A 144179-nucleotide genomic window follows, 5' to 3' on the forward strand; every position below is an offset into this window, starting at 1 on the left:
AGCACCTGAAGTATTCGGCCGAGCACTCGGATCTGCCGAGCATAGCGATGCTCGAGCGGAACAGCAGTTCGGCCGAGCATGCTCGCTCAGCACTATCCCACACCTATGTTGAGATTGGGAGTCCACTGGTCCAAGTGCTACCCAAAGAAGTGGTTGCCACATTCAGGTTTATAATGAATATAAAGGTGGTTGTGCATTTGAACAGCTCTCTATATTCCATCCTATGGATTTGAGGAAACATCTGAACACACACACTATTTCTGTAGCACCTACAGTGGTGAACTTATAGAGTCCTGCATATGCAGCCACCTTTCTGTTCTCCAACTGGATGGAGGTGCTGAGGACATGCCATTGTTTAAAGGGACCAGGACCATTTCTATCCATTTGCCATGTCTGGTATTCCAGCTTGTCTCCATTTATGTGAGTAGCATGGTTTCTGGGGAAAAGAAAGTATACAATATTTTTTCTTTGTTCGGATTCAGACTTTAGTGGCCCATCATTTATAAAAACAGCATGCAGCATACCAGGTCTCCTTCTTTGTCCTAAGGTTTATCCATCATGATTTGGTGCAGGCAAGCATTTGTGGTATTATACTGCTGGAAGTTGTAGAACTGCAAGTCCCAGGATTTCTATTGCTGGATCAGAACGTAGAAGTATATTCTGCCTATGGTGTGATGTCAGGGAGAAGGTCTCTGAACCATGGGTGGTAAAATTTTAGACTGTATTGAGCAGCAAAGTAATTTTATTTTGTGCTATTTGAAAAAGTCTGGAACTGTAACTATATTCTACCTGCTCCAATCTGTTTTCTTTTTCAGAATTTTTAGTGGAGTGTGCACATTGTTACTTGGTTTTGTTTCTTATCTGCCACTGATAGCAATAAATGTTTCTAGTTTTCAGCATACTAAGTTAAAAAGCATCTGTTAGCATGATCAACCCTATTAAACCAAGCACATAGCCTAGTAGGGTTGAGCATACTGATAAAAAACGATACCCCAATTTAGACTGTCCATTGTCCCAAAAACTATATTTTAATTGATATTCAGATGACCATTCTGGAGCACCAAGGGGCTGGCCAGAGGCCTCGGAGGACCACTTTGTTAAACCCCTTCAGCTTTTGTCTTTCCACTTTTCCCCTTGATTGACAGGGCTAGACATCTCGTCTAACCCTGTCTTCTTGCATTTGCACATCGAAACCTATGCTTCTCTCCAAGCAGCACAGATTCTGACTATGCAAGTGCTGAGACCTGCTTAGTTGGAATGTACGTTGCTTGAAGAACAGCATTAGTTTCACTGTGCAAGCACTGAGATCGAAAGGCACGGCGGAAGTGCAATAAGACAGGGCTAGAAGAGATGTCTAGCCCTGTCAATACAGGCTTTAAAGTACAAGTGTCTTGAGCTTTATCTTGCACTTTAATTTTACCAATTCATTGATACCTTTTTATTGATCTAGTTTTATTTGCTTTATTTTTAATTACTATACATAAGACCACTGAGTATAACTCTGACTTGACTTTTCTACTTTGATACATTTATTTACTTGGTCACCATCTACGTGGTTAAAGAACTCAATTTCATTGGTTCTATTTACCTTTCCTGCACTGATAGTTTGTGGCGCTCCAGGGGTTTTTACCCCTTGATTGCTTTTTCTCAAAACTTGATATCACGGGCAGCCTCGACTCTGAGGCTGGTTTCTTCTATGGTGTGAGCTGCCTAAAAACCTATCAAACTTTCTCCCTGGAATCCTCCATTCTCTCTATAGCATCTTGTCCCTTGGCGCTCTTCCTCCTAATCTTTTTTCACGAATCAGGGCTAATCCATAGCCCTTGGTTCTGTTTTGAGTATTTTTTCTCTTACTCTGACGCTCCTTTTTTCTTTCTACGTGCAATACAGGGGAAAAGGGGAGGGGACAAAAGCCAAATGCGTGCAGCAAACTGGTGCTCCAAGAGCTCTGGCCAGTCCCCTGCTGCTTTGGAAGAGTCATTTGCAGATTAATAAAATCAGATTTTCTCAGCAGTGGGGCAACGGACAGTCAAAATCAGGGTATAGTTTTTATCAACATGATCAAACCTACCAGGTTATATGCCTGGTCTAAAAGGGTTGATCATGCTGATGCCCTTTAAGTCCTCTGTGCCACCACCTTACTACCATTTGCAAACTTGTGAGCTTGTAGATTGTGCATTTGTAAACCCCAGAAAATACCAACTCAGAATATCAACAACTAAACCTGTATTGTAAATATATTGTGCTTTATATTTGTTGCTATTACCTTTTTAACAAAATGTATTTGATAACGTTTTTGCATTTGGGCTTGTAAAAGAAGATCATTCTAGTCTTTTTGTTCACAGTAATCAACTCTACATTCACGTCAAAATCATCTTTATGAAATGTTGTAAGACCAGGGTGCTGTGTACAAGTCAGTGGTATTTCTCTCAGTGGTGAGTGCAGTTAGCCCAAGTCTTTGTTGGATTTCTATTCTTTTGTTATACCCAGTTGAGCATTAAAGTGTGTGTTGTTAATGGAGAATTGTGTTGACCACTAGTCTTCTATGTAAAGACCTAGTAACCTACTCTTCCTATGTCTCTTACATGTACACCTCTGTGTGTTATATGGGAGGAGGGGGATAATGTGGCTAACTGCAGTAATTTCTTGGTTTTAGTGACACTGAGTGTTCAATAAACCATGCACTATTTAATAGTAAAGGATTAAGTGATTATATCACTTGTATAGTATCTGCTTGCTATTGTTTTGCAGTTTACCTCTGAGGTTGATAAATATCTGGTTTTCAGACATGGTGGGTGGAGACTAATTGCCATCCACTGCACACACAAAAAGTAGAGGAAAATCTTCCTAACTGTCTCACAGTCACTCAGAAGCAGCCCCAGGATAATTGAGGGCATTACAGAGAAGTACTGACCTGTACTTTTGTAAATGAAGCACTTGTGCTGAGCTATAAGCTTCCTAATCAGCTTTCCTTATCTTTGTCTGTGCCTCTTCCCTGTGTCTCACTCCTGCTGCCACTCACTCCTCCTCATCCCCTCTCTATAGGCTTGCATTGGCATGTGTATATGATCCTCCTGTGGAGATGCTCCTTTCCTCGACAGGAAAAAGGCATTTTTCAAAGTGAAAAACAACTATCAGGCAGGAGGGAAGCTGGTGAACAGCTGATAATAAGAGAACTAGGCATGTCTCACTGATAAAACATATTACAAGTTTTTTTGTGGTCACTTCTACTACTAATTTATGCAAAGTTGTGTGAAAATTTAGAGACCATTAAAATTTTTTTTTGATTCTGATGGTTTGGAAATCCTGATTATCTGGCATGCATGGCAAAAAACTTCTGATGTCAGTTCTGAATTGCCCAATAGACAAATCAGGGAACCAGATACACAAGAGTCTATGTGTAGCAGTAAGGAATGCTGAAAATTCTTTGAGTGATCAAATTTGATGCGTCTGATTTTTCAACCTCAGAGGTTTTTCGGTCATTAGTATTTAACAGATTAAGGCTGGGTTCACATCACTTTTGTGCCCTAATTCTAACGTATACGCTGGGGCGAAAAAAGGATGCAGAAGCACTGTATACTACGCTTTTCCATCCTGCAAAGTCCAGCAAAAGAAGTATACATTAACACACATATATATATATTTATTTTTTTACATTGAAACTGTACGTGATGTATGCCAGTGTATGGCATCCGTTTAATGTATACATTTTTTTGGTATACATTAAACATAAGGCAAAAACATGATGTGAACCCAACCTAACCAATGTTATAGGAATATCTTGCTGTGTCCCACATCATGTTTGTAATTTGTTTTATGCATTCTGCAGGCTGTGGGCTACATAAGGATCACATACATCCTAATGAGAAAGTCAGAGGGGCGTCTGTTCCTGTAGTTGTGCGGTGGAGTGCACACATGGCTCCAACGTTCAGAAGCACAAATATTGTTTTTATATGTTTATAAATATTACTAAAAAAATCCATGAAGTCTGATATTCTGACACCCACCCTACCTGACAGGTGTCATATCACTGAATTCTACCATTTTGATAATTGCTATAGAAAAAAAAAAAATTTAAGTTGCCCAATTAACACAAATTTTTTCAACTCACGTTTCCATTGGAACCTGCAAGATTCTGGGTTCAACTGGAGAGGAACAGTAGAAATATCTTGTTAGGACGATAACGTGCATGTATTACCTAATAACTCAGTTCATGAAAAGTCCGTTTAGTATACAAGCAGCTTATTAAATTCAAATGGTAATGGTATCTGGGCATGTTTTAGATTTAGTATTGCGAATATGTAGATATGGCTACAATTTAATTTATGGGGGTTGGGGCTTAGTAAATGGAGTGAGGGTAATCTGCCAATTAATGCCTATGATACTGACCTATGAGAAGATCTTTGATTGGCCTTGCTGTTACCTTAACCATTACTGCAAATATTTTACAACATTCTCTAACACCAGACGTACCCTGGTCCCTGCGCCAACCCAGGCTGGCATAGATATGTCTATTTGTCCTTTTGACTCTCATTTCTTATTAATGTTTGCATATAATTCTGCTTCCAGGGCCATTTTATCAAAAGTACGTGTGTTGGTTTCAGCTCTTACTTTCTCCCGTATATTAAAGGAAGCCCTGGCCACTAAGCGTGCGTTGTCCAGCACAGTCTGTTTTTCTTTAAATATATGTTCACTGCGCTCAAGCTTCTTTTCTATGGACATAAGAAGTTCCTGTCTTTTCATGTCCTCATTCTTCAGTACCTTTTGTCGATTTTCCCTCTGGATCTTCTCCTTTTCCAGTCGACTTTCCACTGCTTTCCTAGATTTGTGCTGCACAACTTCATCGGCTACCTGAGATGCATGCTGCAGCCTTCTCTCTGCTGTCTTGGACAGTTGTTTCAAATGCTCTACACGCTCTTTCTCTTTTTGCTCTGCTGACTGCCTTGCTCGTTGGATTTGTTGCTCTTCCCTTTGTGCTCTAGACCTTAGTTCTTGGTTCCTTTTCTCAAGTAATTGTCCCATATTTTCTTGTGCTTTATGCAGATGTTTCTCAAGTGTCTTCTTGCGCTCCTCAGTATCAGACTCCTCTTTCTGAGCCAATTCCTGAAGAATGGCTTGGTGCTTAATTTTCTCCATTTTGTTATGCAGAATTATGTTTACCTGCAGCTGCTGGGTCCTCTCCAGTTTTTTATTCCGAGCTAACAGACACTTATCTTGCAGGAAATCATCACTTGGCTGTTGAGCATCAGTTTTCTTTGGCTGTTTGGATGTTTGACTTTTTATTTGGCTGGTGTTCTTTTGCTTACTTTTCCCTCTACTTTGTTTTTCCATCTCTGTAGACGTCAGCTCCTCTAAAGAGATTTTGCCATGCCTGCTTCTGACATGAGACTCAAACATTCGTTGTCCCTGTAATATAGCTCGTTGCCTTTCTCTTTCCTCCAGACCCTTTCTTAAATCTGAGCTCTTTCTCTGAGTTTCCCATTGTAAGTGAGCCCAGTAACGCTGCTCTTTCCTGATGTTCTCCTCCTCATGCTTGGCAATCATAATTGCTGCAATCTTCCTATCTCTTGAAGGTAATTCATAAATCCCTCTTTTTTTTACCTCCTTAACCATTTTTTCAACCTTCTTTGTTGTTTGTGGTGAATGACTAAGATCCCCAAGGCTAAAACTTCGACCCAAAAGGGAATCAACTGTATCCAAAGTTCTAGATTTTGGAATAAATTGTGCTGTTCTACCTCGTAAGCTGTCCCCACTGTAAGAAGAGGTCATGGATTCTGAGGATGTTCTACCAGAGGTACCATCTCTCATTTTCTGTAAGGAGTCCAAAGACTGACTTTTATTTTTTCTTGGGATTGGATGGACAGCATCGCTGGTCATTTCCTTAGTCATTGATTCAGTACTGCTCTGAGTATCATCAGATTGGGAGCTATTGCTCTTTTGAGCCCTGGAAACCGAGGCAGGTTGCCTTTTGGGCCGCAGTGGTTTGCCTCTTTGTGTGAGTTTTGAAGGTAAAGACTGAGATCTGGTACTATCTTTGGAAAGATGTGTATTGCTTCTTTGGGAACCAGTGCTGGATGGAGTGTCACATCTCTTGGATGCTGGGGAGTTTGCAAGTTCTGCCCGAGATGGCCCTTTCGAGCTACATGGGGACCCAAGATTGCTGCTGAGCACTAGTGGTAGGATCCTTCTTTTTTCTTGACGGATAATCCTTTCCCTCTCCTCCCTGCACATTTTCAGCTTTCTCTGTCTTTCTATCTCATAAACCTCACAAAGACCGGTAGCTACTCGCATTGACCGTCCTGGAGCTTCCCTCACTAGATCAGAAAGACTTCTAGATAAAAGTTCAACTGGTTTCACCATACATCGAGCACAAGCCTCTAGGGAGCGGGGACTGGTCAGCACATAACGACTTCCTTCTGCTTCAGGACATTCAAAGTTATATAGGTCCAAGTGTAACATAGGGGAATGCTCTCTCTGCCGTACAGATGCCCCTCCTGAGGCCTCTTCTCCACCAGGATCTTCTGTGAGTTCAGCCATCTTCATACCTGATATAAAGATGCCAAATACATGAATATGTTACCTTGTTCACTTGATATTTAGACTACACAGTGCATATGCAGTATGCCCCTGTCACAAGGGATTTCAAACACCATATGGTTGTAAACAGGTTGACCTGAGAAATTGAGCAGTTAGGCTTTCTATAGGCAGACTGGGTGAGAATTTTGGATGTAACACCTGACATTCAACTTGGTATCTCAGCTTCTATATAACCCAGCCTTCCATGCTCTTTTTTTTCGTACCAGTAAATGTATTATTTATTGTTATTACATGTTATTAGTGTTTTATGCTCAAAGGCTATGTACACCTTTGGAGGCAATTTTAGTTTTTAATCACATTTTACTCATTTTTGGCTAATAATCATATTTTCAATTGGCCTTTATTAAAAATATTGAGCCGTTTTGTCACAAAGAGTTAACTGTTTTTCTTACTGTGTGACAGGTACTTTCACTTTATGACAAAACTTTATCTCTAAACCCCTGAGAGGTCATAAACACTAATTTAAGCCACATTCTTATCAGTAAGATGACAACTGAGCTATAATGAGTGTTTATAATGTCAGAGAGCAGAGATATGGAGCTTGTCAGCTCCCCAACTGACGAAAAAGAGAGACTGCTACTAGAGCATCTCAGCTATGTACAGGCTTTATATTTTTAATAAAGACCAATTTAAAAAAAAATATATTTTTAGCTCAGAATAAGTACAATGCAAAAAAATTATAATTGCCCCCCAAAGGTGTACATAGCCTTTAATCGTTTACTATACTGTTTACTGCCATAGTCTTAAAGGGGTTGTCAAAGAAAAACATGGCTGTGTCTGGTACTATAGCTCAGCTCCACTTAAGTGAATGAGGCTAGGTTGCAATACCAAAATCAAACTGTGAAAATCGTGGCATTGTATTTGGAAGAAAGCAGTCATGTTTAAAAAATAAATGTGACTATGTGAAGTCACGTTCATCAGTTACATGGTCTAGGTGCAGCTCAGAATGGGACTAAGCTGGGTTACCAAGCACAGCCACTATCCAATGGACAATGCTTTGCTTGGTAAGCTGTGAGCGCAGGGGCCTCTTCAAACAGCTGATTGGCGTGAGTCAGGGATCACCTAAAGGCTCATGGGCCCTGGTGCAAGAGTTCAGCTTGGGCCCCCCTTCCCTCAGTGCTTTGTGGCATGTGGCAGGAGTGCACGTAGCCTTTCTGTTGCCTGAGGTAAAAATTTAAACAGCACCCTTCCCCCACCACCATGCCAAATTCTCAACCTAACCCCTTCCCTCCAGCCCTACTATTAAAGACATACTTGAAAAACATTACATACAGTACAGTGCTACAAAACATACAGGTTAATACAGCACCACATACCTTTTACATCCAGTGAGGTCTCGTCTGATGTAGATATTCTCTTTCCTCCTCATCTCCATTCGGACCAGACTGCCATGATTTCTTTCAGCCATCTCTCATCTCTGCAGAGTTTGACAAACGGACATCTTAGTTTACTCCTTTTTCAACATCCTCCCACCCCCTGAACACCCCATTCTGCCAACCCCAATACTGTGCCCACTGTGCCCCAATGCTATACTGCAGAAACAGTGAAAATACTAGTACCACACAGATAGTACCCCTTCAGTAATTATTGGCATACAAAATAACTGCACCTAGGAAACTGTCCCTGACACTAGTAGTATAATGTTCCCCAAAAATAATTGTGCTAAGCTGATACTGGGCCAGGGTGCCACCCACAGTAATAGTGGTCCCAAAAGTCCCACCAATAGAAATAATTATCTACCAGAGTGCATAGTGTTAACAGTGCCCCCAATAGTAATAGTGCCCCCATTGTGCCTATACTAGTAATCATGTTCCTCATAGCCCCCAGTACAAATACTTCTCTAATAATGTGTGCCAGTACAAAAATAACCCCCTTTAAGTGTGTCAGCACAAAAATATTCCCTTATAATTATTGCCAGTACAAAAATACTCCCTTATAATGTGCACCAGTACAAAAAAAAAGACTTACATACAGTCAGGTCCATAAATATTGGGACATGGACACAATTCTAACATTTTTGGCTCTATACACCACCACAATGGATTTGAAATGAAACGAACAAGAAGTGCTTCAACTGCAGACTGTCAACTTTAATTTGAGAACGGTGTAGGAATTACAACAGTTTGGATATGTGCCTCCTACTTGTTAAGGGACCAAATGTAATGGGACAGAATATTAATCATAAATCAAACTTTCACTTTTTAATACTTGGTTGCAAATTCTTTGCAGTCAATTATAGCCTGAAGTCTGGAACGCATAGACATCACCAGATGCTGGGTTTCATCCCTGGTGATGCTCTGCAAGGCCTCTACTGCAACTGTCTTCAGTTCCTGCTTTTCTTGGGGCGTTTTCCCTTCAGTTTTGTCTTCAGCAAGTGAAATGCATGCTCAATCGGATTCAGGTCAGGTGATTGACTTGGCCATTGCATAACATTCCACTTCTTTACCTTAAAAAAATCTTTGGTTGCTTTTTCAGTATGCTTTGGCCGTCCAATGAGTTCTGAAGCATTTGGCTGAATATGAGCAGATAATATTGCCCGAAAAACTTCAGATTTCATCCTGCTGCTTTTGTCAGCAGTCACATCATCAATAAATACAAGAGAACCAGTTCCATTGGCAGCCATACATGCCCACGCCATGACACTACCACCACCATGCTTCACTGATGAGGTGGTATGCTTAGGATCATGAGCAGTTCCTTTCCTTCTCCATACTCTTCTCTTCCCATCACTCTGGTACAAGTTGATCTTGGTCTCATCTGTCCATAGGATGTTGTTCCAGAACTGTGAAGGCTTTTTTAGATGTTGTTTGGCAAACTCTAATCTGGCCTTCCTGTTTTTTAGGCTCACCAATGGTTTTCATCTTGTGGTGAACCCTCTGTATTCACTCTGGTGAAGTTTTCTCTTGATTGTTGACTTTGACACACATACACCTACCTCCTGGAGAGTGTTCTTGATCTGGCCAACTGTTGTGAAGGGTGTTTTCTTCACCAGGGAAAAAAATCTTCGGTCATCCACCACAGTTGTTTTCCGTGGTCTTCCGGATCTTTTGGTGTTGCTGAGCTCACCGATGCGTTCCTTCTTTTTAAGAATGTTCCAAACAGTTGTTTTGGCCACTCCTAATGTTTTTGCTATCTCTGATGGGTTTATTTTTTTTTTTTTTTTCAGCCTAATGATGGCTTGCTTCACTGATAGTGACAGCTCTTTGGATCTCATCTTGAGAGTTGACAGCAACAGATTCCAAATGCAAATAGCACACTTGAAATGAACTCTGGACCTTTTATCTGCTCATTGTAATTGGGATATAATGAGGGAATAACACACACCTGGCCATGGAACAGCTGAGAAGCCAATTGTACTATTACTTTTGGTCCCTTAACAAGTGGGAGGCACATATGCAAACTGTGGTAATTCCTACACCGTTCACCTGATTTGGGTATAAATTCCCTCAAATTAAAGCTGACAGTCTGCAGGTAAAGCACATCTTGTTCGTTTTATTTCAAATCCATTGTGGTGGTGTATAGAGCCAACAATGTTAGAATTGTGCTGATGTCCCAATATTTATGGACCTGGCTGTATACCCCCTTAACTTTAAAATCAGACCCCCATATCAAACCTCAAATTAGACTCCCATATAAGATCATTAGATTAGACCCCTATATCAGATCAGACCCCCATATCAGACCTCAAATCAGAACCCTATATGAGACCCCCATATCAGACATCAAATCAGTCCCCCATATCAGACCTCAAATTAGACCCCCATATCAGACCCCAAATTAAACCCTCATATCAGATCCTCAGATCAGACCCCATATCACACCTCAAATCAAAACCCTCATATCTGATCCTCAAATCGGACCCCCCATATCAGAGCCTCAGATGAGACCCTCATCAGACCTTTCTGTTAGACACCCATATCAGGACCTCAGATCAGATCCCCATTAGACCTCATGATGTCAGACTCCCCCATATTAGACCTCAGATCAGACCCCCTTTAGACCTCCACGTCAGACCCCTGCATCAGACCCCCATGAGACCAAAATTTCAGACCTCAGATCAGGACTCCATGTCAGACCTCCATGTTATACCCCCTATATCAAACCTCAGATCAAACGTTAAAATAAATAAACTTACCTCTCTTGCATCACCGCTACTCTCCAGGTTCGGAGTCCTCTTCTGCAGTCGCACTCCCTGGTCTTCTCTGGGCCTGCACTACACTGTCACCTGACTGCGTACAGCTTCAGGTCATATTGCGAGCCTATGTCCTGACGCTGTGTGCAGTCAGGACATTCAGTGCTAGCCCGGAGAAGACCAAGGATGAGGGGGGAGTTCAGGGCTTCACTCACCTCTCCCTGCCTACTAGTGAGCGCTTCCATAATGGAAGCGCTCAGTAGTATTCGCTTTATAAGACACACTGCATCCTATAAAGCAAAAAATATAGTAATTGACAGTGCTCCACTGGCAAAGGGTGGCTTAGGGGCCCGGTCGCAATTGTGAACCCTATAGCTATGCCGCGTGGGTGCTGGGAGTCAGATCCCCTTCAGTCTCATATTGATGACCTATCCTGTGGATAGGCCATCAATATGAAAATCCTGGAGAACCCCTTTAAAGTTAAGATCCTGTTTTTGGTCAATGATTGCATTACAAGTGATTCCCTGTACAGGGCTCTTTGGCACTCCAGCTGCTGTAAAACTACAACTCCCAGCATGCACGCTTGCTTGGCTGTTCTTGTAACTCCCATAAAAGTGAATAAGGCAGTTGAGAGTTGAAGTTTCAGAACAACTGGAAGTTGCCGATTCCTGCTCTTATCTTCCAGGCAGCACGGTGACAACATCTGCATGGAGTTTGTATGTCCTCCCCGTGTTTGTATTTCCTTCCACACTCCAAAGACACACTGATAGGGACCTTAGATTGTCAACCCCATTGGGGACAGCAAGGGATGATGTTGGTGCTATGTATGTGAGTAGCATAAATAATATTATTATTGCAATTACTCCCATAAATAACATTGCAGGGCAGGGACACATTTCCAATCACAGTCACCTCTGGGCACCATCAGCAGTACAGGAGAAGTTTATGGCAGTCTGTATTCTGTTTCTATTCTGATATGCTGTCGAGCTTGTAATGAAAATGATTTAGATAACATATAAATTAGTAAATTGCTAGATTTGCAATTCCATAAAGTGCTTCGCATTAGAGGTAACAATAAGAGAGGGCAAATATTATTTTTTATTTATGCACACCTTCACTTTACATATGATAGGTGCCCAATTCAGGTTCCTGGGCATAAAATATAACTGGATGATATATAGTGCTGACAATAGAGATACTGATGAAGGTAGCAACCAGGGCCCGGCTCCCATTTGATTACCATTACAAACCATTCTATTAAAGTAGGATTTCCAGTTGCTTCTGTACATCACCCAGTTTAATTTCACCATCACTGCCAGATGCTTTACTAATCCCCATGACTTCTTAGACAGAAAGAGATCAATGCAGGACAGATGAGGATATCAAGGCGGAGGGCACGGAAAGCCCACGACTGCTCGTGAAATAATGACACTACAAGGAACAGAATCGAAAGATAACAATGCCTCGTAGCACGGTATCCTGTAGATTCCTATTGTCACTGGTGAGCCAGTACACAAGGGAACACAGGGCCATCCGTGCATCTAGCGGATGGATGCAGGCTTCACACATGAAATACAAGAGTACACAAACACTAAGGGTGAACTAGAGCAAAATGATGGGTGTGACAGTCAATCACATCATGGAATATTTCCATTTTACCTTCATCTCCCACTTCAGGATCTAGTGACGGGTGTGTTTAGCAGAGAGAGATTTCAGCACAGCACAGCGGTGGACAGCGACTAGAGAGCAGGGAGAGGCGGGCGTGGAGAACAGCTCATGGAGGAGGGAGGGGGCGAGCGCATGGAAGAGCTGGCGGCAGAGGAAGGGTGAGAAATATGCAGGAGAGGAAGCTTGCAGGAAAAAAAAAAAAAAAAGCAGCAAAAAGCCATCTATAGAGAGGTGGGAGGGTATAGCAAGGGCTAGCATGGCCATGAATAGGCGGAACTCCTTGGAGAGTGCACACTGATGGAATATACAAGGACCGCATGCATCGATGTCAGGAATGTCTTAGCCAAATCAAAAATATATTCTGTTCTTCGTCAGTTATAGCTGCAGGTGGCTTCCTAAAGGCGCAATCTCATCTTAGGCTACATTCACACAACAGTGGAAAAAAAATGGGCCGTGTATCCGTTTTTAATATCTGTTTTGCATACATCTTTCATTAGTTTTTAACAACCGCTTAAAAGGGTGTTAAAAAATCTAAGAACTGTTTTTTTTTTACATCCCAACCCCTTCAGGGCCCTCAGTACATTTTATGCCCCCGTCCCACATAATATATATATAAAACACACTCTCTATATACAGTATGTCTATTTACATATGGCAGCCATACGTCTCGGTGGTGTGTATTATGCGGTAAAAGTGAGTGACATGTTTTCCTTATTCTGCGGCTCAATACGATCACACACGATACCACTTTTTCTAATCTTTTAGCAGATTTGTACCTATGAAACTGGCTGACCTGTTACATGTGCGCTTGGCAGCTGAAGGCATCTGTGTTGGTCCCATGTTCATATGTGCCCGCATTGCTGAGAAAAATTATGTTTTAATATATGCAAATGAGCCGCTAGGAGCAACAAGGGCGTTACCATTACACCTAGAGGCTCAGCTCTCTCTGCAACTGCCATGTCCTCTCCACTTTGACTTTAGAAGTCAGGGCCAGAAGTGATTACATTAAGGCTACTTTCACACTGGATCAGTTTTGTCCTAATGCATTCTGAATGGAAAAGGATCCGCTCAGAATGCATCAGTTTGCCTCCGATCAGCCTCCATTCCGCTTTGGAGGCGGACACCAATGCTTGCAGCGTTTTGCTGTCCGTCTGACGAAACTGAGCCAAACGGATCCGTTCTGGCACACAATGTAAGTCAATGGGGAGAGATCCTTTTTCTATGACACAATAGAAAACGGATCCGTCCTCCATTGACTTTCAATGGTGTTCAAGACGGATCCGTCCTGGCTATGCTAAAGATAATACAAATGGATCCGTTCAGAACAGATGCAGACGGTTGTATTTTTAGTGCGGATCTGTCTGTGCAGATCCATGACGGATCCACACCAAACGCAAGTGTAAAAGTAGCCTTCCACTGCTTGGCCCTGTCAATCGAAGTGCAGAGAGATCAGAGCCTCTAGGTGTAATGGTAACGCCCCCGTTGCTCCTAGAGTCTCATTTGCATATGATAAAACATCATTTTTCTCAGCAATGTGGACACATATGAACATGGGACCAACACAGATGCCTTCAGCTGCCAAGCGCACATGTAACAGGTCAGCCAGTGTCCTAGGTACAAAACTGCTGACAGATGCCCTTGCAGTACGGAGCCCTGCAGGGTGAAGCGAATGGTGAGATCACAGGGGTAGTTACTAACCGAGGGTGTTTTTGGTACTCAGTTTTTTATATACCCTGAGCAGGCGTACAGCAGTAATGGAGAGGCTGGCACATGGATCCTCTGGGGCACTCTCTATGTATAGGAAGCAGGCCGGGTGGTAGGTGAGGTGCCCTGGGTGTTGCAGGTTTAATGTGCCGGTGGCAAGATCCCTGTAAGTTCGTGACGCCAGTGCCGGTAACGGTGGCACACCGATTTATTGTGGTAATAAGTGAGGAACACAAGTTGCAGTAAACAAGAACTTCCTTTTACTGAAACAGTTTAACTATTTACAGTCTTTAATTGGTTCCACATGTAAAAGAGTGTCACAGGCAGGCTTTATATAAACGGCAGGCAAAGTCTTTGCAAGATACTCAGAGGGAATAACACTTACAGATCAGGCTGTATTTTTCCTCAGTTCCTGTCTGGCTTTCTCCAAGGCCCGTATGCCCTATTGCTGGCTTTATCCTTGGGTAGGGAAACCTTCCTCTGGTATATGTCTCCTTGCTGTAGAATATCCTTCAGCCCTTCAGCTCTCTGTTTGGCTGGAATAAACTTGGCTCTGCACTGTACTTTTATAGGAACTTGGTTTCTCAGGAGGCAAACTCTTCCCCTGGATGCAAGCTAGGAACCTGGGCTATCTAGCTGCATATTGGAACTGAATCTTCAGCTTCTCTCTAGCTAAAGTGCTAGTTTAACTCAGGGGTCAAGTCCTGGGAAAAAAAAGTGTGGGAACTCACCCAAGATCCAGTGCCTCCGCGTGAAGTCACGGCACATGGCGTACGCAAAGGGCAGGGAAGGTCACTCTCTTTCTCCCCCCTCCCTCCCTCCCTTGTCACTCTCTTTCTCCCCCCTCCCTCCCTTGTCACTCTCTTTCTCCCCCCTCCCTCCCTTGTCACTCTCTTTCTCCCCCCTCCCTTGTCACTTTCTCCCCCTCCCTTGTCACTCTTTCTCCCCCCTTCCCTCCCTTGTCACTCTCTTTCTCCCCCCTCCCTCCCTTGTCACTCTCTTTCTCTCCCCTCCCTTATCACTCTCTCCCCCTCCCTTGTCACTCTCTCCCCCTCCCTTGTCACTCTCTCTCCCCCTCCCTTGTCACTCTCTTTCTCCCCCCTCCCTCCCTCCCTTGTCACTCTCTTTCTCCCCCCCTCCCTTGTCACTCTCTTTCTCTCCCCCTCCCTCCCTTGTCACTCTCTTTCTCCCCCCCCCTCCCTTGTCACTCTCTTTCTCCCCCCCCTCCCTTGTCACTGTTCTTCTCCCCCCCCTCCCTTGTCACTCTCTTCTCCCCCCCTCCCTTGTCACTCTCTTTCTCCCCCCCTCCCTTGTCACTCTCTTTCTCCCCCCTCCTTGTCACTCTCTTTCTCCCCCCTCCCTTGTCACTCTTTCTCTCCCCCCTCCCTTGTCACTCTTTCTCCCCCCTCCCTTGTCACTCTTTCTCCCCCTCCCTTGTCACTCTCTTTCTCCCCCCTCCCTTGTCACTCTCTTTCTCCCCCCCTCCCTTGTCACTCTCTTTCTCCCCCTCCCTTGTCACTCTCTTTCTCCCCCCTCCCTTGTCACTCTCTTTCTCCCCCCTCCCCCCTCCCTTGTCACTCTCTTTCTCCCCCCTCCCTTGTCACTCTCTTTCTCCCCCCTCCCTTGTCACTCTCTTTCTCCCCCCTCCCTTGTCACTCTTTCTCCCCCCTCCCTTGTCACTCTCTTTCTCCCCCCTCCCCCCCTCCCTTGTCACTCTCTTTCTCCCCCCTCCCCCCCCCCTTGTCACTCTCTTTCTCCCCCCTCCCCCCCTCCCTTGTCACTCTCTTTCTCCCCCCTCCCCCCCTCCCTTGTCACTCTTTCTCCCCCCTCCCCCGTCACACTCTTTCTCCCCCCTCCCCCCCTCCCTTGTCACTCTCTTCTCCCCCCTCCCCCCCTCCCTTGTCACTCTTTCTCCCCCCCTCCCCGTCCACTCTTTCTCCCCCCCCTCACTTGTCACTCTCTTCTCCCCCCTCGTCACTCTTTCTTCCCCCCTCCCTTGTCACTCTCTTTCTCCCCCCTCCCTTGTCACTCTTTCTCCCCCCTCCCTTGTCACTACTCTTTCTCCCCCCTCCCTTGTCACTCTCTTTCTCCCCCCTCCCTTGTCACTCTCTCTTTCTCCCCCCTCCCTTGTCACTCTCTTTCTCCCCCCCTCCCCCCCTCCCTTGTCACTCTCTTTCTCCCCCCTCCCCCCCTCCCTTGTCACTCTCTTTCTTCCCCCCTCCCCCCTCCCTTGTCACTCTTTCCTCCCCCCCTCCCCCGTCCAACTCTTTCTCCCCCCTCCCCCCCCTCCCTTGTCACTCTCTTTCTCCCCCCTCCCCCCCTCCCTTGTCACTCTTTCTCCCCCCTCCCCCCCTCCCTTGTCACTCTTTCTCCCCCCTCCCCCGTCACACTCTTTCTCCCCCCTCCCTTGTCACTCTCTTTCTCCCCCCTCCCTTGTCACTCTCTTTCTCCCCCTCGTCACTCTTTCTCCCCCCTCCCTTGTCACTCTCTTTCTCCCCCCTCCCTTGTCACTCTTTCTCCTCCCCCCCTCCCTTGTCACACTCTTTCTCCCCCCTCCCTTGTCACTCTCTTTCTCCCCCCTCCCTTGTCACTCTCTTTCTCCCCCCTCCCTGTCACTCTCTTCTCCCCCCTCCCTTGTCACTCTCTTTCTCCCCCCTCCCTTGTCACTCTCTTTCTCCCCCCTCCCTTGTCACTCTTTCCTCCCCCCTCCCTTGTCACTCTTTCTCCCCCCTCCCTTGTCACTCTCTTTCCTCCGCCTCCCTTGTCACTCTCTTTCTCCCGCCTCCCTTGTCACTCTCTTCTCCCCCCTCCCTTGTCACTCTCTTTCCTTTCTCCCCCCTCCCTTGTCACTCTCTTTCCTCCCCCCTCCCCCCTCCCTTGTCACTCTCTTTCTCCCCCCGCCCTTGTCACTCTCTTTCTCCCTTCCCCCCTCCCTTGTCACTCGCTTTCTCCCCCTCCCTTGTCACTCTCTTTCTCCCCCCTCCCCCCCTCCCTTGTCACTCTGCTTTCTCCCCCCTCCCCCCCCTCCTTGTCCTCTCTTTCTCCCCCCTCCCCCCCTCCCTTGTCACTCTTTCTCCCCCCTCCCCCGTCACACACTCTTTCTCCCCCCCTCCCCCCCTCCCTTGCTCACTCTCTTTCTCCCCCCTCCCCTCCCCCCCTCCCTTGTCACTCTTTCTCCCCCCTCCCCCCCTCCCTTGTCACTCTTTCTCTCCCCCCTCCCCGTCACACTCTTTCTTCTCCCCCCTCCCTTGTCACTCGCTTTTCTCCCCCCTCCTTGTCACTCTCCTTTCTCCCCCTCGTCCATCTTTCTTTCTCCCCCCTCCCTTGTCACTCTCTTTCTCCCCCCTCCCTTGTCACTCTTTCTCTCCCCCCTCCCTTGTCACACTCTTTCTCCCCCCCTCCCTTGGTCACTCTCTTTCTCCCCCTCCCTTGTCACTCTCTTTCTCCCCCCTCCCTTGTCACTCTCTTCTCCCCCCTCCCTTGTCACTCTCTTTCTCCCCCCTCCCTTGTCACTCTCTTCTCCCCCCCTCCCTTGTCACTCTCTTTCTCCCCCCTCCCTTGTCACTCATCCTTTCTCCCCCCCCTCCCTTGTCACTCTCTTTCTTCTCCCCCTCCCTTGTCACTCTTTCTCCCCCCTCCCTGTCACTCTTCTTTCTCCCGCCTCCCTTGTCACTCTTTCTCCCACCCCTCCCGTGTCACTCTCTTTCTCTCCCCCTCCCTTGTCACTCTCTTTCTCACCCCTCCCTTGTCACTCTTTCTCCCCCCTCCCTTGTCACTCTTTCTCCCCCCTCCCTTGTCACTCTTTCTCCCCCCTCCCTTGTCACTCTTTCTCGCCCCCTCCCTTGTCACTCTCTTTCTTCCCCCCCTCCCCCCTCCCTTGTCACTCTCTTTCTTCCCCCCTCCCTTGTCACTCTCTTTCTCCCCCCTCCCTTGTCACTCTCTTCTTTCTCCCCCCCTCCCTTGTCACTCTCTTTCTCCCCCCTCCCTTTGTCATCTCTTTCTCCCCCCCTCCCTTGTCACTCTTTCTCCCCCCTCCCTTGTCACTCTCTTTCTCCCCCCTCCCCCCTCCCTTGTCACTCTCTTTCTCCCCCCTCCCTTGTCACTCTCTTTCTCCCCCCTCCCTTGTCACTCTCTTTCTCTCCCCCTCCCTTGTCACTCTCTTTCTCCCCCCCTCCCCCCCTCCCTTGTCACTCCTCTTTCTCCCCCCTCCCCCCCTCCCTTGTCCACTCTCTTTCTCCCCCCTCCCCCCCCCTCCCTTGTCACTCTTTCTCCCCCCTCCCCCGTCACACTCTTTCTCCCCCCCTCCCCCCCTCCCTTGTCACTCTCTTTCTCCCCCCTCCCCCCCTCCCCTTTTCACTCTCTTCTCCCCCCTCCCCCCCTCCCTTGTCACTCTTTCTCTTTCCCCCCCTCCCCGTCACACTCTTTCTTCCCCCGCCCTTGATCAATCTCTTTCTCCCCCCTCCCTTGTCACCTCTTTCTCGCCCCCTCGTCACTCTTTCTCCCCCCTACGTGTCACTCTCTTTCTCCCCCCTCCCTTGTCCTCTTGCTCCCCCCTGCCCTTGTCCACTCTTTTCTCTCTCCCCCCCTCCCTTGTCACTCTCTTTCTCACCCCTCCTTGTCACTCTCTCTTTCTCCCCCCTCCCTTGTCCCTTCTCTTGCTCCCCCCTCCCTTTCCACTCTCTTTCTCCCCCCCTACCTTGTCACTCTTTCTCCCCCCCTCCCCTGTCACTCTTTCCTGTCCTCCCCCAGCCCTTGTCACTCTCTTTCTCCCCCACTCCCTTGTCACTCTTTCTCCCCCCTCCCTTGTCACTCTCTTTCTCCCCCCTCCCTTGTCACTCTCTTTCTCCCCCCTCCCTTGTCACTCTTTCTCCCCCCTCCCTTGGTCACTCTTTCTCCCCCCTCCCTTGTCACCTCTTTCTCCCCCTCCCCCGCCTTGTCACTCTCTTTCTTTCCCCCCTCCCTTGTCACTCTCGTTCTCCCCCCCTCCCTTGTCACTCTCTCTGTCTCCCCCCTCCCTTGTCACTCTCTTTCTCGCCCCCCTCCCTTGTCACTCTTTCTTCCCCCCCTCCCTTGTCACTCTCTTTCTCCCCCCTCCCTTGCACTCTCTTTCTCTCCCCCCTCCCCGTCACACTCTTTCTCCCCCCCTCCCCCCCTCCCTTGTCACTCTCTTTCTCCCCCCTCCCCCCCTCCCTTGTCACTCTTGCTCCCCCCTCCCCCGTCACACTCTTCTTCTTCTCCCCCTCCCTTGTCACTCTCTTCTCTTCTCCCCCCTCGTCACTCTTCTTCTCCCCCCTCCCTTGTCACTCTCTTTCTCCCCCCTGCCCTTGTCACTCTTTCTCTTCTCCCCCCTCCCTTGTCACACTCTTTCTCCCCCCTCCCTTGTCACTCTCTTTCTCCCCCCTCCCTTGTCACTCTCTTTCTCCCCCCTCCCTTGTCACTCTCTTTCTCCCCCCCTCCCTTGTCACTCTCTTTCTCCCCCCTCCCTTGTCACTCTTTCTCCCCCCTCCCTTGTCACTCTCTTTCTCCCGCCTCCCTTGTCACTCTTTTCTCCCCCCTCCCTTGTCACTCTCTTTCTCCCCCCCTCCCTTGTCACTCTCTTTCATCCCCCCTCCCTTGTCACTCTTTCTCCCCCCTCCCTTGTCACTCTTTCTCCCCCCTCCCTTGTCACTCTTTCTCCCCCCTCCCTTGTCACTCTCTTTCTCCCCCCTCCCCCCTCCCTTGTACACTCTCTTTCTCCCCCCTCCCTTGTCACTCTCTTTCTCCCCCCTCCCTTTTCACTCTCTTTCTCCCCCCCTCCTTGTCACTCTCTTTCTCCCCCCTCCCTTGTCAGCTCTCTTTCTCCCTCCCCCGCCCTTGTCACTCTCTTTCTCCCCCCTCCCTTGTCACTCTTTCTCTCCCCCCTCCCTTGTCACTCTTTCTCCCCCCTCCCTTGTCACTCTCTTTCTCCCCCCCTCCCCCCTCCCTTGTCACTCTCTTTCTCCCCCCTCCCTTGTCACTCTCTTTCTCCCCCCTCCCTTGTCACTCTCTTTCTCCCCCCTCCCTTGTCACTCTCTTTCTCATCCCCCCTCCCTTGTCACTCTCTTTCTCCCCCCTCCCCCCCTCCCTTGTCACTCTCTTTCTCCCCCCTCCCCCCCTCCCTTGTCACTCTCTTTCTCCCCCTCCCCCCCTCCCTTGTCACTCTCTTTCTCCCCCCTCCCCCCCTCCCTTGTCACTCTTTCTCCCCCCTCCCCCCCTCCCTTGTCACTCTCTCTTTCTCCCCCCTCCCCCCCTCCCTTGTCACTCTTTCTCCCCCCTCCCCCCCTCCCTTGTCACTCTTTCTCCCCCTTCCCCCCTCCTTGTCACTTTTCTCCCCCCTCCCCAGTCACACTCTTTCTCCCCCCTACCCTTGTCACTCTCTTTACTGCCCCCCTCCCTTGTTCACGTCTCTTTCTTCTCCCCCTCCCTTGTCACTCTCTCTTTCCTCCCCCCTCGTCAATCCTTGCCTCCCCCTCCCTTGTCACTCTTCTTTCCTCCCCCCTCGCCTTGTCACGTATTCTTCTCCTCTCTCCCCCTCCCTTGTCAACACTCTTCTCTCCCCCTCCCTTGTCACTTACTCTTCTTTCCTCTTCCCACATCCCTTGTCACTCTCTTCGTCCCCCCTCCCTTGTCACTCTCTTTCCTCGCCCCCTCCCTTGTACTCTCTTTCTTCCCCCCTCCCGTGTCACTCTTTCTCTCCCCCCTCCCTTGTCACTCTCTTCTACAGCCTCCTTGTCACTCTTCTCCCCGCCCGTGGTCATCTTCTCCTTCTCTTCTTCCCCCCTCCCTTGTCACTCTCTTTCTCCCCCTCCCTTGTCAAACTCTTTCCTCCCCCCTCCCTTGTCACCTTCCCTTTTCTCCCCCCTCCTATGTCACTCTTTCTCCCCCCTCCCTTGTCACTCTCTTTCTCCCCCCTCCCCCCTCCCTTGTCACTCTCTTTCTCCCCCCTCTCCCTCCCTCCCTTCATCTCCTTTCTCTCCCCCCCCTTTGTCACTCTCTTTCTCCTTCTCCCCCTCCCTTGTCACTCTCTTTCTCCCCCCCTCCCTTGTCACTCTTTCTCCCCCCTCCCTTGTCCTCTCTTTCTCCCCCTCCCCCCTCCTTGTCACTCTCTTTCTCCCCCTCCCTTGTCACGCTCTTTCTCCCCCCTCCCCCCCTCCCTTGTCACCTCTTTCTTTCTCCCCCCCTCCCCCCTCCCTTGTCACTCTTTCTCCCCCCTCCCCCGTCCACACTCTTTCTCCCCCCTCCCCCCCTCCCTTTCACTCTCTTTCTCCCCCCCCCCTCCCCCCCTCCCTTGTCACTCTTTCTCCCCCCTCCCCCTCACACTCTTTCTCCCCCCTCCCTTGTCACTCTCTTTCCTCCCCCCTCCCTTGTCACTCTCTTTCTCCCCCCTCCCTTGTCACTCTCTTTCCTCCCCCTCCCTTGTCACTCTCTTTCTCCCCCCTCCCTTGTCCACTCTCTTTCTCCCCCCTCCCTTGTCACTCTTTCTCCCCCCTCCCTTGTCACTCTTTCTCCCCCCTCCCTTGTCACTCTCTTTCTCCCCCCTCCCTTGTCACTCTCTTTCTCCCCCCTCCCTTGTCACTCTTTCTCCCCCCTCCCTTGTCACACTCTTTCTCCCCCCTCCCTTGTCCTCTCTTTCTCCCCCCCTCCCCCTCCCTTGTCACTCTCTTTCTCCCCCTCCCTTGTCACTCTCTTTCTCCCCCTCCCTTGTCACTCTCTTTCTCCCCCCTCCCCTCCCTTGTCACTCTCTTTCTCCCCCCTCCCTTGTCACTCCTCTTTCTCCCCCCTCCCTCCCTCCCTTGTCACTTCTTTCTCCCCCCTCCCTTGTCACTCTCTTTCTCCCCCCTCCCCCCCTCCCTTGTCACTCTCTCTTTCTCCCCACCCACCTCAGGTGTATCGTGGCCGAGCTCTGTCCGGTCCGTGATACAGGAGCATTTGCTGTACCTGGCCGGACTGACAGGAAGTGCACACTAAGTGAGCACTTCCTGTCAGTCCGGCCGGGTACAGGAAACAAAAGCTCCTGTACCACGGACCGGACAGAGCTCGGCCACGATACACTTGAGGCGCTTCCCTCCTGTCAGTCCCTCTCTTCATGCTGCGCCAGAGCGGGGCGTCGACAGTGTTGAGGGGCACAATGCGCTGCCCTGCTGAAAGGGAACGGCGTTCCTGCTAAGAAAAAAGTGCAGGAACGCCGTTCCCACGCGTTCCTGCAGGACTCGAGCCCTGGTTTAACTCCCTTGTAGACTGACCCTTTCCTGTCCTGAAACTGACAATATATACTAGGAGTTCCCTAGCTCCCTCTACTGTCTAGGACAGTGATGGGGAACCTATAGCACGGGTGCCAGAGGCGGCACTCAGAGCCCTCTCTGTGGGCACCCGCACTGTGAAAAAAGTCTATGGTGTACCAATATGCCTTAGACTTTTCCTGCCATTCATCAGTGCAGGGCGCACTGTGAACAGCACAGGCAGCGTCCTGAATGTAGGCAGGCTATTATAGCTAAATGATAAAGTACATGGAATATATACTATATTGAACTATAGTATTCATGTTAAATTGCCGTGTTGGCACTTTACGATAAATAAGGGGGTTTTGGGTTGCAGTTTGGGCACTCGGCCTCTAAAAGGTTCGACATCACTGGTCTAGGAGGAGGAACTACCCCTAACAGGCCTGGTACAGGAGATAACAGGAAAAACACAAAAAAAATCATATAAAATACAGTGACCCTGTTCCACAAAAGGTGGGGAACAACGTGGCCCAATTGACCCTTGTGTAGTGCCCACATTTACCTAGTGGGACACTACACCCTTTAAAAAAAAAAGTTAGAAAAATCACCATATTCTGGTCCCTATAACCTTTTTTATATTTATGTATATGCTTTGTGAGGTCTAATTGTTAAAAGCATGATCTGTATTTTTCATTGAAACTATTTTGGGGTCTGTATGGTTTTTGATCATATTTTGGGGGGGTTGGGGTGGAAAAAATAGAAATTCCACCATGGTCTTTTTTTCTATTGTTTACAGATTTCACCATGCGGCTTAAATTATGTTACATTTATTCTACAGATCTCATTATTCTACCATCATTATCACCTCTGAAACCCAGTGCCTCAAAATAAGCCAACAAGAGAAGCAAAAGCCATTCATTTCTATGATCAGAAATAACTATGGGGGAAAATGGAGGGAGTGGGGCTCAAGTTGGGTAAACAGCCCCAGGGCCTATGGTGCACTTAATCCGCCCTGGAGAAGAGCCCCTGCTGAATGGAAAGTTTTCATATGTAGGTACCTTAAACAGAGGGTATGCAGATGTCCATTATGTGTATGTACAGGTCACTGGGAGATTGCAGTGTTGTGGGAGTGAGGCGCAGGGGCAATGGGCAGACTGCAGGGGGCGCCATCTGTTAGTAGAAGCTCACTGCAATGTCCTACTTTGTTTTGTTTTGTCAGCACATCCTGTAAGATGCAGTGAATGCACAGGTGCGCGCCGCCATGGCTGAAAAATATATTTGCTAATATCTTATATTCATTTTGTGGTGCGAGTATAGCATGCATTCATATGTTTTATGTTTGCAGACTGCTGCTGCATTGTGTTTGCTTGTACTTTTGTTTTGTACGGGTACACAAACGCATATGGAGTTTTGGCGGTGAGCTCATCATAACTTAGGCACTTCTCCGCCATCACAAGGGAGAAACAAAGACCGGCGTAAAACGCGGTCTTTGTAAATGATCTCTATTGTGTCTAGTGAGCCACCATCCGTTATATCTCTGATCCCTATTGTGTCTAGTGGGCCACCATCCGTTATGTCCCTGATCCCTATTGTCTAGTGAGCCACCATCTGTTATGTCCCTGATCCCTATTGTCTAGTGAGCCACCATCTGTTATGTCCCTGATCCCTATTGTCTAGTGAGCCACCATCCGTTATATCTCTGATCCCTATTGTGTCTAGTGGGCCACCATCCGTTATGTCCCTGATCCCTATTGTCTAGTGAGCCACCATCTGTTATGTCCCTGATCCCTATTGTCTAGTGAGCCACCATCTGTTATGTCCCTGATCCCTATTGTCTAGTGAGCCACCATCCGTTATGTCTCTGATCCCTATTGTGTCTAGTGAGCCACCATCCGTTATGTCCCTGATCCCTATTGTCTAGTGAGCCACCATCTGTTATGTCCCTGATCCCTATTATGTCTAGTGAGCCACCATCCGTTATGTCTCTGATCCCTATTGTGTCTAGTGAGCCACCATCAGTTATGTCTCTGATCCCTATTGTCTAGTGAGCCACCATCCGTCATGTCTCTGATCCCTATTATGTCTAGTGAGCCACCATCAGTTATGTCTCTGATCCCTATTGTCTAGTGAGCCACCATCCGTCATGTCTCTGATCCCTATTATGTCTAGTGAGCCACCATCCGTTATGTCTCTGATCCCTATTGTGTCTAGTGAGCCACCATCAGTTATGTCTCTGATCCCTATTGTCTAGTGAGCCACCATCCGTCATGTCTCTGATCCCTATTATGTCTAGTGAGCCACCATCCGTTATGTCTCTGATCCCTATTGTGTCTAGTGAGCCACCATCAGTTATGTCTCTGATCCCTATTGTCTAGTGAGCCACCATCCGTTATGTCTCTGATCCCTATTGTGTCTAGTGAGCCACCATCCGTTATGTCTCTGATCCCTATTGTGTCTAGTGAGCCACCATCAGTTATGTCTCTGATCCCTATTGTCTAGTGAGCCACCATCCGTTATGTCTCTGATCCCTATTGTGTCTAGTGAGCCACCATCCGTCATGTCTCTGATCCCTATTATGTCTAGTGAGCCACCATCCGTCATGTCTCTGATCCCTATTATGTCTAGTGAGCCACCATCCGTCATGTCTCTGATCCCTATTATGTCTAGTGAGCCACCATCCGTCATGTCTCTGATCCCTATTATGTCTAGTGAGCCACCATCCGTCATACCTCACCTGGTGAGGTGGAGCTGCTAAGCCACTTGTCTGGAGGAGCAGCACAGAGAGGTGGCGCTGGTGCAGCAGGGTGGAAGCACAGATGCAGCAGAGGCGGGGACGTGGCAGAGCTGGACTGTACATGCAGCAGGGTTGAAGTACTAGACCTAATGCTAAGCCTTGGACGTATAACCATTAAGCAGAGTTGAATATACGGTGTATTTGAACTGTGGAAGTGCAGCATTGAAGCAGTGTTGAATACACTTGGTGTAGTTGAGCTGCGGCGGTGCCGTGATGAAGCAGAATAAACAAGCAGTGGTGCCAACAAACCTAAATAATTGGGCTGGGTTAGAATAATCTGGCAATGTACTGCTGCACGCCTGGTTGCCATGGAAACCTGACGCACAGAGGATACTAATTTCAATGGAAGGTTGAACCGAATCAAATTCGCAACAAAAACGCAGTTATATAGTTATTTATTGCGGTTCTTGGTGCTGAAATACACAAAAATTTGCAAAGAAATGTGTGCGCATCTTCTGCCGTTAACCTACACCCTAATAGTTTAGTGCTGCCCCTGCTCTTGACTCCAGTGCTAAAATTTCAGGGGTTACAGGAGGTGGGGGTCGTTTACAAATTGTGATGTATAAGATATCGCAACAACTCTTGTTGCAACTTTTTAAATGCCCCTGCGACAATATTTTGTCTGAGAGCGGGACATGAGGCCTGACACAGTTACTGAAAACGGGCATAAAAGCGGAGAAAAAAACCGACTCCAGTCAGAGGCTGGAGAAGTTTTTACTTGAGGTGCCCCTAATTTATGAAAAGTCCTGTGCCATGTCCTACATTAGCTGTCACCTCCAGCAGCACAGGGAGGAATCTAAGACCAGCATAAAAAGCTGGATAGGGGATAACTACTAGATCAGTGGGGGTCCTACCGCCGGGACCCCTACTAATTACAAGAACTGTCCCGCTCAGGGCCTGCTAAAAAGAATGGAGCAGCATGCCTCATGGGATGCTCTATTCTCTTCTGGGGGCCCAGGCATCTCGTACTTGTGATTGGTGGGGGTTTTAGTGATAGAACCCCAACCAATCTAATAATTATCCCCTATAATGTGGATAGGGGATAACTTAGAATTCTCCTTTAAATGTGCCATGTGGTGTATTGTTGAACTGGCATCCCATGCCCACCACTGCCCTGCTTTTTATCCAGCAGGTCCCTCTGTTCACCCAGCCGTCCGGGTCCACTTGCCATCCTTACCGGCGGCGGCGGTCCTGGCCGATGGTATTTTCAGTGTATGCTGTGGCCCGCGTTCCCTTGGGAAGGGCTCCAGGTCTGTCTCTTAAAGTGTGCGTGCAAGCTCGCGCCCAGCCGATTAAGGGGCCGGCAAGTGCACATCCAAATTCTACCCCAGCCTATGGCTGGCGGTCACTGGGTAATTAAGGCATCTCTCTCAGTGGGAGAATGCCTGAGTTTTTAGGTTTCTATGGGGCAGATTTATTAAAACAGGTGCTTACTGCGTCGGTCCTGATATCCCCTGCACCGCAGGAGGATGCCCCTAATTTATGACGAGGCACAGGCCTTGTCATAAATTCGGCACATCCTCCTGCCCTCAGTGCACCTGAACAGAGATCTATGACAGCTCAGAGCTTCATTCCTGCCAGAAAACTGGTGTAAATAAAGATATATTTGCTGGGGCGACTGGCAATGCCCCCTTTAAGGAAAGTGGCAAGGGTGGTGGAAAAAGGGAGAGATGCGACAATTAAAAAAAATTTGCTGATAAAAAAATCACAAACACAAAATGATAAATCTCTTCTTATATCAGCTATTGGTTTGCTTACTTTAAGATAAAATTTTACACCACAGTTGTGGTGGAAGTGAATCTAGATTTGACTAATACCTCGGACCCGAAGCAGAGTTCAGTTTTAAAGTTTGAAAGTAGTTTTCCACTTTAAAAAATCAACTACTGAAGTTTTTCAAAGAAGTCACTCATCGGAGCCCATACATTCTAATACTGTATGGAGACGAATCTCCGTACAGTATTATTCCGAAGTTTTGAACAAAGCGACTTTGAATTAAGCATCCGAAGCTTGCTTTGCTCAACTCTAGTTGTGGTATTTAACCTTTTCAGGAGCAAAATTTTGTGCTGTACATATGATAAGGTGTATACATACATAATACAGACAATTGCACTAAGCATGAACAAGACGAGTTACAAACGGGTACAGAAGGAGAGAGGGAGATGTAGGGAGGGGACAGGTTGTGGACGGCCTAATATGTAGTTGTTAGTATTTTTAACTGAATTTGCTGGGCAATGGGGAGCCAGTGAAGGGATTGGCAGAGGGGAGAGGCAGAGGAGTAACAGGGGGAGAGGTAGATTAGTCGGGCAGCAGAGTTGAGGATAGATTGCAGGGGTGCGAGAGTGTTAGATGGAAGGCCACAGAGGAGAATGTTGCAGTAGTCTAGGCGGGAGATGATGAGGGCATGTACAAGCATTTTTGCAGACTCCTGGCTGAAGAATGCATTGATGTGTGAGATATTTTTGAGTTGGGGTGGCAGGTGGTGGAAAGGGCTTGGATGTGAATCCAAGGTCACTCCAAGGCAGCAGACTTGGTTGACCAGGGAGAATGTGCAGCCATTGTTCGTGATAGATAGGTCTGTTGGGGGGGGGGTGAGCAAGATGGGGGAAAGAGGATAAATTCTGTTTTATATATTTTAAGTTTTAGAAAGCGAGAGGAGAAGTAGAATGATATGGAAGATAGGCATTGTGGGATTCTGGATAGTAAGGTGGTAATGTCTGGACCAGTGGGGAAGAAGTCAGAACCCATAAGACTTTGAAACTTGGACCCTCTAAAACCACAATTTCTGCGTACGCTACAGACCATCAGGATCTGCACCTATCCTATCTGCCGGCTGAGAACAGATTGTCCCGTGCATACTAAAGAAATCCCTGGAGCCACATTGTTCCACTCCACCTTAATTGGAGCAACCCAGGATTTGAGCACGAGTGACGCTGAAACAGCAGAGGAAAGGCATTATTGCGCTTTGGAGGTAAGGGAGTAGTACAGCTCATAAAGAGGTGGGACGCCACCAGAGAGCTGGAATCCCGAATTATTCAAGCTAATCTGTGAAATTGATACAGTGTTTCTATAATGGAATATTGACTTTGCGAGCCGACCAAGTATCTAGTGTTGGATCGATACAACACCTGTAACTCACAGCCAATAATCGAACTGGAACCACGTCCTGCTATCTGGGAAAATTATACAAATGCATTTCAACATGTCTAATGGCGATTATTAATGCCGAATAATTGTTGATCACTCAATCGAGATTCTGGTTTGAATGACTATTATGTTTGTTAACCAGAGCGTATTATGAATTGCGGTTATTGAATTTTTGTGGTTATCGAATATATGGTGATGGTCTGATCGACATCCAGCCTGAACAGTCACCTGTATTCGATGACCTGACTACATTCGCTGTTGGGAGCATAGGTTCAACGAATACCCTATTCCTCAGCCTTTAACATAATAATCGTCATTTTAGTGACGTTTTAATGGTTTTATTGTGTATGTCTAGTACAATTTACGTATCTTGTATGTTGATTTTAGGTATATAATTTTTATGTAGTTGTGACCTGCAGAATATTTGATATTATTAAAAATAAATGTTTTAGCAGTCCTCCGGATATATGAGTGCCATATCTTCCTTAATTATTCTTTTGTACTAATTTTTTTGGGGTGTAGAGGGCAGTATTAGTTGAGTGGTGGGGTCGGAAGCCAGATTGTAGGCGGTCAAATAGGGAGCAGGAAGAGAAGTGAGAGGACAGAATGGACATGTTGTTCAAGTAGCTTTGAGGCATACGGAAGAAGTGATATGGGGTGATAACTGGACGAAGAAGATGGGTCAAGTGAAGGCTTTTTGAGGATGGGTGTAATAATAGCATGTTTAAAGGAAGAGGGGAAGGCACCGGAGGTTAGTGATAGGTTGAAGAGAGGAGTTAGGGCTGGGATAAACACTGTGGTGAGGTTAGGGATGAGGTGGGATGGCATTGGGTCAAGTGCACAGGTGGTGAGATGTGATCTGGAGAGTAGAGTGGAGAGTTTTTCTTCTGTAATGGTGGAGAAGCTGTTTTTAACAGAAGAGGACTGAGTAGTTGTGCCAAAGTCCTCAGCTGAGATGAGAGGCGAGGGTGGGGGACGGAGAAGAGAATTACATTTTTTTTAAAAGATTTGAAAATGAGAAGGGATTGTTTGTATGTGGTGAAGTGATCCTTAGAATGGGATTTCTTCTATTGCCGGTCAACAGCCCTGGAAGCTTGTCTGAGTTTTTTGGTGAGGTTGGTGTGCCAGGGTTATCTGTTGATTTGTCGGGTTTTGTTGTGTGTGACGGGGGCAGCAGAGTCCAGAGCTGTACTTATTGTAGTGTTATACAAAGCGGTGGCAGCATCTGTGTCCTGGAGGGAACATATGGTAGAGAGTGGCAGAAGAGAGTCAGAAAGCAAGCGAAAGTCAAGAACGTTAAGCACTTTCTTTTTATTTAACAGTGGAACTGATATAATTAAATATTGTAGGTTTAATTAGGGAAATGAGGTGATAGCAGTACTTGCGCCAAATATAAATGAGTACAAAATGTATATATTTCCCCTTTTGTGGATAGGAAGGTTTCGAAAATTGACAGAACACATTGCCAGGTCCAGGGGCGATCCCATGAACAATATTCTACATTGTTCAAACCAGCATCTAGATCTGGATCCAATATGTAATTGCATGTAATTTAAAAATGTTGTATAGTCAGTGAGCTATTCAATAAATTGTATCTGTATCATTAAATATTTTTATTTTCAATTTCAGCATATAACAAAATGCAAGCTAAGAGACAAAAAAGCAAAGAATAGGCAATATGGCAGAGACATACTCAGACATCGGTTACATGATTATCATTATATAGCCTTAAAATACTATCCTTATCTTGTTTAATTTAGCATAACAAGGATATATACAACAGAAAAAGCACAACCTTTATTTCTGACACCCCTGCAGATGAGCGTTCCTCCCGGAGCCTGTCCACATCGCAGCTCCCGGCCTGACCTGCAAGCGCTGACTGGGGTCACATAGCATTATACTGATTTATGATGCTATGTAACCCTTACAGTTCTGGAATGTGTTGGATAACACTGACATGTGTCAGCTTTAGTGCCCTATATCAGTGCCAGCCATAGTGCCCCATATCAGTGCCAGACATAGTTCCCCATATCGGTGTCAGCCATAGTGCCCCATATCAGTGTCAGCCATAGTGCCCCTATATCAGTGTCAGCCATAGTGCCCCTATATCAGTGTCAGCCATAGTGCCCCTATATCAGTGTCAGCCATAGTGCCCCTATATCAGTGTCACCCATAGTGCCCCTATATCAGTGTCACCCATAGTGCCCCTATATCAGTGTCACCCATAGTGCCCCCATATCAGTGTCAGCTATAGTGCCCCCATATCAGTGTCAGCTATAGTGCCCTATATCAGTGCCACCCATAGTGCCCCATACGCCTAGAGTAGTTCAAATCTTATTGGTCCTGGGCGCAGGCGCAGTAGGAGCCGAAGGTAGCAGAAAATTCCAGCTTCATGCATGCGCAGTGACCGGAATCTTCTGCTACCTTCTGCTTGCTAAACAAGACGGTTCGGCGCAGGCGCAGTAGGAGCCGAAGGTAGCAGAAAATTCTGTCCCACTGCGCATGCGCGAAGCCGGAATTTTCTGCTACGTTCGGCCGTCTTTTTCGCGATGCGCAGTGGCCCGAAATTTTCTGCTACCTTCGGCGCGTTCACGCTACGGCTGAATCCTCCGCGCCTGCGCCACCAAACCCCCGGCAGAGCCAATGAGGAGCCGAGGTGAGTGACACACCTCCCACGTCACTACCGGAAGTGACGTGGGTAGCAAAATATTCTGGGTAGCAGAAAATTCCGGAACACCGGCGGCGGCTACGCGGTAGTGATGGGAAGTTCGGATCTTTTAGGTGAATCGGTTCATTCAAATGAACCGATTCATGAATCGGATCTTCGTTTCACTTGTGAGTCACTGACTGCTGAGCTGACTCGCAAGTGAACCGAAGACGCTAGGTACTGGTGCGCATGCGCAGATGCTATACATTCGATTCACAATCACTTGCTGCTGCTGACTCAGTGCAGTCGGCTCTTCAGCTCTCTAATTAGTAATGAGTCAGGATCAGGAAGAGTGATTTATTATAGTGATAGTGAAGGGAAGCTGAGGCTGACGCCGGACAGGAGGACTCAGGACAGGAGTCAGAAGCTGTCACTGTGGTGTGCAATGTGCATTGTTACCCACAGTGACAACAGTCTGACACTGACAGTAGTGCAATGAACCAAGTGAAGTTATGTGAACCCACCCTTCGTTATATAGCTACCTAACTGAATGAGATGCCTTTAACATATATATCTCCTGAGAAGCCAATTTGATCCTAAAGGGTTAATTTAATTCAACCTGTAATCTAAACTCTGTCATCTGTCACTAATCTTATCTCTCTGCTCCTATCCCTTAATCTTATCACTGCTGCCTCAGTGTAAACTGTTCTACAGTCTGACTCACAAACTAAGGGCTCTTTCACACCTGCGTTATAGTCTTCCGGCATAGAGTTCCGTCGTCGGGGCTCTATGCCGGAAGAATACTGATCAGGATTTTCCTAATGCATTCTGAATGGACAGTCCGTCCTTCAGGATGCATCAGGATGTCTTCAGTTCCGGAACGGAACATTTTGGCCGCAGCAAATAGCACAGCATGCTGCGCTTTTTGCTCCGGCCAAAAATCCGGAACACTTGCCGCAAGGCCGGATCCGGAATGAATGCCCATTGAAAGGCATTGATCCGGATCCGGCCTTAAGCTAAACGTCGTTTCGGCGCATTGCCGGATGCGACGTTTAGCTTTTTCTCAATGGTTACCATGGCTGCCGGGACGCTAAAGTCCTGGCAGCCATGGTAAAGTGTAGTGGGGAGCGGGGAGCAGCATACTTACCATCCGTGCGGCTCCCGGGGCGCTCCAGAGTGACGTCAGGGCGCCCCAAGCGCATGGATCACGTGATCGCATGGACACGTCATCCATGCGCATGGGGCGCTCTGACGTCACTCTGGAGCGCCCCGGGAGCCGCACGGACTGTAAGTATGCCGCTCCCCCGCTCCCCACTACTACTATGGCAACCAGGACTTTAATAGCGTCCTGGGTGCCATAGTAACACTGAAAGCATTTTGAAGACGGATCCGTCTTCAAATGCTTTCAGTACACTTGCGTTTTTCCGGATCCGGCGTGTAATTCCGGCAAGTGAAGTACACGCCGGATCCGGACAACGCAAGTGTGAAAGAGTCGGATCTTTAGATTCTTTTAACTTGTGACTCATTCGATTCATTTCTATTCTGACTCCCTGCACTTGTGTGACTCAGAGGCTGAGCTGCTAGTGTGCTTGCCTTGCCCCCTCAGCTCTGATTGGTTGGTGGGCGGGGAGGGGTGGGGCTGGCAGAAGCCAGCTTCCACTCTAGGATCATATTACGCTCCTCCCCGTCCCTCCCTCAGGCTCCTCCCTGCTGCCAGCGTGAGGTGAGCGGCTCTGCATTGTCTGTGTGCTGTGTGACTGAGCTGCGGAGCTGTTTCAAACGGATCGGATCAGTCAAGTGAATCGACTCCTCCGGTTCACTGAACTGAATCGATTCAAATGAACGATTCGTTCATGAACCGGACATCACTACTACGCGGGCCACATGACGAGGCCCGCGGGCCTTGTGTTTGACACCCGTGCCTTAGGGGATTTTAACATGCAATTCTCTGATAGCTTGTAGCACAGGCTCAATAAGAGAAGGGTCATTTATACAGGGAGTTATTCTGACTGACAGATTTGGAGTTGAGAAGGAATTATTTTCCTTGATTGAAGATGAGGACAATTGGCTTTTATCACAAGGGTATTTTTGCCTTCCTCTGGATCAACATTGCATGATGATAGGCTGAACCTGCCTTACAACTTAGGTTACTATGTAACTAGTCTGAGCTCTAATTAAAAAAGTTATACGGGAAGAAACCATCCGGCGGTCCAAAGTCTATATGAGCATATTTTTTATGATAAATTCTAGAAGCCGTGCCAGTGCCGACGCGTTTCAGATTATCAATGCTGCCATTTACAACTCTAGTAGTGTGAAATATGTCAGCCCTTCAGTATCGCATTTAAGGTTTATCGTCACAGGAGTATGCAGCTTCCTAAATCTTATTAATTGCATTATAGTCATACAATTTTTCCAATAAACTTTCTGTATCAATTACTCTGTATTCAAGATCTCTGCTTGTAGTTACTGAATCAAAGTGTTCATGGTCACTGGTCATACAGATGTACATGTGTCAATCTCTTGCAGGAGGGTGCAAGCTCGGCCTGACGCTCCATCAGGACAGGACACCCAGTGTAGGGATCCGTGGGTAACCAGTGGTTGGGACCCCACCGATAGTTAGTTATCCCCTATCTTGTGGATAGGGAATAACTTGAGATCTTGAGCACAACCCTTTTAAAGCAACCATCCAGTGAGAGGGATGACTATTCATACCCACTCTTCATAATATCAGAGGCATGAGATCCCTCACATAACTCCACCTGCTCCAATGAACATTGTTAGGCTGGAACCACAAATGCAGTCTTTTGATCAAAAGCCAAGAGTGGACTGAAAAAGAAGGAAACACATAGATCAGGGATCAGCCACCTGTCGATCACCAACGGGTAGATTGGAGGCCAAGCACCAGTTTTATTTCCAGCGCAATATACAATGCCAAGTGTGCAGGTGACACAACCCTAGGGTTGGTGCATACTAGTCCTTCAGCCTGAACACTACACTTTTTATAGGTTTTACCTATTCCATTTTGTTCGACTTCCGAAGCGTCACTTAACTTCCCAAAAATGTTTCCATATATCATAGCAACATATCAAAGTTTTTATTGTGAGGGTTTCTAGAGGATCGCTAGAAAGAAGACGCCCTTTTTCTCGCTGCAGAAGACAGGTTCATAGTGCGCTATGTCTCTCTCCTTGTTCTAGGGATCGCTGGGTGTCTTAACACTCAGACCCCCACTGATCAAAACCTTTGCTATATCAAGTTTCTTTCCCATTTCAGTGACACTTTACCAGTCCCTACTCCATGCAATTTTTTTCTATCAGTTGTGGGATATTGTTTGGTTTGTGATCAGCCTGGCTTCTATATTGTTAGGCTTCTTTCCTTATGTGGTATCTTATTATGGATCACCACGTGCTGTTTTTTTCTTTGTGCGTAGATTTTAAAGTTTTTAAGAAATATCTTTGTCTCTTCTAATAAGATATGGTTGAATACATGCTTTATTATTGTTAGAATATCCCTCATTTCTTCCTTGTTGGGATTATGGAAAAATTAGGAACCTAAGGTATAAGGCAGCAAACTCTGCATTGGCTAGTCATGGCTGGAAGAAACATTGTGGTGGTCTTGCCAGACGGAGAAGATGAAGAAAGACAATGACTCAAATCCAAGAAGACGACACATGTGAGGATGTGAATGCTGTGTATGTTGCCTTCAACTGCATCTGATCAGTGCTTTGTAGCCTAAAATTTAATGTAAAAAGTGATATCCATCCAGGGACAGTAACTTTTAAGAACTTAGCAACGCCCATGATAACTTATGGCGTGTTGACACATATCAAAAGAGCAGGCAATGATGGGGAAGGATCTTTCTTTTCCCATAACTGCCTGCTCGTCTGAGGAGGAGAGAGATGCATTTACATGCAGCAATCGCCTCCACTGCATGGCGATGAGTGATCACTACTACAATCGCTTGTCCCCATTCAGACTGTTTCTGGGCAGCAGATCACTATTTACACAGCACAATCTGCTGCTCAGAAACTGATTTTGGTGTCAGCATAAACAATTACCCGATCAACGTGTGTTTGTGCGTTCAAGTGATCAGCACCACCTTTACATGGGCCAATTCTTGGGAATTGGTGTTTGTATCAATGTTCCTTCCTGATAATCTGCCTGATCATAGTCCCAGTATAGTCTTAGGATCAAGTAGATCTCAAGACCCTCCCCATAGATCTCCACCTCACTGGGGCTGCCTACTCCAAGTATAGAGGAAAGACCTACTTCTCTCTTTTGAATCTATTCCTGTATTTGGCTCAAAAAACGGCATCAAGAACTGCCCAAAAAACAGCCTGTGTAATTCCATCCTTATAAACAGGAAACTATACAAACTGAATGGTAACAAAATGTTTTTATTTTCCCAAAATAAATAATTAAAAAAGTTTTGTAAAGAAACGTAATAAACATCATGTGTGCAAATTAAAGGAAAATTTGTAGAAAATAAGTATTGTTTTTAATTAGAATGTGACAATATTTATAAAAAACAATCATTTGTCAGAGGTAAAGTAATATATCATCTAAATTCTAATTATTTAGCAAACATCTTTTATGCTCAAAAGATCGATTCACAACCCAAGAAAAAAAATGCTTGTGTCTGTGTTAAAGTTGTTTTTTAAAGCGTTCCGCTTGCAAAGTGGAGGACCTGCCGAATGACTGAGAAGATGAACTCTTGATTGCCTGGTTCTTTCCTGGCCATCCTGTAAGCAGTCTTGAATCTTGATGTTCCGACTGGGTGAACAAACCTTGTCTGCCGTTTCGCTAGCTCTTGCACACGATGAACATTATTATTGTAGTCTAAAACTGAAAGCTGGATACGGGCAATCATTTCGTCAACACCAAAGACGATGCGTTTCGGGCGATATTTTTGCACGGCGCTGTGAAAAACCTCAAATTCACCAGGGTGACAAAAATAGGAGAGGTGGCGCAAGTCCTTTTGAAGTTTTCTGTTAAGCACAATTTGCTTCAGATTTTTATGTGCAATGCTGTCAGCGCGGATCCATTTTCTTCTTCGATTCACAGTGTCGGAGAGTTCATGGTGGGCACAGGATTTGTATTGACCAGCAAAATTCCAAGAATGGTCATTTATAACATGATGGATGAGAGAATTCCACTTCTCCACAAGCAGGTCAGTGTTCTCTTCACACGTAGTAGCACACCACCAAAGATGGGTTTTGATGGGAATAACCCAGTTGGCCAATTCAGAACAGTTTCTTTTGCGGCTCGCTAAGAGTAGCTTTTTTCCTATAGCTTTGGCCAAGTGCCAGATATCAAACTTATGGATGATGCCTCCAAATTTTTCTTTCATTATTTTTCTGATGCCAGCATGCCTACCTGTGCATAACATTTGAACGTTCACATAGCTGTCAATGAGAAACTGTATAGCCCTATTGCAAGCAATTTTTCTCAAACCCACTGAAGTATAGCCAGGTTGCAATTGTTCAACATTGTACATTAAGATTTTTTTGGAGTGAACGTCCATCAAGGAATACACACAGTATTTGGCCTTGCGACCTCGGCTATCGCATAGTCCATCGCCAGCCACACAGACGGGCATGTTACCGACCTGTGCAAAGAGCCTTTGCTGTTCGTCTTCCCATATTTGGTTTAGTGCTGGATACAAATACGTCTCTTGATTTGTGTAATATGTACTTTTATCTAGATGTAAAACCCCGAGCAAATTTAGAAAACGTTCCGTTTTTAGATAAGAGGATCCACTGCAAAGGATAGCCGATGACAATAAAAGATTACCCACGGGCACGTTCCCAATTTTAGGCTGGCTTTGCCATAGGTGTTGTCGGTGGTTTCTCGCACACGTTCCATATACAGAAATGGCCGAGCCGATCCTTTCCTTTTCAACGTGCACTATTGGCTGGTTACAAGAACTCACTTTTTGGCAATTCATTTTCTTAAAGAGTGCATCAAGGCAACTCTCAAAAACTATAAACTTTCTTTCTTGGACATAATCATCATAAGTCACATCTCCACTTTTGGAAGACAGAAGCATCTCACTCAAATTGTGATTCTGTGTACCACAAACCTCTTCTTTGATCTCAGTTGAAAAGTCTCTGTAGTCGGTGGCTGAATTTATTACACGTTTGGTACATCCATGTGAACCTAAATTAGTGGTTAGTGTTTCCTGCAAAGCATTTGGAGTAGTTTCATGTGCTTGTACTGTAAAAGGTGAAAAGCCCACTGTAGAATCTCTCATAGCCACCTCTGATGAGGCTTCCTGTTTCACTACAGGACCTGATGGCTCCACCGTGACGTTGCGTGATGGGAAAGGCAATGGTGTTCTTTGAAAGTCCCCATCTTCGTATATGTGAGCTAACTGAATATCCCATTTTGAAGGCTCTTGCGCCACCATTTTTGGGTCGGTTTGCGTCATACTATCTTTTTTTCCAATATAACTGACTTTAGCGAGCCTATTCATGGGTTTTGGTTGAATGTTCTGTTTACAATGCCTACAGACCAAAGAAGATCCAGGCTCTTCCAAAGAATCACTGTCCTCTGTTCTACGTCGCTTTACCCTTCTCTTCTGATTCGCTGGTGGAGCAGGTGAAAGCTGCTCAAAAATGTTTGGGACCGCATCAGGTCTCAAGCGTTTCTTGTACACGTCAAAGGGGTAATAACTTTCAGGACTGAAGTGCTTTGAGCAAATTCGATACTTGTCAGATTTTTTACCTTGAAGGACTTTTTCCACAAACTCGTCAACATTTCCAAAATCCTGGTTAATTTTCGAGAGCCATAAATAGATAGTCTCCTTTTTTGGTGGGAAGACATGTAAGATAACGCCCTCTTCCTGGTGTACACTACCAGATGGACAACCCTGCACTATACAGTATGGCATTCTGAAGAAATAGAAGCACAAAAAATATTTACGGTCATAACAATATGTTTCTCTCTTCCTACTTACACGGATAAGAAAACAGAAGTATATACACTGACCAGTCATAACATTAAAACCACCCATGTAAAGTTGTGTATTTTGTGCTGTGACCTATCGAAGCATGGACTCTGTAAAGTCTCATTCACAAGTCAGTGTTCGATCAGTGATTGTGAACCAAATCCGGGTGCAGGTCAAAAACACAAAACAGGTAAAAACCTTTTCATTTTATTTTATCTCTGTGTAGCCTCCACTCCTAATTTTGGCTCCCAATCACTGACCAAAACACTGAAATGTGAACTAGGCCTCACCGGTAGTGTCATTGCCAACCACAGCCCCTCTTTGTACAGACTTTGACTTGTGCCCCATGCGAGTGAATATATCTGAGCTGCACTAATGGAGGCTGGCGTCATATGGCGAGTCGGGAGGAGAAGCTCTCGCTATCTACACTCTAGGGGCAGCTTTAACGCCCCCCTATTGATATTTGAGAGAAGTGACATTCCCCATAACTGTAGCTGATATTCTGTCATCATTTTACTGAAGAAAAACTGTCTAGGCTGAAAATTTTTATTTATAGCTAAAGTGTAAAAAAAAAAAAAAAAAAAAAGCCTGTGCTTCTATGTACAATCATAAATGTGAAGGGACAGTTATGATTGGCCTTTCCTAATTTTTTTTTCAGCCATATTATTCTATGTTTCAGCTGCACAGCTAGATGCATTACGCTCAGAAGCAGGGGATCTTTCCCTTTTGCCTGCACTGTACTGCTGTGACATCCTTCCCACTATATATGTTTTTAGCTCCCGGGGCTAAGCTGCAATACCCAGCACAGCCGGTATACAATATATAGCACAGTGTTTAGTAAGTGCCCACTGTGGCTCCCTGAAACAGCTGATCGGCGGGGGTGCAGGGACTTGGATCCCCACCGATGTGAAAGTGATGGATAGGTCTTCAATATTATTTCCAGAATAACCCCTTTAACTCCACTTAAAGGTGTTGCCTGAAGTTTTAATAACATGGTCAATGAGCAGGAAACCGATCTGCTCCTGCAGTGATGATGTCCCGTACTCTGATCACATGACCACTGCAGCCAAACAGTGGCCTCAGCAATGATATGAGCATGCATGTCACCTTACCAGTGAAGCCAGCGATTGGCTGCAGCGGTCACATGACCAATGTACATGTCATCACTGCTGCAGGACCGCCAGGGGCCAGTGAGGTAGTGGTGGCTACAGATTTAGAGGGGGATGTTTTATTTTATGACATTTCCTCCCTGCAGGCCATAAAACCCTGGCCTCCAACCCTTCAGCCTTCCTTCCCACACTGACCAGTAAGCACCAGCCTCACCCAGTAAAATGAATTGCAATCTAAGCTTGCATACAACACATTTAACCCTTTCTACCCCAGCCTCCACAATCCCTCCATGCACAGAGCACATTGCAAACTTACTGCAGATCTTTCCAAATCGCGCTCTGTGGAGACAGGAAACCAGAGCGTGGGGGGTCACGTGACCGCTGCAGACCATGTGACCCCCCCTCTACGTCATCACACCTACCAGCAGAAACTCCATTCTAGACACCAGCAAGTACAGAGGAAGCCGCCCAGGGGCAGTGTGCACAAAAGAGACCGTGGCCGCCATGTTGTGGTGACACAATAGTTCTCTGGATGTCAGGAGGAGGAGCGCCCCCTAGCGCCCCCACCAGTCCTCAGCCGCGGCCGTCATTTCCGGGAGTAGAACAAGACGGAACAAGGAGGACTGACACCGGAGAACTGGCGACTCTGTGACCGGGGCCGACACTGTGACACGGGGGCCGAGGAGCCGGTGAGTATCCCTGCAGCGTCCGCGGGAGACAGGGTGGTCTGCAGCCGGGGCTGTGACCTGTGTGTACCTGATAGATAGAGGGTGCTGTGTGTGTAATGTGTACTCTGTGGGTACCTGGGTATTGTATACTCTGTGTGCTATGTATACAGTGTGTGTAATGTATACTCTGTGTGCTGTGTGTACAGTATGTGACCTGTGTGTACCTGTTAGATAGGGGGTACAGTGTGTGTGTAATGTGTACTCTGTGTGTAGTGTGTACAGTATGTGCTGTGTGTACCTGTTAGGGTGTACAGTGGGTGTAATGTATACTGCTGTGTGTACCTGGGTATTGTATACTCTGTGTGTAATGTGTACAGTATGTGCTGTGTGTAATGTATACTCAGTGTGCTATGTATACAGTATGTGCTGTGTGTACCTATTAGATAGGGGGTACAGTGTGTGTGTAATGTGTATGTAATGTATACTCTGTGTGTACCTGTTAGATAGAGGGTGCTGTGTGTACAGTGGGTGCTGTGTGTACCTGGGTATTGTATACTCTGTGTGCTATGTATACAGTAAGTGCTGTGTGTACCTGTGTACAGTATGTGCTATGTATACAGTAAGTGCTGTGTGTACCTGTGTACAGTATGTGCTGTGTGTACAGTGTGTGTAATGTATACCTGGGTATTGTATACTCTGTGTGCTATGTATACAGTATGTGCAGTGTGTACCTGTTAGATAGGGGGTACAGTGTGTGTAATGTATACTCTGTGTGCTATGTATACAGTGTGTGTCGTGTGTACAGTGCTGAGAAGATAGTGGCTGCTTGTGTTGTCTGTATGCTGAGTGCTGATGGATATATATATATAATGTTGTGTACACCACCATAGGCTATTATTACCCATTGTACCTGGTCTCCACTTTGCTCGAGCCTTCAGTGCTGTAGCTTCCTATTGTATTCATATATGTATTGTGTGTGTGCTCGGTGCTGTACTCTTTCGTTACTTATGTCGTCTCCTGACCCGGGGGTAAATAGTATTGCCTGTGGCTGGCGGCAGCCCTTGGTGCTGTACTCGACCCCCCCAGCCATGTTCCCAGATGAATATGATGCTCTTTATATCCTCTTTTGACGTAATGTAGCAGCTTTGTGTTCATACAGCGACTGCTCCGTCTGTCCCCAAATCGGACCGAGCAGTGCGCGGGAGAGGACCCCGTCACGGGGGTAGCAAATGTCCAAACAGCGAGGAAAAAATACATTTTTTTTTAAACCGCATTAAATAAAACTCAATGGGGGAAATGTATCAAACTGGTGTAAAGTAGAACCGGCTTAGTTGCCCATAGCAACCAATCAGATTCCACCTTTCATTTTCCAAAGGAGCTGTCCAAAATGAAAGGTTGCTATAGGCACTGCCCTAATTTATTTATTTCCCTCTGGCTGTTTGGACATTTTATAGTGCGCCGTTAAACCAAAACTGCATAAACAGCAAATACCCCCCCCCCCCCCATGTTCTTATGTTTTCAGAATTTCCCCTATGTCCTGTAAGACTGTCCTCACCATAGAGTGGCTCTCACAGCGGTGGACTCGGCCCGACCACCCATTTCAGTGGTCAGCATGCAGGCGTACACATTTCCTTTGCAGGGTCCAGGGTTTTTAGAGGCTGCACTCATTATAAAAGGAGACAACCCCCTAGTATCTGATGACCAGATGTAAGGGCTCTCTGCTCTGATATTCTGTAGCTCCCGCTTATGGAGATTCTTATAACAGTGATAGGAAATTGCTTTATAAGTATACAAGAGTGAATTACAGGGTAAAGTTCCGTTCCCTCGCTTCGTATTTTGGGTTGTTTGGGCTGCAGATACCAGCAGTCAGCTGTTTTTGGCAGCCGCCACCAGAGACTACAGTGGATGGGAGCAGAAGGATTAGTAGTTTTTTGCCTACTGCAGCTCTGCTCCCATTCCCTTGATCTGCTGTACACGGCACGTCCATTACACAGCCTATGGAGCCCCCCTACTTCTGCTGGGTACACTGTATAGTTTCTGGCTCTGCAACACTTTGATTAGTCGGGGGTGCTGGCAGTCAGACCCCCATCAATCTAATATCTGTGACATTCCTAAGGATGGGTCATCAATATCTAGGTCCTGAAAAACCCACTTAAAGGGGTTGTTCGGGTTCAGAGCTGAACCCGGACATATCCCCATTTTCACCCATGCAGCCCCCCCTGACTTGAGCATCAGAGCAGTTCATGCTCCGATGCTCTACTCTGCCCTGCGCGAAAGGCATTTTTTGGAGTTCCGGTGAGGAACCGGGCTCTCCATGGGGCTGCCAGGCAGAGGCTTCGTACTTTTAGCCGTCCATGGCTGAAATTTTCCTACCTGGCGGATAACATTTTCGTGACACAGAAATCAGATGTCGACCATAGCAGGTGGTCTTCTGTGTTACGTTTTCATATGATGGTTGCCCAAAATGGTCACATTTCAATCTTTTATCTTATGTGTATGTGCACCGCTGGTAGCACTGATGGAGGGGTGCCTTTTCTGTTTTCTACAGTACCCAAATTAAAGTGCGTCTTGCCTGTGCTGGCAAAACTGAGCACTGCAGGGTGCCTATTGATTTCTAAGGAGAGTCTGGATCCAGTTCCTGGTGTTATCTAATAGAGGCAGTCCGCGTTAGGAGACCCTCCCCACTATCACAGCAGGGACATCTGGATAGAGGGTCCCCAATCGGTGAGATGCTCCATGTTGTGGTTCTCGCTCGGCCCTGCCACTTCCCTGTGTTAAGACCTTGTCATATCAGCGCAATGGTTTCCTGTATTAACCAGGAAGCAGCTACAGCCGTGTCCTCTGTACGTGCCGGGGTCAGGGCGGCAGCAACACGAAGCTCCCTCCGCCTTCATTCCCCGAGAACAGGGATAACATCCAGCACTGCAGTGTAAATCATTATATGGCCGCTGTTATCACATTTTAAAAGATCCATTAGGCAATTGTTCAAGTAGTTTTCCCATAATAAAATGGCCCTTTTAGGGTCTGTTCCCACGTGGCAGATCTGCTGTGGGGGGCGTCTGCATCGTATTAGAATAACAGGAAACGGGATGAGATTTGATGAAGTCTCATACACACGTTGCAGAAAAAATTTGAAATTGATCTGCTGCGCGGATTGTAAATCCGCAGTATTGTCAGTTTACGCTGTTTATTTCATACTGTGCAATAAATATGGTAAAATCCGCCCGTGTGGTCATCCCTTTAGGCCTATTTCACACAAACAAGACGGTTTGTATCGGGATGCGTTCAGGGTGCGTTCAGTGAAACTCGCACCATTTTGCAAGCAAGTTCAGGCAGTGTTGTCTGCGATTGCATTGAGTTGTTAATTTTTTTTCCCTCACAGGTGCAATGTGTTTTTCACGCGCGTGATAAAAAACTGAAGGTTTACAAAAAACATCTCCTAGCAACCATCCGTGACAAACGCATGGCATCTGCACTTGCTTCCGGATGCAATGCGTTTTTCACTGAAGCCCCATTCACTTCTATGGGGCCAGGGCAGCGTGAAAAATGCAGAATATAGAACATGCTGCGATTTTCATGGAACGCAGAACTGATGCGTGAAAAAAAACTGATGTACACAGACCTATTGAAGTGAATGGGTCGGGATTCAGTGCGGCTGTGTGATGTGTGCGGTTTACGTCACACATCACACCCGCGCGGGAAAACTCGCTCATGTCAAAGGATCCTTACTGCGAGAGCGTTCACAAAAACACAGTCTGGCCTGCGGGAGGATTACTAAAATGTCTTCATAAAGTTTTTTTGTTTTTGCACCCAAACGTAAGACTTGAGGTCCATGTCTGTCGGCGGTGGCCATGTGTAGGAGAAGGGAGGATTTGTGTGCGTGAGACATTGATAGGAAGGATAGACATAATGCAGGAAGCCGGCTGAAGTGAAAGTGAAATGAATGGAAGCAACTAATCTGGGGGGAACAATGGGCAACATGAAACAGAAGGAAGTAGCGGAGAGCGTAAGTGGTAACAAACATGGCAGCCGGCCATCACTGCCGGTAACATTAGCCGCTATTGGGTAGTGTACTGAATGTGCTCAGTCTGGTTTCCTAGTAATTCAATGTACTTTCCTCCTCTATACTGGCTGATAGGTTGCAGCTTGGATGAAGGTCACACCTATGGGAGGCAAGAGCATGCAGTAGCCACCATTGCAGCTCCAGAATTGTCCCCAGGTCCTGTCTGTCCTGGCCATATTCAGCACTTGGGTGATTGCACCCGCTGATGGGCAGCACAGTACAAAATGGTGGAACATAGATAGCTGAGACTGTGGCCATGTTGTTTCTTTTCAGTAATTAGTCGCTGATGGCATGACTGCTACTGAGAGTAAGAGTACGGCCAAACGTAGCGAATGCTCCACCGCTGCATTGTTGCAGATTTGCTGTAGATTTCACCCTTTGCTTAGGGATAAATTCGGATGCCACTGATTCAAAATCTGCTCCGCAAGTCCTTTTACGTTGCAATTTTTTGTGGACGGACATACTCTTAGACTACTATCCGGCAGGTTTTTCCAGGGAAAGGAGGAACAGTTTGCCAGATTGCGGGTGTTGGGATCTGTCCACATCATGTCTGTGTTAGGGCTTTCATTGACATGCACATTGCCAAATATGTGCCAAAAGAGTAAATGCCTCTGTAGGAGAGACCTGTAGTTTTGTAGACAAAATCTGCCCTTTCCTCATCGTCCTCAGGCAGCGCATACATATGCTCTGTGCTGCTGTCGGACTCCAGGAAAATAAAATTACAGGTAAGGCTACTTTCACACTAGCGTTGTTTGAATCAGGCGTTCAATTCCGACACCGGAACTGCCCGCCGGATCCGGAAAAACGTGTGAAAACTGATTACATTTGAATCCTGATCAGGCTTTCGATCACAATGGAAAAATGCATTGGAAAAAACGGATCTGCCATTTATGGACTTTAACTTTTTTTTCCTATTTTTCGGGTTTAACATGCAAAAGCCGGATCCGTTTTGACTGAACACACGGCGCCGGATCCGGCGTTAATGCAAGTCAATGGGAAAAAAGCCTGATCAGGCGTTCAGTCAAAGTGTTCAGGATTTTTTGGCCGGAGGTAAAAATACTGCATGCTACGTTTTTCTGAACAGACTGAACAGAAGACATCCTGATGCATCCTGAGGGACGGACTCTCCATTCAGAATGCATTAGGATTAGAATGCAAACTGATCAGTTCTTTTCCGGATTTGAGCCCCTAGGACGGAACTCAGCGCCGGAAAAGAAAAACACTAGTGTGAAAGTAGCCTAAGACACATTTTCTCTTTTAATCTCCCCTGCTCTGAAATGTAAATTTTGTGGTTTTCCCGTTTAAAAAAATAATATTAATGACCTATCTTCAGTCATCAATATCAGAACGGCGAGGTTCGGACCCCCGGTACCCCCGACGATCAGCTGTTTCCTGTCTCTCTTCCTGCATTCCATAGCCGCGAGCAGGAAGAGAGACGGGAGACGGCAGGCATGCACAACACGTGTCTTTTCTTCATACAGCTGATCGTGGGGGTGCCAGGTGTCGGCCCCCCCTGCTGATCTGAGGATAGGTCAATATTAAAAGCCTGGAAACCCCCTTTAAAGAGGACTTCTTTAAGCAATGTTCCGAAAAGAAGAACTGGATTTTGAGAGTAAAAGTAATATTACAAATCTACACCTCTTGTCTACCTAGCGAGGTCTCTGGATAGAAAATACGTAGCAGCCCTTGAATTTCCAGATGGCGCCAGACAGCAGTTACCATAACATGTTCACCAGCCAGAACCTGACAATGCTGGGGTTGGTAGTCCTCCCACACTCCTAGCATCATGCCAATAATTAGAACAATAACCTCGATGGGAGCAGTTCTGACACCCCGCTTTCAGGGAGACGAGGCCCGTTCCTGGCATTTGATGTGACATATTGAATGGATAAATGCAGTGACTCATTCCTCCCCGTTCTTGAGAGAAACATCTATAGTTCTGTCTGAATTTCATTCCCAGATATTTCAAGCTTTTTGTGTTTACTTTTTTCCTTCCTGTCCTATTTTTAAGAAGTAAACTCCCTAAAAGGAAGAACAGATTCTCGAACTCAGACTTCCGGTTAGTATCTGAAGAAATGTGCCAATACTTGTGTTGGCCTTAAGAGTTGTCCCATGAATAATATTCTACCGTTTTCAGACCAGCTGGATCTGTATTCGTCTGTAATTGCATGTGATTAAAAATGTATTCAGCTACTGAGTTGTATCTGTATAGCACCACTTGCATTTTCTAATTTCTGTCTCCTGCTCACTGTGGTGGATGCACATGCTCAGTTGCATCCTTCAACTGCCACTAGCTCTACCAGAGAGGACATGCCCTCTAAGCTGCCAGCTTTCAATAAATCTAGCAGAATAATTGGAGCAATGAATAGGGAGCTCTCTGGATTCATGTGAGGTACAGGGCTCGCATCTCCGTTTTGGAGATCCTGTGAGGTACAGGGCTCGCATCTCCGTTTTGGAGATCCTGTGAGGTACAGGGCTCGCATCTCAGTTTTGGAGATCCTGTGAGGTACAGGGCTCGCATCTCAGTTTTGGAGATCCTGTGAGGTACAGGGCTCGCATCTCAGTTTTGGAGATCCTGTGAGGTACAGGGCTCGCATCTCCGTTTTGGAGATCCTGTGAGGTACAGGGCTCGCATCTCCGTTTTGGAGATCCTGTGAGGTACAGGGCTCGCATCTCCGTTTTGGAGATCCTGTGAGGTACAGGGCTCGCATCTCCGTTTTGGAGATCCTGTGAGGTACAGGGCTCGCATCTCCGTTTTTGGAGATCCTGTGAGGTACAGGGCTCGCATCTCCGTTTTGGAGATCCTGTGAGGTACAGGGCTCGCATCTCGGTTTCGGAGATCCTGTGAGGTACAGGGCTCACATCTCTGTTTCGGAGATCCTGTGAGGTACAGGGCTCGCATCTCCGTTTTGGAGATCCTGTGAGGTACAGGGCTCGCATCTCGGTTTCGGAGATCCTGTGAGGTACAGGGCTCGCATCTCGGTTTCGGAGATCCTGTGAGGTACAGGGCTCGCATCTCGGTTTCGGAGATCCTGTGAGGTACAGGGCTCACATCTCGGTTTCGGAGATCCTGTGAGGTACAGGGCTCACATCTCGGTTTCGGAGATCCGTCTGCCAGATCCGGAACAAAGGCCGGCTGTCTGGCGAAAACCCAGCATTTATGCTAGAAATCTGCTGGATCACCACCAGACCCCATTCAGTCAGTGGGGATCTGGCGGTGAGATCCTGCAGGCTGCTCTGCGCTGGAATAACCTGCCTGCCGGAGATGTGAACAAGGCCTTTGTTAGAATTAGGTTGTCATGCACTATATGATGTCTGAATTTCATTTTTTACCGTAATCATGGGATAACCCCTTTAACTCAAAAGCAGTTGGATTACAAGTAGACTCAGCATTTGAAAGCATTTAGGATGAGGCGACATGAAGTCACATAACAAGCGCGGTCACAGCTCATCTTTAATTGTTCCCTATTAAGGGAAAATGGCAAGTGACGCGGTGGAAATTTTGTGATGACTTGTGAATTTATATCCACATTGGGAACAATTGAAGCTTTGATTTTGCAGTGATTTATACACAACTTCATTTTGGCGTGTAGCTCCAACCAGAAGATAGAAAATCAGCCCTAGATCAGATTTTAGTTAAAATGAGAGAAAAGATATTCGCCCCAGGCCTGTACTCGGATATGTCAGAGAAGCAGCCTGAACGCTTTGACTTTGATACTTGCATCATATCGCTTTCTCAGATCACAGACAACAGGGAGCACTCTTATCATAAACGGCATGTTAAAACTTGAATTCCGAAGCTCATTTGGGGGATTTTTACGTGAGGGGGTGGGGAGTTGGTTCATCCACACACCTTGTCCAGCAGGTTTAGAGAAATTGCACTAGGAGCCAGTTGGACAACTGCAGAAGCTGGTTTAGGCAGAACTGCAGATTTTCCGCCTGGATTTACGTGTAGGAAATTTTCCGACTATTACAGCAGCAGCAGAGGGGATGAGATTTTACCAAATCAAATCCATGTGCTGCAAAGTTTGAGCCACATGGGGAGTGACATTCAGTACAGATGTGAAATCCTCAGCATGGCAGCGCTGTTGAGGGTTGTTGGGTCACAGTTAGAAAGCGGGGTAGAGGGAAGAGTGCCAGGGAGGCTAGCCCTGATCTGACACACCCCAACAAGTTTGCACGGTTGGCAGATGAGGGGGATGTCTTTTCAGGGGCAGCACTGCTGCAGCCGGACACTCCCTCTGCCAGTCAGGGGAATGTCGGCTCCAGTAAGCAGGGGACCAGTAGAGCAGGGCAGGCCAGACAGGTGCTGGTAGTGGGAGACTCAATTATTAGGGGTACAGATAGGGCAATCTGTCACAAAGACTGGGATTGTCAAAAAGTGTGTTGTCTTCCTGGCGCTCGAGTTCAACACATCGCGGATCGGGTTGACAGATTACTAGGAGGGGCTGGAGAAGATCCAGCGGTCATGGTCCATATCGGAACCAATTACAAAGTTAAAGGTTGGTGGAGCGTCCTTAAAAATTATTTTGGGGATTTAGGTCAAAAGCACAAACCTAGAAGAGGATTCTTTGCGGTAAGAGCAGTGAGACTATGGAACTCTCTGCCTGAGGAGGTGGTGATGGTGAGTACAATAAAGGAATTCAAGAGGGGCCTGGATGTATTTCTGGAGTGTAATAATATTACAGGCTATAGCTACTAGAGAGGGGATCCAGGGAGTTATTCTGATTGGGGTCTGGAAGGAATTCCCCCCCCCCCCCCCCCCCCCCCCTAAGGCTGGGTTCAGACCTGAGCGTTCGGGATGGAGTGCTCTTTATGCGCGTTTACAATCGCAGCTCCGGAACAAGCGAACGCCCATTTTCGCGCGTTCCCGTACAAGACTCCCCAAAGAAGTTCCTGTACTTCTTGGGGCGTCGGGCGTTTTACAGTGCGATCGTACGCGCTGTAAAACGCTCAGGTGAGAACCATTCCCATAGGGAATCATTGGTTCTTGCCTGTTGAGCGTTTTGCAGCGCGTAGGAACGTGCTGTAAAACGCTCAGGTCTGAACCCAGCCTAAGTTGGGAAAATTGGCTTCTACCTCTTTTTTTTTGCCTTCCTCTGGATCAACTTGCAGGATGACGGGCCGAACTGGATGTCTTTTTTTCGGCCTTATATACTATGTTACTATGTAATGCATCAGGTGAAATCCGCAGCAGATCTGCAGGTGAAACGTTTCTACTTGGTAGGGATATTATAGGTTGGCATAGGTTAAACTGGGTCCCTGGTCATTTAACATGGTTTTGAGGACCCAGTTTACGGCCACTCGTTCAGGTTTTTTGATGCAGTTTTTTTAACCAAAATTTAGGAGTGGATCATGTGAGGAGAGTAAGGGCTGTATTACACCAACAGATTTTCAGATCTTTTGTTATACACACCAATTATTGGACAGAAATTGGTCAGGTGATCTGTTGGTGTAATACAGCCCTAAATATTAAAGGGGTTTGCGGCGCTAAAATCTTGACTAGAGATGAGCGAAGCGACTTCGGATGCTACATCTAAAGCTGTGTCTCAAAACAGTTAGTTATACTGTATGGAGATTTTTCTCTGTACGGTAATTGAATGTATGGGCTCTGATGAGCCGAAGTAAGTTATTCACGAAGTCGTGCGCGACTTAGTTGAATAACTTTGGTAATTGATTATTACAGTGAAAAACCTTGGAACCGAACTCTGCTTTGGTTCCGATTGACCCCAACAAATATAGGGCTCCAAAATGACCTGTTCCCACTGGGTGATTAGACTAGATTCACTACTACACCAATCAGAGATTCCACAACCACACAGTATATAATTATTGAAAAATACATATACTTCATTAATACATCATCTATAATATTAAAAAGTTCATAACCATCTGACCAATAATTTGTGACTATGTACCCATATATTTACACTTGGGTACATAGTCATGAGTTTTCCGTGTGGGTGCAATGCGTGACGTGAACGCATAGCACCTGCACTGAATCCTGACCCGTTCATTTCAATGGGTCTGTGTACATGAGCATTTTTATTTTTTTTCACACATCAGTTCTGCGTTGCATGAAAAACGCAGCATGTTCTATATTCACGCAGCCCTGGACCCATAGAAGTGAATGGGGCTTCAGTGAAAAACGTATTGCATCCAGAAGCAAGTGCGGATGCAATGCGTTTTTCACTGATGGTTGCTAGGAGATGTTGTTTGTAAACCTTCAGTTTTTTGTCACATCGAGTGAAAAAAGCATCAAAACGCATTGCACTCTCGCTGAAAAAACTGAACGCAATCGCAGACAAAACTGACTGAACTTGCTTGCAAAATGGTGCGAGTTTCACTGAACGCATCCGACCCTAATCCGTCACGCTCGTGTGAAAGAGGCCTTATTGGAATGTTACTCATTCCTTTTCTTTTCATTTATCTTGCTGTATTTTGTGATCTACTGTTTCGAAACTTCAGTAAATAACCTTTGAAACATAAAAAGTTCATAACAGCAGAATGCATCTATCTTTCTTATATTTTTTTTTATTATATATAGTGTATGTATATTCCGCGATCACTCAAAAACGCAACCATTGATTTCAACCAAACTTGGTATACCCATTCCTTGCTACCTGGAAAGAAATCTTGTGGGGGTCATACGCCTCTATATTGCTCTGTAACTCAAACTCATTGATCAATTTCTTCTAAACTTGGTACACATATCACTTACTATCTGGGAAAGAATACTGTGGAGGTAACATGCCGGTACACAAGGAGTTTCTGTGTGTCCTGGTGTCTGTTCTTTATGCGCGACCAAATGACTGGACCGATCTTCACCAAATTTAGCACACAGATACATCAGTTGTCCGGGAAGGTTTTAGACCGGGTCCTGAGATATTCCCCAAAAATTACCTGCATTACCCAATACAAGCCTTCAAGTCTTTCACTCATATACCAACTGCCATACACACGGTCACATGTCCCTTATCAGCCAATAGAAGCTCACAGGCCCTTAGTCTCCACATACACACAGTTTTACTCCAGGTTTCCATAACAACCCAGCCATTTTTCTTCACTGCTGTAGGTCCGCTTTAGGCTAGGGCTACACAATGACAATAAGTCGCACGACACATAGGGCACAACGACACTGCTACATGTGTCGCGCAATATTTTATAATGATAGTCTATGGTGTTGCGCTGCGACTGTGATGCTTGGATGGATTTTTGCCGACTGTTGTGTCGCAGCATGTGACATGTCGCAGTGCAACACCATAGACTATCATTATGTCATCGTGTAGCCCTAGCATTAAAGGGACAGGGTGCTGTGGAGGTCACTGTTAAAGGGACACACACATACAGTAAATGAAATATACCCATGCAAAGCCGGTTTCTTCTTCTGGTATACAATAAAAGGAGGCAGACTGGGCAGTGTAATCAATTAAACTATCCCACATTCGGACCAAGCGCAAACAAAGAAAGGGGATGATCCCCTGAGAAAGCTTGACTCAAAACGTACGTCGGGGTTGGAGTCATCCTGGTCGGTATTTGATTACTTATTCTCTAGTGGACTGTCCCTCTCTGAACTATCTATCATGTTAGAATTGTGTAACTCTCCTCCATTTATGATTCACTTTGCACTTTACTATGGGAGTAGTGGCGAGTGATGTGTTAGAGGGAGACGCAGAATTTGTTTGCGTATGGCCTGACTGTGGGATAGTTTGATTACACTGCCCAGTCTGCCTCCTTTTATTGTATATGCATACGGCTGTTGTGAACTTTTTAATATTATAGATGATGTATTAATAAAGTATATATTTTTTATTAATTATATACTGTGTGGTTGCGGAATCTCTAAAAGTTAGTCAGCGAAGTTGCTTGCGACTTTGGATTATCGGAGCCCATACATTCTAATACTGTACGGAGATGAATCTCCATACAGTATTATAATATATAATATATTTTTTTTTTAGCAAACTGGCTTTAGATGTAGCTTTTTTTTTTAAATCTTTGTTTTTTCTGTGTTTTTTGTTTATGTAGTATATGCTTGAGGGAGTGGCACCTTTAAGTGTGAATGCGCACCTATTTTGTCTTGGGAGTAGCGTTCCTTTGCACTTTTGCCCTTTCTATCTCATAGACCACCTTGATTAGGTGGTACATATAGGTGTGCTTGCTCCTCCTCCCATTGGTTGCTTGACGCACATGGAGGTGACTAGGAGCAGCACACCATATGTGCGGCATCTGCGCTCCTGAACATAGAAGCCCAATGACTTAGGTAGGTTTAGCGTAGGACCCGCCTGACCTAAGACCACCTTGGCGCTTGGTAGGCGGGCTCAGATGTGTTTTGATCAAAATATATTGGCTAAGTGTCTCTATGACTTTGTCCATATATAATGCTTGCATCTACTTTACTAAGTGCATTATTATCTTATTTCTGTGTTTTTGTTTTTCCCAGATGTAGCATCTGAAGCTTGCTTCGCTCATCTCTAATCTTGACCTATCTTCAGATCGGTGGGGTCCAACTCCCCACACCCCCCACGGATTAGCTGTTTGTAGGGGTAGTGATGCTTCCGCTTTAAAATTACCAGCGTCTTCTCTTGCTTATAGAGGCTGTGCAGTGTAATTCCAACCGCTCGTCACCTTCAAGTGACTTTTTTGTAATTACACTGGACTGCCTCTACAAGCGAGGCGACGCACAGGTAATTTTGAAGCAGTGCTAGTACAAGCACCGCTACCCCTTCAAACATCTGATCCGCGGGGTGTCAGGAGTCATTTCCCCCCGATTTGATATTAATGACCTATCTTCAGGACAGATACTACATCTCAACTTTTTTTATTTTTTTTTTTATATCCACTCCTGATTTCGACTACAAAAACTGCTCCAAAAAACCTTAATGTATGGCAGTACCTGTACCTCTTTGTAGGACAGTAATTAAAGTGCTTACCCCATTAAAATTATCATCGGAAATAGGTTAGAAAAAAGATGTTTGTGGGGATACCCCTTTTAATAGAAAAAAAAATAGCAAGAGGAAATTTCTTTGTATCTAAAACATTGAGCAACTTTCAAATACCTTGCATATCTTCGCTTGTTGCTGATATTACTTTCCGGCTTTTGTTATAGTTCAGAGCTGTATTCACAATTCTGCAAGCTTTAGAGGTGCGATCATTTCTTGTCTGCACAGAGCATGACCTGGAGATATTTTAGCAGGATATCCAGGCGCTGAATAAATATCTGGTGTCAGACAAGCAAAGGCTGGTCATTCACATTAGACAGCGTGCATGGCAAGAGGGGATAAAGTCACGGTAAAACTTCCCTGAGAAAGGGTCAGGCATATACACAGTTAACTCCCTAGGGATCTGCTTTATCTGGCCATTAAAGGGTTTCTGTCACCAGATTTAGGCCTCATGCACACGACCGTTGTTTTATTCCGTGTCCGTTGTTCCGTTTTTTGTGATTTTGTGTGGACCTATTGACTTTCAATGGGTCCGTTAAAAACTCGGCTAATGCACAGTTTGTCATCCACCTCCGTGATCCGTGGTTCCAGTCCGTGAAAAAAATATAACCTGTCCTATTATTTTCGCGGAAAACGTTTTGCGTACCCATTCAAGTCAATGGGACTGCTAAAAAACACGGAGGCACACAAGATTGTCGTCCGCGTCCGTTTTTTTTCCTATCATTTGCATGGCAAACCTGTCTTAGATTTTTTTTTTTTTTACTTTCCTTTATGTCTGGTGATCCTCCAAAAATAAAGGAAGACACACGGAAACAAAAACTGACACAGATCACGGAACAACGGAACCCCATTTTGCGAAACGGAACACAACAACGGTCGTGTGCATGAGGCCTTAACCCTATTAAGCTAGCTGACATTAGATGTGCTAATGTCAGCTAAACCTAACTAGCCTATTCCTATATGCACATCGCTAATAGGGTTAAATCTGGTGACTGAATCCCTTTAATTACAACCACAAACCCTGGGTATCCTGCAGTCCTCCAGAATGATGGAACTCTATGTAGATCAGTAGAAGCACAGGAGGTTTGGGTTATGCAAGTAATATATATCCTAAAAAATGTGCCACATTACTACTGTTGTAACCACTTCCCGTCATCCACAGTACATGTACGGCAGATGTTGGGTCTTTAAGGATAATGTGCGCTCAGGCATCAAAGCCAGTGGTCGCCAACTTGCCATCTATCTCCTCGAATGCCGTCGTCAGTTTGTGACCACAGCCTCTATGGCAGGGCTTAATGGGTATATATTGATTCACCCATTGCCTATGTGTGGCGTGGGCGGTTCGGCAGGCTCGTCTCATTTATTTTTTTCTACGCCAGGTTTTAGTGTAGAAAATGACTTCAATCTAAGGGCTCTTTCACACCTGCGTTCTTTTCTTCCGGCATAGAGTTCCGTCGTCGGGGCTCTATGCCGGAAGAATCCTGATCAGTTTTATCCTAAATGCATTCTGAATGGAGAGAAATCCGTTCAGGATGCATCAGGATGTCTTCAGTTCCGGACCGGAACGTTTTTGGGCCGGAGAAAATACCGCAGCATGCTGCACTTTTTGCTCCGGCCAAAAATCCTGAAGACTTGCCGCAAGGCCAGATCCGGAATGAATGCCCATTGAAAGGCATTGATCCGGATCCGGCCTTAAGCTAAACGTTGTTTCGGCGCATTGCCGGATCCGACGTTTAGCTTTTTCTCAATGGTTACCATGGCTGCCGGGACGCTAAAGTCCCGTTTGCCATGGTAAAGTGTAGTGGGAAGCAGGGGAGCAGTATACTTACCGTCCGTGCGGCTCCCGGGGCGCTCCAGAGTGACGTCAGGGCGCCCCAAGCGCATGGATCACGTGATCGCATGGCACGTCATCCATGCACATGGGGTGCTCTGACGTCATTCTGGAGTGCCCCGGCAACCAGGACTTTAATAGCGTCCTGGCTGCCATAGTAACACTGAACGCATTTTGAAGACGGATCCATCTTCAAATGCTTTCAGTTCACTTGCGGTTATCCGGATCCGGCGTGTAATTCCGGCAAGTGGAGTACACGCCGGATCCGGACAACGCAAGTGTGAAAGAGGCCTTAGCCAGCAAGCTTGGTGTATGCTGGCGGATCACGCACCGAAGGCAGGCCTCTACATAACTTTGGCGCGTCCAGCGCAGGGGTATTAAGACTGGTGTCTTAAATGACCCCTTTACTGCTTTATGTTCAGGGTCATTGCGCGTGATTGGCTATGAATGACAGTGGCATTTACACAAAGGACTTCCTCTTTTTCCGTGTCTTCAATGTGCAGTTAGCACTGAGAGAGTAACCTTTCTTGTCTCTGATTCTCCGGACCAGGTGCTGCTTGTGTTACCTCTCCCCGGCTTACAGACCTCCTGAGGCAAGAAAATGTGGCCCAGAATACCGGGAGGAAAGCAATGGTGGGAAGTGTGGTCCTCCAAAAGAAGTGGATTATTAGTACTGCTGCTCTCCTGCCTGCCATATAGCTTCAGCTCAGGTAAGGACATCTTTACGGTGATCATTCACTGAACATTGCGCAGGTTTCCACCCATTTTCTCCAGACATGTCTGTTGTATAACTACTTGCATTCCTCATGTAATAACCATTCTGAAGCCTCTATTCTTATATCTGTATGTTATGCCATTCCTCTATTAAAACTACTAGAAGTTATGACTGAGTTACCTGCAGCCTGCTATAAAGGTCCAGCTGGGTGTTACCAGTTGGGCTTGTGGTCTGGCATAGCCTGACATTGCCCCCACAGTCTGACCCTGATTGCATACTCACCCTAACTGGGTTTGTCCCTGCAGGCTACCAAATGTATGTGTTAACGTTTATGGCATATCACTTGGACAGGGATCAGCAACCTTCGGCACTCCAGGTGCTGTAAAACTACAACTCCTAGCATGCAAACATGCTTGGCTGTTCTTTTAAGTCCCATATAGGTGAATTAAGCATTCTTGGAGTTGTAGTTTCAGAACTTCTGAAGTATTAGAGGTTGCTGATCCCTGCACTAGGATATGCCACAACTGACAGATGTGTGCAGGGCCCCCTAAGTGAAGGATGGCACAGAGCGCATGAAAGTTCCATAGCAGTGAATGGAGGGCAAGCTGCACAAGCACGGCCACCTCTCTGTTCACCGCAATAGGACTGGCAGAAACAGCAGAGCTAGCACTCTACTATTTTCAACTGCTCTCTCTTCTCTTTAAGGTCCCTGTTCTGGAGATAGGTGTAGGTCCCAGGGGTGACGTACAATAGAAAGTCTATGGTCTTTACTGCCGCACTCAGCAGTGAGGAGGAGCGGCTGAGCGCTTCAGACTCCTGGTTATAGAGATCAGCGGGGGGCGCATGCTGTGGCAGCAGAGTACACACAAAAAAATAATTAATATATATATATATATATATATATATATATATATATATTTATATTATATGTGGCTTATTACAGCACCATGCAACCCCTCCTACCCAGGTATACAGAGGGGTATTAGGGTATGGCCACATGGAGTGGCCATGATACGGTTGTTCTGTGGTCAAATACCCCTGGCTTTCTTAGTTAACAGATCCTCCCTCTACTTTATCACGTGGCTATAATAGTTTTCTGTGCATTTGCTCCAGACCCCCCCCCCCCCCCCCCCAGTGTTATTTACATGAGACTGTATGTTGGAGAAGCTGACGGGAGGCCACGTTCGCACCGCCACTGTTTATTTTTGTTGTTTTGCTCTGTTAGATGAGCAGAACAACAAAAATAACGGAAGTGCTGGATCGGGCACCTAACTGACAGGAACAGAGCTGAGCAGACTCCACTGAGTATAATGAAGTCCGTTCAGGATCTTGTCTTTTTAACAGACAGAGTCCTATATGGGAGGCTTTTTTGTCTGGTCTTTTTGACAGAATCTGTGACAGACGCCCCAAACGAAGCGTCCAACGCAGCTATGAACATATGTAAGCCTACGTATTATGTATTTATGCTACTGCAACTTTCGTACTCCTCCTCGGCTAAAAATACTCCTCAAAAATGGTAAGTTCGACCTCTGACTGAGTTTTTCTTTGGAATGTTCTCTTGTAAAATATCTCCTCCTCTAGGAGGAAGCTGTAACCCTCACGCAATGGGCGGCCTCATCAGTGGCAGCGTTCCCCCTGTTAGATTAAATTTTTTGATTGGTTGAGCCCACACAATGAGTGCAAGGTCTAGAGCAGGGGCCACCAGCTGTTCGGATCTGAGGGTCACTTTGTAAGATTACAGTACTTTAAGGGACTGCAATAAAATTGTACCAGTGGCAGAAGGGAACAATTAGAAAAACAAAGCGTACTCCTGGAGCGGCTGCCGGTACAGAACACAGACGGGCAGCAGCTCCAGGGTCTCCACACCTTCCTCCCTCAGAGAGGAGTCCAGACTGTTGGACTGGATCTCCTTATGCTGTGGCTGTTGCTTTCTGACCACTGCTGCCATGTTTAGTAACCTCTAAGGCTACTTTCACACTGGCGTTTGGTTTTCTGTTTGTGAGATCCGTTCAGGGCTCTCACAAGCGTCCAAAACGGATCAGTTTTGCCCTAATGCATTCTGAATGGAAAAGGATCCGCTCAGAATGCATCAGTTTGCATCCAGTCTCTATTCCGCTTTGGAGACGGACACCAAAACGCTGCTTGCAGCATTTTTGGCGTCCGTCTGACAAAACTGAGCCAAACGGATCCGTCCTGGCGCACAATGTAAGTCAATGGGTACGGATCAGTTTTCTATGACACAATCTGGCACAATAGAAAACGGATCCGCCCCCCCATTGACTTTCAATGGTGTTCAAGACTGATCCGTCTTGGCTATGTTAAGGATAATACAAACGGATCCGTTCTGAACGGATGCATGCGGTTGTATTATTTGAATGGATCCGTCTGTGCAGATCTATGACGGATCTGCACCAAACACGAGTGTGAAAGTAGCCTTAGCTACAGGGGAACATGCTCATCGGTTAATGCAGGCTGCTGTCATACAGAGGTTTCCTGTAAGGGTGAGTTCACACACTGGATTTTGTCATGGATTCCACCCTGGAAACCACCTCAAGGCTGCGCCGCCATTTGTGCAGCAGTGGACATGTGAGGTTTCTGTCTGGATCCCAATTAAAATTGTAGTGGGAGTCTGCTTGCAGATTTACCCCATTGGACGGGGTTAAAGCCATGGATGGATCTGACACTTTCACATTGGAGAACTGTGGAATAAATGGCGGATTTTGCAGTCGGAAAATTTGCCTTGTGCACTCGGCCTAACTGTGTGACATGCGTATAATAGAGGTTGTCTGATCTAAACTGAAGGAAGCAGGAAAACTAGTAGAATAATAAAAGAACTCTACTCCCTGCCCGTAACCTCATCCGTTCCCCCGCCACCGCTCATGTCCTCCCCACTGCTGCAGTCCTGACGTAATGTTTTGGCTGTATCAGTGATGTGCTGTATAACTTGTGTGACCGCTGCAGCAAACTGCTGATCTCATGGCAGAGCAAGAGAACAGAACGAGATGCTGTCAGTGGTTTATCTGCTGCAGGAGCATGTTAACACGATTGTCTGGCCTAATTCTAGAACTAATGGCGGGCAGGACTGTGGTAAAATAAAAGAGAAACTAACTCGCACTACAAAATTCCCTCTGTTCGAGTGATGGGGAGCCATTCTTGGTCTAGAACTCTGCAGCCAACCCGTGGTCACTTGTGCAAGACTGGCGCGTCACTGCAGAACCCTAAGCAATGATATGCCAATCTGACACACGTGACTGATGAGGCCATGGATTGGCTGCAGAGGTCTTGTGGCCAAGAACAGCTCCCTGTCACTTCTGGTCTTATTATTATTATTATTATTATTCCAGACAATATCTCTTATATTCTACATTTCTGAGAATTTTCTCAGATCACTGAACGCAGTAGATCAGCGGCCAGTCCTTATTATTTATGGCCAGCTTAAGCTTGTTTTTCAGGCAGCTTGCAGCATCCACACCAGATGTTACTAGCTAGATTCGTTTATCTGTTAAAGGTCCTGAGAAGGTCTGGAAGTTCTCTCCCCCTATTTGTGTTTGTGAGACGCTTGCTGTCTCTCACTAGATGTGTGACATAGGGGCTGAGTATTTCTCCATCACCAGCAGTGGGGGCAGTACCTGGCAAACAGCGGGGGTCCCAGTCATCATCCTGACAAGACTATGCTGGTGGTCTGGCAGCAAATGGTGGCTGCAGAAATAGGTTGGGATAGAAGTAGAAAACAGCAGAGGACAGGCCCAGCTCTAGAGGATGACTGCACATTGTACCAGGAAGGTGTAATGACCTCTGTGGTGATAAGGTGTGTCGGGTTTATGTCTGCAGCAGGTCCAACCAGTTGTCCCTCATTTACTTAGCATGAGGTAAAGTATTTATATTATTTGAACCTTCAGCAGCAACCTTATGTTGTTACCATTCTTATTGTAATTTATTATTATTCATTACTCATTATTATGATGTTGGGTTATTGCTACATTGTAATATTGCCAGATGTATACCGCTCTATAGTTGAACAGCGGCATTCACTGTAGGATATAGGAGATAAGAGTGTGCAGACTTAAAGGGATATTCCCAGCTCAGACTATGGGGGCATATCGCTTGGATATGCCCCCATTGTCTGATAGGCGTGGGTCCCGCACCTTCAACATGAACAGAGCGGGGAGAGCTGTGGATGGAGGACCCCCGATTTCCTGAGGTCCGTCCACCACCAAGCGCTGCTCCTATAGAAGTGAATGGGAGCGTACTGCGCACGCGCAACCCAGGCTCCCATTAATTTCTATGGTGCCGACAGAAATAGCTGAGCCAGCGTTCAGCTATTTTCGGCAGCCCCATAGAAATTAATAGAGGGCGGCTGCGCATGCGCAGTGCCCAGTCCTCGATATATATGGGACCCGCACCTATCAGACAATGGGGGCATATCCTGTTCCGGTAATAATCATATGTTATCTAATGCCCACAGCCTCCTGAAACAGAAGATTCATAATCTGTCCCTTTCTGCCACTGCGGTCCTCTATGCCGGCCTCCTCTATGTCCATGTACTGGTCCCTGTTCATCTGGAGGTGCATGGGCATGGTCAAGTGCTGCCGCGGAGCTTGTCACCATGTCCATGCAGCTTTGGATGTAAACATTCCGCGGACCAGAACATGGATGCATTGGGGGACCGCAGCAGTGGGGAGCAGGTAAATATAAATCTTCTGTTCCAGGAGGCTGCCGGCATTAGATAAAATGTAATTGTTACCGGAATACCCCTTTAAAGGACATCTGTGAGCAGATTTGTACCTATGAAACTGGCTGAAGGCATCTGTGTTGGTCCCATGTTCATATGTGCCCGCATTGCTGAGAAACATGATATTTTAATATGTAGAAAGAAGCTAGGAGTAACGGCAACGCCCCCGTTGCTCCTAGAGGCTCATTTGCATATATTAAAGGAGTTCTCCAGACGTTTTAATATTGATTACCTATCCTCAGGATAGGTCATCAATATTGAATCGGTGGGGGTCCGACACCCTGCAGCCCTGCCGATCAGCTGTTTGAGGAGACAGCGCGCGCAGTGTGCACGTGCCGTCTCCTGTCTCTCTGCTCGCTGCTGCTTTGTTATAGACATGAGATGACTGTGGCCACACTTCTTTCATTCTTGACCACCCCCTAATTCGAGCATGCATATGCTGAAAATGGGAGAGAACAAAAGAATAGACTTCCACACACCCGATTCTTTTGTTCTCTCCCGTTCGTAACAAATGCACATTGTGTGGATAGGTCTGAAGGCCCCCATAGACATTCGATGGTTTATGTGGCCGGCATGCATATAATATGTATGGCCAGCTTTATATCTTCCCAACATAAGGACAGTGGAGCAGTATGGATACAATTAGCATATACAGTAAATGGAAGATGTGATGTGAACAGGACCTCATCCAGCTCTGGTGAGCAGTGTAACGTATCTCTAGATGAGTGTGGTGCGTCGCTTCTACAAAATAACGGACACAAGGTGTTCGTCCCCCTGCCATTTATTACAGTATTGGAGGTGGGACAGCCTAAGGCCCTTTTGCACACAAACGATACGGATTAGGTTGGATGCGTTCAGGAAAACTCGAACCATTTCGCAAGCAAAATCAGTCAGTTTTGTTTGCGTTCAGTTTTTCTCGCGCGGGTGCAATGCGCATTGATACATTTTTCACGCGCGTGATAGAAAACTAAAGGTTTACTAACATCTCCTAGCAACCATCAGTGAAAAACGCATCGCATCTATCTGCAATGCGTTTTTCACACAGCTCCATTCACTTCTATGGGGCCAGGGCTGCATGAAAAACAGAGAATATAGAACATGCTCCGATTTTCACGCAACGCACAAGTGATGCGTGAAAAACAACGCTCATGTACAAAGACCCACTGAAATGAATGGGTCAGGATTCAGTGCGGGTGCAATGTGTTTGCATCACGCATTGCACCCGCACGGAAAACTCGGGTGAAAGGGGCCTAGTTGATCGGGCATATTGCAGTGTACCGCATCTGTAGCCATGTTGTGATACATTGTAGCAGCAGGATATTAGTCAGATCAGATAGCAGAGATTGCGATCCCATCATTTCCTGTGCTGACTGTACATGTGGCAGTGACCGACACAGGGGGGTCTTACAAAGAGCTCGTCTATAATACACAAGGGCCACAGTTTGCTGTCAATGCAGAATGGGATTGTTACTGGTGGTGACCCTGAGGCAGGGCAGTGACCCAGCCATCTGTCTGCACACAACACAGGCATCTTCTGTATTTGGGGATCACTATGCAATGCAATTAGCATTTCAATGGTGGTTACAGCCAGGGGCTTTTAAAGACAATTGAGGATGAAAGCCATAACGCCCATTCTTTATTTGTGTGGGCAGAGCTGTTCCCTGCCACATGTCGGCCATCTATGTGCTGCTTTTTATTTTTTAACCTGGAAATCGAAGCTCTTTATGGCACACATTTGTCCAGGTCATTCTGTATTTTAGGGTCACATCTCCGTTTTGTAACTCCTTTAGGCTAGATTCACATCTGCAGGGCTGTTCAGGTTTTCTGTTCCAGTATAGGCAAAGGTTCACATCTGCAGAGGTAAATCTGGTAGCGGGGAGCAGACTACTGGAGTTACCTTATCCAGCACTGTAATGGGATCCAATGGGTGTCCAGCATCGGATCCCCCATTATGGGGTACAGTAATTCTGGTAGCCTGCTCCTCTGCTGGAGTAGATTTACCTGCTGCAGATGTGAACCTACCCTAAGGGAACGGAAAACCTGTAGTGCTCAATCTAACATATGACTCCAGCTGTGTCCATCGGATTCGGTTGAGTATAATGAGATCCATCAAGTTCCTGGCGCACACCGGTGATTGGCTGCAGTGGTCATGTGTGGTAACTGTTTCCAATGTGTTCATTTTACTCGTACAGTTTTATGACGGGAGCAATTTCGATATGAAAATTTTTGTCATACATAATAGCAGAACACACCGGGTGCACAAAGATTCTTCTTCTACTTGAGTATGAATCCTGATAAAGCAGTAAATGGCTCTCGTGTGATGCTTCGTTGCCATGTTCAGTGAAACAGACCGTTATTATAAATAGATACGTGTGTATCAATGTGCATAATAGCTATAATTATCATTTCCAGTAAGCTGAGGGATTAACTGAAATTACGCAAGATCTTCTTGACCTCAAATATGGAAGAAGTGGGAGGGCGGGTGACGGCCAATAGGACCTGTAGAGCAGATGTTGTCGAGGGTGCAGTAAAATCCCATGCAAATGCTGTCATTGTGGAGCCCAGGCACGTGTTTTGTTCTTCTTTTTATCTGCAAGCCACATAAGCAGTGGTCTGTGCACTGGCGCTGTCAGGCTCCTTCCTAACATATGGATAGGCATGAGAGGAGCCGTCTGCATGCAGCGAGCCCCGTGAATAAGCTGTTGACCATCCCATGCTCATTAAAGCCAATACTAACTATAGCCAGCTGGGGTTTGTAGTCACATGTCATTGTAAAAATGTTTTCCGAGATTTTCATACTGATAACCTATTCTCAGGATAAGTCATCAGTATCTGATCGTGGGGGTCCAACCAGTGTCGGACTGGGGTACCTAGGGACCACCAGTAAAATTTATTTTGGGGGCCCACCATACATTCAAATATAATAATCAATTTTTTTTATTTTTATATATGAACATAAGCATGGTTGAAGTGCTGTACATTGAATATATGTATAGACTAGGGGCCCACCTTGCTCAGGGGCCCACTGGGGGATTCCCCTGTGGGCCAGTCCGAGCCTGGGTCCAACACCCGTGACCCCCATGATCAGCTGTTTGAGAAGGCACCAGCTCCCCTGTGAGTGCCACGTCCTTCTCACAGCTTACCAAGCACATCGCTGTACATTGTATAGCGGGTGTGCTTAGAATGGCACTCGGCCCCATTCACTTCTTTGGAGCTGAGCTGCGTCTAGGCCACTTGACCGATGAACGTGTCGTCGCTAGGCCTAGGAAAAGCTGAGAGAAGGCCACAGCACTACTTCGAATGCCGCTGCTTTTTCAAAGAGCTAATAGGCAGAGGTCCCGTGTGTCAGACCCCCACTGATCAGATACTGATGACCTTGCAAAAGGTTTGTCTTGAATAACCCCTTTAAAAAATAAATAAAATTGCTCCTTAGTCTAGATCTTGCTTTTACAAGCGTGTTATGGTGCCCCCTACTGTTCTTTTGTTTCCCTTCCACCTCTGGTGGTCAGACTTGCCCAGTAGCCCACCATCTGCCAGATCCTCTGGTACATAGACGGTGTGATTCTTGCTATTGAGCACACCAGTCGATAAGAATCAGGACACTGGAAGGAAGGCGCTTCTTCTCACAGGTGCTGGATACATCTCCTCCTCCTTTCTTATGGTCCTATTTTTCCTCAGTCGTGCCCTTCTACTCCTTGGCTCTGTTCTGTGTCTTTCTGTAAGACAAGTGGCTGGAGCAGGAGCCTCCCTGCTGTATACTGTCTGCAGGAGAAGAAAAAGATAGTTAAAAGGACACTTGCAGCAGAAAGGTGATTTATTTATTTTTTAACTCCATATTCATAGAAAACTTTTTTATTTTATTTTATGTTTAGCTGTTTTTTATTTTTCATTGCTGCAGTACTATACCATTAAAAATTAGATACAAAGTATTATCCTTCTGTAACAGCACGTATGATAAGGCCTCATATATGGATACACAATCTATAGTCTGTGTTCTGTGGTCTTTGAGGGGAAGCAGTTATCTGCTAGATTAGATCAATAGTACAGGCGTCGTCTAAGAGAGGCGCACCATAGAGTAATAACATATAGGAAAGGTAAGTATTGGGCTCCAAATAGGAGGCTCACCTTAAGGAGTTGTGCAAACTCTATAAGAAGCTTGTCTGAGTGGTAGAGGGTGGATCCCAAGAAAGGACAGACTGCAGCCATGGATGTTGCTCTTCTTATAGGGAATCCCGGGTTCCCCAAGAAGATTTGGAAGTAAACTCGTTCAGGAAAACATCCCTCGGCGTAAGGAACCAGCCAGAAGATTCAGATTGATGTAGGTTGTCAGTAGTTTATTAGGCAAGAAGATAACTCCTGGAAACGCGTTGTATCTTTTTGCTTAATAAACTACTGACAACCTACATCAATCTGGATCTTCTGGCTGGTTCCTTGCGCCGAGGGATGTTTTCCTGAACGTATCTGCTAGATTAGGGTAGATTTACACCACACAATTGTCCGGCTGGTTATCTTGAATGAACGTAATGACGAATGCTCGTTCCCTATAATACGCCGGTCACTCGATAAATGAGCAAAATGCTTATTCGTTGGGTGTAATGATTTTTCATGCAGCACATTAAGTAATCGTTTCTGGGCAGCAGGTTGTACTGTGTAATCGCTCTTCCCCATACAGTGGAGGTGATCGCTGCATATAAATACAGCTCTTTACCTCCACTGATGAGCAGGCAATTAACTGTCCCTTCCCGATTAAATGCCTGCTCACTTTGGCAGTGTAAATCTGCCTTAGGGTAATCCTCGCTGTAATAGTAGGTGTAGAATTGACAGCTGTATTATTCTTTTGATAGACCTAGATAAAGATGCCACAGAAGAGCACTGCACAGTGTAATGTGAGATGCTGTAATTGAGTCACAGGGAATGGTTTGCTTGAAAAAATTAAAGGAAATGTATCATCAGAAAATTAACTATTGTTTGTTGCGTTTTTATGTTTAACAAATTGTTGATGTTGTTTTTAATTTTCCATGTCAATATCTATATAAAAAAAAAAACTAAATTCTGCACTTTTCCCACTGGCCACTAGTGCTTGTTTCACACTTGCGTGTAACACATCCGGCAGGCTGTTCTGGCCAGGAACAGCCTGTCGGACCCGTCCTTGCCAGGCGCAGCCGTGCACCGGCACTCATTTACTATAATGGGGGCTGGCTGAAATTGAGCCGCCACCTGGAAAATATGCAGAGGAGCGGCCGGACAAGTACTGACAGTTTTCGCCTGACCGCTCCTCTGTGTATTTGCCAGGTTGCGGTTGGATCTCTGCTGGCCCCCATATAGTGAATGTGGCCAGACAGAATGACGGCTGCGCACGACTGTGCCTGGCAAGGATGGATCCGACAGGCTGTTCCCAGCCGGATCTGTTTCACGCAAGTGTGAAACAAGCCTTAAGCCTAGTAATAGGAGCCACTTCTTGGTCTGTACAGATCACTTTGCAGTAGTTACCTGCTTATCTGTACACAGCAGAGATATCATTACAGGCAGGATTAGAATGACAGATAAGACAGGGACCACCATTCACAGTAGGTGATTGTCAGAGCTTATCTATTCCTTCCTTGTACAATGACCTCTGCACAGGTCACAGAGCATGCCCAGAAAACTCTCCCATAGAAGTCAATGACGTCCCTCCTGACCATTGTGTCTATGGACCATGGGGCTTCCGTAAAGTAATTTTCTTAATTCTGTTAAGAACAGCTCAGGCAAGATGGCCGCCTCCATAATCATGTTCAGGAAATAGAATAAAAAAATATGCAATCAGATAATAAAATCAGCTTAGAAATAAGGAGATGTGCTACTATCTGGTACATTTCCTTTAAGCAAGACTGTTTCCCACGCTGAAAATCCAAAGAGGAAGTTAAAGAGCCAGGACAGGAAGTGGAATACGAGGTGTGACTTAAAATTATATCCAGAAAAACATCCATTTGTAATAAAAAAAATATATAGTTTGTTAAAGGGCATCTGTCAGCAGTTTTGTACCTATGACACTGGCTGACCTGTTACATGTGCACTTGGCAGCAGAAGGCATCTGTGTTGGTCCCATGTTCCTATGTGCCCGCATTGCTGAGAAAAATGGTGTTTTCATATATGCAAATGAGCCTCTAGGAGCAATGGGGGAGTGGCAGTTGCAGAGAGTTGATCCTTTAGGAGTAATGAGCCCCGTTGCCCCTAGACGCTAATTTGCATATATTAAAACTTTTTTTTTTCTCTCTGCAAGGTGGCCACCACGTGGAAATCTGGCCTAAATGCGCTGAAAAGTGGACCTTATTATGTGTGCAGACACTTTTCTGCACTTGACTATTATTCCACTGTAGAACCAGTCTGAAGTGCATGATTACATGGCGCAAATGTCAGACTTGTGGTGAGCAGAAAGAGCACACATGACGAGGAAGGAGCCTTTTAATGTCCCCTATAGTCTGGTTCTGGGAATGGCTGTGCCTGTTGTAAAGCTGTGATTGTGCTCCATCACACAGCATCTACATACGTGTTTTGTGCTGCTTAGAAGTGATATGGGCGGCACTGCCAGTTACATATCCCCACGGGAGCAGTGAATAAGTAGACGGTTAGGATATCTGTACTGGCTGCCAGATAAAATGTGCTTTAGTTTCCTCTCTGGGAAAGTCCCAGCTAGTGAGGCCTCTATAGACGTGTGCAGCTTTGACAAGTCGAGAATTAAACCATTATGCTAGCAGACTGAGGAGTAATAGACAAGGAGGACATATCGTGATATAGCATTTTATTGTCTGCATTACTAGGTTACTCCAAGACTCGAATATTGATGGCCTATCCTCAGGATTGATTGGTGGGGGTCCGACTCCTAGCACTGCTGTCGATCAGCTTTACGAAGGAGCAGGTACAGCAACCTGTTCCAACTGCTGATCGGTGAGTCTGAACCTCACTGACAGATATTTATGACCTATCCTGAAGAATGGTCATCAGTATTGTCAAAATCCCCTTTAAGCCCAGGTAAAAGAAGCCATACAAAAAGCAAGTACACACAAACGCCACAGTCATAATATACCGTATTTTTCGCTTTATAAGACACACTTCCACCTATAACTCCCCCCCTCAGGAGGTGCTGGCTGTACTCACCACTCCCTGGTCTTCTTCCGGGCCCTATGCTGCACTTTGTCCTCACTGTGTATAGCTTCAGGACCTAGCGCACGTAGGTGTGCACTATAACCTGATGTCGTCAGGTTGCAGTGCGGGGGCCTGGAAGAGGACCTGGAGCAGGAGAGTGCAGGGCCTGGAAGAAGACCTCCTCGTCTTGAACAGGAGAGGCGAGTTCATTTATTTAATGTCTGATAAAAATATTTTTCAGATTTTTCTCCACTAAAACCTAGGTGCGTCTTATAAAGCGAAAAATAGGGTACTTGGATATTTCTAGAGGTTGGTTGACAGCAGTCGATATGTATAGTGAAAGTTATTGAGCACAGAGCTTGCTTATATGGCCGTTTCTCGCCTGTAAGTCGCCAGTTGTCTTATTCACACTATCTAATGTGAGTAGGTCGTTGCATGGCAGCATGCGTCATTTTCTCCATCCAAGAGCATTATATCCTGGTGGACCAGAACATTGAAAGGCACTTAGGTTCCAGATGGTTGCTGCCACTCCAGTTTCATCCACCTAGCTGCAGCTCAAGCCTTGGCAGCATTCAAAGCTGACCATTATAAGTGTGTACAACACATGCCAAAAATTCCCAGTGTGATGTGGATGGAAGAAAGTGAGAAACCAGTATATTAACGTATCTGAGCATTTTGACCTAATTTCTTTTCATAATGGATGACTGATATGTCTCATTCTTGTCACCCACTGCTTTCTGCTTGATTTGTGTGGTTTCCTTGTCTCATAACCTACATTAGCCCCAGTTATCTACTTTTGACGACTAGATTACGGTTTCTGTGGCTGTCATTGTTTTTCCTTACTGGTATCTGAGATAGAAGGTGGAAAATAAATAACGGTTTAGTTGGTGGCCCACTTACATCTACTTATTGGGTTACAGCCTACTTCTGCTAGGTTCTCCATATACAGAGCCATTTACTCTACCACATTTCATTTTTTCGTCATGCTCTATACTCTATAGAGTACTATATTATGGCGTCTCTTTCCCATTGAAGGTTGATGGCATCCGCTAGGTGTCCTGTGCACCAGGTTAAGTTGAGGCACATAAATTAATGGTGGTATCCACTGTGATTCGCCATCAAAGTCCAGGACGCAAGATGGATTCAAGGAACTGCTAGATACATGTTCAGAGCTTCATTGTGGAGCACAGCAAGTGATGTGTCAGTAGGCAGGCTTTCCTCACATTGTTGACATTTTTATTTTTTTCCTAACCCATTTAGTGCATTTTATTTGAATGGTCTATGGTGCTATAGCACAGCACAACTTCTAAGCTGGTGCCTTCTCAAAACAGCTGATTGACGGGGGTCCCGAGTATTGGAACCGAACCAATCAAATACTGATGACCTATTCAGAGGATTGGTCATCAGCATTAAAATGTTGGAAAACCCTTTTAATTCTACATATATGTATTTGTGTGAATATATTAATTACTTCAACAGACAAAGAAAGTCCTTGTGTGGCATATCCACTACTTTCAACCCGACACCTGTTTATAACTTCGGCGATTCATAGCCAGTGGGGGGGGCTTTATTAAGACTGGTGTTTAAAATGCCGGTCCTAATAAATGACCCCCTTAATCTCTATTATTTTTTTTTTTCTCTGGCCGTAACTTTATTTGGCTGTCTATATGGTCATACGAGTGCTTGCTTTTTGTGTGACAATTAGTATTTTTCAGTGGCACTGTATTGGGGATGTATAACTTAAATTTTTTTGCACTTTAAATTAACAACACTCGCCATGTGGCATTACTAGCATGTCACCATTATTCTATGAGCCGGTACATTTATAATACCAAATATAGTAGTGGGATTTTTTTTAACCAATTTTGCACAATATCTAGTGCCAATTTTTTTTTATTTTTTGACACATTCCTTCATTATGTCAGTTGTGTATATACCATGTTTTTTTATTTTATTTTTTCAGTTTTTTATTGAAATGTTTTTTCTTTTTAAATGAACTTTATTAAAGGGAACCCTTTTAACCTTTTTATTATAATTTTTTTTTGTCCTACTAGGGGCCATTACTTTTATAATGCACTGGTATACCTTGTATACCAATCAATGCATTATAGCCTATCACTGTAAGGGCTCATTCACACGACCGTGAGTCTTTTTCAGTGTTTTTTGGGCCGTTTTTTCCGGGGGGGTTTTCAGTACTTGTTCCATTCTGGTTTTTTTCTGTGTGGCATATACAGTATACTGTAATTACATAGAAAAATTTAGGCTGGGCATAAAATTTTCAATAGATGGTTCCACAAAAACTGAACGGATACGGAAGACATACGGAGTACATTCTGTATGTGTTCCACTTTTTTTTGCGGAACCTTTGACTTGAATGGAGCCACGGAACGTGATTTGCGGGCAATAATAGGACCTGTTCTATCTTTCAACGGAATGGAAATGCGGAAACAGAATGCATACAGAGTACATTGCGTTTTTTTGTGGAACCATTGAAATGAACGCTTCCGTATACGGAACACAAAAAAACGGTCCGTATATGGAATGTACAAAAGGTTTGTGTGAACGAGCCCTAACAGTGACATGCTGTCTATGAGCCCGTGTATTGGTGCAGCCTGTATGGGATCCTGCCAGGAACTGAACAGACTCTAGACATGCAGCATTGATACTCTCCAGACCAGTACTCCAGCAGAAATAAGCTTGCAGTACTCGATATGAGCCAGTGCGTAGATGCCAGGGCTCCTTGCCTATGTGGCGTAGAGGACACCATGTTAGTATTTATATAAAATTTGATTTTCTTTCAAATGAAATTGTCGCCCACAAAAAGGCAAATGAATTTAATTTGATTCATCGCCCAGCCCTTGGTTATGCACTTATAGGACGTATGTCTCTGATGCACTGTAAACCTCACAGTCTACTTTTATGGGTATTTAATTCCCACTGTGAAATTTTCTCACCCACACATAAATCTGCTGTTCTGTGAAGTAGAGCGCACTGGCACCTGTCCAGCAAATGACATAACTGCGTATTCCCGGACAGCCGTGTGCTGTAGTATGACGCAGTCATGTATCTATTAGCTGAACATATGTCTGGTAAACAGTCCATCTGTTCATTGAAAGATGACGGATGGTGTGCATGGACGTATGTCGGGGTCAACTGATATTTGTGTGGCCGGCCCTTGGGCCTGTGCCTGGCCAATAAAGATCACTGATCGACTGTGTACAAGTTTATCAGCACTCGATTAAAGGGGTTCTCCAGGAATAAAGAAAATGAAAACACTTTAAAATTACTTTATTATAAATATATTCCCAAATACCTTTCATTATTTTATAATGGCTCGTTTTGTCTGGGGAGCAATCATCAGGGGAAACAAAATGGCTGCTGTCCTATTAGTTCACACAAAACCTATCCTGGAGGATGAGGCAGCACTATGGCTCGTTGTGGTGAAGTGTCCTTCTGTGTGATTAGGACAGGTTTTGTGTGTACTGATAGGACGGCGGACATTTTATTTCTCCTAATGATTGCTCCCTAGACAAAACAAGCCATTCTAAGTAATGAAAGGTATTTGTGAATATAAATAATATAAAATAATAAAGTATTTTAATTTTTTTAATTCTTGGAGAACCCCTTTTCACACTGCCCAGTACAAAATGAAAAGGGGATGAATGATCGTTATTACTGTCAGTAGTTTCCCATTCACTATTTTTGGCAGCAAATCCTTTGTTTCAAAGGGCATTTGTTAATTTTAGGTGATTGGCGACACTTTTAAACAGCCCAATTATTAGGAATGAGGATATGTCATCTTTCACCCATCTTAGGCTCCTTTCACACTAGCGTTCGCTGGTCCGCTCGTGAGCTCCGTTTGAAGGAGCTCACGAGCGGACCCGAACGCAGCCGTCCAGCCCTGATGCAGTCTGAATGGAGCGGATCCGCTCAGACTGCATCAGTCTGGCGGCGTTCAGCCTCCGCTCCGCTCGCCTCCGCACGGACAGGCGGACAGCTGAACGCTGCTTGCAGTGTTCGGGTGCCCGCCTGGCCGTGCGGAGGCGTGCGGATCCGTCCAGACTTACAATGTAAGTCAATGGGGACGGATCCGTTTGAAGATGCCACAATGTGGCTCAATCTTCAAGCGGATCCGTCCCCCATTGACTTTACATTGAAAGTCTGGACGGATCCGTCCGAGGCTATTTTCACACTTAGCTTTTTTTTTGCCATTTTAATGCAGACGGATCCGTTCTGAACGGAGCCTCCGTCTGCATTATTATGAGCGGATCCGTTCAGAACGGATCCGCCCGAACGCTAGTGTGAAAGTAGCCTAAAAGGGGACTTAAGCCACTTAAATGGTCAAACAACCTTTCAAAAAACTGCATAAATCAATGTCACAGGTGGCTGTAAGTAATGTAAGAGTGTGGGGAACCCCTTTAAAGGGAACCTGTCACATTGAACATGGTGTTTGAGCTGCAGACAGAATGTTGTAGAGCAGGAGGAGCTGAGCAGATTAATGTATAGTTTTATGGGAAAATATTCAGTAAAACTTGTATTTTATACATTTTTATTTTTATTTTTTTATTCCCTGCTCCTTCTGGGCTTAATATTCAAGGAGTCGGTCCTATCAGTGACTGACAGCTATCTGTGTATACACAGTCATAGAGGGAAGGCTGTCAGTCACTGATGGGACCGTCTCCTGGACCTCAAAGCCCAGAATGAGCAGGAATATAAATGTATAAATTACAGGTTTTACAGAATCTTTTCCCATAAAACCCTATATCAATCTGCTCAGCTCCCCCTGCTCTATAATATGGTGCTTGCAGGTTACACTGCATTTTCATAGTGAAAGATTCCCTTTAATATGCAGAAATAAGCTAAAAATAATTTCATAATAATCTGATTAGGGAAGTTGTGTAATTTTTTTTTATAACTGGTGTTCTAGTTCAAGCTGTTCTGAAAATATCTGTTTCCATGAAACAGATTTCAAGTGTTTGTGTGACCATTTTCAGGTGTGTAATCGTGTAGGTTTAGTTTTTTTTTTGTGCCTGTTTTTGCCATTTTTTCATTATCTAGCTTTGAAGTGAATGGAGGAGATTTCTCAAACTAGTGTAAAACTGTCTCAGTTACCCATAGCACCCAATCAGATTCCACCTTTCAGGAATGAACGCTAGTTTCTGATCACTGTTCTGGGTAGATAGCCAGAGTCTGTGCAGGTACACCCCCCCCACCCCCACCTCCCCCCGCCCAACTGGTTACCACCCCTCTGTACCCTTACGGCAGACTGCTAGCAATTCATTCATAACTTCTAATAGAAATAATGTAGGAATGACACAACATAGAGCCATACTAAGGCTAGGTCTACACGACGACATTTGTTGTGCAACATTTTGTTGCACCAATGTCGCGCAACAATTTTTTTAATGGCAGTCTATGGTGTCGCACTGCAACATGCGATATGCTGCGACTGCGACGCAACAGTCGCAGAAAATCCATTTGAGATGGATTTTTCTGCGACTGTGGCGTCACAGTCGCAGCATGTCGGGTGTTGCAGTGCAACACCATAGACTGCTATTATAAAAATTGGTGCGACTAATGTCGTTGTGTAGACCTAGCCTAATGGAGGCTGCAGAATTGTTATTACATGGGGAATGCATGAAGCTATTAAAACAGGCATGTCAGGAGAGGTGATAGATCCTCTTTAAAACAAAGTGTTAGAACGAATCTACTTTGGATCTATGATCCGCCGCTCGATTCGCTCAACACTACTCATTAATATCAGATCGGCATGGATCCGACTCACAGACCCCCACAGGCCATCTTTTTGGAGTAGCCGGTAGTGCTGCTTCACAGCTCACCAAGCACAGCGTCATCCATTGTATAGTGGCTGTGCTCTATTGCTGCTCACTTGGGTGGGACGGGCTGCGCCTAGGACATGTGACATCGATAAACGTGACATCACTGTTCTAGGAAGAGGCCTAATCATTCGTGGAAAGCTGCAGCCTCTTCAATCATCTGATTGGACGGGGCGTTGGGAGTCAGGACCCCCTTTCCCCCCCCCATTGATCTGATATTGGTGACCTATCCTGAGAATAGGCCCTGAATATCAAATTTCCAGAAATCCCCTTTAATAAAAATAAATGGCCTAGTTAAGTAAGCAGTATATTATAAAACTGCTCGTCTCAAAACCAGGTCAGACATGATAGTTTCCTCCTCTGAGGCTAGTTTCAGATGGCCAAATGTTAGGATTGGTATTACCCTCTGTGGTTCTACTGAACAAATTTAAATCGCAAGGTGGTTTGGGTTTTAGGTTATGGGGTACCCCCTTCTGGGGGTCAGGTACCCCATACCAGCAGTATGGTCACTTTGGATACATCTGGACCATACACAACCACGCTTTTGTTTGGTTCTTTATGGCAGTGGGAGCATGTTTTCTGACCCGCATTACTCATGTGTTTCTGGTGTGTCTGTTCTTGCTCCTTCTTTCCCCTTCCTCGCGGTTCTGACTTCTTTTGGCTTGTTACCCTCTCGCTCCCTGCCCCCTCGATGGTATGTTTTCATGAGTGTGGTTTCCTGCCGTTATTGATGTTCTGCCTCAGCTGCTGGAACCACATAAATGTCCTCCTCAGAAGCCGAGTGTCTGCGCGGCCCATGGTAGAGATGGCTGTGTGTTCTCAGCTGTTCAGGCCACGTGGACAGTTCACACTAAGCTTGGGGTCCTGAGGGAACAGACCATCTGCTCTAGCAGACATTACAGATCTGTTGCAATCGGCCTGTCTCGGCTTGCTCACGGCTTCCCTTTTGTAGTGCACTTCTCATCTGCACATGCTACTTAGAGATTAAAAAAATATGGTTTCCTTAGTAAAATTGCTGATATTTTTATTCCGGTCTTTGATGAGACCCTGTGCTGCCGGAGGAAGCGCCTAATTACACAGGCCTAGTAATAAATAACGTGCAAGTTCGACAGTCCATGCGCCCAGAGTGAAAACTATGCCACCCCCAATTGGAGTAGTTATAAACTCCTCTTTTACACCAGGTTTTAGGTGTAAACGTTAGTCGGGGGGTGATTATCCAGGCCCAACACATACTCCAAAGTGGTGAGGATGCTGTAAAAACGCCTGTGTGACACAATATTGTCATTTGGGCTTTTAAAAAATGAACAAAAAGGGATCTTGCAACTTATTTTTTTTTTTTTTGCACCAAAAACTGTTACAGCGATTGTATGTACCAACACGAGACATTTTATTGCAGACTGCTGGAAAAGCATTCGTTAAAGGGGTGTCCCGGATGTTTGAAGTTATCCCGTAGGCTGTGAAAAGGGGTTAATCCGCACGTAAATCCGTGACCACAGCTGATATGTAAACATATAACACCCAAAGGGTATAAAGTGCAAGTGAAAAAAACGGTCTGTTTGTTGATGTGGAGATTTATCTTGTTTTTCTCACTTGCACTTTATACCCTTTGGGTGTTATATGTTTACATATCAGCTGTGGTCACGGATTTACGTGCGGATATACCTCCTCAGGTGCAGTCCATTTTTTATCTGATGTATCATGTTCTCATTTTATATCTGTAACTTGTATTTAATAAAGAATGTATTTTTTGATGATATACCCGTCGAGTCTCGGTTCATTTTCGGTATTGGGTGTATTTATGTACACTGAGTGGGTTTGTACTTATTTTTTAGGGTCTTTTTTTACATAGTACATTTTATAGATTACTTGTATGTCTATGTTCTTTGTAAACCTGTATATAATTATTATTTCCAGAACGTGCATAGAGTGCAAGTCCAGCCTGATGATCCGTTCATTTTGTGTGGTCCCAAGGGGTACAAGGTTCCTGTTCTCAAGATCTGTAAGCCCCCACTAGTCTAAGTTATCCCCTATAATTTGGATGGAGGATAGCGTCTGACAACGTTAATACCCTTTTAACGTTAGTAGGGATAATAGAGGAATGGAACAACATAATTATATGAAAAGATGCTCCAAAATTATTATTGCAATGCAAGTAGTTACTAAAACAGACATGTCAGGAGTGGTGGCAGGTCATTTTTTATAATTTTTTTTAAATATTGTCATACATATATTTTATACAATGAATGTCTGCGGTTAGAGCTGCACTGGGCCTGTTTAGCCATTGTAGGTCGGGACGGTTGAGATTTTTTTTTTGAAACATGGGGGGCAATTTCAGCTTTGTGTCAATTGGCGCTCGTTTTTACCTGGCCTGATGCACACTGAATAGGGGAAAAAAGCTCATCACTATGATCGTTCGTTCCCCATTCAGTGTGCATATTGGTAATTTTTCAGGTCATTCCATATATCAGATGATCGGCACCAGCTTTACACATCAGGTAATGATCAGGAGCTTTTTCATTCTGGATTATCGAGTAAAAGAGCGCTTAGTCGATACCTTCATGTGATATGTGGCCATGTGCTTATCCACTTTACATTATATTACCCATATTGCTGATTATCTAGCGCAGTGGATATTCTGAAGTGCCAGCTCTTATGTCTTCTTATGTGTTTTTACATACAGTATGCCCTCCGCCTCCGGAGCCTGAAAATGGGGGATTCATATGTCACCCTCCACACTGTGAAAAGCCCTTCACCTCGGGCAGTGTTATCGAGTACTTCTGTGCAGAAGGATACATGTTGAAAGGCGACTACAAATTCCTAACCTGCAAGAATGGAGCCTGGAACCCACCTATGGGAGTAAGCTGCAGACTTAGCCAAGGTAAGTCGTCTTGTCCGCCCGAGCGTTCCTGTTCAGTGCAATGTTTTGAGTAGTATTGCTAATTCTTCACTTTGTTTTTCAGAAACCAATAGAAATACCAGCTTCGGTGTCCCAACGCTATCAATCGTTGCCTCGACAGCAAGCTCAGTGGCCTTGATATTGCTCCTTATTGTATTGTTTGTTCTTCTACAGCCCAAAATCAAGTCCTTTCAGCATAGCAGGTAGGTGATCGTGTATGTACACATGTAGTGTGATTCGCTTTGGCAAGTTGATTATCTACAGTCAGTGAAATCTAATAAATGTAGCCCCGGATGACTAATAGTTTCTGTAAAACCAGAAAAACCAATGTCAGTACTTGCTGCAATTGGAAGATTAACAACTAATAATTGACTGGTAAAAGCTTCATTTACTCCCCAATAAGAGGAGCGTCGCCTGAATAGAGACTTAAAGGGAACCTCTCACATTGACAACGCGAGGAGGTCCTATCCGTGATTGACAGCTATCTGTATACACAGTCACAGAGGGAAGGCTGTCACTCACTGATGGTCACACACACAACTTCCCTAATCGGACTATTATGAAATTATTTTAGCTTATTTCTACATTTTAAAGGGAACCTGTCACTATGAAAGTGCAGTGTGATCTTTTAATACATAAAACTCTATAACATGCTGCATACAGCTCAGACACCTTGTGACTGGTTCCCTTTACAGTAATTGACCAAGGTTAGAAAAATATGGCTGTCTTCATCCAAAAACAGTTCCGCTTGGTTCTATTGAGGTGAATAAGCTCTGCTGCAATTAGGGTTGAACGAATCGAGCTTCAGATCATAGATCCAAAGTTGATTCATTAAAACTTTGTTTGTCGTGCTGTTTCCGTACAGCATTAAAATGTATTTGTTCCGTGTAGGAAAACTTCGTTTCGGCTGAAGTTGTGCAAGATTTCGGTAAATTACCTTGGTATTCCTGTCTGCGTATTTAAAAGCATTTTAAAATAGTAATCCGAAATCGGCTGTGATACCGAGGTACCACCTAGTACCAAAGCCGACTTTGCATTCCTATTAAAATGTTTTTAAATATGCAAATAGGAATACCGAAGTCTCGCGCAACTTCCACTGAGGCGAAGTTTTCCTACACGCAGCCAATACATTTTTAATGTATTACATTTTAACAGCCTTACGAACAAAGTTTCTTAACAAAAGCGATCTATGATCCAAAGCTGAATTGCTCAACCCTAGCTGCAATACCACTTTCAACGCCGAATGGTATGATGCTGTATTTTTGTTTAAGGAAGCAGCCATGTTCTTTCTGGTCATGGACAATCCCTTTATGTAAGGTTTTCTGGAACATGGGTGGTTTAAACTTTTTATGGTAAGGTAGTGGTTGTAAGTTTTGCCCGGTCCTGTGGAGTCCCCGATGCAGAAATTCCCCTGCCAATCAAATTAATATGGGCATGGTAACTGTCACCTCGGACTCCGTATCACCATTGTATCTTATCGCCACTGAATATAACTCATAACCTAGTGAATTACCTTCATCACTTCAGCTGTTGTGAAACCATTTATGTCAGTGGGAGTTGTGAGAATGGCCAAGCAAATATGCATGCTGGGAATTGTAGTTTCACAACAGCTGCGGTGCCAGAGGTTGCAGACCCGTGGCAAGAGGCTTAGAACCCTTTTACATGGGCTGATCCTCATATCAATGACTAATGTTTGTACAAACTCTAGTTTGTACTAGGCGCTTGCATCTTTCATGCAGAACTTGAAATAGTCTTTTTTTTTTTGGTGCAGCACAGCGCCCTGTAAAAAGAGGGATGTGCTGCTGACAACGATGAATCTGTATAGGGATGAATGATCATAGTGCTGATCGCCCACCTCCCCATGCTAAGACGATAATTGCTGCAAGTAAATGATTCTGAATAAGCACACAATAATCTGGAACAAATGGTCTGTACCCAGTCATTGCATTGAGTATCAGGCCATGTAAAAGGGCACTAAATCTAAAAAACTATGGGGTACATTTATTAAGCCCAGGGTTTTAGATGCTAGTCTTAATAAAGCCCCATAGCTGGCGGTGGATCCGCCGGAGTTATGAAGAGGCGCCAGCCTTTTAGACCATTTTCTAGATCTAAGGCTACTTTCACACCTGCGTTCGTTGCGTATGCGTCTTGTATCTGCACAGACGGATCCGCACCTATAATGCAAACACTTGTATCCATTCAGAACGGATCAGTTTGCATTATTCTTTTAAAAAAAAGTCTAAGTTAAAACGGATCCGTCCTGACTTACATTGAAAGTCAATGGGGGACGGATCCATTTTCAATTGCACCATGTTGTGTCAGTGAAAACGGATCCGTCTGGTTCCGCATGGCCAGGCGGACACCAAAACGCTGCAAACAGCGTTTTAGTGTCCACCCCCAGAGCGGAATGGAGGTGGAACGGAGCCAAACTGATGCATTCTGAGCGGATCCTTATCCATTCAGAATGCATTGGGGCTGAACTGATCCGTTTTGAACCGTTTGTGAGAGCCCTGAACGGATCTCACAAACATTCTGTGAAAGTAGCTTAAAACAGGCGTAGAAAATGGTAAATGAGAAGGGCCTACGGCCTGTCCCCTTCACTGCCACACCCACAATTTTAGACCTGGCATGAGCGGGGAAAGGTTGCAGATAGCGGCCCCTGAAATACGCCTAAATACATTTAGGCGTATTTCAGATTAATCCCTTCCCGCATTATCATGTATGTGAGCGAATGTGGCTCCTTTACCACATCCTCACGTGCATGTACGTGATGGGAACGGGCGGGTGCAGGAGCTGGGCCCCTGCTGCATCCGCCGGCATCTGTGTGTGCAGTGATGCCGGAGGATTAACCCTTTCACTTGCGGCAGTCAGCACTGACCGCAGCACATGTGGGGTATACAGAGGGAGGGGGCTCCCTCTGACTCCGTGCCCCCCCCCCGTGCGCTGGCAGGGGTTCGATGGTTGCCATGGCAGCCCCGATGCCTTACACAGGCATCGGAGCTGCCAGCCTACGGAAGTCCAGGAGATCCAGCCTCAGCACTGGGTCTCCTAGGCAACTGTCAGCATCTCAATGTGTAAGATGCTGACAGTTCAATTTAGTACAATACTGAATTGAAACCGGTATCAAACCCTGAAAAGATGAAGTCCCACAGTAGGACAAATATAAAAAGTTAAAGTGGGAAAAAAAGGTTTTGTTTAAAAATAGGGAAAAAAAGAAGACGTATTACATAGTGCCGCATCCGTATAGACTGGCTCTATAAAAATATCACATGACCTAACCCCTCAGATAAAATAAAAGTAAAATAAAAACTGTGCATTTTTTTTTTCAATTAATGGCCGGCTTTATATGTTTCACAAACACATTTTATTTTAATGTGTTTATATAAAACACTCCTAAAATCAACATAAACACATAACCCCCATTAATACCTTATAGTCCTCACTTTAAACGTTGTAACTTATTTGATCTCCGTTCCTCCTAGGGTTCCTGTTGCGGAGCTCACGCAATACACCGGAACCTCTAATCACATGCAGCGATCCGTAGCACATGAACTCTACTGATACATTGTGGAAATCTACAAATTGGAGGAATCTAAGTACGGTACTTACTAGAATCGCTGCATGTAAATAGAGGTTCTGGTGTATTGCGTGAGCTCTGCAACGGGAACCCTAGGAGGGACTGAGATCAAATAAGTTACAACATTTAAAGTGAGGACTATGAGGTATTTATGGGGGTTATTTGTTTGTTTATTTTAGGAGTGTTTTTATATTTTTAATTAAAATGTGCTTGTGAAACAGATGAAGCCGACCATTAATTGAATACTTTAGTACTGCGGCTAGGCTGTGCTATATTTTGGTGAGCCCTTTATAACAATTGTATGTATTTTTCAATAATTTTTCCTATATTTTTTTTTTTGTTTCAAAAATATTAGTGTATAAAACTTTAATAAAAAAAAAAAGAGTAGACATATTAGGTATTGCCACGTCCATAACGACCTGCTCTATAAAAATATCACATGATTTAACCCAACAGGTGAACACTGTAAAAAAAAAAATATATATATCACATGACCCTACCCCTGGATTCTGCCCTCTCCTTCCGACAGCACATCCAAGCCCTTTCCACCACCTGCCGCCTCCAACTCAAAAACATCTCCCGCATCCGTGCTTTCTTTAACTTCGAATCTGCGAAAATGCTTGTACATGCCCTCATCATCTCCCACCTAGACTACTGCAACACTCTCCTCTGTGGCCTCCCATCTAGCACTCTCGCACCCCTCCAATCTATCCTCAACTCTGCTGCCCGACTAATACACCTCTCACCCTGTTAGGCTACTTTCACACTAGCGTTCGGGTGCCCGCTTGTGAGCTCCGTTTGAAGGCTCTCACAAGCGGCCCCGAACGCATCCGTCCAGCCCTAATGCATTCTGAGTGGACGCGGATCCGCTCAGAATGCATCAGTCTGGCAGCGTTCAGCCTCCGCTCAGCAGGCGGACACCTGAACGCTGCTTGCAGCGTTCGGGTGTCCGCCTGGCCGTACGGAGGCAAACGGATCCGTCCAGACTTACAATGTAAGTCAATGGGGACGGATCCGTTTGAATATGACACACTATGGCTCAATTTTCAAACTGATCCGTCCCCCATTGACTTTCAATGTAAAGTCTGGACGGATCCGTCTGAGGCTACTTTGACACAATTTTTTAACAATATAATGCAGACGGATCCGTTCTGAACGGATCCACCGTCTGCATTATATGAGCGGATCCGTCTCAGACGGATCCGCTCTGAACACAAGTGTGAAAGTAGCCTTACTCCTCTGCCAATCCCTTCACTGGCTCCCCATTGCCCAGCGAATTCAATTCAAAATACTAACAAATACATACAAGGCCGTCCACAACCTGTCCCCTCCCTACATCTCTGAGCTACTTTCCCAATACATCCCCACACGCACTCTCCGATCCTCACAAGACCTCCTTCTCTTATCCCCTCTTATCGCCTCTTCCCACAATCTACTCCAAGATTTCTCCCGTGCATCCCCCACATTCTGGAACTCGCTACCCCAACATATCGGACTCTCACCTACAGTGGAATCCTTCAAAAGAACCCTGAAAACCCACCTCTTCAGACAAGCCTACAACCAGTGACCCTGCTGCCTCTTTACCGCCATGACCAACTTCACCTGCACCTACTGTGTCCTTCTCCCATACCATGTAGATTGTAAGCCCTCACGGGCAGGGCCCTCTCTCCTTCTGTACCAGTTTGTAACTAGTCTTGTTTATGCTTAGTACACATGTATGTATACCCCTTTTTTTTTTATATGTACAGCGCTATGAAATGAATATCGCTTTAATAATAAAAAAATATTATAATAATGTAAGCCTGACAAAGTGACTTCAGACCTGAACTGGTCCTTTAAAAAGTGGGTTTTGGAAATTTTCTGAAAAATTTCAAGATTTGCTTTTTTTTTTTTTTTTTTTTTTTTAAATCAGATAATTTTTATTTGGCATTTTTTTGAAAATTACAAAAATACAAAGAAATTTGGCCTGCACATTATACATGCATCAGTTGATAATCATAGTATCATAGTATTACATGATCGGCAAAGAGTCACTTCCATGAGTATGTAATATGGCAACAGGCATATCATGAGATGCACCTAAGATCAAGTAATCTAGTTACACAGTATACCATGTACAAACCACCTTTCCATCCATTGTAAGTAATGAACAAAAGATCAACCCTCCCTGCCCAACTATACCCCCCAGAACATCAATCCCAGAACATGTGCATTAAGGTAGCAGGGCTCAAGCCACATCTAGGACAATCCGCATCCCCCCGAACACCTATCCGACATAAAAACTCTGGCGTCCTGTACACCCGGCGTAATAAAAACAACTGGGACATGCGCTGCCCCTCACAAACTGACAGTTGCGGGGTGAGTGCTAGGATCATCTTCCACTGCTCTTCTGAAATCGGCCCAACCTCGCTTTCCCATTTAGATTTAACTGCTAAAACCTCTTGTTTAATTGACTTCACATATTAGTTCCTGTAGGTAGATGATATTAAACCGCACGAGGAACTGTTAGTAAGAAGTTGCTGAAACAATGGGACCGTAGTACATTTCAATGATATAGAGCTAGCCTGTTTCTGAAAGGCATGCCGTAGTTGCAAAAATTGATAGAAGGCCGTATTTGGGAGACCAAATTCAGTTCTCAACTGCTCAAAGGACTTAAAAACATCAGCATTCTGTAGTTGACGTAGATACCTCACTCCTTTGCGCTCCCAGGGTGAAAAGCCATCTAATTGGAATAGTTCAGGAAGATGTGGATTCCTCCAGATAGGGGAAAACTGTGTAAATCCTTTTACTGATAACAGCGCCCGACATTTCTGCCAAACTTTGTATATCATGGAAAGTGTGGGGTGCCCTGGCAGCCTACCAACAATTCCGTTATTTTCCAACAAGACCACCGGTGAGTCGTGACCGATAATGTGCGCCACCAATCTGGCTGAGGCAACGTCTCCAGGAGTCCTCCCCCATCCCCTCAACTGTTGCAACTGTGCTGAAATGTAGTAGAGCCATGCATTCGGTACTGCTAGCCCTCCCTCCTCTTTTCCTCTTTGCAGAGTATCTAGTTTAATCCCAAGAACTTCTACGCCTTCTTACGTCCTCAAAAAATAAAATGGCATTTGCAAAATAATCCAAACATGAAGTAGACATATGGAAAATATAAAGTAAAAACTATTTTTGGAGGCATTACTGTCTATTATAAAAGTAGGGAAATAGAAATTTGGAAATTTTGGGTAAATTTGGTTTTTTTTTTTTTATAAATAAAAATGATTTTTTTTTTTACTCAATTTTACCACTGTCATGAAGTACAATATGTGACGAGAAAACAATCTCAGAATGGCCTGGATAAGTAAAAGCGTTTTAAAGTTATCACCACATAAAGTGACACATGTCAGATTTGCTAAAAATGGCCTGGTTCTGAAGGTAAAGACTAGCTTTGTCTTGAAGGGGTTAATAAATGACCTATGTCCTTCAGAAGGAATGCCTTTTGTGCTATATCCTTACCACGTGTCACAAATGTTAAAATAAACTTTTGAAAAGTTAACCTGGCCATACATATGAGAGAAGTGTTCAGCTGAATGTTCATCCTCAATCCTCCTATTCCATATGCATGCTCAGCCGATCATGCGTGTTTAATGAATGGGGAGAGGGTAGAAAACTGCTGCCATATTCCTCTGGTAGCTGTTTATCTTCCCGCTAAAAAAAGGAGTTGTCCGACTTTTTTTTTTTTTTTTTTTTTTTTTAAGTAAAGGGGTTAAACATTTTTGTTTTGACAGCGAGCTGGGACAAAGTGCCAACCTCAGGTGGCCGCGCTTACAGAATCTGCCAAGGGGACTGGTACTCTGTAGCGTAGCAGAACAAGCTGCCTCCATGGCTCAGGAGTTACAGAAGCAGAGTAACGCTGTTTTTACGTAGCTCCTGCAGTGGGAGGAATGGAAAGCATGGAGCACCTGCCAGCTCGGCAGTTTACGTAAGCTCAACTATCTGGGACCACTGGGAAATCAGCAAGATGGGACAAGATTTTGGGGGATTGGACAAGCATCTTGCTTTTTTGCAACTGACTGATCAGTCATTTCCTACATGCCATGAGGGACCAGGCAGTACAAACATGTATCATATTAAACAGCTGGCAACCCCTTTAAGCATGCATTAAAAGTTGATGCAGACTGTGTTGCAGGTAGTGCTTCCCAGGATGAAACGTATGCTTTATGTGTAAGATTACTTACTTAATGTCTTGTCTCTTACAGGCGTGATGCATGTGTGCCAGGGGAACAAGTGTCCATCATGGTGGATGGTGTGCAAGTCGCCCTTCCTTCTTACGAAGAAGCCGTGTATGGCAGTGCAGGAAACTGCATCCCTTCTGCCAGTTCTCGTGTACAGATAGTATTATCTGAAGGACCAGGGGAGGATCAGGACATACAGCAGGAGGTGTCTCTCTCCGACACCAGGGGACAGTCTATGGGAAGCATTCATGTCACGGGCCAAACAAGTACTACCCAGTACCCAGCAGGCAGCACACAGCGCTCAGAGACTGTGATGGTCCACCAGACCTCTTCCCAGTGGGCCGCAGGAGCAGAGAGCAGGACATTAGGACAGGAAGGAGCAGAATCTGAAACCAGTGATGTGCAGAGCCTCCTGTCCCTGTCCTCTGAGGAATACACAGATGGTGAGTAGCTTCACATTACATGCTTGGAGAAATGAACAATTCTAGTTTCCAACAACAGGACATCCTGTACCCCTAATCACTTCAGACTGGACGCTTATCGTTTGGCACTACCTTAAGGTTAATGTCCATCATCATAAACTCAGTGCAGAGTATTTGCCCAGTGTTGATGGGAATACCCCTTTAATAACACTTGCATAAACATTGTTAAAGGGGTTGTGTCCCATAATGGCAGCTTATCATCTAGCTACAGGATAGGACACATGTCTGATCACAAGAACAGGGGTCCTGCATTCCCTGTTTGTATGGAGCTGTAGCTGAATTTGTGCACTCTGCGCCATTCAAACTGTATGGGAGTGCTGAAGGATGGTAGAGTACAGGTCTGTCCCCAGCAATGGATAATAGTTGTCTTTTTTGGGGACCGAATAGTGACCAGTAGGTGGTAACTTACTGCGTACTATTTCAGTGACCTCTATAATAAAATAGTATGCGCAAAGCTCCAAAGCAGCCAGACTCATGTCATTTATCTTGTGGTAGCTGTGTTAAGAAAGGGGGGCAGATTTACTAATTTTGAAGGCAGTGTAATACTGCCGACGATTGCCTGATGAACGGGCAAACCCTTGTTCATCGGGCAATTCTGATTTTTAGTAGCATGCTTAAAAATTTGCGCTTTTTGGCGCCAGATTGCTATTAGACAGGACTATTACCTCCTATTGGTCACTGCTTGTACCAAAAAAATGACAACTATTATCCTTTGCTGGGGATATACATCTGAACACTCTACTCTACTATTCTTCAGCACTCCCATACAGTTTGAATGAAGCAGAGTGCAAACCACTGGACAACATGGGGACAAGCGATGGCATAGCGACTGCTCCTTCCCATGCTACGGAGAAAATCGCTGCATGTAATAGCAGTGGTCTCCCTCCCGACAAATGCTTGGTGATCTGCCTGCCTAATACAGGCTTAAGTGTAAACCTATTTCGGGCAGATTAGCAGGGGCAAACGTTCCTACGACGTTCATTTCCGATAATCTGCTTGTCTAAAGATGCAGCCGATGAAGTAAGTTGTCATTTCTGGGCAGCACCCTGCTACCCAGAAACAATGCAGCTGTATGAGGATGAGAGATTGCTCATTGTCATACTGTGGAGGTGATCACTGCATGTAAATACAGAGCTTCACCTCCATTGAATGAACAGCTAGTTGTCTGGAAGGATCGCTTCCTTCCAAATAATTGTCTGCTCCTCGGGCCGTGTTAACCCACCATTTACGCTGGGTTCACACCTGAGCGTTCGCGATGGAGCGCTCTGTATGCGCGATTGTACCGGCGTTTGCAAACGCGCATTCAGAGACAAGCGAACGCCAATTGTTGCGCGTTCCCAAAAGTCTACGTACGGGAACGCGCGACAAGACGCCCCAAAGAAGCTCATGTACATCTTGGGGCGTCGGGCGTTTTACAGCGCGATCGTACGCGCTGTAAAACGCCCAGGTGAGAACCATGCCGATAGGGAAGCATTGGTTTCTCCCTGTTGAGCGTTTTACAGTGCGTAGGAACGCGCTGTAAAACGTTTAGGTGTGGACCCAGCCTTAGTCTAAAAATGTGGCAGATTTTTCACAGTGGTTGATGCTGGATGATGAGTCTAGTGCACCTTTAGACTGTCTAGTTTATATCCCCGATTAGTGGCTTACCATACTTTGTGCCAAAATTCTGGCACAATTTTGGTGCACGGTATCCCTCCTTAGGTCACTCCTCTTTCTCCTGTGAAGGAACAACCACTTGTGGAGCATGGCCCAAACAATGTATGAGGCATTTAATAAATCTGGTGCACGGCCTGTGTGCTAGAATTCTGGTGCGTTTTCAATAGTAAAACTGCCCCGTTGTGTGCGGCCTTCGGGGAAGGGTGGTCTATGGTCAGTAACAAGGTCAGGCAATCTTGTATGATTTAACTTACATTAAATTTTTTTGTAGGCACTACCTATTCTATTATATCAAATCATAGAATTGTAATGCAATATGTACATCGCACAGTAAAATGCTGTACGTTTTTTCCCAGTATAACATGAATGATTCCACCAATGATGGATTTACCGTACTTTTTTTTTTTTTGAGTATACATTTATGGTTTTTTGGGGAAAAAATGGACAGGATTGTACTGTGTCATATACATTGCAGTTATGATTCCTCCCCTGTTTTCTTGTTGACGTCCTTTTGGTATTTGCTTGCCTTGTATATACCACTGCTTGTCTGGAAAAATGTCGTCTTTTTTTCTAGCTAAATATAATTTTTCTCTCCCTCTCCAGATATCCCTCTGCTGAAAGAAGCTTGAATACCTCCGACGTCTGCCTCAGCCATGCAGGATCCGTACAATCTTCCTGCTCTGTACCTCCTGTATTCACAGGAGCTCTGGAGCTGACAAATCGTGCCTCCCCCACCTCACTGAGCGCAGACATCTTGTCCCCCAACTGCACTGGGAGCAGATAGTCTGAGCCTTGCTTGCAGAGGTGTAAAATTATATTTCATATGTATGTGTAATATTATAGGCTATATACAGATATAGGAACACCCCTGGGAAGCGGGCTGGATCTTTACAGCACCTGGCACTTATCCCTACCAATTATAACAATACCTCTTGGCCTTCCTATGGTTTCAGCACTCGCAGAAAATGCCCTTGGCTTCCTTAAGGCAAACAGTCTTATGTACAATATAAAAATATATATATATTCCTTATTAAGGACCTTTGTCTCAGGCTGGCGCTAAACAAATCCACTAACGCAGAAAGCAACATTAAAAAGTCCAGAGCAGCACAGGGCAAGGATACCTCCAAGGCCCTATTTACCTAAAAAGTGGACTGCATTTCACAGTTAATTATGTTTGATACCATATAGAAACACATCTTTCATCTTGTCAGACTGAGATGAATTTGAGGCTTTTTGCATGCAATCTCGTGTGTTGTGGTGCATGCTCCCCACAAGATCCACTGTTTCTGTAGATTAGGGAAGTCTCATAGGTTTGACCCTTTCTGCCATATAGGTTTGAAGGGGTAGGTATAACAAGCAACATTTAATTAATGCAAGCATGACTGTACCCAGCGGTGACAGTGAGGGCCCCTGACTGCCCTGGTATCACAGGTATAAACTGAGAAACCTGACATCTGTGCCCATAGAATGCAAGATTGCGGCACTCGCTTGACTGTTTCCTCGGGCTGTCCCTGGCTTCCCTAACTTCAACATAGAATATAACGGGATCCCCTGTATTTGCACAGGGACTGGATGTGCTGAAGTGGAGGAACAGCTGTTTTCACCTCCAATACTGGGGCAGCCTTTGGCCTTTACAGTCACAGTAAGGGTACAGTATAACGTCATTTATGCCTGCATTATTAATCAAGCTTTACTGTATATGGAATTTTAAAAAACTTAGGTAATAAGATAGTCAACCCCTTTAATGCAATTTTAAAGAGGAAGTATCCTGAAAGGTTCTACTTTTTATTATTTTTATTAGAGGATGCTCCAACTACCCATTTCAGTGGTACAGCCAGATCCTAAGCATAACTGTGAAGGAGCAGTTATGTTTGGATTTCCCTAACATTTTTTAAGCCATTATTCCCTGTTTCAGCTGCACAGCTAAATGCATGTCACTTAGAAGCAGGGGGCATCTCCCATTTGTTTAATCTGCAAGCACTGTACCTCATTGAAGTCCTTTCCCTTACTTCCCAGACAGCTCACAGACAGATAAGTAGGGATAAAATCACACTTGCAGACACACAAGAGGCTCCTGTGATGTTCAGAAGCTGAGTAGAAGCAGTTCTTATCAGGCCCAGGATCTCAGCTAGCTCTGACATGCCCCCATCTCTGTTACTAGGGATAGATCTTGCCTGACAGCAGGCAGTGGACTGCAACTTAGGTGTAAATAGGACCCTTAGTGGCCATGAATTTACAGCTTCTTTTCAGGCGGATGCAAGCAGAGTTTTTTTTTTTTTTTTTTAAAGGAAGCGATTTAGAAATTTGCTAATTAAACCATTCTCTATAAAATGAAATTTTGTAACAGTACAGTCACTCTTTAAATTCTAAAAACAGTGCTGATTTGGATAAAGGTCCTGGGCCTATAAGCTCACTTATGCTTATGTAGTATCATGCTTGTATTCTTAATGCTGCCCGTACTGTTGTATAACTAGCAGTAACATTTTTTATTTTTTATTTTTTATGCTTGAAAAGCCTACTTCCCCTTTTAAATAACTTGACTAAGGCTTGGATATTCTATAGGTACATTTATCCTTGGTGGATAGCCATGGTGCATGAAATCGGTAACACACCAGTCTAGATGGTAACGTGTTATACAGGAAAGGCCAAATTAGAAATGGGATGAGGTCAGGTAGGAGGTGATGAACAGTAATCGGGGCTCTGTGGAGGTGCAATACGGTATTATGCAGGAAATATTCTCCTGGCGGTTAATGCTTTAAGCACACAATGTCCCAGTCCTGTCCACGGAGGCAGCCAGAATATTTATAGGGTGAGATACGGGAACCGTAGAGAGGGGGCAGATTTGTAAAGTGGGAGATTGGAGTCTTGCAAGAGTGTGTGTATCATTTATTAGACAGGACTAATGTCCTATGCACACTTACACCATAAACCTGTGCTCGTGGGTGTGCTTGTGTGAGTGTGCTTATGTTGGTGTGTTTGTGTGCTTTTTGGGCCTCTCTTTTTTACCATTATGTCATATATAAGATTGACTGTTCAGAGACTACACTGTGGGGGATCAATACATTTGTGCTGCAGTGCCATGCTTCTTTTTTGCAAAAAATAAATAAAAGAATTGACAAAGTGAATCCTAGTCGACCTCCTCTACACGTTGGCAACCATCTTTGAGCCTGTCCTGTCATCCCACAGTACCCAAATCAATGGCACGTAAGGCATCAGTTGATATGCATGGCCTGATGATAACTCGGTTAGGGTCTTGTGAACAGATGCTCTAAGGCAAGGGTCGAGAACCTCAAGCATGCACGTTTGCTTGAGTGTTCTCTTAACTCCCATATAAGTAAATGGAGCAGGCTGGGAGTTGTAGTTTCACAACAGCGGGATTGCCAGAGGTTGCTGACCCTTGCTCTAACACTTCATTCAGTACAGATCTCATATTGATGACCTATCTTGAACGCAGCTATTAATATGAAAACCTCAGAGAACCCCTTTAAAGTCCCACTAGGGGACATTTTAGAGACCATTTGCATAATACACTGCAATAGTTCTGTCAGGTGTACTAAGACCGGCAGCCCTGGGGGCCATTATTAGGCCCATGAGGGGCCAGGGGAAAGGTCTAAAATAAAATCTCATTCATAGCAGTTAAGGGTACATCTGTGGCCCCTACGGCACATTGATAAATCTCCCCCATTGCACCTTACACCTTGATGAAGTCAGTCTAATGATCCGATGGGTTTAGAACTGGTTGCCTGTACTGCGTGTAGATGACAAGTAGATTTTTTATTTTTTTTTGTGCCACATTCACTCTATCTTTTGACGTCTTTCCCCACAATCAGATGTGCAATATATTTCGAAGCATAACATGTATAAGGTTCTGTGGCCTGCACAGCGGCTTGTAAATAACTTATCAGACTCCTGCGACTGTAACCAAGGCTTTGCTTTAAATTGAGGGCTCATCATGTTCTCATTTCGCTCTCTTTTGGGGTGGTGAACCTTACCCCCTCATATCAGATGATCTGTATTTCTACCCAGTACCTAGAGTTTAGAAATAAGGATACAGCCCTGGTCGTCACTTGAAATGATGCTAGATAACCACTAGAATGGTCGTCTGCCAGGCGTTACGTGCAGCATCATAGTATGGGGCATGCATGTAAGTGTACAGGGCTTGTTAACCCCTCTGGTGCCAGAATGATACATTATAAATAAATCACAGCTTTATTCCCTCTGCTCTGACTGTCACCCTGGACATTGCTGTGGGGCTAAAGATAATATTTTAATATTTGTACAAAGTAATTTAATTTTAATTGTTCTATGTATATAACTGCATTTCTAAATAATAAAAAAAAAAAGTTTCTTTTAAAATTAAACTTTGTACGGTGTTTTTTTTTTGTTTTTGTTTTTTTTTAACTGGAAGACACAATATGATTTCTTGAAGGGTGACTAAGTTTTTGGGAAACTTGATCTGTCACAGACACTTCAAAGGTTTTGATTGGCGAGGGTCTAAGTGAGACCACTGCTGAGAGGTAGAATGAGGAAAGAGAGGCACTCTCGTATAACGCTCTCTCCCCTCAGTTTTCAGAAAACTTAGTGACCCTTTAAAAATACTTAAGGAACGTACATAATTGCATTGGTTGGAATTTTGTTTTCTTTAAAGGGGTTGTCTCACTTCAGCAAAAGGCATTTATCATTCAGAGAAAGTTAATACAAGGCACTCACTAATGTATTCTGATTGTCCATATTGCCTCCTTTGCAGGCTGGATTCATTTTTCCATCACATTATACACTGCTTGTTTCCAGAGGTTATGACCACCCTGCAATCCAGCAGCAGTGGTCGTGCTTGCGCACTATAGAAAAGAAAGAATCAACCTCTATGGTGACTGAAACCGTGGGAGCTCACATAGGCTGCTGCTTCTTCCTGTAGTGTAGAAGCACGACCGCCACTGCTGGATTACATCTGAGATCATAGAGTTGTGGGAGTAGATGACCTGGACCTATGGAGATGCCCAGAACAAAACCGCTGGATTGCATGAGAATGCATCAAAACCTATTCTCAGCTCATTCGATTTAAATATTTTGGAATCCCTGAAACAGCTAAAGAAAAGTCATTGGGACACATTTACTAAGAATGGCTTTTTAAGCGTGAAACCGGGCACGCGACTAAATATTGTCACAAGACCGAATTTAAAAAAAAGAACTTGCGGACAATTTTTCATCTCTTAATAAATGTAATTGATTTCCCAGATTCCGCATCCCTTTTCTTGGAAAATGCAAGTTCTTGTTCAAATGAGCTATGAAGCTGTCTGCATATTTCTCGTAGAGCACATAATGAATTGACCACCTATTGCACTGACAGAGGTAATAATGGAAAGCCCCCATAGTTCCAGCATGAATAATAGTAATACATACGTTTTCGGGATGTATCTGCTAATCTTTTGTACAAAAAGGAATGTGGTACATCTGTTTACATTGCCATTAAGGCTCCTGTTTTAAGGAACTGACTATTTTTGAACAGGTTAAAATAAGTTGTCCAAGTTGCCCTGCGGGGGAGCCTGATAAAATAATAAAAACACTTAAACTCACTTTCCCAGTCACCTCTGTGGGCTTCTCTAAGCTGCAGCCAATGACGTCCTGTACACTGCTGCTGCCAATCACTGGCCCTAGTGGTCTTGCGTCGTACACCTCTGGCAAAACAGTAGTTCACTGGCTGCAGCCCAGGGAAGAGGAAGGAGCAGTGATGCTGGATCAGAGGGGACAAAGAAGGATAGTTTAAGAGGAACCTGTCACCATGCAAATGCAGTACAATCTGCAGGCACCATGTTATAGAGCAGGAGGAGCTGAGCAGACCGATTGTATAGTTTTGTTGGAAATGATTTAGCAAAACGTGTAATTTATAAACTGAAACCTGTGATGTTTCTGTGCGTAGGATTTGTGGGCGGCCCGACTTATTGTTTGACAGCCAACTATGCTTAGTCATGTAGAGTTACTGAGTAGGAGCTCCCACATGACTCCTAAGTATAGAAACAGCAGAGATTTAACCAGCTCCCGACCGCCTAACGCAGGGATGCGTCCTGCGGGCGGCCGGGTTATTCCTCGTTGACGCATCTACGCGTCATCTCGTGAGTCGCGAGATTACGCGCAGAGCCGGCCCGCACATGCGCAGTGCGGGCCGGGAAAAGTCGCACCAGAAGTTCGTCACCAGCCTGCCAGCCAATGATCTGCGCTGGCAGGTTGGTGACTTTTAAAAAATCGAATCACAAGCCATATAACACATTATATTTATAAATATAATGTGTTAAATGGCTTCTGTGCTCTCTGCTGGTTTCTTCTCGTCAGCAGAGAGCACAGATCAGTGTACACTTAGCCCAAGATCACCCCCCCATCACCCCAATTAACCCCTTGATCACCCCTGTCAATCACTAGTGAAAGGGAAAAAAGTGATCAGTGATCAGTTTAGGCCCCTTAGGTAGGTAGTTAGCATCGGTTAGCGCCTAGCCCACTGCACCGCAGTCACTGATTTGCTGATTAGCGTATCACTAATCAGCATTGGTACTTTTATAGTATCTGTAAGTGATCAGAACTGATCACAGTCAGATCTATAATAGTATTAGTGTCACCTTAGCTCGCCCTCCACCCAAAACGCAGTGTTTGCCCGATCAGGCCTGATCGTTCACCCACGCCCGCCCTGCCGCAGTGACCAAAAATTATATATTTTTTTATCACTGCACAATCACTACACAAGCGCTGCGGCGATAAAAAAAAAACAAAAAAAAGTTTTTGGATATTTTTTATCAATCGCATCGGCCCCCGGTTCTTCGCTAGCCTCCCATTTGTAAGACAGGCTTGCTTTTTTTTTTCTTGGGTAGTCTCAGGGAATACCCCCTAAATTCAGTTGACCAAATGGCAAGTAAGGGGTATTCTTCTGAAGAGGCCTACAGGCTTCTGACCCAGTCGGATGAGGAATCAGAACCCTCATCTGACGAATCCAGCGGGTCAGAATACGAACCTGTAGATAGCAGTGGCAGTCTGACCCAATGTTCGGATGAGGAGGTTGAGGTCCCAGGCGTACCCGGCCCCGTGTTGCTAGACCACAGGTTGCGCAGGATCCGCTTCAAGGGCAGCAGAGTGGGGCTGGCGCTGTCGGATTACGTGGTGAGGCATACACCAGCAGCGCAGCCCTAGTACCAGCACTGCCGTAGAACATGGTGAAGTGGCGAGCACCAGAAGGGCAGTTGAAGCTGGTACGGTGGCACTTGCAGTAGTTCCCCCATCACAGCCACCGCACAGACAGCCCCCATCTTCAGCCGCACCATTAGTTCCCCCTTTCACTGCCCAGTCTGGAGTTCGGGTTGAGACAGCTCAGATCAGATCGGCACATTTCTTTTTTTTTTTGAGCTGTTCTTTACTGCGGAGCTCTTTGACTTAGTCGTGGCAGAAACAAACCGGTATGCCACTCAACATGGGCCTGACAAAAAAAGCATAAATTGCGGTCATATTGGTCCACGAACCCAATTCATCACATGCCCATGTTCTCTGCTGCCATGTCTAGGACACGATTTGAGACCATCCTGCGTTTCCTGCACTTTACTGACTGACAACACCACCTCCCGTCCCAGAGGCCACTCAGCTTTTGACCGGCTCCACAAAATTCGGCCCCTCATAGACCACTTTAACACCAAATTTACAGATTTGTATACCCCTGATCAAAACATCTGTATAGTCGAGTCCCTGATACATTTTACCGGGCGCCTTGGCTTCAAACAATACATCCCAAGCAAGCGCGCCCGGTATGGGGTCAAATTGTATAAGCTCTGTGAAAGGGCCACAGGCTATACGCACAAATTTTGTGTCTATGAGGGAAAAGATCAGACCCTGGAGCCGGTCGGTTGCCCTGACTACCTGGGGAGCAGTGGGAAGACAGTCTGGGACTTGGTGTCACCCTTATTTGGCAAGGGGTACCATCTTTATGTGGACAATTTCTACACAAGTGTGCCCCTTTTCAGCCATTTGTTCCTAGAACAGATTGGCTGCTGTGGCACCGCTCGAACTAGTCGCGCGGGCTTCCCCCAACGGCTCGTTACCACCCGTCTTGCAAGGGGGGAGAGGGCTGCCGTGTGTAACCAAGAACTGCTCGCGGTAAAATGGAGAGACAAGCGTGACATTTACATGCTCTCCTCCATTCACGCAGACACGACAATCCAAATTGAACGAGCAACCAGTGTCATTGAAAATCCCCTCTCAGTCCACGACTATAATTCGCTCATGGGAGGGGTGGACTTCAATGACCAGATGTTGGCTCCTTATTTACTCTCCCGCAGGACCAGACGCTGGTATAAGGGTGTCTGTATACCTAATTCAATTGGCGATGTACAATAGTTTTGTTCTCTACAGTAAAGCTGGGAGAACAGGATCCTTCCTCAAATTTCAGGAAGAGATGATCGAGAACCTCCTGTATCCAGGAGGCAGGGCCGTTTCTAGGACCGGGCGGCCGCCCGGGGCGCTGTCAGAAGGGGGGTGCCGGCAGGGGCGCCCTCTTGTTGTTTCTCTGCCTGATATTACTCTGCCGTGCGCCATGGCTCCCTCCCGCTGAGATCTCGCCTGCCCTGCGACCTGCGCCCGAGTGCCGAGTCCTCTCACCCTTATCTACAGACGGTGTCTGTACGTACTACCGAGTCCAGTCACTCAGTTCCGGTACGTGCGAGCGGCCCTTATTTCATTGAGCAGTTTTGATGGGGGGGAGTTTTTTTTGACACTCGCCCTGAGAGAAATTTTACCTAGAAACTGCACTGCCAGGAAGTTCCGTGGCCCCAACCACAAATGTAGTGAGCCGTCTACACAAGCGACATTTCCCCAATGTCGTTGCTGCAAGCGTCACCCCGAAAAAGATGTTGTGTCTGTAGCAGGAGTGGAATAAGGCGTGACACCCACTATTTCTGTCCTGACTGCCCTGACCACCCTGCCCTATGCTTAGGGGAGTGTTTCCGGAAGTACCACACACAGGTACACTTAGTATAGGGATTGCGTGACACAGGACAGGCACACAGGGCTCTTAGGGCCCTTTCACTCACAGCTGCTGCAAACCTCTCCTTTCACCTGGGACAAAGTGCATAATGTACTTCGCCACATCTCTGGGCAATTTGCGCTTTGCACATTGTCCCATGGGGAAGGAGTGGTTTGTCCTATAAAGGTAAAAAAAATAAAAATAAATCACAGGTAAGCAAAAAAGTTAATGTTCCAAAAGTTCAAAAAAGTTTATAAAAGTTGAAGGGATTCTGTCACCTCCCCTAAGCCAAAAAACGATTTTAAAGCAGCCATGCAGCACAGCTTACCTGGATTAGGCTGTGCTCTTTTATCTTGCAATACGTCCAGCAGTTACTGCAAAAAACGACTTTTATTCATATGCAAATGTGTCCTGAAGGTGCCCAGAGGGGCGTTTTGTTCTTCTTAGAGAGCCCAGTACCGCCCCTCTTACAGTGCCCAGCCCGCCTTCCTTGCACTGTCTAACCGCCCCAGCCTGCCACAGCCTCTCCTCCCCCTCCCTCACGCCGAACGAACTTTCGCACAGTTGACCCTCAGTCAGCAGGGAAGAGCGAGCATCGGACGTCACTGGGCTCGGCGCATGCCCAGTGACGAGGATGAAGCTCCTGCCCTCAGTCTCCTGCTGATCGCACAGGCGCAGCCCTCAGTGGGTACTGCGCCTGTGCGAAAGTTCGTTCGGCGTGAGGGAGGGGGAGGAGAGGGAGGAGAGGCTGTGGCAGGCTGGGGGCGGTTAGACAGTGCAAGGAAGGCGGGCTGGGCACTGTAAGAGGGGCGGTACTGGGCTCTCTAAGAAGAACAAAACGCCCCTCTGGGCACCTTCAGGACACATTTGCATATGAATAAAAGTCGTTTTTTGCAGTAACTGCTGGACGGATTGCAAGATAAAAGAGCACAGCCTAATCCAGGTAAGCTGTGCTTCATGGCTGCTTTAAAATCGTTTTTTGGCTTAGGGGAGGTGACAGAATCCCTTTAATGTTCCGTTTCAAATGTTATATAAAGTTAATGTTAATAAATTTATTGCGTTGCGGCCTGTTTTTTTTTGTTTTGTTTTGTGTTTTTACCTTCTAGGTGGATTGACCAGCTGCAGCACTGATGTGCATTCTGACAGAAGCATCGCGCTGCTGTCAGATTACACAAAAGTTGGTGTATGCGGCGCTGCAAGACGAGATTTCTCCTCTGCAGTAAAAGATACGTTTGCCGAGGCTTATGAGCTGAGAAGGTGGCGTTGTTCATATGCTTTGGCAAACACTTTGTATATAAAAAAAATAAACAAAAAATTCCGGCAAGATTTATTCATCCACATCAATTGATGTGAATGGAGAAATCGGGTTTGCCAGGGCATACAGGCTGAGTGGATTTGGATGTTGGGCGGAGCTCCTATGTCCTGGCAGACGCCTTTCCCCTCCTTTTCTTTTTTTTGCACATTTTTTGGCAGAGATTTTTTCATCCACATTGATCGATGCGAATGAAGAAATCTGTGCCATTCATTTTTTCTTTCAGCCCAGAGGCTGAACGAAAAAAAAAATCTCATTGCCCGTATGCTCAATATATAAGGAGAATAGCAGAAACTCCTAATGCTGGCCATACATGTAATGATTGTGGAGACCCTCAAATGCCAGGGCAGTACAAACACCCCACAAATGACCCCATTTTGGAAAGAAGACACCCCAAGGTATTCGCTGAGGGGCATATTGAGTCCATGAAAGATTGAACTTTTTGTCCCAAGTTAGCGGAAAGGGAGACTTTGTGAGACAAAACTTGTGCCAAAAAAAAATATTCTATGAACTCGCCATGCCCCTCACGGGAATAACTTGGGGTGTCTTCTTTCCAAAATGGGGTCACATGTGGGGTATTTATACTGCCCTGGCATTTTAGGGGCCCTAAAGCGTGAGAAGAAGTCTGGAATCCAAATGTCTAAAAATGCCCTCCTAAAAGGTACTCATTGGAATTTGGGCCCCTTTGTGCACCTAGGCTGCAAAAAAGTGTCACACATGTGGTATCGCCGTACTCAGGAAAAGTAGGGCAATGTGTTTTGTGGTGTCTTTTTACATCTACCCATGCTGGGTGAGAGAAATATCTCTGTAAAATGACAACTTTGTATACATTTTTTTTTGCAAAAGTTGTCTTTTAGAGAGATATTTATCTCACCCAGCATGGGTATATGTGAAAATACACCCCAAAACACATTGCCCTACTTCTTCTGAGTACGGCGATACCACATGTGTGACACTTTTTTGCAGCCGAGGTGCGCAAAGGGGCCCAAATTCCAATGAGTACTTTCAGGATTTCACACGGCATTTTTACGAATTTGGATTCCAAACTACTTCTCACGCTTTAGGGCCCCTAAAATGCAAGGGCAGTATAAATACCCCACATGTGACCTCATTTTGGAAAGAAGACACCCCAAGGTATTCCGTGAGGGGTATGGTGGTGAGTTCATGTAAAAAAAATTTTTTATCCTCTTCAGGAGGTATCTTTCATGTGCACATCAGCAATAATCAGAATAGAATGAAACTATAACCAGAAAAGCTACAATTACTGGGGAAATTGTGTGAAGTGTTCTTGCCTCCACCAGTAGTTTACAACTGGAGTGGGCGGAGTAACTGGGTGGAGTGGCTTGAGTAACTGTTGTGTGGCTGGAGTAACTGTGGAAAGGTTGGACTGGGCAGAGTAACTTTATGGAGTGGGCAGAGTAACTGTGTGGAGTGTTTCGAGTAAGTAAAGATAGTAAACATTACACTAACCAATTGATTGATAAAATTTAAAAAGTGCACATGGCAAGCTTGGTAGAGTGAGAAATGCATTTCAACTTTTATTTATTTATATAGCACATTTAATTGCAATGTTGTTGCCCAAAGTGCTTCACAGTTACATTAAAACATACATTTATAAAAACAGCAGCCGATTTATGTAGGTGGACTTAAAAATGAGGGAGTGGTGGCAGTTTAGAAATCATGTCCTGATTTTTCAGCTCACACTCTAGCTTTTGTCACTCTGCTGGCTGCTCACACACCTGGGTTCCTATGGCAACTCACTCTACAGCAAGGGCAGAGAAGAGCTGCTCCAACTTGCTCACTTCACTGGCGGTTGCCATCTTCAAATGTTTGTAGTTTAAAAATCCTACAGCGAAGAGCCTTATATTGTGAGAATCACAAGACCCAGACCTACATGTTGATGCATAGTATGTCTCTGAAATATTAAAAATAAAAGTACAGTCGCGGTTTATAAATTGCCCTTCAAATTTGAGGTGGCTAGAGTGGAGTTTCAATGAATGTCAATGGGCGGCGTGAGTTGCAAACAAATGGTCATATTGTGAAAACTATCAGGACTATGGCTTAGCCGTGGACATTTTTAGTGGCAGCAGGGATAGCTGAACGTTTTGATATAAGATTTGTGTAGGTAGGCTTGAAAATGAGGGAGTGGTGGCAGTTTAGAAATCATGTCCTGATTTTTCAGCTCCCACTCTAGTTTTGAACATTCCACCATTCATTCCTATGGGACCAATTTTGCCACAAAAACGCCGATATTTCGTGAACCATTCGGCGAAACGTTCCACAAAGTAATAGCACACCAATCGGGAACAATCCGCATGTTTCGTCATATTACTGTAGTGTAAAAACTGTGGGAGGAGTTAGGGTGGTAAATTTGGCTATAATAAGAATATATATGTGAGATAACAGTAAGTGGTCTTGCCATGCAAGAACACTTAATAAGACGTGTCAGAATAGCCAGACTACTTGTTAACTGTTTCCTGGTAAGAACGGAGTATTCTTTTTCATACATGTTGCTGGGGACGTCATCTGACAGTAGCAGTCATGCAACCACTTTTCAACCCATATTTGGCAGCTTGACATTTTTGTCATGTACGGTACTTCTCGTAAAATGGCAACCGCAGACTGTGTACAGCATTATTTAATACCAATGGGTTTATGCCTCAGTGGTTTCCTTTATACATGGCGGGCTCAGTAATGACTGATGCAAATTTCCTTTCACAATAAGTTCCTTAAGACTTTACTATTACAATTCTGAAAATGAAGTATGACTATGCTTCCAGAGATCATGAGATGAAAAAGGGTCGTTTTTCGTGGCGTAAAGCCTGCCAAATACACTCCAGATATACCTTCTCCTCAATGTATTTTACTCCTTTCCCATTGACTTCTATGGAACACCACCATCCATTCTGCTGGAAAGTAGTAAGATGCCACTTCTAGGGCAGTTCCACAAATCAGCGGCTGAGAAAACAAGCTGTACGTGATCAAACTACAGGGAGTGCAGAATTATTAGGCAAGTTGTATTTTTGAGGATTAATTTTATTATTGAACAACAACCATGTTCTCAATGAACCCAAAAAACTCATTAATATCAAAGCTGAATATTTTTGGAAGTAGTTTTTAGTTTGTTTTTAGTTTTAGCTATTTTAGGGGGATATCTGTGTGTGCAGGTGACTATTACTGTACATAATTATTAGGCAACTTAACAAAAAACAAATATATACCCATTTCAATTATTTATTTTTACCAGTGAAACCAATATAACATCTCAACATTCACAAATATACATTTCTGACATTCAAAAACAAAACAAAAACAAATCAGTGACCAATATAGCCACCTTTCTTTGCAAGGACACTCAAAAGCCTGCCATCCATGGATTCTGTCAGTGTTTTGATCTGTTCACCATGAACATTGCGTGCAGCAGCAACCACAGCCTCCCAGACACTGTTCAGAGAGGTGTACTGTTTTCCCTCCTTGTAAATCTCACATTTGATGATGGACCACAGGTTCTCAATGGGGTTCAGATCAGGTGAACAAGGAGGCCATGTCATTAGATTTTCTTCTTTTATACCCTTTCTTGCCAGCCACGTTGTGGGGTACTTGGACGCGTGTGATGGAGCATTGTCCTGCATGAAAATCATGTTTTTCTTACCTTGCAGACATCTTCCTGTACCACTGCTTGAAGATGGTGTCTTCCAGAAACTGGCAGTAGGACTGGGAGTTGAGCTTGACTCCATCCTCAACCCAAAAAGGCCCCACAAGCTCATCTTTGATGATACCAGCCCAAACCAGTACTCCACCTCCACCTTGCTGGCGTCTGAGTCGGACTGGAGCTCTCTGCCCTTTACCAATCCAGCCATCTGGCCCATCAAGACTCACTCTCATTTCATCAGTCCATAAAACCTTAGAAAAATCAGTCTTGAGATATTTCTTGGCCCAGTCTTGACGTTTCAGCTTGTGTGTCTTGTTCAGTGGTGGTCGTCTTTCAGCCTTTCTTACCTTGGCCATGTCTCTGAGTATTGTACACCTTGTGCTTTTGGGCACTCCAGTGATGTTGCAGCTCTCAAATATGGCCAAACTGGTGGCATCTTGGCAGCTGCACGCTTGACTTTTCTCAGTTCATGGGCAGTTATTTTGCGCCTTGGTTTTTCCACACGCTTCTTGCGACCCTGTTGACTATTTTGAATGAAACGCTTGATTGTTCGATGATCACGCTTCAGAAGCTTTGCAATTTTAAGAGTGCTGCATCCCTCTGCAAGATATCTCACTATTTTTGACTTTTCTGAGCCTGTCAAGTCCTTCTTTTGACCCATTTTGCCAAAGGAAAGGAAGTTGCCTAATAATTATGCACACCTGATATAGGGTGTTGATGTCATTAGACCACACCCCTTCTCATTACAGAGATGCACATCACCTAATATGCTTAATTGGTAGTAGGCTTTCGAGCCTATACAGCTTGGAGTAAGACAACATGCATAAAGAGGATGATGTGGTCAAAATACTCATTTGCCTAATAATTCTGCACGTAGTGTATTTGAACTCAATGGAAAGCGGTTGATGGGTCTTTAATGTGGATTATGCAGTGGAAATTTTTTTATTTTTTTTATTGGTGAATTAGCAGCAGATTTTGCCCATGTGAACATAGCCTAATAATCTATTACTTTGCTTCCAGCACAGGATGCCTCTTGCTCAAAAAGAAAGTCGTTTCTACAAATGAAGTCAACATAATCCCAGCCATTTACCCTAAAATGTTTGCACAAAATCCTTCCCTCTGCTAGATTCCTAGAAATGATCCTAAAGCTGGTTCCATAATGGCAGCATGTTCTAAGTACAGGTGAGCCCAGTGATAGAGGAAACAACTAACTGCAGATGTATTACTTGCAGGCCAGTCTAATAAATTGTTGTCTTTGGGCCAAGCGTGTCAGAACGGCTCTCTGTACTGTCTCTACAGGGTAGGTGTCCAAAGGAATGGACCTCGTCTTTATGATTTCCCGATTGCAAATCAATGTGACAAGCTCAGTCCACTACAAAGTATGGAGCCATAGCCAAAACAGCTGATGTTGGATCCCCCACAGCTCAGCTAGTGACGGCCTGTTCTGAAGATGGCCCATCACTTAATAATAGATGGACAACAGCTTTAAGACTTTGGGCTTCTTTCCTAAAGATTCTTTCATTACAAGGGAGTTTCCCATATTCTGACATTTTGGTGTAAGATGGGTCTTGGAGTTCCACAACGACTGGAGAGATACAGCTTGCAGGTCAATGCTAGGCTATGCGATGCAATACGCTTCAAAAACACTTCAAAACAGATTCCCATTGTTTTCAATGGAAACTACACACCATAGTTCGCACCGGCTAGTAATTTTACACTGGTTTTTTTTTTTAAATCCTTTAATAAGTGGCATGTCACCTCTTTTAGGCATTTTAAAAGTACATTTTTAGAAAATACACACTAACTGCAGGAAATACTAGTGAAAAAATGAGATATACAAAAAAAAGAGGAAAACAGCCTCTGAATTAGAGGAGGTTTCTGGTCTATTTACCTTGATAGCCTATCTTCAGGATAGGCAAGGATTGATCAGAGCACTGAAACAATTCAGGCTATGCAGACACTCCAAAGTGACAAGCAGACAATGGGCCCCTACACCGGGGAAGGGGCGAGTATACTTATTTAAAATATAACTTTTAATATGATCTGAAGAATACAGAATAATAAGACTCACTACACATTGTAGACATACATACACATTTACGACCAACTTAATGGTGCCTTGCTGGTGTAGACAAAAAATTCTGCTCTGTCCGTGAAGATGCGAACAGTCTTACATGTGTATGTATGTCTACAATGTGTATTATTCTGTATTCTTCAGATCATATTAAAAGTTATATTTTAAATAAGTATACTCGCCCCTTCCCCGGTGTAGGGGCCCATTGTCTATCTTCAGGATAGGCCATCAATATCTGATTAGTGGGGGTCTGATGTACCGCTCCCCTACCAATCAGCTGTTCTGCAGTAGCTCTGGAGCTTACTACCTCCATCTGCTACATGCAATGGACAGGGCTGTAGCTCACCACCTCCGTCCACTAGACTCAATGGACAGGGCCTTAGCTCTGGTAGCTTACCCTCCGTCCACTACACTCAATGGCCAGGGCTGTAGCTCACCACCTCCGTCCACTAGACTCAATGGACAGGGCCTTAGCTCTGGTAGCTTACCACCTCTGTCCACTAGACTGAATGGACAGGGCATTAGCTTTGGTAGCTTACCACCTCTGTCCACTAGACTCAATGGACAGGGCCTTAGCTCTGGTAGCTTACCACCTCCGTCCACTAGACTGAATGTACAGGGCATTAGCTCTGGTAGCTTACCCTCCGTCCACTAGACTCAATGGACAGGGCTGAAGCTCTGGTAGCTTACCACCTCCGTCCACTAGACTGAATGTACAGGGCATTAGCTCTGGTAGCTTACCCTCCGTCCACTAGACTCAATGGACAGGGCTGAAGCTCTGGTAGCTTACCACCTCTGTCCACTACACGCTATGGACAGGGCTGTAGCTCTGGTTCAGGAGCTACTTCAGTACAGTTGGTCAAGGAATAAAGGAGGGTGCCAGACCCCCTCTAATTAGATATTGATAGCCTATTCTGAGGAAAGGCTATTAATGTAAATAGACTCAGAACTAATTTAATTCAGTCCGATTTCTCTTGAAATCAGCTCTGTATTTTTCTGCTTGCTGTGGGAACATAGCCGAATAAAATAAGGTCTGCTATGTGAGGACATGTCAGACAGACAACTTTCACCTTCTATTATAGCATACAGTATTTTTAGCTGTGCTCTTTTGTTGTTTTAGGTAGATAGGACGTGTAATTCTACAGTTACATATGTGGGGGAGTAGCTGGGTAGTTCCTGTTCCTGTTTGGGCTTCAAAGAGAACTGTGAGAAAGAAAAGTAACGCGTTTATTGCACGCTCAGACATATGCTGAAAAGGTTTTGGTTACAGTTTTGAAAATACCCAGTAAGGGGCCTGTTCACATTAATGTTTCTCACATCCATGTTTTCTTCTCCTCTGGATCATAGAACTGAGAAATAGATTCTAAAACCAAGCACTGCTTCATAGTCATAGGACCTGCACTGATCCCCAATGAGCCATCCCTATTGGAATGGTGACAGCATATGAATTATATGGGAGCAAGATTGGGACAAGAACCACTGGGCCCAAATGAAGATGGTGGAGCAAAGCTCTCATTTAACCAATAAAGTACCATCCCTACCCTTATTTCATGTATATAATAAATAAGTTTTACTAATAATAATCCAATTATTATTATAAGTTAGGGAAGATTTATCAAATCAGGGTGAAATGAAAACTGGCTTATGTGCCCATAACGACCAAAAAGAACCCACATTTCATTTTTCAGAGTTCCTTTGGAAAATTAAAGGATTTGTCTGATTGGTTGCTATGGGCAACTAAGCCAGTTTTCCTTTGAAGCAGTCTTGATAAATAACACCCCCCTTCCCCTATGTTTTTAAATTATTTGACTTTATATAGTTATACATACTTAAAGTTATTAAAGAAAACATGATCAAGATCGCCACCTGGTGGACTCAATGAGATTTGTGCTTGTGGTCTTTTTAGATGATGCATGATTCATAGCTTACCTTTGTATTTTATTCTAAAGAGATACAGTAGAATAGGTTTCTCAGCATGATTTGTGCTTGCAATATCTGGAGGCCATTACATAGCAGCAGCTCCTGTAACATCAACGTGACTACTATATGCTTAGATTTTGGTGTAAAATTGGTGGTTAGCTTGTGTATATATAATGTCCACCTGAAAATGCTACCCCTGTAGTGCCACTATAAAATGCTTCTTTATGCCCCCCCTGTAGTGCCAGTATATGTATAAATAACCCTCCCCGTAGTGCCAGTATATAATGCTCCTCTATGCCCCCCTGTTGTGCCAATGTAGGCCCACACCTTGCACTAGTATATAAATGACCCCTCTGTAGTGCCAGGTATATATAGTGCTACCCATATAGTGCCAGTATAAAATGCTCTTCCATGCCCCCCTGTAGTGCCAGGTATATATAATGCTCCCTGGCTTTTCCTTGGGGCCCCCAGTACTGACAGGTATTTTTAATGCTGCCCTCTTACCTTGGTTCCCCCAGTAGTGCTGACATTTAGTATTTAAAAATAAAATAAAACACTTACCTCACTCCCGTTCCCCTGCCGCCATCTGTGATGCAAGCCACAGCCCGAGCCGTGGCCTGTGTTGCTGCTTTCCGACGCAGGAGGTCCCAATTACACCACCGCTCCTGTGCTGGGTCTTGCACCCCGACATGATCACACGAGACCCGGTGCAAGAGGTCACAGCCTGCGGACTATAAGGTTGGACGGCTGTTGTTGCATCCCCACTTATGGGTAGCTAGGTGGTGCGCTAGGTGGGCGCCTACCCGTCGTCCAGGCCCGAGACATTACTGTCCAGATGCTTAAAAATTTTGAATACAAAGTAGCAGATGCTCCACAACTATTTATGTTGGTAAAGGCATAGCAGGAAGGCGAGGAGTCATCCACACAAGATGTGATATCTTTACTTGTATCTACAGTAGCTCTGCTAAAAGCCGTCAGATCCGTCCTGATTATAGGACAATGGGGATGACGGATGGCGGATTTAGCCTCAAAATCACATGAATACCCTAATGTGGAAAATAGTAACCAATTTGGTCGAGAGTTAATTCAAAAAGTCTTTCACACGGCCTTTGTCCCGCTGTGCCCATGCTACGGACCGCAATTGAGGTCCGCAATGCACGGGCACCGACCATGGGGCAGCCGCATGTGAATGGGTTTCGCTATCCGTCCGTTCCACAAAAAGATAGAACAAGTTCAATTTTTTGTGGAATGGAACCGCACGGAAGCACTCCGTAGTGCTTCTGTTCCGCACCACATCTTCGGATTTGCGGACCCATTCAAGTGAATGGGTCTGCATCCGTGATGTGGAATGCACATGGCTGGGACAACAGCGTGTGAAAGAGGCCCTATGCAACCTTTAATTCAGAGGGTTCCTCACACATATCCCAGGGGCAGACCAAAGATTCACAGGGACAATTCTAGAAAACTTTTAAGACATACAATTCAGACAAAGGAGCCTCAACAAAGCCAAAGATATGTACAAGAAACCTTATTCAGGTAAACACGGATTTACCCATTCCTTCCTGTCATTATGTAGACTTATTAAATATAAAGATCTTCATGGACTGTTGGGTGGTAATGTGATTTTACAGAAAATAATCTACCTGTCACCCCTACACTGTTGTGTTATGCTAGATGGACAAAACAACAGAGATAGCATACACCAACAGGATAGGGTGCATAAAATCAATGTACTTTTGTAAGGAAGCTGTAGATATAGGGAGATGGGTTCTGGATCAAGATCTAGACTTGAGGGCACAATATGTACCTGGAGACTCCAATAATGTAGCAGTTGCCTTGTCCAGAGAGAAAAGATATCAGTGCTACAATTGATAGTGACCACACCTATTCACAAAGATAACCATTCGGTACTATGGAAATAGACCTACTTGCATCAGCTAGATCAGCTCAGACCACTAAATTTGTGGTGTGGAAATGGTCCCAGGTAGCACTGACGTGGTCTCGGGAAGATTCTCTTTTCCCTGTATGCCTTACTCTCCTGCCTCTTCTCTTTTAGATTATCTCAAAAATACATGAGGACAGAGTACAACAAATGGTGATGGTCTACCAAGTATGGCCTTCTAAACCATGGTATCCAGCGATTAACAAGTTGATTACAGGCCAGATGATGCTGTTGGGGATGATTGCAGATTGCTTTAAAGGGTTGAAGGACCTCTTACTGCAGCTTCCACAATTAGGCCTCATTCACACGTCAGTGTTTCCCATCAGTCGTTTTGAGCCAAAACCAGGTGCGGCTCTAAAAACAGAACAGGAGCAGATCTTTTCCTTATTATTTATGTCTGTGGAGGCTCCCATCCCGGTTTTGGTTCACAATCACTGATGGAAATCATTGAACAAAACACTGACTTGGGAATGAGGCTTTAGGCTTCGTTCACATTTCAATGTCCGTGAAAAAGTCAGTCCACATTTCATCAGTGAAGATGTCCGTGAAGGATCTGTGTTTGGTCCGTGTGTCTGGTTTTTACCCTACGTGTGTCATCCATATTCCACAGACACTGCTCAGCTGAAAAACAAACGCAACACGGATGCCATCTGTGTTCTGTCCATGATTTTCATGGACCCCTAGACTATAATGGGCTTCTTTTGCATCACGGACCAAAGTATTTCACTGACCCACAGTCAGAAAAAATAAATAAAATACTGATGTGTGAACATTGAAATACATGGGTATGTGTTCTGTCCGTGGAAAATGTGGACAGCACATGTCAGTGTAAAATGGACATGTGAACGAGGCCTTAATGTGGGTAGCAGATTAGGTTGGCTATTCTCACTCTCTAAGGGCCCTATTACACAGGCAGATAGAGCGTTCCCTCCTATCAATTGCCTGCTCGCTAGAGGAGGAGACCACTGCTATTACATGCAGCAATCTCCTCAGTATAGGATGAGCGATCGCTAATGCAGGCAGCAGTCTATTACATAGCGCGATCTGTCACCAGCAAACCAGGATTTTCTGAAATGTTAAAAGATCCCGATTACCCAATAAACGAGTGTTTGCTCATTCATCAGATAATCGGTGGCAGTATTATACTGCCAGATGATCACTAACGAGCGTTCATACGAACCCTAGTTAGCGATCATCTTAACAATAATCTGCCCGTGTAATAGGGTCTTAATACACAAACAAGTTTGTTAATCATTCCTTTTAGATCTAAAACTATGAGTAGATATAAGCTAATCTTAGAGTTCCAAAATTGGTACTCCGAGGATCTCTTCCAGAAACTTCATTTGGGCATGGCTTCCAGTACTACTAAATCTTTTGGTTCAGACATTGAACATAATTATTGTTAAAGAGGACCTTTCACTTGTATAAGCTATATGAACTGATTATGCTGCCATATAGAGCGGCGCCCGGGGATCTCACTGCACTTACTATTATCCCCGGGCGCCGCTTCGTTCTCCCGTCATAGGCTCCGGTACCTTTGCTCCTTAAGTTATAGTAGGCGGGTCTTCCCTTGTCCTGTGGGCGTCTCCTTCTCCTAGGCTGCAGCGCTGGCCAATCGCAGCGCACAGCTCACAGCCTGGTGTTCTGCTGGAAGCTGAAAATACTAATTTGACATATATTTTTCTCAAGAAAGGAATCAGAAACAAGGTCCAAGAAGTAGAAGATGACGAACTACCAGTGACAAAAGACCATTCTCCATAAATAATTCTTCCTGAATTGTTACTTTTACCGTACTACACTTACAAGCAGGGCCGCCATCAGGGGGGTACAGCCGATACCCCAGTAAGGGGCCCGAACCCTGGGGGGGCCCAGCCAGTTCCAATAAAAAAAAAAAAAATCCTCCCCCCCCCTCCCATTTGTCAGTGACTTGAGTTGAACTTTATTGCATCGCTAGAGGGGGGAAATTGATTATTGCTTGCTAGTGATGTTCACCCTGTCGGATCCGTCCTGCCGTTATTTCGCCGGACCGCCACTCCGTCCCCATTGACTATAATGGGGACGGGGGTGGAGTACTGCATGTCCAACTTTTTAGACCGGCGGCCTCTCACCGCGAACTGCCGTGCTGCGCTGGAGCTTCACCCCCGTCTCCATTATAGTCAAAGGGGACGGAGCGGCGGCAGGACGGATCCGACAAGGTGAAAATCTCTCTTCAGGTTTATTAGAAAATCTGTTATCAACTTAGCACATACAGTTTTCCCTGTGCATTCACTTCACTTGGTTGTACTGCTGTCAGACTGCTGTCACTGTGGGTAACAATGCCAGGCGCGGCGGCGGGAACTTCTGTTCTGGCATCTGGGAGTGGGACTGGAATCGAATCTGGAAATAATTGTGGTGGAAGCCTGCCCAGCTGCCCTAGTGTCCTCGCCCCTCGCCCCACTTAGCCAGCCCAGGAAGGAGTCAGTGCCGGCTCCATGCGCCACTCCATCACATGTTGGACCGGACGGACTCCAACGATTCATTAAGGTCCATTAGGTTACTTGTTTCCATAAATAATGTTATCATTTTACTGTTAATGGTGGCATACAGTATTTGCTCAAAGCAGAACACACAGCTAAATAGGGCTGGGTGGGCTGGCAAGGGAGGGGTTAATAACAATAAGTGATGGAGGATCATGGCCCTGTGGGATAATCCAGAAAACAGCTTTGCATTTTACCCCCGAGCAAAGACCACACAACATAGAGCTGCCTAGCCAAGTAGACAACATAAGGATCAATATGAAAAGAAATAATTTGGAGCCTTTGAAATAGCTCAGCTCAGTAAGGCTACTTTCACACCTGCATTTAGGTGCGGAGACGGATCCGCACCTATAATGCAAACGTTGGTATCCGTATCCGTCTGCATAACTCAGTAAAAAAAGAAAGTCTAAGTGTAGGTCAAACGGATCCGTCATAACTTTACATTGAAATTCAATGGGGGACGGATCCATTTGCATATTGTCATGGAAGGTGTACAGGAAACTAGAAGACACAAAATGAAAATCCGACTGACTGGATCCAAAACTAAGGAACAAAAGGGAGAGCCCTGCATCAGACCTGGCTCTCTCCCTAACTGCTCAGCCTATGCGAAAATCCCAATGGTAGATGATCGCATATCCTCGTACCTCGACTGTATAACACCTGAACACCCGAACACCCTATAATAGTGAGGGGGCACGACCACCGGCTCCCTACACTTGATACGGAGGGAGTCAGGGTCACCTGGGATCCAGCAAACAGGAAAACACAAATGAACGAACAAAACTTATCTGTAGAAGACTCAGAAGTAGGATCAGCATGCACACACTCCAGGAAGTAATATAAACCGCAAAGTGATGCAGTATGGGGAGGGATTTAAAGGGATGCAATCAGTGCAACTACATGACAGCTGAGAGAGGCTAACGAGATGAGAAAATGAAAGCAAAACAAAAGGAACCTCAAGGAGGAGGTTCTCAGATGTCTGGTGGTGACAGTACCCCTCCTTCTACGAGTGGACTCCGGACACTCAGAGCCCACCTTCTCAGAATGGGACCTATGGAAAGCCCTGATGAGACGAGTGGCCTTAATATCCGTCACTGGGACCCACATCCTCTCCTCAGGACCATAACCCTCCCAATGAACGAGGTACTGGAGAGAACCGCGGACAACACGAGAATCCACAATCCTAGATACCTGAAATTCAAGATTACCATCAACCACAATCGGAGGAGGAGGCAAAGACGAGGGTACAATGGGTTGGACATAAGGTTTTAATAAGGACTTATGAAAAACATTATGGATCTTCCAAGTCTGAGGAAGATCAAGACGGTAGGCAACAGGATTGATGACGGACAAGATTTTGTAAGGCCCAATAAACTTAGGACCCAACTTCCAGGAGGGAACCTTCAATTTGATATTCTTAGTAGACAACCACACCAGATCACCAACATTCAGGTCCGGACCAGGCACACGTCTCTTATCCGCCACACGCTTATATCTCTCACTCATGCTCTTTAGATTATCCTGAATCTTTTGCCAAATAGATGAGAAAGACGAGGAGAATCTGTCCTCATCAGGTAAACCAGAAGACCCCTCTCCAGAGAATGTCCCAAACTGCGGATGAAACCCATATGCACCAAAAAATGGTGACTTATCAGAGGACTCCTGACGACGGTTATTTAAAGCAAACTCAGCAAAGGACAAAAAAGAACACCAATCCTCCTGATTCTCCGCCACAAAACAGCACAGATATGTCTCCAGATTCTGATTGACGCGCTCTGTTTGACCATTCGACTGCGGGTGGAAAGCAGAAGAGAATGACAACCGAACCCCCAAGCGAGAACAGAAAGCCTTCCAGAATCTGGAAACAAACTGTGTGCCCCTATCAGAGACTATGTCTGAAGGAATACCATGCAATTTGACAATGTGATCAATAAATGCCTGCGCCAGCGTCTTAGCATTGGGCAAACCAGGAAAAGGAATGAAATGCACCATTTTGCTAAAACGGTCCACCACCACCAGAATCACAGTCTTCCCCGAGGAACGAGGCAGGTCCATAATGAAGTCCATGGACAGATGTGTCCAAGGACGGGAAGGAATGGGTAACGGAAGGAGAGGACCTAATGGCCGTGAATGAGGGACTTTGGCACGAGCGCAGGTCTCGCAGGCTGCCACAAAACCCTCAACCGACTTACGAAGCGCCGGCCACCAGAATCTCTGAGCGATGAGATCCACTGTGGCTCTTGCCCCCGGGTGCCCAGCAAGGACAGTATCGTGGTGTTCCTTAAAAATCTTGTGTCTTAAAGCGAGAGGCACAAACAACCTCCCAGGAGGACAAAGATTAGGAGCCTCTGACTGGGCTACCTGAACCTCTGCCTCCAATTCAGGATAAAGAGCAGAGACCACCACACCGTCAGCCAAAATGGGACCCAGGTCTTCAAAATTCCCACCTCCCGGAAAACAATGTGACAGGGCATCTGCCTTCACATTCTTAACCCCAGGGCGGAACGTGACAACAAAATTAAACCTTGAAAAGAACAAAGATCATCTGGCCTGTCTCGGGTTCAGACGCTTGGCTGACTCCAAGTAGGCCAGATTCTTATGGTCAGTAAACACGGTAATAGGGTGTCTGGCTCCCTCTAGCCAATGGCGCCATTCCTCAAAAGCCAACTTGATGGCCAACAACTCCCCATCTCCCACATCGTAATTTCTCTCTGCGGAGGAGAGTTTCTTCGAGAAAAAGGCACACGGTCGCCATTTGGCAGGAGAGGGACCCTGAGACAAGACCGCACCCACACCCACCTCAGAAGCATCAACCTCAACTATGAAGGGTAGAGAAATATCAGGTTGTACCAAGATGGGAGCGGAAGCAAAACTCTCCTTGATATTAGAAAAGGCCTTACGCGCCTCTACCGACCAGGAGGAAAAATCTACCCCCTTTCTAGTCATATCAGTGAGTGGTTTAACAACAGAGGAATAATTCAAAATAAACTTCCTGTAATAATTGGCAAAACCCAAAAAACGCATCAGCGCCTTCTGATTCTCAGGAAGCTCCCACTCAAGCACAGCGTGGACCTTCTCGGGGTCCATGCGAAAACCAGAAGCAGAGAGAAGAAACCCCAGAAATTGAATTTCTGGAACCGCAAACACACATTTTTCCAGTTTAGCGTACAATTTATTCTCCCACAGGATGAGCAAGACCTGACGTAAGTGTTCCTTATGAGTTTTGAAATCAGGAGAAAAAATCAAAATGTCATCTAGATACACTAATACAAATTTCCCCATTAAATGATAAAAAATGCTGTTCACAAAATGCTGAAAGACGGCTGGAGCATTCATCAAACCAAAAGGCATAAACAAATTCTCAAAATGGCCCTCAGGGGTATTGAAGGCCGTCTTCCATTCGTCTCCTTTTCTGACCAGGTTGTATGCCCCTCTTAGATCCAACTTGGAAAAAACTTTAGCCCCAACAATCTGGTAAACAGGTCCGGGATCAGAGGAAGCAATTAAGGGTCGCGAATTGTGATACTGTTCAGCTCCCTGAAATCCAGACATGGTCTTAAAGAACCATCTTTTTTCTTAACAAAGAAAAAAACAGCGGCAACAGGTGACTTCAAGGGTCGTATGTGTCCCTTTCTCAGACTCTCAGAGATATAAGCACGCATAGCGACCCTTTCAGGTTGGGAGAGATTGTATAAACGAGATTTAGGCAGCTTGGCGCCTGGGGTGAGATTAATAGGGCAATAGGGCAAGTCCTGAACAGCACTCTCAGAGAACACATCTGAAAATTCAGAGAGAAAAGATGGTACAGTCTTAGTAGAAACCTCAGAAACAGATGTCGTGAGGCAATTCTCTCTGCAAAAGTCACTCCAACCATTTATTTGCCTCGCTTGCCAATCAATGGTGGGGCTATGTTTAGTGAGCCAGGGTAACCCCAACACTAGAGGAGTAGGCAACCCGCTTAGGACGAAACATGACATCCTCAACATGAGTATCACTCACAATCAAACGGATATTGTGAACTATGCCCTTTAACGATTTCTGAGAAAATCAATAGCAAAAACAGGTATATCCTTTTCCAAAGTGCATACCCGGAAACCATGAGTTATAGCAAATTGACTATCAATGAGATTGACAGCTGCTCCACTATCTACAAAAATCTCACAAAAAATGTTCTTGCTCTCTAGCGCCACCCTGGCAGGTAGGACAAAACGGGAACTACAAGCAAACTGAAAAACTTCAATTTCTGCATCAACCTTGCCAATAGTAACAGATGGAACGTGTTTAGAGGATTTTTTTCTTTTTGTTTCTTTATTACTCTAAAAAAACTTCCTGAATCTCCTAGAGGGACAAACATATGTCAAATGATTTATACCTCCACAACAGAAACAAACCTTCCTATGAGAGCTGAATCCTCTATTGTCAGAGGCAAGCAAACCCAGCTGCATGGGCCCCTGCTCAGAAGGGATTGAGAGCAACTGAGACCTCTGTGCACTGAATGAGACTGCCGCACTGTCCTTGGACTGAGTATGACAGGAAGGAGTGATCTCTCCTCTCTCTCTAAGACTCCTGTCAATACGAACGGCCCGAGACATGGCAGAGTCCAAGGAGGTAGGTCTCTCATGAAAGGCAAATGCATCTTTCAATCCCTCTGAAAGACCATGGCAAAATTGACTTCGGAGTGCAGCATCATTCCAACCAGTATCAGCTGCCCATCTCCGAAATTCTGAGCAGTATATCTCTGCGGATTGTTTACCCTGACATAAAAGACGTAGTCTAGACTCAGCCAGAGCAATACGATCCGGATCATCATATATCTGACCCAGGGCTAAAAAGAATTCATCCACTGAACGGAGGGGTCGTGCCCCCACTGGCAGCGAAAAGGCCCAGGACTGAGCGTTATCCCTGAGCAGCGAGATGATGATCCCCACCCTCCGTTCCTCATCACCAGAGGAATGGGGAAGTAGGCGAAAATTGAGTTTGCAAGCCTCTCTAAAACGAACAAAATTCTCACTACCCCCGAAGAATGTATCCGGGAGCGAGATCTTAGGCTCAGAACCAACTCCATGAACGCAAGCTGAATCGGTCACTTGAAACTGAGAAAGAGTCTTACGGAGATCTGCTACCCCCAATGAAAGACCCTGCATGCGTTCAGTCAAAAGTGAAACCGGATCCATGCTTGAGACGGTTTTGGCGGTTTATAATGTCACGGAAGGTGTACAGGAAACTAGAAGACACAAAATGAAAATCCGACTGACTGGATCCAAAACTAAGGAACAAAAGGGAGAGCCCTGCATCAGACCTGGCTCTCTCCCTAACTGCTCAGCCTATGCGAAAATCCCAATGGTAGATGATCGCATATCCTCGTACCTCGACTGTATAACACCTGAACACCCTATAATAGTGAGGGGGCACGACCACCAGCTCCCTACACTTGAAACGGAGGGAGTCAGGGTCACCTGGGATCCAGCAAACAGGAAAACACTAATGAACGAACAAAACTTATCTGTAGAAGACTCAAAAGTAGGATCAGCATGCACACACTCCAGGAAGTAATATAAACCGCAAAGTGATGCAGTATGGGGAGGGATTTAAAGGGATGCAATCAGTGCAACTACATGACAGCTGAGAGAGGCTAACGAGATGAGAAAATGTAAGCAAAACAAAAGGAACCTCAAGGAGGAGGTTCTGAAGGACGTCTGTCAGAGCTTCTCAGATGTCTGGTGGTGACACATATTTGTGTCAATGTAAACGGATCCTTCCCCATTGACTTACATTGTAAGTCAGGATGGATCCGTTTGGCTCCGCACCGCCAGGCGGACACCAAAACGCTGCAAGCAGCATTTTGGTGTCCGCCTCCAGAGCGGAATGGAGGCGGAACGGAGCCAAACGGATGCATTCTGAACGGATCCTTATCCATTCTGAATGCATTGAGGGAAAACTGATCTGTTTGGGGCCGCTTGTGAGAGCCCTGAAACAGATCTCACAGGCGGACCCAGAAACGGCAGTGTGAAAGTAGCCTATGCCGCATACTGAGCTGAGCTATTTCAAAGGCTCCAAATTATTTATTTTCATATTGATCCTTATGTTGTCTACTTGGCTCGGCAGCTCTATGTTGTGTGGTCTTTGCTCAGGGGTAAAATGCAAAGCCATTTTCTGGATTATCCCAAAGGGCCATGATCCTCCATCACTTATTGTTATTAACCCCTCCCTTGCCAGCCCACCCAGCCCTATTTAGCTTTGTGTTCAGCTTTGAAAAAATTGTTTAGGCCATGAAGGGGTTAATTCAGTGTTGGAGGGGGTGTTATTGTGCATATTGTGTTTGGGATCCATTTAACAAGTTTGACCAGTTGGCTTTGAGAGTGGTTGAGTGTCATCCACAGATCCCCCATAAAAGTGTCATCCACATATTCCCCCCATAACAGTAAGTCATCCACAGATTCCCCCATAAGAGTAAGTCATCCACAGATTCCCCCCATAACAGTAAGTCCTCCACAGATTCCCCCCATAACAGTAGGTCATCCACAGATCCCCCCATAACACTGTAACAGTAAACCTTGTGCTTTTAAGGTGTTTTTTCTTAAATGTGCCAGGGGAAGATTGCTAGGGTAGATTAGAACAGGTAGTGTAGTTAGTGTTAGTGTAGGGTCCTGCTTAAAAGAGTCTACCTTGTCGTGGTAGCAGGCTTCATATTATTTGGTCAAAAATTAATTCTTTACTGAAATCGCTGATTATCACTTTTTACTGTCTTTGTAGTTGCAAAAAAATAATGAAATTGGGGGAAGTCCTTGGGGGTAGAGGGGAGGTGGAGTCAGGACGGATTCTAAAGGGGCGGGGTAGGAACTGTGTAAGGGGCCCCAAAATTTATGATGGCAGCCCTGCTTACAAGTAAATGATTTGCTATGTAAAAATATCACTTCTACCAAAAACAGCAATTTATCAGGTTAATGATGTTGGAGCGCTATTTTTTGAACACTGCTGTAGCTGCCAGCAAAGCAGCATTTGGCCGATCATTATCTCAGGTGTATAGCCAGCTTAATAATGTGTTTCCAAGCTGTTCTGCTTCTCTATCAGGCATTAAGGGAGTTCTGCCACCTACCTCTGGGGAACACAACAATCCATTTACTACTTTGTTAGAACTATCTTCAGCCCACACATCCAGCCTTTTTCCTTTGCCCGCTGCTTCATATTTCCTTATCTTAATAGCATGTGGACAGGCTTTTATAGCTATAATTGAGCTCAGATATATATTTTTTGATGATTTTCTGCTCTAGTTATGTATTTTTCAATAAAGCACTTTGTATGCCTCTCGGAGCAGAGGGTCACATTTGAGAAAATGCAGACTAGATAGTGATAATCATTCCTATATTGTATTTCTTCACAAATCACTCTAGCAACTATTAGCCACTAATGAGATAAGAACAGTCATCATTAGTTGGCCGATTCTTGTATAGCATATATAGGGAAGTTATTGTCCAAACTAGGATGCCATTATTAGCTCAGTCTGGTGAATGGAGGGGGTAGGCAGAGCAGTGTGAAGTCAGCGGGTATCCTTGTCTATGGCACCAGAACTAAAACACTGTGAAGGGTTTGTCCACTTTGTGATCAGCTTACCATTGGGGTCCCTACTAAGTGTCTGTGGCTGGGACCCTTAGCTATCAGCTAAGGTTACTTTCACACTCACAGTAAGCTTTTCGGTACTACCGCTTGCACACGTGTGCTGCCAGAAGTCCGCCCCGGCCTCATTCACTATAATAGGGACCAGCCAGAGATCCAGCCGCAGCACGGCAAACATGCCGAGAGGTGACTGCTGGATTGGCCCCCACAGTCCCCAGACCTCAACCCAAATCGAACACTTGTCGGTAGAGTTAAAGAAAAAACTGTATTCGTACCCAAGTGAGTCGACCAGTATGCACCAACATTGGGAATGTGTAGAAGAGACCTAGGAACAGATTGTGGTCGAGACATGCTGGAATCTGAACAAGAGCATGCTCAGAAGGATTCAGGCAGTGTGGAAAGCCAAAAGGTGGATTTACAAAATCCTATCAAAATAATTAAAATTTTGAATTTTAGGAGCAAAAAAGTAACACTGCAGTTACAGTGACAAGAATCTGCATAACTAATCATATGCTAAATAGTTGCAAGTCCAGTTTATGTATGAGATAGGCAAGATGATTGTCTATAAAATGATGGTAGTCTCACGTTGGAAGCTGTAGTGGATGGTGAGATATGGAACCGGAAAGTCAAAAGTTCAAAACATTGTTACCCTTTTGCTCGTCTGTGTATATTTATCAAGGGAACACGTTTGAATGAAAAGTCGTGGAAAACCCCCCACAGATTTCAAGATGCTATGCTGTTTACTGGCAGTTCATATATAATTTAGTTTGGATTATAATGGTAACACACAATGACTCAGATTTACTAATCCTGTGGATGGAGAAAATTTAGAGCAGCTGTGTAGACCTGCACCAGATTTATCACAGGGGCCCAAGGTGGATGATGAATGTGGTGCAGGGATAGATGCGTTTGTATAAGGCCCCTTTCACACGGGCGAGATTTCCGCTCAGGTGCAATGCGTGAGGTGAACGCATTGCACCCGCACTGAATCCGGACCAATTTATTTCTATGGGGCTGTGCACATGAGCGGTGATTTTCACGCATCACTCGTGCGTTGCGTGAAAATCGCAGCATGCTCCTCTTTTTGGGAGTTTCTACTGTAAGGGTGCTTCAAATGGGACATGGCATCTAAAAACCAGTTCAGCAAAATCTGCCTTCCAAAAACCATACAGAACTCTTTTTTTTCTGCGCCCTGCCGTGTGCCCTTACATCAGTTTCCGACCACATGTGGGGTGTTTATGTAAACTGCAGAATCATGTTAATAAATATTGAGTTTTGTTTGGCTGTTAACCCTCAAAAAAAAAAAGGAATAAAATGGAAAATCTGCCAAAAAGGTCAAATTTAGAAATTTCATCTCCATTGTCTTTTAATTCTTGTTTACCACCTAAAGGGTTAACAACATTTTTAAAATCAGTTTTGAGTAACATGAGGGGTGTAGTTTCTACAATAGGGTCATTTATTGGGGTTTCCACTTCAGACCTGAACTGGTATTTAAAAAGTGGGTTTTGGAAATTTTCTTAAAAATTTAAAGAATTGCTTCTAAAATTCTAAGCCTTCTAATGTCCTAAAAAAATAAAATTGCATTTACAAAATGATGCCAACATAAAGTAGACATATGGGGAATGTTAAGTAATAAATATTTTCTGAGGTATAACTTTCTGTTTTACAAGCAGAGAAATAGAAATTTCGAAAATTGCTAATTTTTCAAAATTTTTGGTAAATTTTGGATTATTAAAAAAAAAAAGGGAAATATATTGACTCAAATTTACCACTGTCATGAAGTACAATGTGTCACGAGAAAACAATCTCAGAATGGCTTGGATAATTAAAAGCGTTCCAAAGTTATTACCACATTAAGTGACACATGTCAGATTAGCAAAACTAGGCCTGGTTGGGAAGGGGGCAAATGGCCCGGATGTGAAGTGGTTAAGACACTGACATTTTTGTGGGGGTATATCCACCACTGTTGTTGGCTTTTGTTTAAATAAATAGTTTGAGATGAGGAAATCACCTTTGCTTTCTTCTACTTAACCTCTTAAGGACAGAGGGCTTACCTGTACGCCCTGATGTCCCGGTACTTAAGGACACAGGGCATACAGGTACGTCCTGTGTAGTTCCGATCACCGCCGCGTGGCGTGCGGGTATCGGAACTGGGTGCCTGCTGAAATCAATCAGCAGGCACCCTGGGTCATTGCCAAGGGGGGTCCTGTGACCCCCCGTATTGGCGATCGCTGCAGGCAGGAGGGCGATGCTGGGGGGGGGGGGGGGCAGACGCGCGATCATCCGCCCCATCTCTCTGGATGGCAGAGTGGTTTTAGCAGAGTGTCAGCACATTGACGTAAAAGTAAAAATAAAAAAAAACACATTTATCACTGATTAAAAATAAATAAAAATAAATTCCCTACACATGTTTGATATCACCGCGTTCATAACGACCTGATCTATAAGGGCTCTTTCACACCTGCGTTCTTTTCTTCCGGCATAGAGTTCCGTCGTCGGGGCTCTATGCCGGAAGAATCCTGATCAGTTTTATCCTAATGCATTCTGAATGGAGAGAAATCCGTTCAGGATGCATCAGGATGTCTTCAGTTCAGGACCGGAACGTTTTTTTGCCGGAGAAAATACCGCAGCATGCTGCGTTTTTTGCTCCGGCCAAAAATCCTGAACACTTGCCGCAAGGCCGGATCCGGAATTAATGCCCATTGAAAGGCATTGATCCGGATCCGGCCTTAAGCTAAACGTCGTTTCGGCGCATTGCCGGATCCGATGTTTAGCTTTTTCTGATGGTTACCATGGCTGCCGGGACGCTAAAGTCCTGGCAGCCATGGTAAAGTGTAGTGGGGAGCAGTATACTTACCATCCGTGCGGCTCCCGGGGCGCTTCAGAATGACGTCAGGGCGCCCTACGCGCATGGATGACATGATTGCATGGCACGTCATCCATGCGCATGGGGCGCTCTGACATCATTCTGGAGCGCCCCGGGAGCCACACGGACTGTAAGTATACCGCTGCCCCGCTCCTACTATGGCAACCAGGACTTTAATAGCGTCCTGGCTGCCATAGTAACACTGAAAGCATTTTGAAGACGGATCCGTCTTCAAATGCTTTTAGTTCACTTGCGTTTTTCCAGATCCGGCGTGTAATTCCGGCAAGTGGAGTACACGCCGGATCCGGACAACGCAAGTGTGAAAGAGGCCTTAAACGGTCATGTTACTTTCCCCGCACGGTCAACGCCATAAAAAAATAAATATATAAACTATGATGAAATTGAAATTTTGCCCACCTCACTTTCCCCAAAAAGTAATAAAAGTAATCAAAAAAGTTGTATGTACGCCAAAATAGTACCAGTAAAACCGTCACCTCATCCCGCAAAAAATGATACCCTACATAAGACAATCGCCCAAAATTAAAAAATATTATTGTGTAAAACCTAAATAAATAAAAAAAAGATATACATATTAGGTATTGCCTAACCTGCTCTATAAAAATACCACATGACCTAACCCCTCAGATGAACACTGAAAAAAAAATTAAATAAAAACGGTGTCAAAAAAGCTTTTTTTTGTTACCTTACATCACAAAAAGTGTAATAGCAAGCGATCAAAAAGTCATATGCACCCCAAAATAGTGCCAATCTAACCGTCATCTCATCCCGCAAAAATGATACCCAACCTGAGACAATCGCCTAAAAACTGAAAAAACTATGGCTCTCAGACTATGGAGACACTAAAAGATGATTTTTTTTGTTTAAAAAATGATACTATTGTGTAAAACCTAAATAAATAAAAAAAGGTATACATATTAGGCATCGCCGCATCCGTAACAACCTGCTCTATAAAAATAGCACATGATATAACCTGTCAGATGAACGTTGTAAATAATAAAAAATAAAAACGGTGCAAATTTTCTATTTTAATCCTTTTTTACCCGTAACAAAGCAAGGGTTAACAGCCAAACAAAACTCAATATTTATTGCCCTGATTCTGTAGTTTACAAAAATGCCCCATATGTGGTTGTAAACTGCTGTATGGCCACACGGCAGGGCGCAGAAGGAAAGGAACGCCATATGGTTTTTGGAAGGCAGTTTTTGCTGGACTGTTTTTTTGACACTATGTCCCATTTGAAGCCCCCCTGATGCACCCCTAGAGTAGAAACTCCAAAAAGTGACCCCATTTAAGAAACTACACCCCTCAGGGTATTCAAAACTGATTTTACTAACTTTGTTAACCCTTTAAGTGTTCCACAACAGTTAATGGCAAATGGAGATAAAATTTCAGAATTTCTATTTTTTGTTACTTTGCCTCACAAAAAATGTAATATAGAGCAAACAAAAATCATATGTACCCTAAAATAGTACAAAGAAAACTGCCACCTTATCCTTAGTTTCCAAAATGGGGTGACTTTTTTGGAGTTTCTACTCTAGGGGTGCATCAAGGGACTTCAAATGGGACATGGTATCTAAAAACCAATCCAGCAAAATCTGCCTTCCAAAAACCAAATGGCATTCCTGTCCTTCTGCGCCCTGCTGTGTGCCTGTACAGCAGTAATAAATGTATTGTTTTGTTTAGCTGTTAACCCTTGCTTTGTTACTGGAAAACAATTATTAAAATGGAAAATCTTTGGGGCGTGGCCAGAAGCTGCTATGAGCGGACGCATTTAGTTGAGCTCCAGACCCGAGCCCTAACTTCTTAAAGGGAGTCTGTGACCTCCATATGGCCATATACAGGGCTTACATGGCTCTGTAGCACACCTATACAGGATTGTAATGGTACCTTTGTTCTTTTCTTTAGACTTGCACCAGCAGGAAAAACGAAGTTTAATTCATATGCAAATTAGCACTCGCAAGTGCCCAGGGGAGGAGTTCAGTGTGTAGGAGCCCAGGCTGCTCTGCCTTTTTTAAACTTTACTCCTCCCCAGCCTCTGCCTTTGACCGCCCTCCAAGTCCGGACCTATCGATAAGGCAAGAGACTTGGAGGGCGGGCAAAGGAAGAGACTGGGGAGGAGTAAAGTGAAAAGAAGGCAGAGCAGCCTGGGCACTTACACACTGAACTCCGCCCCTGGGCACTTGCGAGTGCTCATTTGCATATGAATTAAACTTTGTTTTTCCTGCTGGTGCAAGTCTAAAGACAAAGGTACCGTTACAATCCTGTATAGGTGTGCTACAGAGCCATGTAAGCACTGTATATGGCCATATGGAGGTCACAGACTCCCTTTAATAATCCAGAAATTTACCGAACGCAAACATTTCATCCAGGACAAGCAGAAGATCGGGAAGTCCCTGAGGAAAAAATATGTCCCAAAACAGACCGCTGTCGGCGGCAGAAATACTCCGGGAATTTGCTCATACTGAAGACCAAGATGGCGCCGGCTCATGTTCCCGCTCTCCAACCCCGACCGCTGAGGATAATTTTGAACATTGTGAAGAGGGGACATCAGAGACTGAGCCATCATTAAAACAGGTCACAGACCAATTATTACAGGCAATTGCTACCTGCCGTTTTTCCATGGTGGGCAAGTTGGAGGAGGAGAAGGTCGACATTGGCCTACTGCGTCACGATATGCAGACCATGCGGGAACATATTAGAGAAACCGAAACCAGAATATCGGCAGTGGAAGACTGCGTAACACCTCTTTGTGGCCTCAGTAGATGCCCCTATAGTGCCCCCAATAATGTGTCAGTAACAAGATCAACCCCCAATCATGTGCCAGTAATAACAGCCCCCCATGTGCCAGTAATAACAGCCCCCCCATGTGCCAGTAATAACAGCCCCCCCATGTGCCAGTAAAAACAGCCCCCCATGTGCCAGTAATAACAGCCCCACCCATGTGCCAGTAATAAGTAATAACAGCCCCCCCATATGGCCATTAGTAACAGCCCCCCTATGTGTCAGTAATAACAGCCCTCCCATGTGCCAGTAATAACAGCCCCCCATGTGCCAGTAATAACATCCCCATGTGCCAGTAATAACAGCCCCCCTCCATGTGCCAGTAATAACAGCCATCCATGTGCCAGTATTAACAGCCCCCCATGTGCCAGTAATAACAGCCCCCATGTGCCAGTAATAACAGCCCCCCATGTGCCAGTAATAACAGCCCCCCCATGTGCCAGTATAAGTATTGTGTATATATAAAAAAAAAAAAAAAACACTTATACTTACCTCCATGTCAGCGATGCGATGCAGGCCTCTTCTGGCCTGTGTCCCATGCTGTACGGCTCAGGCCGGCCTCTCATAGGCTGCCAGCCTAGTGCATGCAGCCTATCAAAGGAAGGGAAAGGGACACGCCTCTCCCTCCCCTGCCTCAGCACAGCCATCTGTATCACTGTCCTGAGGACGGTGATACAGATGACTATGGAGATGAGCGCTTCCACAATGGAAGCGCTCATCTCCCTGTGCCCCGCCGCTGCCGACGCCAGCTCGGGGGGTTGCAATTGCCCCGTTGCTCTTCCCCCTGGATCCGCCACTGTGTTCTTATCGGCCTTTATCATTGAGCAAGCGCACTGTGTTCTAGCTAGACCTCTCCCACCAGGGGCGCCTCCTAGGCCATTGCTGGTGAGATTGCTGAATTCCACTGACAGGGATCATGTGCTACAGTTGGCGCTCAACAAGCAAGAGCTGAGATGACAACACCACAGTCATGTTTTTTCCGGATTTCTCAGCTGAATTACAAAAGCGCGGGGCCACCTTCACTATCGCGAAAAAAAGGCTAAGAGAAATGAACTTACCCTACTCCATGGCATATCCAGCCATATTGAGGGTAGTTGATGGAGAAACCAGTCGCTTCTTTAAGGCTCCGGAGGAAGCTATCAGCTTGCTGGACGGCAAGAATAGGCAAGCAAGACCCCAGAGAGCTGAAGAAAAAGGAACAACTAGCCATAAGATACGCAGACCTTGACCTGCGCTCAACTTAATTGAGTTATCATATTAATGTGATTTACTTGTTTTCTCCTCCCAGCTTTCCGACTGAGTCTTTCTCTTTTGTTTGTTTTCCCATTTAGTATTCTTCCCCCCTTACTATTTGTATATTTTCCATAATGTGCAAAGTATCAGTCTAATGCGTAATCTGGGAATAATCACAGTTTCATATGAGCCAGAAGGTTCTAGAGATACCGGTGACGGGATAGCACAATAGACTCGGGTATGACATAGGACTTTAATTTTAGACCCTATATCGCTGAGATACAGTCCTGGATGTAAGAGGTTAGGGCTGGGGCCCTTTTTTCCCTTTTATTTTTTCTTTCTCCACTTTATATATGTTTACATTTACTTAGTGCAACTGGTGAGTTTACCAATCGCACACCCCGCATTTACAAGTTCCATATGATTCACCATGTGTTCTCACCGCAGAATGTGCGGGAATATCGGAAGTCTTTACTATTGACTCCGTAAAGTTGTATAATAACTACGACATGTTATGTTTTAATGTTAAGCTGTTTTATGTTATGCACCGTGCTAATGAGACCAGATCTAGGATGAGATATCGAAACTACTACTCAGTCCTAATAGAATGGCGGGAACTGCTGAACGTGAGACTAGAGAGCAAATACAATAGTTTTATTAAGACAGCATGGCAGAGATACGTATAATGTCTAGGAACATAAGAGGATGTGAGAGTAATAGGAAACGTACTATGGTTTTCTCTGCAGTCAGACGATACAATCCCCACATATTGTGTTTACAGGAAACACATCTGACCGCAGACACCATAAGAAGGATTCAGAAGCTGTGGGTCCAATGGGCACAGCACTCATGCTATACTAATATGTCTAGGGGAGTGTCTTTGATGGTACACAAATCACTTAGATGGGAAGTAGAGGCATATCAGGTGGATCCTTCTGGGAGATTTGTGTTTGTGGCAGCATACATAGATTGCATCATGTATATACCACCCCCCTCATCCCTTCAGATTATGCATCAAGCAATTAGTTTCGCAGCATCCTACCCTCAAGCTAAAACAATATGTCTGGAAGACTTTAATATGATGATGGATGCTGATATGGATAGATTTTTGGCCGACGAAGTTGCAGATAGACGCGCAGCTCCCATGACGCACCTAGCGACATAAATGGAGGAAGTGGTTTGAGTAGACATGTGAGGTCTGAAACATTCTGACACTACTCGTGCCATTCAACTAGTCACAATACCCTATCCCGTATAGATTACGCTTTTGGGAATCCAATTATGTGTTCAGTAGCTTATCACATTGAATATGGTCCGAGAGGAATCTCTGATCACTCACCTTTACAGTTAGAATTGCAAGCAAATACGAGTGGGAACAGACACTCTATGAGAATCCATCCCTTTTGGCTGTCCCTGTTTGAGCCTTTAGATCGTATTCCTGATCAGTTATTGGAATTTATGTCAAACCATGACAATAATGAAGAATATTCGTTAATATGGGAGACCATGAAGGTGTATTTAAAGGGGTGTCTGAGATCCTCCACCTCTTTTATTAAAAGATCTGCAGCTAGACAAGAAGACGAATTGGCAATGGAGTGCTCTAGACTAGAGAGAGTTTATATAGCAAACCCTAATAATCAGAATAGAGAAGAATGGCTGTTAAAAGGTAGACAATATCTCACACTTCTCAAAGAGAAAGCCCAACGTAAGATGTTTTTCACAAAACAGTCCCACTTTGAATTGGGTAATCAATCCAGTAAATTACTTGCTCATATATTACGGCAAAATCAGATGTCTCCCACAGTTCTGCGTATTAAAGATGCGGATAATCAAATGTTGCTAGAGCCAGAAACTAGAACTAAAAGGTTCCAGGAATATTATAGGGATCTATATGAGACTAAGGTAGATTACAGGATGGAAGATGCAATTAATTATCTTAATCAGTTAGACTTCCCCAGACTGACGCAAGAAGCGGTAGACCTTCTAGATGCTCCTATAACAGCTTTGGAACTAAAGGAAGCAATAGCACAATTAGCCAAAGGGAAATCTCCCGGACCTGATGGATTGCCCCTGGAAGTGTATATTAAATATGCCGAGCACATAAACCCATTACTGCTTCATATATATGAAGACGCTTTTATTAAGGGGTCTCTGCCTTCGTCCCTATGTAACGGTCAGCAGAGGAAGAGACCGTAGAGCAGGACTCAAGTACAGTGCAGCAGACAAGGAGGCTGAAGTAGAAACCGGCTTTATTAAAAGAGAACTCTAACTGCCGGAGAAGCAGATTTACAATATGAACAGCTTGAGAATTCACAATAAAGATAATGGAAATTTGCATAAAGAACACAAATGAATCACAAACACAAGTACAGACAATAGCAGGCTACTCTCTTCTAGGTAGTCCTATCTGTCCCCGCTACCCGGGGTGCACCTCTACGGTGCACTAAACTAAATCCTATTCCACTATGTCCTAGCTCAGGTTAGCATCAGTGCACTCACAGTTCGGTGTCCGGCACATGCAGGCAGATACAGTCTGGGTCCCGATCTGGTTGCTTGCTTGCTTGCTTGCTTGCTTCAGCGTGGCTCAGCTCTGGCCTCTCTTTGTAGTCTCTGTAACTCTGGTTAGAGATAATCAGCAGCTCTGGACGTGTAATCAGGCAGGGCCTGGAATTCACTCACAGTTCCTCTGGTAAGTGCCTCACACTACAGCAGACAGCACACAGATACTGTGTCACAGCAGGCAGGGAGAAATCGCTCTAATCTTCCCTGTGGATCTCCCTCTCAGTGCACAGCGTCCTTCTTCCTGTGTACTCAGACACCTTCAGCCCAGGCTCTCTGCTCAGCCCGGGAAAAACACTTAACTCCTTGTCCTCTGGAAACAACTCCTCTCACTGTCCTACTCAGCCACAGTGGCCTCTGGTGGCTGGAGGGAAACATGACAGTCTGCTATATATATATGTGTTGGAAATGTTGCTGGATGATCAGGGCTGCCTCTTACATGCCTCCCCACTTAAAGGTGGCCGTCCTCGGCCTTGCTATATAGTCCATAGAAATAATGGTTAATGTAACTTTTTATACAGCAGTACAACATTGTCCACAATACATACAGGTGGACCAAATGAACTCATCAGCAGCGTACCTGTTTGGTGGAACCCCTGCAGTAAGCCTACTGGATCTCCGGAGGTCCTGGCTATCTGTTACGACCTGACTCTCTCCACTAGGAACTGCCAGTCTGGATTCATCCACCACAATAGGAGGTTCGGGTGTGTCCGAGGGCCCCTCTCCATTACGGGCTGGCAATGGTTCTGTGACAGTGCCTTCATCACCTGTAACCTGGGAGGCTTCTTCAGTGTTGGGAGCAGTCCACCAGTCTTCACCATAATCTCCATCAGAGATAACAAGTTCTGAGTATGGGGCAGGAGGAGGTGTCCTCTGAACAGGTGCGGGATCTTTGGACCGGCATGGCCGTAACATATTCCTATGTAGAGTCCGTGAAGCAAATTCCTCATTCTCAACCTGCACTTCGTAGACCGGACCATTAGGGTACACTCTCTTGATCACTTTATACGGCTGTACTTCCCAACGCTCACTCAACTTGCCTCTGGGACGTTTCTCTCGTACCAGTACCCGATCCCCAGGCTGCAATGGAACCTCCTGAACTGGAGGACGGTCTGTATGAGCTCTCTCCTGTAACCGCTGACCTGCCAACCGGCGAATGGTCTGGAGACGCCGACGGTGTTCTTTCACCCATGAGGTGGTTGATCGCTCTATTAGGTCTTCTGGCTGTTCTAGGTTTAATTCCACGATCTCTCGACCAGCCCTACCGAACAGTAACATGTATGGGGTGTAACCGGTGGTGGTGTGGACACGATTATTGTAAGCCCAGACTAATTCTGGCAGGTAGTCAGGCCAGTGTGCCCTCTTGTCTTCCTCTAGCGTCCTCAGCATTTGCAGCAATGTGCGGTTAAAGCGCTCACAGGCTCCGTTTCCTTGGGGATGATAAGGAGTTGTCCTGGATTTTTCAATGCCGTACAGTCGATGTAGCTCTTCCATCACTTTTCCTTGAAAGCACGCCCCTTGATCTGAATGGATCCGCTTTGGACACCCATAGACCCGAATGAAGTCTTGACAAATGGCTCGTGCAGCGGACTCGGCCGTCTGGTCCCGAGTTGGGGTGACTACTGCAAACTTGGAGAAGTGGTCGATCATGACCAGGCAATACTGTGGACCTCTTGACGATTGTCCCACAAGAAGATAGTCTATCATCAACACTTCCAGCGGTTCTGTGGTCTGGATGGACTGTAGGGGTGCTCTCTGTTCTGTACTCTTCGTGAGTTCACACACTCGACACTGTCGGCAAACTTCTTCAACTGTGGCCTCCAGTCGCGGACAATACACATAACGCTGCAGCCACTGGTATGTCTTGACTGGCCCGAAGTGAGCTCCAAACTCATGAGCCTCTTTGGCTATCTCCCGTGCCATTCTTCTGGGTATCACTACCTGCCACCTCGCCTCTAGGTCGGCAGGCTGTTGCCACTTGCGGAACAAAACAGCTCCATGCACTTCCAGTCTGTCCCATTGATGTAGAACGGACTTCATCTCGGCATCCAGATCAGTCCTTTCTTCTTTGTTGGGTTTCCTGCACTGGGTTACCCAGCTTTTCATTTGCTGCAGTCCAATGTCTTCATCTTGCAATCTGCCCCATTCTTCATTAGTTCTCCCCAATGCTTTGGGTAGCTTACGGGCCTCCCCACTTGTCTGGGCCGCGACTGTTGGGGGAGCGAACTTGCGGAAGTCAGGAGTTTCATCTTCTTCCTTTTGTTCATCCATATCCCCTACTGGAGTTTCAAAAGTAACCCTCGAGAGACCATCAGCATTAGTGTTCTCTGTAGCGGAGCGGTAGCGAATTGTGAAGTCATACTTTGCGAGGCGAGCCGCCCAGCGTTGCTCCAGGGCTCCCAACTTGGCCGTACCCAGATGGGCCAGGGGATTGTTATCCGTCCGTACGAAGATCTTAGCTCCTGTCAGATATCCTGCAAATTTCTCCGTCATAGCCCACACCAGGGCAAGGAGTTCCAGCCGGAAGGAACTGTAGTTATGGGGGTTTCGCTCCGTATCTCGCAAGGATCTACTGGCATAAGCGATCACTCTCTCATGTCCATCCTGTACCTGCGACAGGACTGCCCCAAGTCCGTAGAGGCTGCCATCAGTAGCTAAGATGAATGGTTTATCAAAATCGGCATAAGCCAAGATGGGGGCCGATGTCAGGGCTTCTTTCAGGGCCTGGAAGGCCTCTTCCTGTTTCTGTCCCCAGGGGATACTTTGGCCCTTGGGTTGCCCAGCCGTTCCTCTCAACAACTCATTCAGTGGGCCCGCTATTTTTGCGTAGTCTTTGATGAACCGCCGGTAGTACCCAGTCAGTCCCAGGAAGGCCTTCAACTCACGCAGTGTTCTCGGCACTAGCCATTGTCGTATTGCAGCCACTTTGTCTTGGGACGGTAGCACTCCGTCTTGGGACACCCTATGGCCCAGGTACTCGATCTCCCTCTTGAAGAGATGACACTTTTTTGGCTTTACCTTCAGGCCATGGGATCGCAGTCGCTCGAGTACCTGCCCTAGCCGATTCAAGTGTTCTTGAAAAGTAGCAGAGTATACGATGATATCTTCTAGGTATATCAGAGTGGCTTCAAAATTCAGGTCTCCCAGGCATCTCTCCATCAGCCGCTGGAAGGTTCCAGGGGCATTAGTCAGTCCGAATGGCATCCTGTTGAATTCAAATAACCCCATGGGGAGTATGAATGCTGTCTTTGCCTTGTCCTGCTCAGCCACTGGTACTTGCCAGTACCCACTTGCTAGATCTAGGGTGGAGAAGTATTTGGCTCGTCCTAGAGCCGTCAGAGACTCCTCGATGCGTGGCAGAGGATATGAGACTCGCACAGTGCAAGCATTCAACCGCCGGTAATCCACACAAAATCGAATAGTGCCGTCCTTCTTCTTGACAAGCACCACTGGGGCTGCCAAAGGGCTCTGGCTTCCCCGCACCACTCCGGAATCTATCATCTGTTTCAATAGCGTCTTCACTTCCTGGTACAACTTGGGCGGAATCTGTCGATATCTCTCCCGAATTGGTGGAGTGTCCCCCGTCGGTATCTCATGTGTGATAGCATTCGTGCAGCCAAAGTCATCGGCGTGGCGGGCAAACGCAGCCTGATTCTCCCACAGCATGGTTTCAACTGCTCGCTGTTGGTCTAAACTGAGAGCCTTAACATCTATCTCCATTTGATCCAAGATGGTTCCCCCATTCCATTCTGGGGTCGGCGCCTCTTCTGCACTGGCAGTAACTGCCAGGGTCCAACCAGCATCCCCTACCGGAGCTAGAGTCACTTCTCTCTGACTCAGGATTTCTCCCTGATGTAGGTACACACGAGCCAGTTCCACCCCTGGCGTCAAGGGAACTTCTAGATATCCCACATTCACAGCTCTTATGGGTACTCGTCCATTCTGGACCACTCCCAGTGTCCGGGCCACCAGGACGTCCTGACCCAGCTCTCCTAGGCCTGTTGGTTCAACGAACACCTCCATGCCTTCAAGATTACGGAAAGTTCCCACGGGTAACGTCAGCACGGTCTCCCGACCAGGGGGAAGGGTTAAGGTAGCCTTTCCTGGCTCTCGGATCGTTCCCACCGCCTGGTGTGCTGGTACACTTTTCTGTGTTCCACAAAAACGGATTAGCCGTTGAAATGCTTTCTGGGTAGGTTTGTGCGGGGTGGCTTGTTTCCAGTAACCCGGCCCCCGTTTGGTGAACATGATCTGATCCAATTCTCGCAGGATATTCATGCCCATTATCACCGGCACATCTTCTTTGAACGTTTCGGGGACCAACAAGATACCTTTCCGCCCCACTTCCTGTCCACACAGCCGTACATTCATCCACACGACCCCTGTGACAGGAATCTGTTGTTGGTTAGCCGCTGTAACCCGGACCAGTGTCTCTCGTTCTGGCTTGGCCAGCGCTTGAAAGTAACGGTAGAAGAATGACTCGGGCATAGTTGTCACCTGAGACCCAGTATCCACTAAGCAGTCGACAGGAACACCTTCGAACTCAGCTCGTATAGTGGGGCACCCTGCGACCAGGTGTTCGGAGCTTTGCTGGGTAACTTGGCTCTCCACCTCCCCTGCAGTACGCCCCACTACTGCAGGGGTCGGTAGTTTAACGGCGGCTCTTGGCGTCCAGCTGGATTATTCCGACACTCTCTGGCGAAATGTCCTAGATCTCCACACCGCCAACACTGTGCCCCTTGACGGCCCACTTTTAGCCTGCGAGTGGGAGGTGCCCTCAGAGCTTGGCTGGATGGCCCCACTGAAGGGTAATTAGGGGCTTGATGGTATGGTAAACTAGCATAAGGGCATTCGGGTGTAGGAACCCACGGAGTCGCCTGATAGGTTTGTTGTCGGGCTGGATAGGCAGCCTCAGTAGTATGGCGCGACTCTATCCGTTTCTCCAGGTGTGTCAACTTTTCGTGCATGGCACTCAGGGAGCTCTGCAAGTCTTGTACCACTCTGACCAGGGCTTCCTCATTTCTTGTAACCCCGGGGGGTGTAACGGTCTGGGTCCGTATTACTCCAGAAGCATAGCCGTCTTCTTTGTTTCGCGTCACGGCCTCTGCCAAAATTTGTCGAAAGGTTAGGGTAGGGTCTACTCTGACTCGTTCCCGCAGAGCCTGTTTCAGGGGATTGCTGTAGAGCCCCAGAATAAATTGTTCCCGCAGTATCCGGTCTATGGGTCCCATGCCAGTAACCCCATCTGCCTCTTTTTTTTGTACCTCGGCCAACACTTCCTGTAGGGCTGTAGCGTACTGAGAGACACCTTCGTCTTCCCGTTGAATCCGGTAAAAAAACTTCGCCCGGAGGTGCCCTGCACTGGCTGTTTCCCCATATATTTCTTCCAGGAATCTCACCATCTCTTGCAATGTATTGCGCGTGGCTTCTGGTTGTAGGAGAACATTTCTTCGGGCCTCACCCTCGAGAGCGGCCAAAGCAATTTCTACTTGTAGTTCTGGGCTGACATTGTAAATCCTAACAGCACTCTGTAACCTTGTCACCCAGTCTGACAGTGTCATGTTCTGGCCATCAAATTTGGGTAGCAAGTTGAACAACGTGCCAATAGGAAGGGCCCTTGCAAGGGTTCCACCATTGCCTGAGGTACTCACATTAATATCATGCACATTGCCTTCAGCCGCCTCCATCTCTGTGACTGTACCCTGCTCGCAGCGCCACTTGTAACGGTCAGCAGAGGAAGAGACCGTAGAGCAGGACTCAAGTACAGTGCAGCAGACAAGGAGGCTGAAGTAGAAACCGGCTTTATTAAAAGAGAACTCTAACTGCCGGAGAAGCAGATTTACAATATGAACAGCTTGAGAATTCACAATAAAGATAATGGAAATTTGCATAAAGAACACAAATGAATCACAAACACAAGTACAGACAATAGCAGGCTACTCTCTTCTAGGTAGTCCTATCTGTCCCCGCTACCCGGGGTGCACCTCTACGGTGCACTAAACTAAATCCTATTCCACTATGCCCTAGCTCAGGTTAGCATCAGTGCACTCACAGTTCGGTGTCCGGCACATGCAGGCAGATACAGTCTGGGTCCCGATCTGGTTGCTTGCTTGCTTGCTTGCTTGCTTGCTTGCTTCAGCGTGGCTCAGCTCTGGCCTCTCTTTGTAGTCTCTGTAACTCTGGTTAGAGATAATCAGCAGCTCTGGACGTGTAATCAGGCAGGGCCTGGAATTCACTCACAGTTCCTCTGGTAAGTGCCTCACACTACAGCAGACAGCACACAGCACACAGATACTGTGTCACAGCAGGCAGGGAGAAATCGCTCTAATCTTCCCTGTGGATCTCCCTCTCAGTGCACAGCGTCCTTCTTCCTGTGTACTCAGACACCTTCAGCCCAGGCTCTCTGCTCAGCCCGGGAAAAACACTTAACTCCTTGTCCTCTGGAAACAACTCCTCTCACTGTCCTACTCAGCCACAGTGGCCTCTGGTGGCTGGAGGGAAACATGACAGTCTGCTATATATATATGTGTTGGAAATGTTGCTGGATGATCAGGGCTGCCTCTTACACCTATATGATGCCACAACTGTAGTGCTACTTAAGCCGGGCAAGGATCCAGCTGACTGCGGATCGTATAGACCAATATCCTTATTAAATATTGACTATAAAATTATATCAGAAATTCTGGCAGTAAGATTGGGGAGAGTTCTCAGCATTTTTATTCATCCCGATCAATTTGGATTCTTGCCTGGTAGATCTACCACTGATAACATCAGGAGGGTATAAGTGGTGACTAAGATAGGGCTTAAAAGGGAGGAAAGGTGAGTCCTGGCATCCCTTGACACCGCAAATGCATTTGATTCTGTAGAATGGCCGTATCTATTTCTGACACTTCAACACTTTGGATTTGGCCCCAAATTGATTAAATGGATATCCATACTATATAAACAACCTAGGGCTAATATATTAGTGAACTGGTAGGCGCCAGGGGTGCCCTTTATCCCCATTGCTCTTTGCACTTGCCATAGAGCCCTTAGCTTTACGCATTAGAGAGTGCAATTTAAAGGTGTGTGCATAGGAGAGCTAGAAGATAGAGTGGGCTTGTATGCTGATGACATGGTGTTATTTCTGTCTAAAGTGGAGACCACACTTCCCAGAGCTATATCCCTAATTGAGACGTTTGGCCACTATTCAAGCCTCCAGATTAATTGGTCCAAATTAACCATATGTCCCCTTTATACGCCAGATGTAGATTTTCCTCACGGAGAATTACCCATTGTCTCCAGCTAGGTATCTACATTACTAAAGATGCTGAGCCTTTCTACGCTCTGAATACTCAACCTCTACTAGAATATTGTAAGGATAAATAAGCATGGTGTGGGTTACCACTTTCGGTATCTGGACGAATGAATTTGATAAAACTGATTGTTTTACCCAAATGCTTATATGTACTGCAACATGCACCCTATGTAGTACCTAAGATGTTCTTTCAGAAATTCACTTCCTTAATGTCAACATTTATATGGGGTCTGAATAGACCGAAACTATCTGTCACTACTGAATTCGACCCAGAAGTACTGGGGGCATGTCTTTACCGGACGTTTATTTATACTATCTGGCAGGTCAACTGAGGAATATACAATCATGGATTTTGTCCGACAACCATCTAACCAGACAGGAAAGACATCTTGCCACGTACCTAAATCTTAATACCTTATGGCCAGTTCTGGAACAACCAGGAAATTACTACCTATTCATAGAGTAGCTATACAGGTTTGGTCAGCATGTAAACATATGCATGAGGTGCAGAATAATATTATAGAGACCCCCTTATGGGATAATCCCATGTTTCCCTCCTTACTTTCCCTACTGGATAACTCATTTTGGAAAAAAACATGGGGTCATCATTTTAGGGGATTTATATAGTAACAACATATTCAATCATTTTGACTCTATGAGTCGCAGACACGAGTTGCCTAGAACGGCGTTTTATAAATTCCTGCAACTCCGTCATGCTGTGCAAACTCACTTTTGCAATACCCTGCTTCTCATATCCAACTTTTCCATGATCGGAATTATTCGCTGTCAGGGCCCAAGAGGTTTCATTTCTGCACTATATACCCATCTCTTAAGTACTAAGTTGAAAGGAATTCCGAATTTAGCAGTATCTAAATGGCAGACTTTGATTCCTGATTTGTTAGAAGATGACATTGCGGATTTCTTGTACAGCGTGTACTGTTTTTGTGCCCACTACTGCCAGTGCCCAGTGCCACCACTCATATCTGGTGTCACAGTAGCTTGCATTTAAAAAAACAACAACACTTTTTTCACTGTAATATAATTGCAGTTGCCTGCAAGCGTGTGTGTCAGGCCTACAGCGTGTACTGTGCCCACTACTGCCAGTGCCCAGTGCCACCACTCATATCTGGTGTCACAGTAGCTTGCATTTTTTTATTAAAAACAATTTTTTCACTGTAATATAATTGCAGTTGCCTGCAAGCGTGTGTGTCAGGCCTACAGCATGTACTGTGCCCACTACTGCCAGTGCCTAATGCCACCATTCATATCTGGTGTCACAGTATCTTGCATTTTGTGTCAGGCCTACAGCATGTACTGTGCCCACTACTGCTAGTGCCCAGTGCCACCACTCATATCTGGTGTCACAGTAGCTTTCATTTAAAAAAACAAAAAATGTTTTCACTGTAATATAATTGCAGATGCCTGCAAGCGTGTGTGTCAGGCCTACAGCGTGTACTGTGCCCACTACTGCCAGTGCCCAGTACCACCACTCATATCTGGTGTCACAGTAGCTTGCATTTAAAAAAACAAAAAATGTTTTCACTGTAATATAATTGCAGATGCCTGCAAGCGTGTGTGTCATGCCTACAGCGTGTACTGTGCCCACTACTGCCAGTGCCCAGTGCCACCACTCATACCTGGTGTCACAGTAGCTTGCACTTATTTAAAAAAAACAATTTTTTCACTGTAATATAATTGCAGTTGCCTGCAAGCGTGTGTGTGAGGCCTACAGCGTGTACTGTGCCCACTACTGCCAGTGCCCAGTGCCACCACTCATATCTGGTTTTACAGTAGCTTGCATTTTTTTATTAAAAACAATTTTTTCACTGTAATATAATTGCAGTTGCCTGCAAGCGTGTGTGTCAGGCCTACAGCATGTACTGTGCCCACTACTGCCAGTGCCTAATGCCACCATTCATATCTGGTGTCACAGTATCTTGCATTTTGTGTCAGGCCTACAGCATGTACTGTGCCCACTACTGCTAGTGCCCAGTGCCACCACTCATATCTGGTGTCACAGTAGCTTTCATTTAAAAAAACAAAAAATGTTTTCACTGTAATATAATTGCAGATGCCTGCAAGCGTGTGTGTCAGGCCTACAGCGTGTACTGTGCCCACTACTGCCAGTGCCCAGTACCACCACTCATATCTGGTGTCACAGTAGCTTGCACGCATAGTACAACTAATCGGAAAAAAAATGACACGGTAAGAAGCCAATGTCACAGAGTCACTCCCTTGCCCGGCGTCTGACAGCTGGCTTGTCGGAACCTTAGCCCGCCAGCTTTTACCATACAAGCTGGTGGAGTCTGAGGCCTTCAAAAAATTTGTAGCTATTGGGACACCGCAATGGAATGTGCCCGGCCGAAATTTCTTTTCACAAAAGGCAATCCCCAACCTGTACTCTATTGTGGAAAAGGAAGTCATAGCATGTCTGGCACACAGTGTTGGCGCAAGGGTCCATCTGACCACTGATACCTGGTCTACAAAGCATGGTCAGGGCAGGTATATCACGTACACTGCGCATTGGGTAAACCTGCTGGCGGCTGACAAGCATGGAATGTGTGGCTCTGCAGAGGAGTTGGTGACACCGCCACAACTTGCAGGCAGGCCTGCTGCCACCTCCTCTACTCCTCCTACTCCATCCTCTTCACTAACCTCTTCGGATGAGTCCTCTTCTGCTTCTGCGTCTTTCTCCGCCCCCCCCCCCCCAGCTCCCCAGGGGCTATTCCACATCCCGGATACGACAGTGTCACGCCGTCTTGGGGTTGACTTGCCTGAAAGCAGAGAGTCACACCGGACCAGCACTCCTGTCCGCCCTGAACGCACAGGTGGATCAGTGGCTGACTTCGTACCAACTGGAGATCGGCAAAGTGGTGTGTGACAACGGAGGCAATTTGTTGGTGGCATCGTATTTTGGCAAGATGGCACATGTGTTGAATCTGATCGTACAACGCTTTGTGCATAAGTACCCAGGCTTACAGGACGCCCTCAAGCAGGCCAGCAAGGTGTGTGGCCATTTCAGGCGTTCCTACACGGCCATGCCGCACTTTTCAGATATTCAGCAGCGAAACAACATGCCAGTGAGGCGCTTGATTTGCGACAGCCTGACACATTGGAATTCAGCACTCCTAATGTTCGACCGCCTGCTCCAACAAGAAAAAGCCATCAACGAGTATTTGTATGACCGGGGTGCTAGAACAGCCTCTGCGGAGCTGGGTATTTTTTCGCCACGTTACTGGACGCTCATGCGCAATGCCTGTAGGCTCATGCATCCTTTTGAGGAGGTGGCAAACCTAGTCAGTCGCACTGAAGGCACCATCAGCGACATCATCCCATTTGTTTTCTTCCTGGAGCGTGCCCTGCGAAGAGTACTGGATCAGGCCGTAGATGAGCGTGAAGAGTTGTGGTCACGATCACCACCAGAAACAGCCTTATCAGCATTGCTTGCTGGACCTGTGGCAACGCTGGAAGAGGAGTCTGAGGAAGAGGAGTCAGAGGAGGAATGTGGCTTTGAGGAGGAGGAAGACCAACCACAGCAGGCATCCCAGGGTGCTCGTTGTCACCTATCTGGTACCCGTGGTGTTGTATGTGGCTGGCGGGAAGAACAGACTTTCAGTGAGATCAGTGAGGACGAGGAACGGGACATGAGTAGCTCGGCATCCAACCCTGTGCAAATGGGGTCTTTCATGCTGTCGTGCCTGTTGAGGGACCCTCGTATAAAAAGGCTGAAGGAGAACGACCTGTACTGGGTCGCCACGCTACTAGACCCCCGGTATAAGCAGAAAGTGGCTGAAATGTTACTGAATTACCGGAAGTCGGAAAGGTTGCAGCAGTTCCAAAACAAGTTAAAAAGTATGCTTTACACAGCGTATAAGGGTGATGTCACAGCACAACGGGAATCTAACAGGGGAAGAGGTGAAAGTAATTATCCTCCTACCACGACCACGCCGGCAAGGACAGGACGCTTTACAGACGTGTTGTTGATGGAGGACATGCAGAGCTTCTTAAGTCCTACGCATCGCCACATCCCTTCAGGGTCCACCCTCAGAGAATAACTCGACCGACAGGTAGCAGACTACCTCGCCTTAACTGCAGATATCAACACTCTGAGGAGCGATGAACCCCTTAACTACTGGATGTGCAGGCTTGACCTGTGGCCTGAGCTATCCCAATTTGCGATAGAACTTCTGGCCTGCCTCGCTTCAAGTGTCCTGTCAGAAAGGACCTGAGAAGAGAAGTCGCCTAGGTCAAAAAAGTCTAGATTACCTCACCTTTATTAATATGAATGAGGCATGGATCCCGAAGGGACTGACAGTGGGTGATACATTTGACTAAAAAAGGCCTGATGAGATGAGATGCCTTGGGCTAAAGAAGGTCCACACGCTGCTGTATTTTATCTCTGCATGCTGGATGACTTGCATGACTTCTCCGCCACCAACTAGGGTTCAAGCCGCAATGTTTTAGTGCACTTTTTACCTGGAAAACATAAATTTTTCTGGCCGCTGCTACAGCAGCGGCTGCAACAATGCCTGATTTTTCAGGCATGTGTACATGCCTAATTTTTCTGGCCTCTGGTGCTGCACTGTGGCTGCAAAAACAAAACAAAAAAAAAGGCACATACATGTGTCAATTCCCCTTCGTGATCGTTACCTTGTTGTGGTGAAGGGGCTTTCATATCACAATGAAGCGATCACCTCTATGAGTGTGTTGGCAATGTTGGCACACCCCAGATAATAAGGTCGTTGCTTCATTGTGAACAGACCAAAAGCGATCGGCTGGATAAGTTTGCATAGAAAAAACATTCATTTTCTTTGTGATCATCTAAGGTGATCATTAAAGCCTACTAGGCTGTCACTTAACTGTCACTGAACTACCTCAGCACGACCATAGGCTTTGAAAAAACCCCATCGCCTGCAATCTCCCAAACATGCGCACGAGCACAGTCATCACTACACCAAGATTGACGCATAGAGGAATAACATTTATGTCATGAGTGTGTCAACTATTGACAACTCTTTGCGGTTGTCTAAAATCTATTCGATACACGTCCCCTGATAGGGGACGTAACAGGGATTAAACTGATAAGAATAGTACTACCTAACATAGGGTGGCACAGTACATTGCACGGCGCACGCGCAGTGCCCCAAATTGGAAGTAGGAGGACCAACCAAGCATCTTTTTCCATCTCCCGGTTCCTAAAATCTTTTCCATAGACCGGCCCCTGATAGGGGACGTAACAGGGATTAAACTGATAGGAATAGTACTACTTAACATACCACTCATATAAGGTAGCACAGTACATTGCACGGCGCACTTGCAGTGCCCCAAATTGGAAGTAGGAGGGCCAACCAATCATCTTTTTCCATCTCCCCGTTCCTAAAATCTATTCCATAGACCGGCCCCTGATAAGGGACGTAACAGGAATTAAACTGATAGGAATAGTACTACTTTACATACCACTCATATAGGGTAGGAAAATACATTGCATGGCGCACGCGCAGTGCCCCAAATTGGAAGTAAGAGGAACGACCAAGCATCTTTTTCCATCTCCCGGTTCATAAAATCTATTCCATACACCGGCCCCTGATAGGGGACGTAACAGGAATTAAACTGATAGGAATAGTACTACTTAACATACCACTCAGATCGGGTAGCACAGTACATTGCACGGTGCACGCGCAGTGCCCCAAATTGGAAGTAAGAGGACTGACCAAGCATCTTTTTCCATCTACCGGTTCCTAAAATCTATTCTATAGACCGGCCCCTGATAGGGGACGTAACAGGGATTAAACTGATAGAAATAGTACTACTTAACATACCACTCATATCGGGTAGCACAGTACATTGCAAGGCGCATGCACAGTGCCCCAATTTGGAAGTAAGAGGACCGACCAAGCATCTTTTTCCATCTCCCATTTCCTAAAATCTATTCCATACACCACACCGGCCCCTGATAGGGGACAAAACAGAGATGAAACTGGTAAGAACAGATTTTTTTAATAAAAAAAAAGAGGACAGCCTCTGCGGAGCTGGGTATTTTTTGGCCACCTTACTGAACGCTCATGCACAATGGCTGTAGGCTCATGCGTCCTTTTGCGGAGGTGATAAACCTGGTCAGTCAAACCCAAGACAACCTCATCGACCTCATCCCATATGCGTTTTTTCTGGAGCGTGCCCTGTAAAGAGTACTGGATCAGGCCGTAGATGAGCATGAAGAGGAAGAGTTGTGGTCACCATCCCCACCAGAAGCAGCCTTGTCGTCGTCGATTGCTGGACCTGCGGCAATGCAGAGAGAGGAGTCTGAAGAAGAGGATTCAGAGGAGGAAGGTAGCTTTGAGGAGGTGGTGTTGTACGTGGCTGGGTGGAGGAAGAGACCTTCAATGACGTCAGTGAGGACAAGGAACAGGACATGGCTAGCTTGGTATCCAACCTTGTGCAAATGGGGAGTTTGCGGTTGTGTAAATGGACTGTTTGCGGTTGTTTGCGGTTGTTTTCGGTTGTTTGCGGTGCGTTAAACGGGGAGTTTGGTCTGTCAGAGTTTGGTCTGTCACTGTGAAGCGGGCGTAACCCTTACACTACCTGATCGATACAACATCATACCTGATGTTTTAAAGCACGTTTAGGAATGTAAGGTGATTTATGCCCTTTATGGATTAAAACCCGACTCTGTGTCAACTACGTCATTTTTCATGGGAGTTTTGCCATGGATCCCCCTCCGGCATGCCACAGTCCAGGTGTTAGTCTCCTTGAAATAACTTTTCCATCACTATTGTGGCCAGAAAGAGTCCCTGTGGGTTTTAAAATGCCCGTTCGCGAACATTTGCGGAAATTCACGTTCACGAACGGAAAATTTAATGTTTGCAACATCTCTAGAAACCATATGGCATTTCTTTCGTTGTGCGCCATGCCGTGTGCCCGTACAGCAGTTTACGACCACATATGGGGTGTATCTGTAAACTACAGAATCAGGGCAATAAATATTGAGTTTTGTTTGGCTGTTAACCCTTGCTTTGTTACTGGAAAAAATGGATTAAAATGGAAAATTTTATCTCCATTTGCCATTAACTCTTGTGGAACACCTAAAGGGTTGAGAACATTTGTAAAATCAGTTTTGAATACCTTGAGAGGTGTAGTTTCTAGAATGGGGTCATTTTTGGATGGTTTCTATTATGTAAGCCTCACAAAGTGACTTCAGACCTGAACTGGTCCTTAAAAAGTTTTTTTTTTTTTTAATTTCTGAAAAATATTTCCTCACTGTCTACCACATTCCCCTTCAAATGGGCATCATCACATATTAAATATCTAGGAGTTAATATATCTGGAGATCCCAGCCAATTATTTAATTTAAACTACTCTGCCCTTTTATCTGACATCCGGGTACAATTAATGGACTTAAAGATTCCCTACGTTTCTTGGATAGGTAGGAAAAACCTATTAAAGACTTTTGTTCTCCCTAGATTACTTTACCTTCTTTAGACCCTGCCAATCTCCCTGCCCAAACCATATCTGTTGCAAGTGTGTAGACTTTTTTCTTCCTTTATTTGAAAAAAGACTAAACCTCGTGTATGACTGATGTACAGAATTATTATCTAGCCAATTTACTGAGGTTAAACTCAGAAATACTGAACCCTTACTCTCGTAAATTTGGTTGTCATATAGCTAACTGCACATGGGACCCATCCGAACTGGCTAGATTATGGGTACCCCCGCCCTCTGTTGACTCTGTTGGCAACAAATTGAACCCTGCATATCTGGGAATTTGTAGCGAATGGATCAGGGTATCCCCCCGGGGTCCTTCTCCATTCATGCCCATCCGCTTGGTTCCTTATTATCTAAATGTGGGGTATAGAGATGTTCTTAACTTGTGGCCCAGCTTTGGCAACACGTCTGTGGGGGATGTATTGAAGGGTAACGTAATTCCGAAGCTACATTATTTAGGGGAATCCTATAACATGAGCAAGTGTTCACACTTGTACTACCTTCACTTCAGTACCATATGTAAAGATTATCTGGTCAAAGCTCAAAAAGATTATATCCCCTCTTTGTATGACACCATTTTACAATCCCCCAGCCCCAGACAAACTACTCTCCTTTTTTTATAATAAGTTACTTGAAACTAGGATGGTGGAGAAGCCTTTCTATATCAGACAATTAGAGGCTGATCTGGAAGTTAGCTTCACCAAATCAGAGGTAGATAGGATTCTTAGCCATTCACATGTTTTTTCCCGTTGCATAACAACGCAGGAAAACGCTTTTAAACTAGTTACTAAGTGGTACCGTACCAATAAAATGTTTCCTTCGGTGTCGGAGGCCTGCTGGAGGTGCCATGCATCTAAGGGCACAGCTCTGCATGTTTGGTGGTCGTGCCCTGGGATTCGCCCGTTCTGGAATTATGTGACTAACGAGATTACGGGATTATGCCCAGCTGGCACGACTCTTACGCTCAAAGCTGTCCTCTTAAACTTACCAGAACTGCATTGTCCCCTCAGCAAGCACTCCTTACTCTAACATCTAATAGCTGCGGCTAAATTGCTTATTTCTCTTAAGTGGCTTTCTGATCAGGCCCCTACCATACAGATGTGGAGAGACAAGGTTCAGGAAATTTGCAGATTTGAAGAGATGTCCAGCTGGGAATCCTTGTCGCATGATAAATACTTAATTACCTGGGCATCGTGGCTTCAGAAGTCCCAGAGGTCATCCCTAGATCCTTAACTCTGGTCTTTGATCGCCCCATATGTTATTACTGTCTGCTCAGCCCTCTATCCTCTTCGTAGCTTGGTTCTGATGTCTGTACAACTCACTTATTCACTTGAAGTGCTATTACTTATCAGGCTCATCTCGATGTCTATGGTCATTGCTTGTAGCAGTTGTGTGGCTATTTGTAAAGCTGTAACTTGCTCTCATATACATATGTCTAATGATTTTATGATCCAGGGGCATGTTGCCCTATTTTTTTTAATAATGTTTATGTATGTCTCTCATACCCCAATAAACAGAAATTTAAAAGAAAAGAAAGAAAATTTCTAAAAAAATTTCAAGATTTGCTTCTAGACTTCTAAGCCTTGTAACGTCCCCAAAAAATAAAATGTAATTCCCAAAATGATCCAAACATGAAGTAGACATATGGGGAATGTAAAGTAATAACTATTTTTGTAGGTATTACTATGTGTTATAGAAGTAGAGAAATTGAAACTTTTGGTAAATTTGGTATTCTTTTATAAAAAAAATATGAATTTTTTTACTCCATTTTATCAGCGTCATGAAGTACAATATGTGACGAAAAAACAGTCTCAGAATGGCCTGGATAAGTCAAAGCGTTTTAAAGTTATCACCACATAAAGTGACACAGGTCAGATTTGCAAAAAATGGCCTGGTCCTTAAGGTGAAAATGAGCCGGGTCCCTAGGGGGTTAAATGCCCAACTTTCATGATATAATATCACTGTAGTGTGAACTTTTTATGTTTTTCATAAATTTCACCTGAAGGCCAAATATCCCTAACTTTTTGTGAGTAGTTTATTTCCCATTGGGGTGCACAATGCTTTTCCATTCTCTCCAGAGAGCAGTAACATGTGGTGACACCTCAACAATGTCCAGGGCACCCAGTGTACCATTGGGACAACCTCCAAACCCAGCCACTGCACATGTACTTTGCTTCAGCATTTAACAGCCTTATGCCTCATGAACATGGCCGTTGCTTGGCTGCTCCGAGCATTAGGGATCCCCAACGCATGGGCAGTATCCGTGGGGCTGCCGCAGCGGATCCAGACCCGTTCAACTTTAATGGGTCCATGATCTGTCTGCACCGCAAAAAAATAGAACATGTGAATTTCAATTTCAATTCAAGGGAATAGGTCCGCATGCATGATGCGGTGAGCACACGGCCTGTGCCCGCATATTGCAGACCCGCCGTGTGCATGATGCCTTATGCGATTCATTTGACAGGAGAATTACTGAGTTCATCTTTGTCCGATAAGACCCAGAGATTACGCAGTCACAGGATTCTCACCTTTTGCAGCTGCCCATTTTCTTTGCTTTTATAAATTGCCAGATGTGCAAATCATATGCAGACCAGCCTGATGTCACAACCAGACAGCTGAGAAGCTCTGACAGAAGTCTTTCAGAACCTCCTCCTTGAGTTTTCTTTGTTTTGAATTTCAGTTCCTCATCTCGTTAGCCTCTCTCAGCTGTCATGTAGTTGGACTGATTGCATCCCTTTAAATTCCTCCTCATAATGCATTAGTGTGCGGCTTATACAACTTCCTGGAGTGTGTGTGCATGCTGATCCTATCTTCCAGCCTTCTACAAGATAAGTGCTGTACATTTATTGGTGATTTTCTGTTTGCTGGATCCCAGGTGACCCTGACTCCCAGGTGACCCTGACCCTGTCTAGTGTAGGGAGCCGGTGGTCGTGTCCCCTCACTATTGTAGGGTGTTCAGGTGGTATATAGTCAAGGTACGTGGATATGCGTTCATCCACCATTGGGATTTTCGCATAGGCTGAGCAGAGAGGGAGAGAGCCAGGTCTGATGCAAGGGTCTCCCTTTTGTTCCTTAGTTTTGGATCCAGTGAGTCATATATTCATTTTGCATGGTCTTGTTTCCTGTACACCTTCCGTGACATTATAAGCCGCCAAAACCGTCTCAAGCATGGATCCGGTTTCACTTTTGACTGAACGTTTCCAGGGTCTTTCATTGGAGGTAGCTGATCTCCGTAAGACTCTTTCTCAGTTTCTAGTGACCGGTTCAGCTTGCGTTCATGGAGTTTGTTCTGAGCCTAAGATCTAGCTCCCGGATACGTTCTCCGGGGGTAGTGAGAATTTTGTGCGTTTCAGAGAGGCTTGCAAACTCCATTTTCGCCTTCTTCCCCATTCCTCTGGTGATGAGGAATGGAGGGTGGGGATCATTACATCGCTGCTCAGGGGTAACGCTCAGTCGTGGGCCTTTTCGCTGCCGGTGGGGGCACGGCCCCTCCGTTCAGTTGATGATTTCTTTTTAGCCCTGGGTCAGATATATGATGATCCGGATCGTGTTGCTTTGGCTGAGTCTAGACTATGTCTGTTATGCCAGGGTAAACAATCTGCAGAGATATACTGCTCAGAATTTCGGAGATGGTCTTTCAGAGGGATTAAAAGATGCATTTGCCTTTCATGAGAGGCCTATTTCCTTGGACTGTGCTATGTCTCAGGCCGTTCGTATTGACAGGCGTCTTAGAGAGAGAGGAGAGATCTCTCCTTCCTGTCATACTCAGTCCCAGGACAGTGCAGCGGTCTCATTCTATGCACAGGGGTCTCAGTCGCTGTCAGCCCCTTCTGAGCAGGAGCCCATGCAGCTGGGGTTGATTGCCTCTGACAATAGAAAATTCAGCCCGCATGGGAAGGTTTGTTTTTGTTGTGGAGGTATAAATCATTTGGCAAATGTTTGTCCCTCTAGGAGATTCAGGCAGTTTTCTGGGAGTAATAAAGAAACAAAAAGGAAAAAATCTTTTAAAAATGTTCCATCTGTTACTATTGGCAGGGTTGAGGCGGAAATTGAAGGTTTTCCGTTTGCTTGTAGTTCCCGTTTTGTCCTGCCTGCCAGGGTGGCGCTAGAGAGCAAGAACATTTTTTGTGAGATTTTTGTAGATAGTGGAGCAGCTGTCAATCTCATTGATAATCATTTTGCGATAACTCATGGTTTCCAGGTGTGCACTT

At 45.5% G+C, this 144179-nt stretch overlaps 3 protein-coding genes across 3 annotated transcripts; 1 reads left to right on the forward strand and 2 right to left on the reverse strand.

Annotated features, from left to right (window-relative positions):
* Positions 1-4530: 4530 nt before the first annotated feature.
* On the reverse strand, positions 4531-6543 carry CCDC177 (coiled-coil domain containing 177). The gene has a single exon (XM_044271575.1). It carries the CDS (start codon positions 6541-6543, stop codon positions 4531-4533), a length of 2013 nt encoding a protein of 670 aa, XP_044127510.1.
* A 28765-nt stretch (positions 6544-35308) lies between these two features.
* LOC122921497 lies at positions 35309-39345 on the reverse strand. Its single transcript, XM_044271493.1, has 2 exons — positions 39294-39345; positions 35309-37812 (listed from the first exon to the last, which is right to left on the reverse strand). The coding sequence occupies exon 2, from the start codon at positions 37809-37811 to the stop codon at positions 35577-35579; it is 2235 nt and encodes a 744-aa protein (XP_044127428.1). The 5' UTR covers position 37812; positions 39294-39345; the 3' UTR covers positions 35309-35576.
* An 87-nt stretch (positions 39346-39432) lies between these two features.
* Positions 39433-90073, forward strand: SUSD6 (sushi domain containing 6). Its single transcript, XM_044271494.1, has 6 exons — positions 39433-39666; positions 55032-55191; positions 75568-75765; positions 75848-75986; positions 83599-84017; positions 86316-90073. Exons 2-6 carry the CDS (start codon positions 55083-55085, stop codon positions 86339-86341), a joined length of 891 nt encoding a protein of 296 aa, XP_044127429.1. The 5' UTR covers positions 39433-39666; positions 55032-55082; the 3' UTR covers positions 86342-90073.
* Positions 90074-144179: the final 54106 nt, after the last annotated feature.

Source organism: Bufo gargarizans, chromosome 11 (genome assembly GCF_014858855.1).
Source record: "Bufo gargarizans isolate SCDJY-AF-19 chromosome 11, ASM1485885v1, whole genome shotgun sequence".
In the NCBI taxonomy this organism is placed as follows: domain Eukaryota; kingdom Metazoa; phylum Chordata; class Amphibia; order Anura; family Bufonidae; genus Bufo; species Bufo gargarizans.

Excerpts from the sequence above, each read along its gene's own strand:
- SUSD6 (XM_044271494.1), top strand. The coding sequence starts at position 55,083 with ATGTGGCCCAGAATACCGGGAGGAAAGCAATGGTGGGAAGTGTGGTCC. Across the intron at positions 75,987-83,598 it reads AAGTCCTTTCAGCATAGCAG|GCGTGATGCATGTGTGCCAG; the intron begins GTAGGTGATCGT and ends TGTCTCTTACAG. Across the intron at positions 84,018-86,315 it reads CTCTGAGGAATACACAGATG|ATATCCCTCTGCTGAAAGAA; the intron begins GTGAGTAGCTTC and ends CTCCCTCTCCAG.
- CCDC177 (XM_044271575.1), bottom strand. The coding sequence starts at position 6,543 with ATGAAGATGGCTGAACTCACAGAAGATCCTGGTGGAGAAGAGGCCTCA.
- LOC122921497 (XM_044271493.1), bottom strand. The coding sequence starts at position 37,811 with ATGCCATACTGTATAGTGCAGGGTTGTCCATCTGGTAGTGTACACCAG.